The 121,896-nt window shown below is 43.6% G+C and overlaps 1 protein-coding gene across 4 annotated transcripts; it reads right to left on the bottom strand.

Annotated features, from left to right (window-relative positions):
• Window positions 1-3,787: 3,787 nt before the first annotated feature.
• Window positions 3,788-64,782, bottom strand: LOC106565828 (FYVE, RhoGEF and PH domain-containing protein 5). Of its 4 annotated transcripts, none has more exons than XM_014133395.3 (20): window positions 64,511-64,782; window positions 59,932-62,764; window positions 44,505-44,622; window positions 43,581-43,639; window positions 41,646-41,676; window positions 31,341-31,492; window positions 19,002-19,158; window positions 14,600-14,690; window positions 14,378-14,428; window positions 13,214-13,272; window positions 10,487-10,558; window positions 10,218-10,286; window positions 8,160-8,243; window positions 7,801-7,880; window positions 7,575-7,671; window positions 7,183-7,320; window positions 6,723-6,962; window positions 6,469-6,597; window positions 5,857-6,011; window positions 3,788-5,765 (listed from the first exon to the last, which is right to left on the bottom strand). In XM_014133395.3, the coding sequence occupies exons 1-20, from the start codon at window positions 64,518-64,520 to the stop codon at window positions 5,729-5,731; spliced, it is 4,662 nt and encodes a 1,553-aa protein (XP_013988870.3). In that variant the 5' UTR covers window positions 64,521-64,782; the 3' UTR covers window positions 3,788-5,728. The 4 variants fall into 4 exon arrangements, with proteins under 4 accessions (XP_013988870.3, XP_013988872.3, XP_013988871.3 ...); XM_014133397.3 differs by having other exon boundaries at window positions 6,496-6,597; XM_014133396.3 differs by having other exon boundaries at window positions 14,600-14,687.
• Between the last annotated feature and the right edge of the window lie 57,114 nt (window positions 64,783-121,896).

Here is a 121,896-nt window from a genome sequence, read left to right as displayed (position 1 = left end):
ATATGAACACTCACCACGCTGCATTTTGGTCCCCTCTTCCAGACGATCGTTACAGAACCACCCACCACAACTGGATCAAGCAGCGTGCTCGGGAGGAGATGGACACCTGGTCTCATCAGGAGTGGATTGGGAGGAAAGACTGGACATGGGGCCAGGTGATCGAAAGATATCGGAGTCTACCCGGGAAGAACGAGAGGCAGCCCCCCAAAAATTTTTTGGGGGGGGCACACGGGTAGTTCGGCTGGACCAGGGGTGAGGCCTGAGTCAACTACCCATGCTTTTCAGGTGCCTGCCTCTCGCACTCTCTCTCCAGTACGTCCTGTTCCTGCTCCCCGCACTAGCCTGAAGGTGTGTGTTACTAGTCTGGCGTCTCCAAAGCCAGTCCCATGCATCAGGCCTACAGTGCGCATTCCCTGTCCAGAGCCGTCAGAGCCGCCTGCCAGTCCGGAGCTGCCAGAGCCGCCCGCCAGTCCGGGAGCCGCCAGAGCCGCCCGCCAGTCCGGAGCCGCCAGAGCCGCCCGCCTGTCCGGAGCCGCCAGAGCCGCCCGCCTGTCCGGAGCCGCCAGAGCCGCCCGCCTGTCCGGAGCCGCCAGAGCCGCCCGCCTGTCCAGAGCCGCCAGAGCCGCCCACCTGTCCGGAGCCGCCAGAGCCGCCCGCCAGCCTGGTGAGTCCTGTGCCTGCGCCCAGGGCCAGGCCTCCTTCATGTCTCCCCAGCCTGGTGAATCCTGGGCCAGAGCCGCCAGAGCCACCAGCCCGGAGCCGCCAGGGCCGCCTGCCAGCCCGGAGCCGCCCGCCAGCCCGGAGCCGCCAGGGCTGCCCGCCAGCCCGGAGCCGCCCGCCAGCCCGGAGCCGCCGGAGCCGCCCGCCAGCCCGGAGCCGTCGGAGCCGCCCGCCAGCCCGGAGCCGTCGGAGCCGCCCGGGTCGCCAGCTGGGCGCAGCCAGGGTCGCCCGCCAGCCGGGCGCAGCCAGGGTCGCCCGCCAGCCGGGCGCAGCCAGGGACGCCCGCCAGCCGGGCGCAGCTAGGGACGTCCGCCAGTCCTCCGGCGCAGCCAGGGGCGCCACCTAAGTGGGCGAAGCCGAGGGTGGAGCGGAGGCCACGTCCCACACCTGAGCCGCCGCCGTAGGAAGGCCCACCCGGACTCTCCCCTTCAGAGTCAGGTTTTGCGGCCGGAGTCCGCACCTTTGGGGGTGGTACTGTAACGCCCTGGCCATAGAGAGGTGTTTTTTGTTCTTTATTTTGGTTAGGCCAGGGTGTTACATTGGGTGGGCGTTCTATGTTCCTTTTTCTATGTTTTTGTATTTCTTTGTTTTGGGCCGAGTAGGGTTCCTAATCAGAGGCAGCTGTCTATCGTTGTCTCTGATTAGGAATCATACTTAGGCAGCCTGTTTTCATTTGGGTAGTTTTGTGGGTAGTTGTTTCTGTTGTGTGGTTTGCACCGACAGAACTGTTGGCGTTCGTTTGTGTCTTATGTTCAAATGTTTTGTATTATTAAAATTCAATATGAACACTCACCACGCTGCATCTTGGTCCCCTCTTCCAGACGATTGTTTCATATAGGTATTTTTTGTTTTACCATTTTCTTTGCATCAGTTTTTTTTCATGAAGACTGTAATTTTCTATATGTAATTTATATACAATAATAATACAATGTAGTTGAGAGTGTTTAGATTATGGTATTAACCTAATTGTTAATGAATTGGACAGTACAGTGCAAAAAACAGCATGTCAAAAGGCATCAACATGGCACCTCCACATATTTTTCAGTGATTGCAAAAAGACACAGTGGAATCACATGGATTTAAGGTGATAGGATGTTATGTGTGTTATATAAATGAATAGGACTCTCTTTGATAAGTTTAGAGCGTTTTTCTTTTATATATCTACCTGGATGAGATTGGCACATAAGACATAATTAATTGTAGTGTTGAGGAAGCTACTCTGAAAATATAGTTTACCAAGCCACCAATTACTTTACACTGAAAGACGTTAAGTTACACTAAAGCTACCCTTAAAAAATATATATTTTACGTAAGTAACATTACTTTAAAAAAGTAGTTCACTACCAAACTACTTTGTGAAGAAAAATTATATGTAAATCTGAAAATGTAAATGACTAGAAATTGCAAGAAGAGATCACTTTGGGGTCATATGTTAACATAATGTGTAATTTAACCTATTAAACACCCCAAAATATATTTCAAGTGAGAATTACGCAGGTCTGATGCCGAAAAGGAAAGGAAATGACTGCCTACTTCACCCATATTTTCATTTATTTGTGCAAAACATGTAGTGTGTAGTTTCAGTAGTTAGTTACACCACTACAATGAAATAAAAGCTTGATGCAATCTATAAAAGATTGTATCATGAAGGAGAGGCAATGCAGGTTCCAATTTCATCAAGTAGAAAGGGAAGAGGCAGAAAGGATGCTGTTGTCTCTTTCGGATGACAAATCACCTGGTACAGAGTTACAGCTAACCAAATATCTACCCCAATCGCTCATATTTTTAATAAGTTCTTGACGTATGGGGTGTGCCCAGAAGTCTGGAAAGAGTCAAAAGTTATTCCACTACCTAAGGATAAAAAAATCTGCATTCACTGATCCTAACAGTCGTCCTATAAGCTTGCTGTCACGTCCTGGCCAGTATAAGGGTTAATTGTCATTGTAGTTTGGTCAGGACGTGGCAGAGGGTATTTGGTTTATGTGGTTCGGGGTGGTGTTTTTGTAGGAAGGGCATTTGATTTAAGTATTCCGGGGTTTTTGGGCACTGTTTGAGATTCATGTAATTCTATGTTTAGTCTAGGTAGTCTGGTTCTATGTTTAGTTAATTGGGGTGGGGACTCTCAATTGAAGGCAGGTGTGGTCTATTTGCCTTTGATTGAGAGTCCCATATATTAGGGTGTATTTGTGTTTGTCATTTGTGGGAGATTGTTTCTTGTCTAGCGTATGTGAGCCTGAGAAGACTGTCTGTAAATCGTGAGTTCGTTTTGTTATTTTTGTATGTTCATTTTGAGTTTATTAAATGTTCAAGATGAACAATCTCAATCCTGCTGCATATTGGTCCTCCTTTACCGACGATAACCGTGACACTTGCTGCCTGTGTTAAGTCAATTATTGGAAAAAAATTGTATCTGTACAAATCAAAGATTATTTCTCATGTAATGGTCTGATAACAGGTTTCCAGCATGCATACAAAGGGCATTCTATGAGTACGGCTTTAGCACAAATGACAGATGATTGGTTAAACAGTATGGATGATAGGAAGTTAGTTGGTGCAGTGTTGCTGGATTTCAGTGCTACTTTGGATGTAATTGATCATGAACTGTTACTAGGAAAACTCAAATGTTATGGTTTTAAGGATGCAGCTCTATCCTGGATGGAAAGCTATCTATCCTGGAGAAGGCAAAAAGTGTTCTTTAATGGTAGCTTTTCAAATAGTAAAGATATACATTGTGGTGTTCCTCAAGGAAGTTGCCTAGGCCCACTGCTCTACTCTATCTTTACTAATGATCTACCTTCAGTAATGAACAAATCAAGAGTGATCATGTATGCTGATGACTTTACAATGTATAGTGCAGCATCAGAATGTAATGAGCTAACAGATGTACTGAGCAGTGAACTAAGAATGGTGTCTGAGTGGGTTGATATGAACAAATTGGTGTTGAACATTTCTAAAACTAAATGTATTGTATTTGGTTGAAGATATATACTTGCTGATGACCCCCAATTGAATGTGTTGATGAATAGAACACATGTAGAGCAAGTGAACAAAACAAATCTACTAGGCATCATGTTGGATGCAGCTTTATCATGGTCAGAACACATAGATAATATTGTTATTAAGATGGGTAAGGGAATTGCTGTTACAAGAAAATGTTTAGAGTATGTAACATCTAGCACTCTGAATCAGGTGATTCAATCCCTGGTCCTATCACACTTAGAGTACTGTCCGGTTATATGGTAATCTGCAGCAAAGAAAGATATAAAAAAGCTCCAAATGGCTCAAAACAGGGCTGCCAGATTATCTCTTCATTGCTCTAACCGAATTAATATTATTAAAAGGCATCAGAATCTTTCATGGCTTCACGTTAAAAACAAATTACTATCTAGTCTTCTGATTTTATTTAGGAATGTTATATTTTTCAAAAAACCACAGTATTTTTCAGTCCAATTAGTACATACTAGCAACACGCATAACCACCAAACCAGACAGGCAAATTCAGGGCAGCTAAAACAACTCAAGCCAAGGACAAATCGCCTTAAATCTACAGTTTTATACAGAGCTATAGCTGAATGGAACTTTTTACCAATCCATATTTCTCAGGCAAAAAGTAAATCCACCTAAAATAACATCTAATGTGATAGACCATATGACTGGACAGGAAATAGAAAACATCAACTGAATGTTAAATGTGTTTCCTGTCAGGTATTTTAATTATCCGTATTGTCTACTTGTGGAATGTTTGAAGTCCTGATTGTGGTTGTTTGTAATGTCTTGTTAATTGGTGTTGGACCCAAGGAAGATTAGCTAGCGTTACGGCGTTAGCTAATGGGGATCCTCATAAAAATGACATATTACAAAATTACTACAAGTTATGAACTACTGAAAACACTATCTACATTTGAATTTAGTTCAACTACCACCAAGCTACTGCAAAATATAGTTAAATTACTAGTTAAACTACATGCAGTTCACTACTCCCCAAAACCGATTAATTATAATTTGAATGAATGATAATAAGGATAATAATGTCACGTCAGGCACATTCTTTCAGCCATAACACATTGCACTGCATTCAAGTGGAAACTGTTGGCCCCTAACAATGTAGTCACCCTTTTAAAAATGTTTAAAAACTATACATTCAGCTATGAAATATACTTCAAAATGATATTTTGTTGAATAATACTAATACTGTCTGTAACATTTCACATTCTGTCATTGTTATTACAGGTGTAAACCTACAGTGTAAAATAAGCGCATTTACATGGAGTACAGAAAATACATTGGACAAGATATGATTAAAATGGCTCTCGATTGAAACATCATGTAATAACATTTCTGTACAAATAATTATTATATCTCACTTCAAAATATGTGAATTGAATATTACACTATATATTCCAAATATGACATGACTCTTACATGTTCTCATACAATACATAAGCTGTTCATATTAACTTGGTATTGTTTTAACAGCATCAAAAAGCCTACGATATCAAAAACAAAACCCCTACAAAGTTGTTCTATGTACATACACATCCATGGTAGAAAAAGAGTGTCAGAAAGTAAAGATAAGTCTGTGTGAAAGTACATGGCACTGGAGGCTGTCAATGGAAAAAGTTGTAAAAACACATTGTCTATGAGCTTTCAGTCACAGGAGCAGAATTTGTGGCATGTTGTGGCATGCAGTATACTCATCTGAGAGGTTTTCACCTTAGAGACTCCCAAGCAGTAACCTCACGCTTGGATGTTTGCCCCACACAGAGTCTGCATGATCTTCTTTCTGTCTGTAGATGGCAGCTGTGTCAAAGATGCTCTTGCACAGAAACGTGTATTCTTCCAGAGTGAGAATTGATCCAGTGCATTAAAGGGATGGATTATAAGAATGATATTCAATGTACTTCAAGAGAAAATAAGTGTGAGGCATTGTGAGGGACAGCTATAAACCAGGACAGAGAGCGTAGGCAGGTGATGCACAGCAGGGTCAGTCTGTGCAGACAGGCAGATGTTATAACACTGTGGCCTCCTCCATGGCATTGACCCACCTGTGAAACACAAGTGAATTACATGAACACCATGGACCTGTGTGTGTGTGTGTGTGTGTGTGTGTGTGTGTGTGTGTGTGTTTATCCTGACCTGCGTGCAGTGTGCTGGTCATCTGCTCTAAAGGTGTAGTATAGAGTCTTCTTGTGGTAGAGCTGAAACACGTTGAAGCTCTCCTCACCCTCTGGCCTCTCTGTCAGCTTCACTGTGAAACCCTGCAGAGGCAGACTCTCACATGCCACCCTGTCCTGTGTTGAGAGAGAGAGAATATGAAGGACAAACTCTAAGATATCAAAATTTAAAAAATTTAAAAAACAATTAGGAAGAGATATAAAGTATACATAAATCATTTACATGGTCATCTGACATAATAACAACCAGAGAGAGAGAGAGGGAGAGACATTCATAAGGGACAAGTCACATACTCAGCTGTATATACCAATGACATTTGTAAAACATTCTGAGAAGCATGGAAACTAACTGATACAATTGTATTCATGAGTTCAGTTGTTAATGATACTGCTTATTCAAAATGGTAGCTACAAAGCTTGATACAAAACACACAAACAGTACAAAAATAAAGAGAAAGAGAGCACAGAGACTATGTAGAAGCTTTTAACATGGGCGTACTGTGAGTATATTAACGGTGTGTGTGTGTATGTGTCTCTGTTTGGGGCTGGTGTGGGAGACTCTGTGCCCCCTCACCTCGCGTGCTGTGAAGGTGTAGAGCACCTTGTCTTTGAGGATGAACCACAGCCTCTTCCACTTCCTCTTGCTCTTCTTACGCCGTTGCAGGCTGCCACTCATGGCCGAGCCCTCAGCCCTCAATGCCACCTGTAACAAAGACTCACAGCTCAACGCCAGGAAGTTAGCTGGGTCTACCATAGCTCCCTGCATCAGTGCAGAACGTCATGACTACACTGATAGGTCAAAGGTCAAATTTGATGAATTTTGCAGACCTGGTCGAGAGGGGAGGTGCTCTTCCTGCTTCTCCACAGGCTTGGGGGCTGTAGGCTCTGGAACACGGCTGAGAGGGGCCGACTGGCCCGGTGGGTGCAGGGGCTGGAGTTACCACAAGCCCCTGAGATACTGACACCTATCTTCCTGAGCTCACCGTAGCAGTGGTCACACACTTTGGCCATTCTGTCTTTGAGGTACTTCAGAGGATACCTGTTCCTGGAGCAGGCACGACACACAACCTGGGTTTGGAGAGAAAGAGAGAGAACAGGTGTGAGAGTGGAGAGAGAGGGGTGATTTGGGGAGTGTTAAAGCATAGGTAAAGAGCGTCCTTCTGGCAGGATAATGTAAAACAGTGGGTTGGGCTGGGGTCAGGATGTTGTCCTGTAACAGCAGTGTGAGTGAGGGGTCCTAAAGCAGCAGTAGGAGTGAGGGACGCCTACAGTAAGGTGTGTGTCTCACTTTCCCACAGGCGTTGCAGTGGTGGCGCCTCAGGGTTAAGGTGAAGTCAGAGGTGCAGTTCATACACATCATCACATGAGACACGGGCACCAGCACTGGAGCTGCCTCCCCCAGGGCCATCCACAGCTTCTCACGTCCCTGCATGAGGAAACAACATTACCACAACGTTACCACATTGTCACAACAATGTTACAACAACGTCACCGCAACGGTACAACAACGTTACCACAATGTTATGACAGCGTTACGACAATGGTGCAATAACATAACAACAATGTTACAATAACATTAACAACCTTAATTGCATTTTATACATTTCACACGTTACATTTTATACAAGTGAGCTTCAACGGTATGTCCTGTACTGAGTCATTCAGGGGTGAACTCATTACCTCACTGCAGGGGCCACCAAAAGTACACAGGCCTGCAGCATGGTCTGCTATGGCCCGACTAAGCGTGTGGAACCAGTCCTCCCTCTCTCCACAGGAGCTATGGACACAGAAACAGATATGTGTTGAGGCTGTACATATAATTATACATATATACATAAATACTGTATCTAACCAATGGACAAGCCTTGTACAAAGCCCCAGACAGGTGTCCTCTGCTTTGACTCACCTGGCTGACAAGGTGATGGTGACGTCAGACACCTCGATCCTCAGGGCATTGAGCACGTTGTTTATGACAGGTATACTGACCTGGGAGAACAGGACACACAGCACAGCATAGCACATTCAGCACACACACACAGACAGACAGACAGACAGACAGACAGACAGACAGACAGACAGACAGACAGACAGACAGACAGACAGACAGACAGACAGACAGACAGACAGACAGACAGACAGACAGACAGACAGACAGACAGACAGACAGACAGACAGACAGAGACCAGACCAGACTTGTTGACACAGCCATAGGTCAGGGGTAAAGGGTCAGGGAAGGTCATCTCTGTAGGAGGGGGAGGGACTCACCTTCATCCCAGACAGATAGAGAGTGTTCTTCAGCCTGTATTTACCATCCTGCTGAGGGTAGGTGTACAGCATCACATCATTCATCTGGTGGAGACAGAAGCAGAGGGTTAGAGGGATGGTTACGATCATAGCTTATTGTGTGCATGGAAAGCCTACCTGCCAGCCTTAAATGTATATCTCATTCAAATATCTGGCTAGTGTAACTCTGATGCCACAGGGGGGCACTATAAGCTTTTGCGGTTCATGGGGAATCTCCTGAGTCACACAAAAACAGCTTTGGATTTCCATATTATTCACGTTTACCACTCAAACCAGACATTCCCATGTAACACACAACAAAGGCTACATGATAAAAAGGCACCAACGTTTATTTGCTCATCACACCCAATGTACTGTAATCCTCAGAACTTTAGCCTATTGTGTTAAAGGGCCTCATTTAGAGTGGGACAAAAGTGGTGACATCATTGGTCACACATCATGTTTGCTCTAAACCTGTGTGGCCTATAAGGCAGCATCCAGGAATTCTCTGCCTGTTCCTTTCCAGCTCCCAGCTGCTCTGAGAGCATGCCTGGTCTGGGTGGAGGCTCTGGAACCAGCCACCATAACAACAACACAAGCTCAGCAGGGACAAAACAGCACGTGACCCTACAGTCCTGAATGTGACCTCTAGTGGTGCTCACACTGCAGGCCTATGCCACCCTGCCTCAGGCTCATACACTCACTCTCAGAAGCAAACTCACCACATACAGATTGCTCAAAATGACCCCAGGCAAGAGATGTGTACCAAGTACAACCTACAAACACCATTTTGACCATGCATTAGATGCCCAACTACTACACATTCAATTTCCCAACACGTTTCTCTTCCTCTCTTCTGCTTCAAGTAGAAGAGAGGAAGACAGTGTGACAGTACCTCTCTCTTCTCCATCCTACCCTAATCATTTCCTTCACTCATGGCTCTCTCCTCTCTAAGACTTCCCTCTGGTTACCATGACAGTGCCTTGATGGTTGTTGAGCGCTGTTCCTCAGTTTCACTAAGTGAGTGATGGCTTTCATCCTCTCTGTTTGGACTTTCCTTAGGGCCCATATATTACACCTGCTGCCCCTCTCCAGCCATCTACTCCAGAGGAGCTACCCAGTTACTCACACACATCAGTCTCTTAACCATCACTCATAAACAACCCAGTTTAGAAAGACACATGGAGAGAGAGACATGAAGACACTAGGAAAGTGAAGAAGCAGAGAAAGAAAATAGCTCCTCAATGGGCCTTTCTACCTCTCATCTCCGATCTCGCTGATTCCTATTCTCTCTCTCTTGAATTGTTCAGATGATTTGTGTTAAAAGCATTATTGTCTATAGTACTGTGTGTGTGTGTGTGTGTGTGTGTGTGTGTGTGTGTGTGTGTGTGTGTGTGTGTGTGTGTGTGTGTGTGTGTGTGTGTGTGTGTGTGTTTGACTGCTGAAGAAACAACTGAATTTCACAATATATTAATGTCACATTAATAATTCATACACTTTTCTTCCGTCCCATCTACTTCCTTAAGACTGTGTTTTTATGTCTCCCCCATCCAACAACGTGTCTGGCCTTCACAGCCCTGTCAGTCCCCTCTCTGCACAGGAAGCCAGCATCCAGTAACCCACACCAAACATCCTGTGAGGAAGCAGGGCCCTCGAAAACAAGCCCTGAGAGAGGGAGGTCCCTGGCTGGGTGTGGTGGGGCCCTGTAGCCTTGTCCTCCTGCCTCCCATTACATTCTGCCTCTCTAGGCCTCCCTGCTTTGCCTCTCTCTGCCTCGCCCTGTCTCCATCTATATCTGATTGCCTCTACCAGCCTGGATGAGACACCACCCTTCTATGATCAGAATAACCACCTGGTGTGAAACTGAAATATTAGATAGTGAAAGTTATAGTTCTAATGATACAAGATATTCTCCGGTTCACATACATTTGATACTGCCATCCCACATTGTTTGTGAAAAAATATAACACTCCAAAATATACCGTAACCCTAAAGATCTTTATTTATTAAATGCATTTTAAGTTAGTAGGTAGTAGTTACCAGAAACAGGTGTCTGGGCTGTCTGCTTTTCCTCGACACTTTCCTTAGAGTGCCTTCCTTCACAAACACCTGCAAACACACAGAGAAACAGAGACGATGTTAGCGAGAGGGGCTGCCTATACTGTAGTATCACTGGGCTTTTAGTTCCTGTGTGGGAATCCTAGTAGGCCACGGTCTGAGATTGGTATTATTCACTGTTTATGTTATGTTTGTGGAACAGAGTAACACTGTCCAGAGATGGAGAGGAGAGAGAAACAGACTGATCTCACCCTTCCTGGCTTGAGTAGATCTCTCTTGCCTCTGACGCTGTACTCAATGTGGACCAGCCGCAGCAAGTTCTCCTGTGTGTCAGAGAGAAAGGGAGAGAGAGAGACAAAGATAGGAGAGTGAGAGAACGAGGGATTTTCCTGTGAGAGATGGAGAAAGAAAGAAACTCTCCTTGTCTGTTTGTGAATGAGAAGGAGGGTGGCGGAAAAGGGATGTGCTGCTGGAAGCTGAAGGGAGTGGAGCAGATAGAGGGATTCTGAAGGAAGTAGAGCAGATAGAGGGATTCTGAAGGAAGTGGAGCAGATAGAGGGATCCTGAAGGGAGTGGAGCAGATAGAGGGATTCTGAAGGAAGTGGAGCAGATAGAGGGATCCTGAAGGGAGTGGAGCAGATAGAGGGATCCTGAAGGGAGTGGAGCAGATAGAGGGATCCTGAAGGGAGTGGAGCAGATAGAGGGATCCTGAAGGGAGTGGAGCAGATAGAGGGATCCTAAAGGGAGTGGAGCAGATAGAGGGATCCTAAAGGGAGTGGAGCAGATAGAGGGATCCTGAAGGGAGTGGAGCAGATAGAGGGATCCTAAAGGGAGTGGAGCAGATAGAGGGATCCTGAAGGGAGTGGAGCAGATAGAGGGATCCTGAAGGGAGTGGAGCAGATAGAGGGATCCTGAAGGGAGTGGAGCAGATAGAGGGATCCTGAAGGGAGTGGAGCAGATAGAGGGATCCTGAAGGGAGTGGAGCAGATAGAGGGATCCTGAAGGGAGTGGAGCAGATAGAGGGATCCTAAAGGGAGTGGAGCAGATAGAGGGATCCTAAAGGGAGTGGAGCAGATAGAGGGATCCTGAAGGGAGTGGAGCAGATAGAGGGATCCTGAAGGGATTGGAGCCGATAGAGTGATCCTGAAGGAAGTGGAGCAGATAGAGGGATCCTGAAGGAAGTGGAACAGATAGAGGGATCCTGAAGGGAGTGGAGCTGATAGAGGGATCCTGAAGGGAGTGGAGCAGATAGAGGGATCCTGAAGGAAGTGGAGCAGATAGAGCGATCCTGAAGGAAGTGGAGCAGATAGAGGGATCCTGAAGGAAGTGGAACAGATAGAGGGATCCTGAAGGGAGTGGAGCTGATAGAGGGATCCTGAAGGGAGTGGAGCTGATAGAGGGATCCTGAAGGGAGTGGAGCTGATAGAGGGATCCTAAAGGGAGTGGAGCAGATAGAGGGATCCTGAAGGGAGTGGAGCAGATAGAGGGATCCTAAAGGGAGTGGAGCAGATAGAGGGATCCTGAAGGGAGTGGAGCAGATAGAGGGATCCTGAAGGGAGTGGAGCAGATAGAGGGATCCTAAAGGGAGTGGAGCAGATAGAGGGATCCTGAAGGAAGTGGAACAGATAGAGGGATCCTGAAGGGAGTGGAGCTGATAGAGGGATCCTAAAGGGAGTGGAGCAGATAGAGGGATCCTGAAGGGAGTGGAGCAGATAGAGGGATCCTAAAGGGAGTGGAGCAGATAGAGGGATCCTGAAGGGAGTGTAGCTGATAGAGGGATCCTGAAGGGAGTGGAGCAGATAGTGTGTGTGTGACGGGGAGGGGAAGGAGATAGTGAAGAGGATTCGTGGAGGGAGTCAGTGTGTGTTTGAGTAAGAGGAGGAGAGCTAAAGAGAAAGGGGAAAGAAAAAGAGAGATATGAGAGATGGGAGAAATGGTAAGGATTATGTGAGAGACAGGAGAGATGGTAAGGATTATGTGAGAGACGGGAGAGATGGTAAGGATTATGTGAGAGACGGGAGAGATGGTAAGGATTATGTGAGAGACGGGAGAGATGGTAAGGATAATGTGAGAGACGGGAGGGATGGTAAGGATTATGTGAGAGACGGGAGAGATGGTAAGGATTATGTGAGAGACGGGAGAGATGGTAAGGATTTTGTGAGAGACGGGAGAGATGGTAAGGATTATGTGAGAGACGGGAGAGATGGTAAGAATTATGTGAGAGACGGGAGAGATGGTAAGGATTATGTGAGAGACGGGAGAGATGGTAAGGATTATGTGAGAGACGGGAGAGATGGTAAGGATTAGGTGAGAGACGGGAGAGATGGTAAGGATTATGTGAGAGACGGGAGAGATGGTAAGGATTATGTGAGAGACGAGAGAGATGGTAAGGATTATGTGAGAGACAGGAGAGATGGTAAGGATTATGTGAGAGACGGGAGAGATGGTAAGGATTATGTGAGAGACGGGAGAGATGGTAAGGATTATGTGAGAGACGGGAGTGATGGTAAGGATTATGTGAGAGATGGGAGAGATGGTAAGAATTATATGAGAGACGGGAGAGATGGTAAGGATTATGTGAGAGACGGGAGAGATGGTAAGGATTATGTGAGAGACGGGAGAGATGATCTGTTTTAGGATGATCTGTGTGAGGGTGTGTGTGTGCTTCACAATGTACGTCATGTCTTCTCTCACACTGCACCCTTTGTTACGATGCACCGGGGATCTTTGATGACATCATCTTTCCTCACCCGCTCATTAATCAATAGGCAACAGAGCCCAGTGAAAGCAAAGAGACAGGCGTCTCCAAGATCATTGACGTGGTTTCACTCACAATAGTGTTGTCATCCAGAATGAAGAAGGATTTACACAGGGAAAACCTGAAATCTGAGCTGTCATACCTCTAGCAAACACTTGCATGAACAAATGTACACAGTAGTCTGAAATCAATACAGAAACACCAATACACACTGATTTACCCCTTGCTTGAGATTGTCATTAGCCTGGTCTGCCACCTCTGACACAATTACTAAGGCAGCTGAAACAGAGAATGGAGAGAGAAACAGAATGGGTTAATGCACATCAATATGCTGGGAGTACCGTAAATTCCGGACTATAAGCCGCAACTTTTTTCCCACACTTTGAACATCGTGGCTTAAACAATGACGCGGCTAATATATGGATTTTTCCCGCTTTCAATAATTTTTTCTCCAAAAAAACACATTCTGTGACGTGCTCAGTTTTTGGGCGGCATGAAGCTTTCATTAGACCAAGGAAATTGCCAAACAGGTTAAGGTCAAACAACTTTTTTGTTTACTGTTTAGATTAAATCGAGTGCTCTCAAACTTCCCATCATTCTGATTACGGTAGTCATTTTGTCACCCTCATCATGGCAAAGACACGGAGAAATGCATATGATGCAGCTTTCAAGTTGAAGGCGATTGATCTGGCTGTTGGAAAAGGAAATAGAGCTGCTGCACGGGAGCTTGGTCTTAATGAGTCGATGATAAGACGTTGGAAACAGCAGCGTGAGGAATTGACTCAGTGCAAAAAGACAACTAAAGCTTACTGCTAATTTTTGATTTTTTGTTACAAGCCGTTTCGTTAAAGCCTATTTATTTTTGTTACAAGCCGTGTTTCGTTAAAGCCTATTTATTTTTGTTACAAGCCGTGTTTCGTTAAAGCCTATTTACTTTTTTGTTACAAGCCGTGTTTCGTTAAAGCCTGTGTAAAGTTAATTTGTTTCAATGTACCGGTAGGCACCTGCGGCTTATAGACATGTGCGGCTTATTTATGTTCAAAATAATATATATTTTTAAATTCAGTGGGTGCGGCTTATATTCAGGTGCGCTTAATAGTCCGGAAATTACGATATACACGGCTCTGTCTGTCCCTGAACAACTATCCTCTGACATTGTATCTAACAGCCTGTGTGTGTGTGTGTGTGTGTGTGTGTGTGTGTGTGTGTGTGTGTGTGTGTGTGTGTGTGTGTGCGTGTGTGTGTGTGTGTGTGTGTGTGTGTGTGTGTGGGTGTCTGTGTGTGTGTGTGTGTCTGTGTGTGTGTGTGTGTGTCTGTGTTTGACTGCTGAAGAAACAACTGAATTGTTAACGTATATTGGAGAAACTACAGAGTAAGACTATACCTTGTGTATCCTCATATTCTTTAGAATCAGGGGAAAGGTTGTTTAAGTAATCTAGAAAAAATGATGGCACAGACAAATTAGTCAAAAACATAAACTGGTTAATAAGGTATAGAATGCCACATACTGAAACACTATTCAAGGTGGAGAGCCATGATAGGGTATGCACATGAAAGTTAGTATTACAATATTGCAATAGTACATCATGAGGTGAGTGTAGGGTACCTGTGAGCAGCATGCGGTACTGGAGGACTCTCGCAATGACCTGCAGCAGCTGATGCCGCAGTGGGACCTGAGGTCCATCTGGGCCCTGCTTCTGAACACAAACACATTGTCAGGTTAATATATGCTCGCATTCTTAACTGTGGAACATACACACACGCATTGCGCACAGACATAAACACACAACCTCACACAAGCACATAGATAATACAATGCACACGCTACTCTACCTAAGTGACCTTGGTTCAAATGTCATAGCGACTCCTGTTTTCCACATCTTCAATTTAAGCCTAGCTGACTATGATAGTACTTCCTGGTTTGGGGGCTTATCTAAACTTATGAAGGGGAAGCTCCAGATATTTATTTTATTTTACCTTTATTTAACTAGGCAAGTCAGTAAAGAACAAATTCTTATTTTCAATGATGGCCTAGGAACAGTGGGTTAACTGCCTTGTTCAGGGGCAGAAAGACACATTTTTACCTTGTCAGCTCAGGGATTCAATCTTGCAACCTTTCAGTTACAAGTACAGCGCTCTAACCACTAGGCTACCTACCGCCCCAGAGAGGATATTGTTTTTATGGGCAGAGGAAACTCATAGCCCAGAATAAGCTGATCAGGGTAGTAATTGAAGGTGAGTCCACATACTCACATAGGCAGGAGCTGCTTTCAGGAACTAAACTGGCTGCCTGTTGAGTCTAGGGTGTCCCAGATTAGACTAGGTTTGGTTTACAGGAGTATTTATGGTCTTTGACTGCATCACTATTGGTCTTTGTGTGAGGTGTTGAAGGTACCGAACCATCTGTTCAAGCAGTTGGCACACAGTTTGGACACTCATTGGTAGAACACAAGACATGCAACCAGCAGTCTCTTCATAGTCCCCAGCTCCAGAACAGAGGCTGGGAAACGTGCAGTATTAAATAGAGCCATGACTACATGGAAATCTCAGCCACCCCAGGTAACTTAAGCTAGCAATAAAAACAGATAAAAAAACAGATAAAAGAACACCTCACGGCACAACGAGGACTGTGAAGAAACAGACATTTTGATATATGTTGTACTGTATTATGCATTTTAATATATAGGTGGGTGGCCTTGCACGAGCCTTGGCTAGTGTGAGCCAGAACGGCTCATAGGACAGGAGCCATCTACTCTTTCCGAAGCATGAGGCAGAGGCAGGATATTATGTAGTATTATATAGCATTATGTAGTATTATGTTGTGTTATGTATTTTATGTAGTGTTATGTATATTATATTAGGTATATTATGTCTTTTTTGTTGTTGTTTTGTTTCCTGTTCGACCCCGGGAAGAATATCCCAATAAAATACTACAATACATTCGCTCAGTGTGGTTTCCTTTCTCTTTGGATTACCCTTAAAATGTTCCTCTTCCTGTTCAACAACAACATCCCATCATAAAACCTTACTGACAGAACACCAGCTCCTCAAGTGTCGCTTGTTCATATAAATTGTGATCCAATTGAAAGGCGGAAGTGGCTTCTGTGGTGAGCCAAAGACAATAATTAGTGAGTAGTTGTTTGGGTTAGTGAGCCAAAGAGAGAAGATGTCTGCAGTTCACATGCCAGTGCACGCACACACACACACACACACACACACACACACACACACACACACACACACACACACACACACACACACACACACACACACACCCACACACACACACACACACACACACACACACACACACACACACACACGGCCAGCTGATTCAGTGGCTGCACACACAGCTGATCTAATTGGGGAGTTGTAAAGGAGGCTGCATCTCTAATTAGCTTGTGTCTGCCTCATTGCCCAGCTGCCTATACTGGAATTTCACACCATCAGACTGTCTTTATCTCTCTCTGCGCACCTGCTGCATCACACACACACGCACGCACGCATGCATGCACGCACGCACACACACACACACGCACACACCTGTGTTTTCTTTTCAAGGGAACACAAACACCTAGACACAAACAAAAGCACACAAGCGTTCAATATCATATAAACACACACACACACACACACACACACACACACACACACACACACACACACACACACACACACACACACACACACACACACACACACACACACACACACACCATTGGCCGTTGTATATAGCAGCACAGTAAACAACAAATTGGCTGAAGAGGGGCTAATCCTGTAAGGTCCTATGGTGATCTGATCACAGCCCGTAGCTACTTCATCACTGTCATCACCACATCCACAATGAAATTACACCCCACAACCCAAGACTGCTGGACCAATGCTTAAAGAGCTTAACCCTCCACTTCCCTCACTAGTACACAGACAGAGATAGAGAGAGCAGAGAGAGAGAGAGAGAGAGAGAGACCGAGAGATCGAGAGAGAGAGAGAGAGAGCGAGAAAGAGACAGAGAGACAGAGAGAGAGAGAGAGAGAGAAAGAGAGAGAGAGGGAGAGAGAGAGAGCAGATGAAATAATATGAAGGACAAACTCCTTTAAGATATCAAAATTAACAACAAAAAAAACCAATTAGGAAGAGATATAAAGTATACATAAATCATCTACATGGTCATCTGACATAATAACAACCACTTCCTGCATTGAGCACTGGCTAAACTGCCATAGCAGGATAAATAGTAGGATAAACCAGGCCTACTGTCTCTCTCAACTGTGTGTCTGTGACTCTGGCTGTGACATTGGTCTCTACTGTCCCAGAGAGCCCTGTGTGTCACATTACAGGGAGGTCACACAGAAGGAGTCCCCTGGCTGGCAGTCCCCACAGCACTACACAGCCAGGCAGCGGGGATGTTATTTCTAGTAAAAGCTTTTAACTAGGAATAACATTCATATTCATAATATTCCTCAGTATTCATATTTGAGCAAAAAAACCCTAGATTTGCTTTCTGCTTGTTTCTGTCATGCATTTACTGAAATTTCTATTTTATCTACAGATGTACGATCTTAATTTGATCACCATGTTGCAGGATTTCCTGCAATGCAGAAATGTTAAAACGTGTAGTGTATTTGAGGTTTAAAAAGGCTTCTGAAGTTTGTAATTTCCACTTTGAAATTTGACTTGATTTTTCCTTACAAAAAATATAAACCCCTAGAAAAATGTCCATGAATTATAATCCATGTAATATTTCCACATTTCCTGTATCCTGCTGCAGGGTATTTTTTTGTTGCTGTAGCCAACTGGCCTCTGCCTCTCTCTTTCTCTCTCGGGCATTCTCTCTCACCTACATTGACTGTCCTATCATAGTCCTGTGGAACCACAGTATCTCTGGTGAGGGCAGCTGCTCCTGAATATTCATGAGCTCTGAGACAGTTGCTTCCTTGTCGGGTTGTGATCCTAATCACCATTGAGATGCGTAGAATCATTATGTCCACCAATCACTATGCATCAAAATATGGTGAGGAACCGCTAACTGATAAATATGCAAGAAACAGTATGTTATGCATATCTGTGGGCGGTCTTGGGTAGAATCTTGGTAGCATGTAGAGCCAAGACTAATTTCCAAAATTAACATAATTCTAATGAAACTTGAGGTGATTACATTTAATGTGGTAAATTAATTGAATTACTTCATAACACAAATGTCAATTTAACATAGAAATAGTGCATTATTCTTGCACATAGATTTAACAAGCATTCTACAAGTCGAACTGCTAACTCTACTGTTACCGATCAATAGGACATAACAGGGTAAGCTAGGTAACCTGGAGCATGTGAGAGATTTCCACTATATGAGCACTGAATCAAGTCTATAGGTCAGACCATGCCTGGAATGGAAATGAGAAATCCATTGTTGCATCCCAATGGTCTTATCTGAGAGCATGTTTAATATCCTCTGCCATGGTTAATGGTTCCTATCATCATCATTAGGGGCCTTGATTACATATCTCCCTACTCAACGGAGAAGTCATTTGCTTACTATGGAGTTGTGCATATAGTTTGACGACATCCTCTCAGATACTACTTCCTACGTTCTGTTGACAGCCAAGATAAAGGGATTCACAGTACAAAAAGGTATGTGTTCGGACTTTGAAAGGTATCAAACATGAGAGTAGCGCATTGAAAAGGTCAGGCCCATAGAGGAGAGCAGAGCAGAATAGAGTTTGGAAAGGCCATTGACTCCCAGTGGAGTCTGGATAACAAACTAAAGCTGCTATATAAATGGAACAGGGAACTCCTGCCTGAATAAAGACATTGTTATAGTAAATCCCTCTGCTCACAGAGAAACATGCATGTGACTGGCAGGTACAGTAGCTAAAGACTCAGGTCTGATCTTTCCGAGTCTGCATATGCAGAGATTCGTTTTCAGACTATAAACTCACATTGAGATTTTAGTTAGAGGACTTCCCCTTTAATAAGTAGTCTGTAAGCTCAAACTAAGTCCAGCCTCTTACCTCAAACTGCTTGACGATGTCATGGAAGGCAGGGTTGAGTTTACAGCTCTCTGCCAGTAGGGACATGCTGCGGTCATACTCAGAGATATAGGTAGCGAACACAGCAAACTCCTCCTGATGAGACAGGATAACATCCACCACCTGCTGGCTCTCCTCCCTGGTGATGGGGAATAGAATCATGTTGAGGTTTGGCAGATTGGTTGACAGTTAAGTTATTGAATAATAGTTTACATTTAAGTTATTGAATAATAGTTGACAGGTAAGTTATTGAATAACAGTTGACAGGGAAATTATTGAATTATGGTCAGAGTGTCACGTCCTGACCATAATAAGTTGTTATTTTCTATGGTAGAGTGGTCAGGGCGTGACCGGGGGTGTTGATGTGTTTTTGTGTTCTATGTTGTCTATTTCTGTTGTAATTCTAGTTAGTCTATTTCTATGTTGGGGTTTATTGGGTTGACCTACAATTGGAGGCAGCTGGTACTCGTTGCCTCTAATTGGAGGTCATATTTAGTAGGGGTGTTTCTTCATGTTGTTTGTGGGTGATTATCTTTTGAGTAGTGTGTATTCCTCTCTGTGTCACGGTTTGTTGGTTTTTGTTAGTTAAAGTATTTATGTATTGCATCACGTTTCATGGTTATAATAAATATGTGGAACGAAAATGCTGCATCTTGGTCCGCTCCTTATCACAGCCTTGACACAGAGAATCATGTCAATACCTCCTGAGCTCCTGAATAAACATATATACACACTTACACAAATCATTTCTGCTGCTACTCTGTTCTTTATTTTACTCTAATTATTGTCTATCTTGATGCCTAGTCACTTTACCCTGCCTTCATGCACATATCTATCTGAAATACCTCGTACCTCTGTACATTGATCTGGTACTCCCTGTATATAGCTCCACATTGATCTGGTACTGGTACTCCCTGTATATAGCTCCACATTGATCTGGTACTGGTACTCCCTGTATATAGCTCCACATTGATATGGTACTGGTACTCCCTGTATATAGCTCCACATTGATCTGGTACTGGTACTCCCTGTATATAGCTCAACATTGATATGGTACTGGTACTCCCTGTATATAGCTCCACATTGATCTGGTACTGGTACTCCTGTATATAGCTCCATCATTGATCTGGTACTGGTACTCCCTGCATATAGCTCCACATTGATCTGGTACTGGTACTCACTGTATATAGCTCCACATTGATCTGGTACTGGTACTCCCTGTTTATAGCTTCACATTGATCTGGTACTGGTACTCCCTGTTTATAGCTTCACATTGATCTGGTACTGGTACTCACTGTATATAGCTCCACATTGATCTGGTACTGGTACTCCCTGTATATAGCTCCACATTCATCTGGTACTGGTACTCCCTGTATATAGCTCCATCATTGATCTGGTACTGGTACTCCCTGTATATAGCTCCACATTGATCTGGTACTGGTACTCACTGTATATAGCTCCACATTGATCTGGTACTGGTACTCCCTGTATATAGCTCCATCATTGATCTGGTACTGGTACTCACTGTATATAGCTCCATCACTGATCTGGTACTGGTACTCCCTGTATATAGCTCCACATTGATCTGGTACTGGTACTCCCTGTATATAGCTCCATCATTGATCTGGTACTGGTACTCCCTGTATATAGCTCCACATTGATCTGGTACTGGTACTCACTGTATATAGCTCCACATTGATCTGGTACTGGTACTCCCTGTTTATAGCTTCACATTGATCTGGTACTGGTACTCCCTGTTTATAGCTTCACATTGATCTGGTACTGGTACTCACTGTATATAGCTCCACATTGATCTGGTACTGGTACTCCCTGTATATAGCTCCACATTGATCTGGTACTGGTACTCCCTGTATATAGCTCCATCATTGATCTGGTACTGGTACTCCCTGTATATAGCTCCACATTGATCTGGTACTGGTACTCACTGTATATAGCTCCACATTGATCTGGTACTGGTACTCCCTGTATATAGCTCCATCATTGATCTGGTACTGGTACTCACTGTATATAGCTCCATCACTGATCTGGTACTGGTACTCCCTGTATATAGCTCCACATTGATCTGGTACTGGTACTCCCTGTATATAGCTCCACATTGATCTGGTACTCCCTGTATATAGCTCCACATTGATCTGGTACTGGCACTCCCTGTATATAGCTCCACATTGATCTGGTACTGGTACTCACTGTATATAGCTCCACATTGATCTGGTACTGGTACAACCTGTATATAGCTCCACATTGATCTGGTACTGGTACTCCCTGTATATAGCTCCACATTGATCTGGTACTGGTACTCCCTGTATATAGCTCCACATTGATCTGGTACTGGTACTCCCTGTATATAGCTCCACATTGATCTGGTACTGGTACTCCCTGTATATAGCTCCACATTGATCTGGTACTGGTACTCCCTGTATATAGCTCTACATTGATCTGGTACTGTACTCCCTGTATATAGCTCCACATTGATATGGTACTGGTACTCCCTGTATTATAGCTCCACATTGATCTGGTACTGGCACTCCCTGTATATAGCTCCACATTGATCTGGTACTCCCTGTATATAGCTCCACATTGATCTGGTACTGGCACTCCCTGTATATAGCTCCACATTGATCTGGTACTGGTACTCACTGTATATAGCTCCATCACTGATCTGGTACTGGTACTCCCTGTATATAGCTCCACATTGATCTGGTACTGGTACTCCCTGTATATAGCTCCACATTGATCTGGTACTGGTACTCCCTGTATATAGCTCTACATTGATCTGGTACTGTACTCCCTGTATATAGCTCCACATTGATATGGTACTGGTACTCCCTGTATTATAGCTCCACATTGATCTGGTACTGGCACTCCCTGTATATAGCTCCACATTGATCTGGTACTGGTACTCCCTGTATATAGCTCCACATTGATCTGGTACTGCTACTCCCTGTATATAGCTCCATCATTGATCTGGTACTGGTACTCACTGTATATAACTCCACATTGATCTGGTACTGGTACTCCCTCTACGCAGACAACACCATTCGGTATACTTCTGGCCCTTCTTTGGACACTGTGTAACTACCCTCCAGACGAGCTTCAATGGCATACAACTCTCCTTCCGTGGCCTCCAACTGCTCTTAAATACAAGTAAAACTAAATGCATGCTCTTCAACCGATCCCTGCCTGCACCTGCCCGCCCCTCCAGCATCACTACTCTGGACGGTTCTGACTTAGAATATGTGGACAACTACAAATACCGAGGTGTCTGGTTAGACTGTAAACTCTCCTTCCAGACTCACATCAAACATCTCCAATCCAAAGTTAAATCTAGAATTGGCTTCCTTTTTCGCAACAAAGCATCTTTCGCTCATGCTGCCAAACATACACTCGTAAAATTGACCATCCTACCGATCCTCGACTTCGGCGATGTCATTTACAAAATAGCCTCCAATAACCTACTCAATAAATTGGATGCAGTCTATCACAGTCCCATCCGTTTTGTCACCAAAGCTCCATATACTACCCACCACTGCGACCTGTACGCTCTCGTTGGCTGGCCCTCGCTTCATACTCGTCGCCAAACCCACTGGCTCCAGGTCATCTACAAGACCCTGCTAGGTAAAGTTCCCCCTTATCTCAGCTCGCTGGTCACCATAGCAGCACCCACCTGTAGTACGCGCTCCAGCAGGTATATCTCTCTGGTCACCCCCAAAGCCAATTCCTCCTTCGGCCGCCTCTCCTTCTAGTTCTCTGCTGCCAATGACTGGAACGAACTACAAAAATCTCTAAAACTGGAAACACTTATCTCCCTCACTAGCTTTAAGCACCAGCTGTCAGAGCAGCTCACAGATCACTGCACCTGTACATAGCCCATCTATAATTTAGCCCAAACAACTACCTCTTCCCCTACTGTATTTATGTATTTATTTATTTTGCTCCTTTGCACCCCATTATTTCTATTTCTACTTTGCACTATCTTCCACTGCAAATCTACCATTCCAGTGTTTTACTTGCTATATTGTATTTACTTCGCCACCATGGCCTTTTTTGCCTTTACCTCCCTTATCTCACCTCATTTGCTCACTTTGTATATAGACTTATTTTCCTACTATATTATTGACTGTATGTTTGTTTTACTCCATGTGTAACTCTGTGTTGTTGTAGGTGTCAAACTGCTTGCTTTATCTTGGCCAGTTCGCAATTGTAAATGAGAACTTGTTCTCAACTTGCCTACCTGGTTAAATAAAGTTGAAATAAACAAATAAATAAAAATATAGCTCCATCATTGATCTGATATTGGTACTCCCTGTATATAGCTCCACATTGATATGGTACTGGTACTCACTGTATATAGCTCCACATTGATATGGTATTGGTACTCCCTGTACATAGCTCCACATTGATCTGGTACTGGTACTCCCTGTATATAGCTCCACATTGATCTGGTACTGGTACTCCCTGTATATAGCTCCATCATTGATCTGGTACTGGTACTCCCTGTATATAGCTCCACATTGATCTGGTACTGGTACTCACTGTATATAGCTCCACATTGATCTGGTACTGGTACTCCCTGTATATAGCTCCATCATTGATCTGGTACTGGTACTCACTGTATATAGCTCCATCACTGATCTGGTACTGGTACTCCCTGTATATAGCTCCACATTGATCTGGTACTGGTACTCCCTGTATATAGCTCCACATTGATCTGGTACTCCCTGTATATAGCTCCACATTGATCTGGTACTGGCACTCCCTGTATATAGCTCCACATTGATCTGGTACTGGTACTCACTGTATATAGCTCCATCACTGATCTGGTACTGGTACTCCCTGTATATAGCTCCACATTGATCTGGTACTGGTACAACCTGTATATAGCTCCACATTGATCTGGTACTGGTACTCACTGCATATAGCTCCACATTGATATGGTACTGGTACTCACTGTATATAGCTCCACATTGATATGGTATTGGTACTCCCTGTATATATCTCCACATTGATATGGTACTTGTACTCCCTGTATATAACTCCATATTGATCTGATACTGGTACTCACTGTATATAGCTCCACATTGATATGGTATTGGTACTCCCTGTATATAGCTCCACATTGATATGGTACTGGTACTCACTGTATATAGCTCCACATTGATATGGTATTGGTACTCCCTGTATATAGCTCCACATTGATCTGGTACTGGTACTCACTGCATATAGCTCCACATTGATATGGCACTGGTACTCCCTGTATATAGCTCCACATTGATCTGGTACTGGTACTCCCTGTATATAGCTCCACATTGATCTGGTACTGGTACTCCCTGTATATAGCTCCACATTGATCTGGTGCTCCCTGTATATAGCTCCACATTGATATGGTACTGGTACTCCCTGTATATAGCTCCACATTGATCTGGTACTGGTATTCCCTGTATATAGCTCCACATTGATCTGGTACTGCTACTCCCTGTATATAGCTCCACATTGATCTGGTACTGGTACTCCCTGTATATAGCTCCACATTGATCTGGTACTGGTACTCCCTGTATATAGCTCCACATTGATCTGGTACTGGTACTCACTGTATATAGCTCCACATTGATCTGGTACTGGTACTCCCTGTATATAGCTCCACATTGATATGGTACTGGTACTCCCTGTATATAGCTCCACATTGATCTGGTACTGGTACAACCTGTATATAGCTCCACATTGATCTGGTACTGCTACTCCCTGTATATAGTTCCACATTGATATGGTACTGGTACTCCCTGTATATAGCTCCACATTGATCTGGTACTGGTACTCCCTGTATATAGCTCCACATTGATCTGGTACTGGTACAACCTGTATATAGCTCCACATTGATCTGGTACTGGTACTCACTGTATATAGCTCCACATTGATCTGGTACTGGTACAACCTGTATATAGCTCCACATTGATCTGGTACTGCTACTCCCTGTATATAGCTCCACATTGATCTGGTACTGGTACTCCCTGTATATAGCTCCACATTGATCTGGTACTGGTACTCCCTGTATATAGCTCCACATTGATATGGTACTGGTACTCCCTTTATATAGCTCCACATTGATCTGGTACTGGTACAACCTGTATATAGCTCCACATTTTTATTTATTTATTTTTTATTTCACCTTTATTTAACCAGGTAGGCAAGTTGAGAACAAGTTCTCATTTACAATTGCGACCTGGCCAAGATAAAGCAAAGCAGTTCGACAACATACAAAAACACAGAGTTACACATGGAGTAAAACAACATACAATCAATCATGCAGTAGAAGAAAAAAAATATATATAAAAAAAAATAAGATTATATACAATGTGAGCAAATGATGTGAGATAAGGGAGGTAAAGGCAAAAAAATGCCATGGTGGCAAAGTAAATAAAGTATAGCAAGAAAAACACTGGAATGGTAGATTTGTAGTTTGAAGAAAGTTCAGAGATAAAATATAAATAATATGGTGCAAAGGAGCAAAATAAATAAAATAAATAAATACAGTAGGGGAAGAGGTAGTAGTTTGGGCTAAATTATAGATGGGCTATGTACAGGTGCAGTGATCTGTGAGCTGCTCTGACAGCTGGTGCTTAAAGCTAGTGAGGGAGATAAGTGTTTCCAGTTTCAGAGATTTTTGTAGTTCGTTCCAGTCATTGGCAGCAGAGAACTGGAAGGAGAGACGACCAAAGGAGGAGTTGGCTTTAGGGGTGACCAGAGAGATATACCTGCTGGAGCGCGTGCTACAGGTGGGTGCTGCTACGGTGACCAGTGAGCGGAGATAAGGGGGGACTTTACCTAGCAGGGTCTTGTAGATGACCTGGAGCCAATGTGTTTGGCGACGATTATGAAGCGAAGGCCAGCCAACGAGAGCGTACAGGTCGCAGTGGTGGGTAGTATATGGGGCTTTGGTGACAAAACGGATGGCACTGTGATAGACTGCATCCAGCTTGTTGAGTAGGGTATTGGAAGCTATTTTGTAAATGACATCGCCGAAGTCGAGGATTGGTAGGATGGTCAGTTTTACGAGGGTATGTTTGGCAGCATGAGTGAAGGATGCTTTGTTGCGAAATAGGAAGCCAATTCGAGATTTCACTTTGGATTGGAGATGTGTGATGTGAGTCTGGAAGGAGAGTTTACAGTCTAACCAGACACTTAGGTATTTGTAGTTGTCCACAAATTCTAAGTTAGAACCGTCCAGAGAAGTGATGCTGGACAGGCGGGCAGGTGCAGGCAGCGATCGGTTGAAGAGCATGCATTTAGTTTTACTTGTGTTTAGGAGCAGTTGGAGACCACGGAAGGAGAGTTGAATGGCATTGAAGCTCGTCTGGAGGGTTGTTAACACAGTGTCCAAAGAAGGGCCAGAAGTGTACAGAATGGTGTCGTCTGCGTAGAGGTGGATCAGAGATTCACCAGCAGCAAGAGCGACATCATTTATGTATACAGAGAAAAGAGTTGGCCCAAGAATTGAACCCTGTGGTACCCCCATAGAGACTGCCAGAGGTCCAGACAGTAGGCCCTACGATTTGACACACTGAACTCTGTCAGAGAAGTATTTGGTGAACCAGGCGACGCAATCGTTTGAGAAACCAAGGCTACTGAGTCTGCCGATGAGGATGTGGTGATTAACAGAGTCAAAAGCTTTGGCCAGGTCAATGAATACGGAAGCACAGTATTGTTTCTTATCGATGGCGGTTACGATGTCATTTAGGACCTTGAGCGTGGCTGAGGTGCACCCATGACCAGCTCTGAAACCAGATTGCATAGCGGAGAGGGTGCGGTGGGATTCGAAATGGTCGGTAATCTGTTTGTTAACTTGGCTTTCGAAGACCTTAGAAAGGCAGGGTAGGATGGATATAGGTCTGTAGCAATTTGGGTCAAGAGTGTCACCTCCTTTGAAGAGGGGGATGACAGCAGCTGCTTTCCAATCTATGGGAATCTCAGACGACACGAAAGAGAGGTTGAACAGGCTAGTAATAGGGGTTGCAATAATTTCGGCAGATAATTTTTGAAAGAAAGGGTCCAGATTGTCAAGCCCAGCTGATTTGTAGGGGTCCAGATTTTGCAGCTCTTTCAGAACATCAGCTGAATGGATTTGGGAGAAGGAGAAATGGGGGAGGCTTGGGCGAGTAGCTGTGGGGGGTGCAGTGCTGTTGAATGCAGTAGGGGTAGTTAGGTGGAAAGCATGGCCAGCCGTAGAAAAATGCTTGTTGAAATGTTCAATTATAGTGGGCTTATCGGTGGTGACAGAGTTTCCTATCCTCAGTGCAGTGGGCAGTTGGGAGGAGGTGTTCTTATTCTCCATGGACTTTACAATGTCCCAGAACTTTTTAGAGTTGGAGTTGCACGAAGCGAATTTCTGTTTGAAAAAGCTAGCCTTGGCGTTTCTAACTGCCTGTGTGTATTGGTTTCTAACTTCCCTAAAAAGTTGCATATCGCGGGGGCAGTTCGATGCTAATGCAGAACGCCACAGGATATTTTTGTGTTGGTTAAGGGCAGTCAGGTCTGGGGAGAACCAAGGGCTATATCTGTTCCTGGTTCTAAATTTCTTGAAAGGGGCATGCTTATTTAAGATGGAGAGGAAGGCATTTAAAAAAAATAACCAGGCATCCTCTACTGACGGGATGAGGTCAATATCCTTCCAGGATACCAGGGCCAGGTCGATTAGAAAGGCTTGCTCGTTGAAATGTTTCAGGGAGCGTTTGACAGTGATGAGTGGAGGTCGTTTGACCGCTGACCCATTACGGGTGCAGGCAATGAGGCAGTGATCGCTGAGATCTTGGTTGAAAACAGCAGAGGTGTATTTAGAGGGCACGTTGGTTAGGATGATATCTATGAGGGTGCCAGTGTTTGCGGCTTTGGGGTTGTACCTGGTGGGTTCATTAATAATTTGTGTGAGATTGAGGGCATCAAGCTTGGATTGTAGGATGGCTGGGGTGTTAAGCATGTCCCAGTTTAGGTCACCTAGTAGTACGAGCTCTGAAGATAGATGGGGGGCAATCAGTTCACATATGGTGTCCAGAGCACAACTAGGGGCCGAGGGGGGTCTATAGCAGGCGGCAACGGTGAGAGACTTGTTTTTGGAGAGGTGGATTTTTAAAAGTAGAAGTTCAAATTGTTTGGGTACAGACCTGGATAGCAGGACAGAACTCTGCAGGCTATCTCTGCAGTAGATTGCAACACCGCCCCCTTTGGTCGTTCTATCTTGTCTGAAAACGTTGTAGTTAGGGATGAAGATTTCAGAGTTTTTGGTGGACTTCCTAAGCCAAGATTCAGACACAGCTAGGACATCCGGGTTGGCAGAGTGTGCTAAAGCAGTGAATAAAACAAACTTAGGGAGGAGGCTTCTAATGTTAACATGCATGAAACCAAGGTTATTACGGTTACAGAAGTCATCAAAAGAGAGCCCCTGGGGAGTAGGAGTGGAGCCAGGCACTGCAGGGCCTGGATTCACCTCTACATCCCCAGAGGAGCAGAGAAGAATAAGTATGAGGGTACGGCTAAAAGCTATAAGAATTGGTCGTCTGTGACGTCCAGAATAGAGAGAAAAAGGAGCAGGTTTCTGGGGGGGATAAAATAGATTCAAGGTATAATGTACAGACAAAGGTATGGTGGGATGTGAGTACAGAGGAGGTAAACCTAGGCATTTAGTGATTATGAGAGAGATATTGTCTCTAGAAACATCATTGAAACCAGAAGATGTCATAGCATGTGTGGGTGGAGGAACTGAGAGGTTGGATAAGGTATAATGAGCAGGGCTAGAGGCTCTACAGTGAAATAAGCCAATAAACACTAACCAGAACAGCAATGGAGAAGGCATATTGACATTAAGGAGAGGCATGCTTAGCCGAGTGATCAAAGGGTCCAGTGAGATTCAGACAGCTAGCCGGGCCATAGGTAGCAAGCTGGTGGAAGATGGGAGGGAGGTCTGTTTTTAGCCACCTCGTGCGTTTCCGTCTGTGGGTTAGTGGGGTTCCGTGTGGAAGGGGGGACCAGTCCAAGTTGGCAAAATAGTTAGTTATAGTGGCCCAAGAAAAGTGTCCCATAGACCTATTCAGATCGCAGCCGAAAAGACAGCTAACGATTAGCGGGCCGCAGATGGGCGATCAGGTTACGTCGCGACGGAGGGGCCAGTTGGATAACTCCCTCGGGCAGATAACGTTGGTGGTCCAGTCGTGAAGACCCGATGGGGCTCCGCATCGGCAGTAAAACGGGTCAGGATAGGTGAGTTGTAGCCCAGGAGACACTTCAGCTGGCTAGCTCAGGAATAGCCCAGGAGTGGCTGACGGAACTCTTCAGCTGGCTAGCTGGCTAGCTCCGTAATAATGTGTGTTAATTCCGTGACCGACGTTGCCAATAGTCACTCAGGTAGCAGCTAGTTAACTGCAAGATCCAGGTGTAAATGATCATTGATCTGGTACTGGTACTCCCTGTATATAGCTCCACATTGATCTGGTACTGGTACTCCCTGTATATAGCTCCACATTGATCTGGTACTGGTACTCACTGTATATAGCTCCACATTGATCTGGTACTGGTACAACCTGTATATAGCGCCACATTGATCTGGTACTGCTACTCCCTGTATATAGCTCCACATTGATCTGGTACTGGTACTCTCTGTATATAGCTCCACATTGATGTGGTACTGGTACTCCCTGTATATAGCTCCACATTGATCTGGTACTGGTACTCCCTGTATATAGCTCCACATTGATCTGGTACTGGTACTCCCTGTATATAGCTCCACATTGATCTGGTACTGGTACAACCTGTAAATAGCTCCACATTGATCTGGTACTGGTACTCACTGTATATAGCTCCACATTGGTCTGGTACTGGTACAACCTGTATATAGCTCCACATTGATCTGGTACTGGTACTCCCTGTATATAGCTCCACATTGATCTGGTACTGGTACTCCCTGTATATAGCTCCACATTGATCTGGTACTGGTACTCCCTGTATATAGCTCCACATTGATATGGTACTGGTACTCCCTGTATATAGCTCCACATTGATCTGGTACTGGTACAACCTGTATATAGCTCCACATTGATCTGGTACTGGTACTCCCTGTATATAGCTCCACATTGATCTGGTACTGGTACTCCCTGTATATAGCTCCACATTGATCTGGTACTGGTACTCCCTGTATATAGCTCCACATTGATCTGGTACTGGTACAACCTGTATATAGCTCCACATTGATCTGGCACTGGTACTCCCTGTATATAGCTCCACATTGATCTGGTACTGGTACTCCCTGTATATAGCTCCACATTGATCTGGTACTGGTAGAACCTGTATATAGCTCCACATTGATCTGGTACTGCTACTCCCTGTATATAGCTCCACATTGATCTGGTACTGGTACTCCCTGTATATAGCTCCACATTGATCTGGTACTGGTACTCCCTGTATATAGCTCCACATTGATCTGGTACTGATACTCCCTGTATATAGCTCCACATTGATCTGGTACTGGTACTCCCTGTATATAGCTCCACATTGATCTGGTACTGGTACTCCCTGTATATAGCTCCATCATTGATCTGGTACTGGTACTCACTGTATATAGCTCCACATTGATCTGGTACTGGTACTCACTGTATATAGCTCCACATTGATCTGGTACTGGTACTCCCTGTTTATAGCTTCACATTGATCTGGTACTGGTACTCCCTGCATATAGCTCCACATTGATCTGGTACTGGTACTCACTGTATATAGCTCCACATTGATCTGGTACTGGTACTCCCTGTATATAGCTCCACATTGATCTGGTACTGGTACTCCCTGTATATAGCTCCACATTGATCTGGTACTGGTACAACCTGTATATAGCTCCACATTGATCTGGTACTGCTACTCCCTGTATATAGCTCCACATTGATCTGGTACTGGTACTCCCTGTATATAGCTCCACATTGATCTGGTACTGGTACTCCCTGTATATAGCTCCATTCTTGTGTATTTTATTCCTCGTGTTAGAATTGTTATTTTTATTTAACTGTGCATTGTTGGTAAGGGCTCGTAAGTAAGCATTTCACGGTAAAGTCTAGACCCGTTATATTCGCCGCATGTGACAAACGCAATTTGATTTGACAAACATATACAGTAGGGTAATATACCATTTACAATCATTCTACTTGATGTGCTTGAAATGCAAAACTGTCCAGGCTTTATTCTATGGAGTTTACAAGTCTGTGGGTATTTATCTATGAGTGCATATAGACTGTCATATGCCCACTGTGTTTTATCTACTGTATGTCTCACCACTGTCTGATGCGTGCATCCAGCTCGGTGAGGATGTTGCTGTGGAGTATGTAGACCTCAGGGAGCGTGCCCAGTATCTCCCACAGCCTCTGTTCCTCCACCACAGGTTCCCCATCCTCCCCCACCGCCTCCAACACTGCTGCCCTGAAGTCCTGCAGGAGAGGGGGAGGGAGGGAGGGAGGGAGGGAGGGAGGGAGGGAGGGAGGGAGGGAGGGAGGGAGGGAGGAGGGAGGGAGGAGAAAGGACAGAGGGAGAAAGGGAGGGGGAGAATGAGGGGGAAAGGGGGAAGGAGGGAGAGAGGTAGCGGGTTGATGGGTCAGATTCTCCTAGAGCTTAACATTCTTCCTGTCCCCTAATCCAGTATAAACTTAGTCTGTGTTCCTCTGTGGTCTCTGCCTGTCCAACCACTCAGGAAAAGGTGTGTTGGACCTGAGTTACATACCAGTTGTTGGGTTACATAATGACTTTGGTTGCTGATACATTGCTGACCACAACCCTACCATTTTTCAACATACTGACATTACTTATATGTTCATAACCACAGTAAGCCTTTAAAACGTGGCTGTGTCAGTGTGACCACAGAGGCTGAAACGCCAGTGCAGTTATGGCACTTTTCTAGGAGGAAATGCTCATGAGAAGGGTCATTTATTTACTCCAACAATTGGGGAAAACATGAAAGCTCACTAATCGATTGAAGGTGTCAAAATGCTTAACTAATATCAATTCTCCCTCCTGGTATGGTTGTCTGGTAGCGAACACCATCTATAATATAAAGCCATAATGTGTCTACAAGGACAAGCGTCTGGACCTCATCAATTTCAGTTTTAGAACACTGCAGACATAAAACAAGTATGACACTTTACTTTAGCACCTCCCGTTCATCATCTACTATCGATCCCATCTGAGTTAGCATTCATCACTGCTGCTGTGATGCAGACCTGCTACTTTATGTCCTGGCCGCCCGCTCCCCAGGGACGGACACTGTTGTCCTGCACACAGCTCATTAAGTCTCTACACAGGTCAGCAGCTTTACCCTCTACTTCTCTAATCTCCTTTCGGCCCCAGTGTATTGAATAAAGCCATACCAGGTCAAATGACAGCATTAGACAGTTGGTTAAACAGCCAGTCAAGCTTAGTCAAACCTGAGAGACACATTTTATAAAGACATCAAAAGTCAGGCCTGAGTAGCATACTGTATATTCAACCTGTCATTGGGAAAGCCCTGGAGAAGAACCCTCAGAAGAAGATCTTCACTTTCCATTTGGGGACAGTGTCTGGAAATTCTTTGTATTTGTGTTATTCTTTATCAAACAATGGAACAATTGCCAGTATGTTTTCTTACAACTCTCACTGACAGTGTTATTTTTCCCACACGGTGTGTGTGTGTGTGTGTGTGTGTGTGTGTGTGGGGGGGGGGGGGGGGGGCTGTTCCAATCATGGATTCCTGAGTTAGGTCTGTTGGAGAGGGAACCCACTTTGGAATATCCCTTACCAATCTAAAAATGTATCTCTACTGCGGTTCCAGCTTTAATAATTATTATAGACCAGTGTTGCTTTTATGCATTATGCAACAGAATGATGAAACATGGTTGAATGTCATGCCTTATAGGTGGGTATGAGCAGTGCTGCCTGTAGCATTTTGGAGGCCCTAAGCGAGATTTCAAAGGTAATATCCTGCAATTGTACACATTTTGCCATGAGGCGGAGAGAAAACATTGAAATTTTAAAGCACATTTCCTGCAATTTACACATTTGGCCATGATTTATGCCATGCTCATATGATATCCAGACCGGGCACCAGGATAAAGTGACTAAGGCGGCAGTTGAAATTGGTGAGGGAGAAATATTTTTGGGAGTTCTTGCATTGGAATTATATTGAATTCTGCTTATATCATGCTATACCACTATAAACATACAGTTCAAATGCTGAGACTGTCACGTCCTGACCAATATAAGATGTTATTTTCTATGGTAGAGGGGTCAGGGCTAGACAGGGGGTGTTTTTGTGTTTGTTCTATGTTTTCTATTTCTATGTTGTAGTTCTAGTTTGTCTATTTCTAGGTTGGGGTTTATTGGGTTGACCTTCGATTGGAGGCAGCTGGTCCTCGCCTCTAATTGGAGGTCATATTTAGTAGGGGTGTTTCTCATTGTTGTTTGTGGGTTATTGTCTTTTGAGTAGTGTGTTGTCCTCTCTGCGTCACAGTTTGTTGCATTTGTAATTCAAGTTTATTTATGTTTGGCATTTAGTTTCACGGTCAATAAGTATGTGGAACTACGAAAACGCTGCATCTTGGTCCGCTCCTTAAAACAACCGTGACAGAGACTCTAAGATCATAGAGTTATTTTGAAATAACAGGTAGACTACAGATTTCACACCAATCTCCAATGCGTGGTATCAGCTTAAATGGACAGCGCCCTACACAGTAACGCAAGGCTGTTTTGGTAATGAATATAGGCTACAAGATAAATAGGGTAATTCACCTATTACAAACAGCCTATGTGAATACAGCTGTACAGACAGCAGTCTTACCAAAATAATGTAAACTAAATGCTGAACGTAGCAGCCTAGATATACATACATACTGAATAGCAGTTTGGCTTAGAATACCGACACAACTGTGAATGCGAATGAATGGAACAGAACAAAACAGCGGTACCAAGTAGTAAGCCTAGTAAACAAAATATCAGATCGATAAAGACATGACACAATGTATATTCAGGCTAGTTAGGTTACATTAACAGTAAACAAATGGAGTAAATAAAAGGAGAATGGAGATCCAAATAACCAAAACAGTTTACAGTGATGTAGTCATGTTCAGGTGTCTTGACAAATAAATAGCCCCGCTTCAGACATGAAAAATCATGCCGCTCATGAGTTCAGAAACACGTTGTGATGCACAATACACTTCTGTGAATCAAACTCGAACACATTTCCAATACATACAGTTCCATTTGCAACCACGAAGTCCAATAGGCTACGAAGAAAAAAAGATTCTAATGTATCCATTTCTATGATGAAACACACTGTACCGATATGCAGCTATACCCAGGGGCGTGATTTGGGTTCTTTCATTGGAATGATATTGAATTCTGTTTATATCACACTATACCACAATACACACCAACTTTTAAATGCTTTTGACCAAGAAGTGATAGGTTGGCGCGAAATTTCCACTGCGCTCTATCAGCACCATGGACAGCGCCCTACAAACTAAAGCAAGATTTTGATTAAAAAAACAATATGCTAGATTGTTTCTTACCTCTTCAGAAGAGCCACCTACACGGTAACTAATTACAGTGCCTTCAGTAAGTATTCACACCCCATGACTTTTTCCACATTTTGTTGTGCTACGGCCTGAATTTAAAATTGATTTAATTGAGCTTTTGTGTCACTGGTCTACACACAAAGTGAATAAAAATGAAAAGCTGAAATATCTTCAGTCAATAAGTATTCAACGCCTTTGTTATGGCAAGACTAAATAAGTTCAGGAGTAAAAATGTGCTTAACAAGTCATATAATAAGTTGCATGGACTCATTCTGTGTGCAATAATAGGGTTTAACATGATTTTTGAATGACTACCTCATCTCTGTACCCCACACATACAATTATCAGTAAGGTGCCTCAATTGAGCAGTAAATTTCAAACACAGATTCAACCACGAAGACCAGGGATGTTTTCCAATGCCTCACAAAGAAGGACATCTATGCAGACATTGAATATCCCTTTGAGCATAGTAAAGTTATGAATTACAATTTGTATGGTGTATCAATACACCCAGTCACTACAAAGATACAGCTGTCCTTTCTAACTCAGTTACCGGAGAGGAAGGAAACCGCTCACGGATTTTACCATGAGGCCAATTGTCACGTCCTGACCATAGTAAGTTGTTATTATCTATGGTAGAGTAGGTCAGGGCGTGACAGGGGGTGTTTGTCTGTTTTTGTATTTCTATGTTCAGTTTCTAGTTTTGTATTTCTATGTTGGTGTTGTTTGGGTTGATCTCCAATTGGAGGCAGCTGATTCTCGTTACCTCTAATTGGAGGTTATATTTAAGTTTGATGTTTGTCCCACCTGTTTTTGTGGGTGATTATTATTTTGAGTAGTGTGTTTTCTCTCTGCGTCACAGTTTGTTGTTTTTTGTTAGTTCAAGTAGTTAATGTATTGCATTACGTTTCACGAATAAATAAAAGATGTGGAACTACAAACACGCTGCATTTTGGTCCGATCCTTCAGATAGCCGTGACACCAATGGTGACTTGAAAACAGTTACAGAGTTTAATGGCTGTGATAGGAGAAAACTGAGGATGGATCAACAACATTGTAGTTACTCCACAATATTAACATAAATGACACGAAACGAAGGATGCCTCTACTGAATAAAAAATATTCCAAAACATGCAACCTGTTTGCAATAAGGAACTAAAGTGAACTAAGAAATTAACTTTATGTGGCCTACAGTTTTGACTTAAATTGGATTGAAAATCTATGGTAAGACTTGAAAATGGCTGTCTAGCAATGATCAACAACCAACTTGACAGAGCTTGAAGAATTTTCAAAACAATAATGTGCAAATATTGTACAATCCAGGTGTGCAAAGCTCTTAGAGACTTACCCAGAAAGACTGATTGCTGTTATCGCTGTCAAAGGTAATTCTAACATCTATTGACTCAGGGGTGTGATACTTACGTAAATTAGATATTTCTGTATTTCATTTTCAATAAATGTGCAAACATTTCTCACAAGTTTTCACTTTGTCATTGTGGGGTATTGTGTGGGTGGAAAAAATGGGTGAAAAAAATTATACTGAATACATTTTGAATTCAGGCTGTAACACAAGTCAAGGGGCATGAATACTTTCTGAAGGCACTGTACAAAAACACTATTCCTTATGTTTCGATGTGTAGCATATGCAAAACTTTATAGCCTATTGTTTCATTGGTTTTTACTTTCCTAAAACAATAATTGTTCCCCTCACGATTCAGCTGTCGGAGATTTGAGCACTAAATGCATCAGGGCATTGCTTACAAGGCCTATTGGATTAGGCGTCCACTGTATTAACATTTAAAAAAGGAGGAGGAGGCTAATTCGTTAATTTTCAATTAGAATATTTTTTATAAAGATAAGCATTATATTTTTAGATTATAGGAGTAACTGATAGGCCAAAAACATTCTTCCACACCTCAAGTTAAACTGTCGGAATCAGTTGGAGCACCTGTGCGCCCTGCCTTCATACCATAGGCTTGCAGTATAATCGGCTAATAGCCACACCACAACAAACCTTCATAAAAGTTTCCCAACTTTATTAGGGTAATATCAAAAGTAAGTCAAACCATTGTTTATAGGGAAAATACAAGCAGGATATTATATTGCAGCAAACACAACGTTACAGTTTGAACTTAATTTGGCCAAAGAAAATGGCCCAACAGAATGAAACAAAACACTTGCGAAATGGTTTGAACCTTCACAAAAGTTTTGAACATGCTATATTGCATCAATTACCAAGAAAAGCTAGCACCTAACGTACCCAACAAATGACAGCAATATGCTAAAGATATTTATTTTACAACAGGCCTACTAATAACCTATCTTAAACTAAATACAGAGCACACAATTTAGGTCAGAAATAGGAGAGAACAAACTTAATTTAGCCTACAAAAATTATTTAAAGAATAAATAGGCCTACAATAATAACAATGATATACAATAATAATAATAATGATATAACCAATGATTATAAATACAAAAAAATAAAAAATTACAAGTTAAAAAATTGCATCCTACTGAATAGCGAGTTGCACAATAGCCTGCTTTGGCCGCGCCAACATTCTTCTTATCTTTGTCCACTCCAATATTACAATTTTTCCATACGGAGGACATTCCTCTTGTAGCAGAGCTCCAGACTAACTCCCCTGGTGGCACTGGTGCCTTTACATGATTTGGTAGCACCATTGAGTACGCCTATCAGATTATAAAGCCATTCACAGTACTTAAAAAAAGGTGTAATAGACTACTGAGATGGTTTTGAAGAAATAAGTTATTTCATCATCTTGTGATGTTGTGATTCAAATATGTTAATGATTGTCATGCATTTTGGGTAGACAATTAAACTATTTTTGTTATATTTTACTGTTAAAACAGGGCTCCAGAATGTTCTGGGGGTTTTTTTCAATAGAGATGAATTTGCCTACATATTTATGTGCTGCTATATAATAGGCACATTTATTTTGGGCTAATTCCCCACCTGAGCAAGTGGACACTCAAAACACATTAGCTAGATCACTAACTCTTAAGATAATACCCACTCATAGTGGCCATGTATTAATCTAACAGTGCATTTAATGTCCCAAAAAACATTGCAGTTGTAGCCTACCGTCCAATGAGGCCTATGCACTCGCAATGGCCAATGCGCATTTTGTGCGCTCGGTCTATCAGTGCCATATCAAATATTTTTGTAAAATAGTTGCTATTGAGCTCATAATTGAGAGTTGAGAAATAAAAAGCATACCTACAGACAGCTGAGAACACCCTATCTGCATCTGTGACAACAGGATAGCTGTGTTTTCCAAGCAATTAGATTTCATTATGTTATACAGTCAGAACACTTTTCTTTCCCCGTAGCATCATAGTTTTAACCTCGTAAAAAATCTGAAGTTTTTAGTGAATGAATGTGCAGCCTGCACTGATGCAACCAATACATTTTTTTAAACTCCCACAGCCAGGTGTCAAAGGGTCACAAAATGTGACTAAATGGTCACAGTCTGGAAACCTGCCTTGTAGGGTTTTCACTATAGAGTACCACAATATGGGTCATAATACCCATAAAACATAGCGGTCAAACAAGGAAATGGTTCCAATCGTTTTTCCAACATTCATTTTTCCCATAGGCGTTTTTAAAAACACTTCAAATAAGGGCTGTGTTTCGTGTAGGCTTACCCTGGCGTGACGTTTTGATAACCGTGTAAATCTCTCTAGGACAAGGTGACTTTTATCAATATATTCGCCTGTATTTATAACCCCCAAAAATGAAAAGATAATTTGCTGCTAATTTGGCTATCATAAGAACTACAAATGCCATGATAATATGGAAGTGACTGCCAAATTGAGGCAAAGGTAAGGATCTCTGTTTGGAGAAAATAATAAAGAAGGAAAATATATTTAATTAGTTTACTCCAATTAGGGGAGGGGTGGCAGGGTCAAGGGAAAATAAAAAGAAGGAAAACACATTTAAAATATATATATTAAACATAACAGGTATTGTGTACATTTAAAACTTGCACAGGCCAAGGCTCCTCTCTCACTTTCTCTCTCTCCTCAACAGCCGGGCATCCCCCGACAATTTGGCCGGCAACAATTTTATTTATCGGCATTTCATTTATTTTATCGGCCAAAAGCCGGCAATTAGCATCTAACGGAAACCCTGCACCCCAGTGGCATTCCATAGCCCCCCTACCCACATCACAGAGAATTCTGTCCATTGTGCTGATACAGCCCAGATACAGATTTTATGCCAACCTGTCACTCAGACATTTTTCAAATAAAAAAATAAATAATTTGCGCCGAATACAACAGGTGTAGTAGACCTTACAGTGATATGCTTACTCACAAGCCCCGAACCAACAATGCAGTTAAAAAAAATATGGATAAGAAATAAAAGTAACAAGTAATTAAAGAGCTGCAGTAAAATACCAATTAAACAAGCTGAGTAATACATTTTCTATTTTTATATTGGAACATAAAATTAAAACGGAGTGGGCACACATTTCAACCGTGGGGACTAAGCCCCCTTTTGCCCCCTTGTAGAGCCGGGTACAATGATATCTATGTGAGAGTGACTAACAAAATCAATGGCAGCCCTGTGGAGGTCAGGGCCCCCGGGCAAATGCCATGTGTGCTTAGTGGGTAATTTGGTGATAATTAGGCCTACAAGGTTTAGCAGCTGGCTAGACTACCTTATTTAGCAATCAAAAAATGTTAATCTGAAATGAGATAATTGAGCGACTGTCAGTGACTGACATAAAAAGAGGAGACCTGCCAATACACTACCAAATTTCAAAATTACACTTTGTGTATTCTGGTTTTCTAACTCAACAGTAAGTTGAGTTTATTTGGTCAGGGGCCCCCTAGCTGCCACAGGACCCCACACGCAGTGCGTAGTCTGCCTATAGGAAGAGGCGGCTCTGGGTATGAGGGACAAGTAGCTGAAATAATAACATTATTGTGAAGGTAAAAACCCAAGGTTAAACTACCTGCGTTCAGTATTCAAAAACATGGGAAGTGTGCAGGATTAAGAATAAATGAAAAAACATAAAGAAAATAAGAATGCTCATGATCTGGGTTGGCGCCCCCCCCCCCCCCCCCCCCTTGGGTTGTGCCATGGCGGAGATCGTTGTGGGCTATACTCGGCCTTGTCTTAGGACGGTAAGTTGGTGGTTGGAGACATCCCTCTAGTGGTGTGGGGGCTGTGCTTTGGCAAAGTGGGTGGGGTTATATCCTGCCTGTTTGGCCCTGTCCGGGGGTATCATCGGATGGGGCCACAGTGTCTTCTGATCCCTCCTGTCTCAGCCTCCAGTATTTATGCTGCAGTAGTTTATGTGTCGGGGGGCTAGGGTCAGTCTGTTACATCTGGAGTATTTCTCTTGTCTTATCCGGTGTCCTGTGTGAATTTAAATATGCTCTCTCTAATTCTCTCTTTCTCTCTTTCTGTCTTTCTCTCGGAGGACCTGAGCCCTAGGACCATGCCTCAGGACTACCTGGTATGATGACTCCTTGCTGTCTCCAGTCCACCTGGCCGTGCTGCTGCTCCAGTTTCAACTGTTCTGCCTGCGGCTATGGAACCCTGACCTGTTCACCGGACGTGCTTGTTGCACCCTCGACAACTACTATGATTATTATTATTTGACCATGCTGGTCATTTATGAACATTTTAACATTTTGACCATGTTCTGTTATAATATCCACCCTGCACAGCCAGAAGAGGACTGGCCACCCCTCATAGCCTGGTTCCTCTCTAGGTTTCTTCCTAGGTTTTTGGCCTTTCTAGGGAGTTTTTCCTAGGGAGTTTTTCCTAGCCACCGTGCCTCTTTCACATGCTTTGCTTGCTGTTTGGGGTTTTAGGCTGGGTTTCTGTACAGCACTTTGAGAATATCAGCTGATGTACGAAGGGCTATATAAAAATAAATTTGATTTGATTTGATTTGATCTTCACATGAAAGACTCATAACAAAGAAACAAAAAAATCCCATAAATATCGTTATGTCTACACTATAGTATCTAAATAACAAACCAAGTATAATAATGATATAGAGTACGATCATTAGAGTGGAGAGTACTGTATATGTATCACTCAGCTTGTTTAATTGGATCAAATTGCATAGACTACAGCTTTCAAATGAACAAATCATAAATCATGGGTCTATACCTAACTAACTAATTCAGGTTGTGCCTTTGCTCAAGGGTATCCAGTATGAATGATGAGGTTCCCTGGATTCAACCTGTCAGGTTCCAAATATCCAAGTAACAACACACCAGCTCTACATACAACATTCTTCTGAGAACAAAATGGGATCAAATTAATTATTCAGAGGACCACATTCAATCTATCCTAAATGTGAAGGTTGAGCTTCAGTGCCTTACTGGGATATGTCCATCTTTCAGCCAACCCTGATGGGATCTGGACTGGACACTTACTCTGACAGGCAGAACAGAATATTGGAGAGGAATGACAACTTCTGGGTTTGATGCATCACTGACCTCTGGGAATCAACAGTTCAACCCTTTGTTCTCCTCACTGCACTGCCCTCATTCAAAATGTCTCCTTCTGCTGTATTTCCTGCCCAGGGCAACTTGTACAAAGAACCAATACCCTTGCCATCTTGTACCAACATTTTTATTGAAGAGGTGAAGTTACAATAGGCATAGCTGAATAAAAGGTTGACCTATTCCTGACCTTTGTCAGGTACCCTGGTGTCAACGAATTTGGTTGTGCCTGAGCGCTTGTGCAAGGACATCCAAAACAAAGCCTGGTGCGTACGTTTCTGCGTCATCCTCTGGCTGACTACCCCTGGGCTGACGAGCACAAGTTGTCAAGGCGAGGAAGTTAACTTAGCTGGAACAACACTGATAAACCTGAGCACAGTGCAGGCTGACGGCTGGAGAAAACCACCACAAACCAAGGAGCAGACACACAGGAAGTGATGTTATCAATGGCTTTTGGGACCTTTAATTGTAGTATTCAGAGGGATTTTTCCAGAATTCATTCTAGTCTGTTCACTGACAGTGATGTTGATCAGTTTGTTTATCTTACCTCTTGAAGGAGCTTGAGGGCCTTTACATGTCTGAAAAACAACAAGAGAGAGTTAGTGATATTGTATTGTCAGCTTGAATGGGAACCCATTCACACATCCATTCAGACATAGTAGGAGCTTATAACAAGATATAAAAGAACAAGGTACAAAGTCTTTCCCATGATTTACATATACCGAACAAAAATATAAACGCAACATGTAAAGTGTTGGTTCCATGTTTCATGAGCTGAAATAAAAGATCCCAGAAATGTCTCTCAAATGTGCACAAATTTGTTTACATCCCTTTTAGTGAGCATTTCTCCTTTGCCAAGATAATCCATCCACCTGATTTCCTTATATGACCTTTAACTCAGTAAAATCTTGAAATTGTTGCATGTTGTATTTATATTTTTGTTCAGTATAGTAAAAAGATTACCATTAAATTTCAAGTATCAATGCGCATCCACTGTCCCGCTGCCCAACCAGGCATGCATAAACTTAATATAAACTTAAAAACATCTAGACATGAATTGGTTTGGTACAGCGGGAGTTATATAAGCCTTGCTGTGTGCCCATCCGACCTGTGCAACATGAAGTATTATTATATAGATTTTTGCACTCTCCACTGTGGCACGCATATGAACCTCACTAGACTGACAGCTTCTCTGATCCAGGCGAATTCACTTATCAGGATCATTATAATGGATATATCCAAAGAATTGGTAATAAAAACAAAGGTAAAACAAATGAATATGCACATAGTTTGCTGTCACTTCAGCTGATTGATGTGATTGTGTGTTAGCTTTAGTTGGCTAGCATAACAATGTTATCCCAGCTATCATCCATAGCTATCTTATTTTTTTATTTTTTATTTCACCTTTATTTAATCAGGTAGGCTAGTTGAGAACAAGTTCTCATTTGCAACTGCAACTTGGCCAAGATAAAGCAAAGCAGTTCGACACATACAACAACACAGCGTTACACATGGAATAAACAAAACATACAATCAATAATACAGTAGAATTGACTCGACAATCAACTGGTTGTTGCCTATTTATAAATTATTTATTAAATCATTATTTTCTGAAGTTCTTGTTGCCTATTTATATTTATTAAATCATTATTTTCTGAAGTTCTTGTTTCCTATTTATATGTATTAAATAATTATTGATTGAATTTCTTGTCTCTCGTCATCATTGACCCTCTGGTAGCTCGCTACATGCCAATGACTTGTTTAGCATAACAAAGTGGAATGAATAGAATGAAAGACTGGGTCAAAGCCAATGATGTATATATATAGTATTTTGGTGTTGTAGTGGGGACAGTAACACTAGAACTTTCAAAAAATTACATTTTAAGTAAAAACAAATATTTGTATGTATAGCTCACATAATACAATTTAAAAGTATGCATTAAGGTGTCTGTAATATAATAAATGTGGCAAAAACATTAATAAATGCATTTCTATAGTTTCCTAAATATATTTTACAATGGTGGGGGAGTGCCAAGATAGATCACTGGTCAAACATGATAATAGAATAAACGACCCGCCTGTTTGGTTAGCAACTTCAGAATTAACAATTGGCTTTTGCCTGGACTATATCATCTGTTGGAAGGAAGAAATAAAACACATTTACTATATGTTGGCAACCATTTTATAAAATAAATAAGGCCCTCCTAACTGCCGTTACCCGGCTCTCGGCTTCGCTTCGGGCCTGAGAACAGTCCTTAGTCGGGAGTTATCACACAATAATCCTCGGGTTCTCATGCTTTATGGTTTAAACATAATTGTCTGTCAGTTTGGGTTACTGTGGATGCTGCTCAATGAATTTGTGAAAACAGTGATGAAGAGGACAGAGAGGGAAGAGAGGAGAGAAAGAGAGAGAACAAGAGAGAGGCTGAATGGCCTGACTAAAGCAGGGATGGATTTTGAATCCATTAAAAGAGATACTCACAGTCTCTCAGAATCCACCAGCTCTTTGGCGATGTAGAAGGCTCTGGATCGCCCATCAATCTGCGTGACAAAAGGGAAAGTAGCATGAATGAACAGAGCTGATGTTGAAAGGCTCTATGTGTGCACTTATTCCTGTGAAACAGAAATAGCAACAGGTACGTGGGGAACAGGAGATGGAGGAAAAGCAAATTCAGATTGTTTCAGATTTCCTGCTGTCAAAATAAGACTGATTATTTCATTAGTGTGGAGCATAGATGAAAAAGCTTTTTCAAATACACACGTTTAAATTCAGATGCATTATGTATGAGAGGCTGACTGGCTGTGTCTGTGGCGACAACAATGCTCCCCATTGATTTAGAGGGTAATCACTAGCCTCTAAACCTCAAGGACCTAAAATAAACATGAACACATGTTAGGGAATTATGGCCATTAGTCTTACTCTTCTAGTTTTTTACTAAACCAGAACCGCGTACAAATATAACCGTACTAGTATGTCGATCCTCACTTCCTTAGAATGTGACCAAAACCCACTTTCATCCAGAGAACTGTTCCTGGGACTGGCTCAACTATTTCTCTCCTTTTGATGAAAAATAAAACAAGGAAGTGTGAGTCACGTGGCCAGAGCCAGGCTGATATTATTGTGGCAGAGGGATGGGGTGGGGTCCATCTCTGGGCTGCTATAAAATGGCTGATTGAATAGAAAGAAGGAGGAACCTGGAGTTCGTACAGAAAGTGATACACATCATTGAATATGGTAGCCAAGTTAAATATTATTTGGTGGATAATACAAGTAAAGGTCATCCATCTTAGAAATATTTGCTCATAACCGTTTTATTCCCAAATCTTTGAAGATCTGTGAAACCTGTGACTTAATACATGTTCATAAAATGACATAGTCTATTGTCTTTCCTGCTAGATGTCTCACCTGTCTGTCGTAGCCATGCTGCACTCCTCCCTCCTCCTCCTCTGAGGTACGTCCATGGTCCTCCTCAGCTGAGAGCCCTGCTGGAGTATGGTGCACTGGGAAAGGCTCGGTGTAGGCACTGCAACATCAGGGAGAGAAGAGGGACATAAAGTTTTACTATAGAGGCTGCAAGAGTGCAAAGAAGACAGTCAAATGTGCTCTTCATTTTTCAATGCACCGCTCCTCCTGCCCTTGCATGTAATATCCTCTCAGCTTTGTGAGTTTGCGTTTGAGTGTGTGTGTGTGTGTCCTACAGTAGTACTATGGATGACGGGAGCCAGATTGCAGGGGCATTAATAGCATGAGAAGGAGTGTCTGCTTTGGGATCCTGCTGTGAACAGGTTCATCACAGAGAGACAGACCAGAGGGACACACACACATGCGCGTACGCACGCACGCACACACACAGTTTGACATGAACATATATAGGCGCACACATATTGTCCTGTACCAAGATTTACAAGGAAACACACACACATACATTGCGGTAGAGGGTATAACGAGCATGTTATATTGATGACTATAACAGATCACCCCATAAAGACAGAGGCTATTACAGGCCTGTACTGCATATCTAACCTCTCAGCTTCTGAGTACCAAATGTTAAAAGAGTTCCCTGCCGGACTTCATATTCACCGAGACACAGTCATCCTTCATTTGGGCCACACCACAATGTAGGCTCTCACACTGGTGCTATTGACTGGGCTGGAGGAGGCCTCTAGAAGACATTACTCATCTGTGACCTCCGTCTATCCCCCTGTGGGGCCAAGTCACAGGGATGGTGAGTAGACCAGAGGGGAGGGTCTATGAACCTTTGAATCCTATGAGCTCATAGTTACTGTATTTAAAATAGCGGGAGTCCCTTATTCATTTTCTTGTGACCACTGCTTCAGTTGTTGCACTGCGTCATACCAGTGTTAAATCACCATCCTCAGCTTCTCCAACAATAGAATCTCTCTTTGAATAGTAGGCCTACTCTCTCTCCCAGTGTCTGGACTAAAGAGTCATTTCCTGCACAACCTCTATTTTATGAAGCACAAATGATTTATTTTCATGATCTATTTTCACATTAAAATTGAAATATGTTTCCCTGATTCCATATGACATGTGTCTACAGTGGTGCATATTGTGCCCAAGACACACTAGGCACATCTCTCCATAGTGCGCTCTCCTGCCAAATGAGAGCGTTTTGTTTTTGCATTGAACATGTTAGATGTTGTTTTCCCAAGTTAAACTACATACACATGAACATTTGCAAGACTCTATCTATCAAGTGTATTTTCTTTTCTGATAGTTCTTGGAGAGTCTCGTCTGTTTCTAATGTCCTGTTCCTGTATAACGTTCTAGGCTACAGTACGTGAACTACCTGGATGTCACTATTATGCATCGACTGTGAATTGTGAATAAAATGGTGTTTCCTTTGTGAACGGATTCTGATTAAGATCATGTCTGCTTATTATTATACACAGACAATACCAAAAATGAGGAACACATCCCTAATACTCAGTTGCACCCGGGCCTTTTGCCTTCAGAAAAGCCTCAATTCGTCGGGTCATGAACTCTACAAGGTGTTGAAAGCGTTCCACAGGGATGCTGGCCCATGTTGACTCCAATGCTTCCCACAGTTGTGTCAAGTTGGCTGGATGTCCTTTGGGTGGTGTACCATTCTTGATACACACAGGAAACTGTTGAGTGTGAAAACCCAGCAGCATTGCAGTTCTTGACACAAACCGGTGCGCCTGGCACCTACTACCATACCCCGGTCAAAGGCACAAAAATCACCCTGTGAATGGCACACATACACAATCCATGTCTCAATTGTTTCAAGGCTTAAAATTCATTATTTTATCTGTCTCCTCCCCTTCATCTACACTGATTGAACTGATTGAAGTGGATGTAACGAGTGACATCAATAAGAGATCATAGCTTTCACCTGGTCAGTCTATATCATGGAAAGAGCAGGTGTTCTTTTTATTTAATTTGGCAAGTCAGTTAAGAACAAATTCTTATTTACAATGACGGCCTAGGAACAGTGGGTTAACTGCCAGGTTCAGGGGCAGAACGACAGATTTGTACCTTGTCAGCTAAGGGATTCGATCAAGCAACCGTTCAGTTACTGACCCAACGCTCTAACCACTAGGCTACCTGCCACTTAACATTTCGTATACTTGGAACATGCCTTTTACATTGATTACCAGTTAAGCGATTAATTGTAACTTTGACAGTGGTTTCTCCCAGGAAGGGGCTTGTGATTATAAGCGCCTGTTTTGATCTTCATCGACAGAGTATGTTCGGTAAATGTGAAGGGAGGCTGACGTGAGCCTGGTATACCCAACCTGAGTCTCAAGGAAGTAGACAGGTTTGTCTGCTCCAAGGTATTTTGTTTTGCATTTAAATATTTTTGAGAAGTTTGTAAATGTATATTTTTTATTATTTGTAAATATTGCCAATTGGATCTGTGTACCACCATCTTCTACTGTAAGTAATATCACAACTTCTGCACAGGAACCTGCTTGCCTCCAGCAGCACTTCTTCCCATATACGACTGTTCAAGTCAAGGCCCTATTTTACCAACACCAGAGTTCATCACAATCCTCAGATTCTCCAATAATATGTCACTCTTTGAATAGTACTGTACTCTCTCTCCCAGAGTCTAGGCACTCAGGACATAATTGTACTCATAAAGCAATGAAGTACTATAGAGCTACATTAATGAGAATATACATAAACCATTACAGAACAGTTAGATTGAAATATTTGCCTTTTACTGCCAACTAAGGGTAATTTCAAGAGTTAACTCCTGCTCAACCACTGCTTTAATAGGAAGCCCAATGGTTTATTTTCAGATATCTATTCCACATTTAAAATTCTATGTTTCACTGGTTCCATATGCAATACATGTCCTCATTACACTGTATATAACTTTGCCATCAGGAAAACTGGCAATACGAACAATACTTTAAAGACTTTAAAATGCTCATTACACAGCAATATAATTATGCCGGCAACATCTTTGACTTTGCCTCCAGTGTCTTCCTTAATACCTGGGAGTTAAATCTACTGTGACAAAGTCAGATTTTCCATTAAAAGACCTGCGTACATGTCCCCATTTTCCAAGGATTTGATGGGGTATATACAGTTGAAGTTGGAAGTTTTACATACACTTAGGTTGGAGTTATTAAAACTCGTTTTTCAATCACTCCACAAATGTCTTGTTAACAAACTATAGTTTTGGCAAGTCGTTTAGGACATCTACTTTGTGCATGATACAAGTCATTTTTAAAACAATTGTTTACAGACAGATTATTTCACTTATAATTTACTGTATCACAATTCCAGTGGGTCAGAAGTTTACATACACTAAGTTGACTGTGCCTTTAAACAGCTTGGAAAATTCCAGAAAATGATGTCATGACTTTAGAAGCTTCTGATAGGCTAATTGACATAATTTGAGTCAATTGGAGGTGTACCTGTGGATGTATTTCAAGGCCTACCTTCAAACTCAGTGCCTCTTTGCTTGACATCATAGGAACGTCAAAATAAATCAGCCAAGACCTCAGAACATTATGAAAAAAAATATGGGACCTCCACAAGTCTGGTTCATCCTTGGGAGCAATTTCCAAATGCCTGAAGGTAACACGTTCATGTGTACAAACAATAGTACGCAAGTATAAACACCATGGGACCACACAGTCGTCATTCCGCTCAGGAAGGAGACTCATTCTGTCTCCTAGAGATGAACGTACTTTAGTGCGAATAGTGCAAATCAATCCCAGAACAACAGCAAAGGACCTTGTGAAGATGCTGGAGGAAACAGGTACAAAAGTATCTATATCCACAGTAAAACGAGTCCTATATCAACATAACCTGAAAGGCCGCTCAGCAAGGAAGAAGCCACTGCTCAAAAACCGCTATAAAAAAGCCAGACTACGGGTTGCAACTGCACATGGGGACAAAGATTGTACTTTTTGGAGAAATGTCCTCTGGTCTGATGAAACAAAAATAGAACTGTTTGGCCATAATGACCATCGTTATATTTGGAGGAAAAAGGGGGATGCTTGCAAGTCGAAAAACACCATCCGAACCGTGAAGCACGGGGGTGGCAGCATCATGTTGTGGGGGTGCTTTGCTGCATGAGGGACTGGTGCACTTCACAAAATAGATGGCATCATTAGGGAGGAAAATGATGTGGATATATTGAAGAAACATCTCAAGACATCAGTCAGGAAGTTAAAGCTCGGTCGCAAATGGGTCTTCCAAATGGACAATGACCCCAGGCATACTTCCAAAGTTGTGGCAAAATTGCCGTCCTGCTAGTGGGACAACTTCCGGTGAAACAGGAGGACGCACAGTTCAAATAAATAATCATAAAAATTATGGATATTAAACATTTAGGTACATACAAGTGTCTTATATCGGTTGAAAGCTTAAATTATTGTTACTCTAACTGCACTGTCCAATTTACAGTAGCCATTACAGCGAAAGCATGCCATGCGATTGTTTGAGGACGGCGCCCCACATCAAATATTTTTCCACCGGCATAGGTTTCATAAATTTACAAATAGCGATTCAATATTCACTTACTTTTTGAAAATCTTCCTCTGATTTGTCCTTCTTTGCATCCTGGGAGCTAGAATTAAGTATGCCCCTATACTTTCCATTGTAAGAGGATGGTCTCTCAAAAAAAATAATTTCCGGTTGGTTTTTCTTTGGATTTTCTCCTACCATATCTATTGTGTTATAATCTCTCCTACATTATTTTAACATTTCTACAAACGTCAAAGTGTTTTCTTTCCAATGGTACCAATTATATGCATATCCTGGCTTCAGGGCCTGAGCAACAGGCAGTTTACTTTGGGCACGTCAGTCAGGCAGATATTTAGAAAAAAGGTGCCTAGCCCTAAAAGGTTTTAAGGACAACAAAGTCAAGGCATTGGAGTGGCCATCACAAAGCCCTGACCTTAATCCCACAGAAGATTTGTGGGCAGAACTGAAAAAGCATGTGCGAGCAAGGAAGCCTACAAACCTGACTCAGTTATACCAGCTCTGTCAAGAGGAATGGGCCAAAATTCACCCAACTTATTGTGGGAAGCTTGTGGAAGGCTACCCGAATTATGACCCAAGTTAAACAATTTAAAGGCAATGCTACCAAATGCTAATTGAGTGTATGTAAACTTCTGACCCACTGGGAATGTGATGAAAGAAATAAAAGCTGAATTAAGTCATTCTCTATACTATTATTCTGACATTTCACGTTCTTAAAATAAAGTGGTGATCCTAACTGACCTAAGACAGGGCATTTTTACTATGATTAAATGTCAGGAATTGTGAAAAACTGAGTTTAAATGTGTTTGGCTAAGGTGTGTGTAAACTTCCGACTTCAAATGTAATATGTAATTCAATTTGGCTAAACATTGAGCATTTAAATATGTATTCTGTGCATTCACAGGTCAGGTGCTATTCTGTCCTTATAATTGTGCTATTAAAGAAAACAGGAAAAGTTGAAATAAGGTCATTAGTTGACTCAACAAGGGAAATGTAAACGCAGATGGGGATTTAAAAACACAACAACAGTTTTAAATGGTTTTGTTCTGCTTATGTTGATCATTATGTTTGACTTATGGCTGTTTCTCTGCTAGTTGTCTGACAGTGTTGTATGAGGCGGCATGCTAAGATCCTGGCCCCTGACCATGACTGCCATGATAGAGCATCCACACAAACAACAGAAGAGCATCTGAGAGGCTATTTGTCTTTTGAGTGGGGCCTGTGTCATGTCATACTGTGAGCACCCTGTTTAAATTGTCAAGACTGGGTCCCACTTGCTCTTTACATTAGGGTAAATCAATGGTGGCACCACAGGTCCCAGAGTGGTGTGACAACAGAAACAATTCTGGGGCCGGTAGTTTTTGCTGATCTGGTAACCTAACCAGGTAAAACTCTGGACCTTATACAGTATGACGTCAACTACCTGTTGTAAAACTTTTTAATATGGGCTATGATGGGCCCAGAGTTTTTCTAATCAGGTCAAATAGTTTTAAAAAACTCCTGGACAAACTCCTGGCCTTGGGGAGAATGAAAACCCTGTCAAACTGTAGCAAACTTCTACTTGTTCATATGAATTATATTTTAAAGGACTAGGGGGTTTCCTATATACAGACACAGAGAAAGAAACATGATTGGACAATACAACTCACAGGGCTAAGCATGCTTTATGTAGGTTTGTATCCCTGCAACTGTAGGTCTAATAAAACATTAAGTCACAGTCTATGTCAACTATTGACTAATGCTTAGGTGTATAGGCTGCTACATTTATGGAAGAGTTTTTGCTTGTGTCTGTCGGGAGTGATGTGTTATCACGCTTGCTAAATAAATACCAAAGGAAAGTGGAGATAACGCCTTGAGCTTTGTGCCCGACCCACACGACCTGAATTTACGTGAATCTGAATGGTCAAGACACCTTAAGAGCCTGCAGCCAGAAGTCTCATGTGAAGGACAGAGAAATTGTGCGCGAGGTGTCAAATCATGTGGCAAATCGGTCTAAAAAACAAGTGGTGTGGCACTGCTACACACGATTTAAAAGTGGTGTGGCACTGCTACACACGATTAAAAAGTGGTGTGGCAAATGCCCCCTTGCCCTGAGGTAAATCCATTTGATTTGAATCACTTTTTTTGACAGCACCCCTTTTGATTTGAATGAAATCTTCCATTCATATTTGCCCATTGTAGAAGTGCTTATTTATTTATTTTATTTTATTTTATTTATTTCACCTTTATTTAACCAGGTAGGCAAGTTGAGAACAAGTTCTCATTTACAACTGCGACCTGGCCAAGATAAAGCAAAACAGTGTGACACAGACAACAACACAGAGTTACACATGGAGTAAACAAACAAGCCAATAACACAATAAACAAGTCAATGATACAGTAGAAAAAAGAAAGTCTATATACAGTGTGTGCAAAAGGCATGAGGAGGTAGGCAATAAATAGGCCATAGGAGCAAATAATTACAATTTAGCAGATTAACACTGGAGTGATAAATGAGCATATGAAGATGTGCATGTAGAGATACTGGTGTGCAAAAAGAGCAGAAAAGTAAATAAAATAAAAACAGTATGGGGATGAGGTAGGTAGATAGGGTGGGCAATGTACAGATGGGCTATGTACAGCTGCAGCGATCGGTTAGCTGCTCAGATAGCTGATGTTTAAAGTTGGTGAGGGAAATAAAAGTCTCCAACTTCAACGATTTTTGCAATTCGTTCCAGTCACTGGCAGCAGAGAACTGGAATGAAAGGCGGCCAAATGAAGTGTTGGCTTTGGGGATGATCAGTGAGATATACCTGCTGGAACGTGTGCTACGGATGAGTGTTGTTATCGTGACCAGTGAACTGAGATAAGGTGGAGCTTTACCAAGCATAGACTTATAGATGACCTGGAGCCAGTGGGTCTGGTGACGAATATGTAGCGAGGGCCAGCAGACTAGAGCATACAGATCGCAGTGGTGGGTGGTATAAGGTGATTTGGTAACAAAACGGATGGCACTGTGATCGACTGCATCCAGTTTGCTGAGTAGAGTATTGGAAGCTATTTTGTAGATGACATCACCGAAGTCGAGGATCGGTAGGATAGTCAGTTTTACTAGGGTAAGTTTGGCGGCGTGAGTGAACGAGGCTTTGTTGCGAAATAGAAAGCCGATTCTAGATTTGATTTTGGATTGGAGATGTTTAATATGAGTCTGGAAGGAGAGTTTACAGTCTAGCCAGACACCTAGGTATTTGTAGTGGTCCACATATTCTAGGTCGGAACCGTCCAGGGTGGTGATGCTTGTCGGGCGGGCAGGTGAGGGCAGCGAACGGTTGAAAAGCATGCATTTGGTTTTACTAGTGTTTAAGAGCAGTTGGAGGCCACGGAAGGAGTGTTGTATGGCATTGAAGCTCGTTTGGAGGTTAGTTAGCACAGTGTCCAAGGAAGGGCCAGAAGTATACAGAATGGTGTCGTCTGCGTAAAGGTAGATCAGGGAATCGCCCGCAGCAAGAGCGACATCATTGATATACAGAGAAAAGAGTCGGCCCGAGATTTGAACCCTGTGGTACCCCCATAGAGACTACCAGAGGTCCGGACAACATGCCCTCTGATTTGACACACTGAACTCTGTCTGCAAAGTAGTTGGTGAACCAGACGAGGCAGTCGTTAGAAAACCCAAGGCTATTGAGTCTGCTGATAAGAATACGGTGATTGACAGAGTCGAAAGCCTTGGCCAGGGCGATGAAGACGGCTGCACAGTACTGTCTTATATCGATGGCGGTTATGATATCATTTAGTACCTTGAGCGTGGCTGAGGTGCACCCGTGACCGGCTCGGAAACCGGATTGCACAGCAGAGAAGGTACGGTGGGATTCGAAATGGTCAGTGATCTGTTTATTAACTTGGCTTTCGAAGACTTTGGCTAGGCAGGGCAGGATGGAAATAGGTCTGTAACAGTTTGGGTCTAGGGTGTCACCCCCTTTGAAGAGGGGGATGACCGCGGCAGCTTTCCAATTTTTAGGGTTAGGGTTAGGGTTAGCCGGGGTTGTTGGCCGGGGTTGGAGTAGCCAGGAGGAAGGCATGGCCAGCCGTTGAGAAATGCTTCTTGAAATTTTTGATTATCATGGATTCATCAGTGGTGACCGTGTTACCTAGCCTCAGTGCAGTGGGCAGCTGGGAGGAGGTGCTCTTGTTCTCCATGGATTTACAGTGGGAGTTAGAGCTACAGGATGCAAATTTCTGCTTGAAAAAGCTAGCCTTTGCTTTCCTGACTGACTGCGTGTATTGGTTCCTGACTTCCCTGAACAGTTGCATATCACGGGGAATATCCGATGCTATTGCAGTCTGCCACAGGATGTTTTTGTGCTGGTCGAGGGCAGTCAGGTCTGGAGTGAACCAAGGGCTATATCTGTTCTTAGTTCTGCATTTTTTGAAAGGGGCATGCTTATCTAAGATGGTGAGGAAATTACTTTTAAAGAATGACCAGGCATCCTCGACTGACGGGATGAGGTCAATATCCTTCCAGGATACCCGGGCCAGGTCGATTAGAAAGGCCTGCTCGCAGAAGTGTTTTAGGGAGCGTTTGACAGTGATGAGGGGTGGTTGTTTGACCGCGGACCCATAGCGGATACAGGCAATGAGGCAGTGATCGCTGAGATCCTGATTGAAAACAGCGGAGGTGAACTTGGAGGGCAAGTTGGTCAGGATAACGTCTATGAGGGTGCCCATGTTAACGTATTTGGGGTTGTACCTGGTGGGTTCCTTGATGATTTGTGTGAGATTGAGGGCATCTAGCTTAAATTGTAGGACTGCCGGGGTGTTAAGCATATCCCAGTTTAGGTCACCTAACAGAACGAACTCTGCGGCTAGATGGGGGGCGATCAATTCACAAATGGTGTCCAGGGCACAGCTGGGAGCGGAAGGGGGTCGATAGCAGGCGGCAACAGTGAGAGACTTATTTCTGGAGAGATTCATTTTTAAAATTAGAAGTTCGAACTGTTTGGGTATAGACCTGGAAAGTATGACAGAATTTTGCAAGCTATCTCTGCAGTAGATTGCAACTCCTCCCCCTTTGGCAGTTCTATCTTGACGAAAAATGTTGTAGTTGGGTATGGAAATCTCCACATTTTTGGTGGCCTTCCTAAGCCAGGATTCAGACACGGCAAGGACATCAGGGTTGGCGGAGTGTGTTAAAGCAGTGAGTAAAACAAACTTAGGGAGGAGGCTTCTGAGGGTGACATGCATGAAACCAAAGCATTTTCGATCACAGAAGTCAACAAATGAGGGTGCCTGGGGACATGCAGGGCCTGGGTTTACCTCCACATCACCCGAGGAACAGAGGAGGAGTAGGATGAGGGTACGGCTAAAGGCTAGCAAAACTGGTCGCCTAGAGCGTTGGGGACAAAGAATAAAAGAAGCGGTTTTCTGGGCATGGTAGAATAGACTCAGGGCATAATGTGCAGACAGGGGTTTGGTGGGGTGCGGGTACAGCGGAGGTAAGCCCAGGCACTGAGTGATGATAAGAGAGGTTGTATCTCTGGACATGCTTGTTATAATGGGTGAGGTCATCGCATGTGTGGGAGGTGGGACAAAGGAGGTAACAGAGGTATGATGAGTGGAACTAGGGGCTCCATTGTAAACTAAAACAATAACTAACCTAAGCAACAGTATATAAGACATATTGACATTTGAGAGAGACATACAGCGAGGCATAAAGTAATCACAGGTGTTGACTGGGAGAGCTAGCTAGACAACAACGGGTGAGACAACAGCTGATCAGCTAAAACAACAACAACAATAGGTAAAATGGCGATGACTGGACAGAGAGGGTCGGTTAACTACACACACAGCCTGAGTTCGCGGCTGGGGCCGACAGATAAACAAATAATAAACAGAATGAAGTACCGTGATTAATGGACAGTTCACCAGGCATCAGCTATGTAGCCAAGTGACCATAGGGTCCAGGGGGCAGCGGTAGAAGGAACAGGGAGGCCGCGGAGTAGTCGCACTAGCACGCGGGTGACTCGCCGCTTAAAGTTAGTAGCCCGGGGCTAGTATAAGCGTCTGCTCTGACGTCCGACGGAGGCCGGTTGGAGGCACAGCGGATGGAGTATTCGTCGGCAGACCAGTCGTGGTGGTGCGGCGGGGCGCCGTGTCAACAAAGGATCCAAGCCAGATGGCGAAAGAGGTATTGTAGATGTAGTAATTTAGTTTGCTAGCCGGGGGATGCGCCTGGCTCACGGCTACCTGGTGCTAGCTTCAGGGCATGGGGCGTTAGCCACTATAGCCACTCAGTAGCAGCGGTGATCCGGTGCCAAGGTCCAGAGCTTACGGCAAGGATCCGGTGGAGTAGTGGGTTCTAGCCGTGTTTGGGTGGGGTTGGGGTGAACAACTGAGTAGGCCGGGAGGTGGGCCTCAGGGATAGCTTCGGTACTGGGTAACTCGGTGGGTGCTAGCTAGCTGTGAAGATCAGGAGTAATGGTCCAGGGATTACAGCAGGAATCCGGCGTTGTAGTGGAGAGACAGTCCGATACTGGTAGGCTGGTGAGTATTATCAAAGCTAAAAAAAGGCTGGTATCTGTGCAGAAGGTAAAGGCCGCTAGCAGTGGCTAACAATGACTAAATAGCTTGTAGCTAAATTAGCTGGTTAGCTTCTGATGGCTAGGTGGCTCTTGCTATAAGGTCTAAAAATTTAAAATAATAGCGGTTCTGTATCACATTGGGTGAGGCAGGTTACCGGAAGGTATAATTGAGTTAAAATGGAAAGAGATTGAAAATAAAAATAGAAATATATACAAAAAAGTACGAAAAATACAAAGGTACACGAGAGGACGAACAAAACACGTCTGCACTACTCTGCCATCTCCATGTCTTCATCACTGGAAAATTCAAACCAGATCAGACCTTACATTCCTGATAACACCTCGTCTTGTTGTACGTACGCATGCACACACACCACACACACACACACACACACACACACACACACACACACACACACACACACACACACACACACACACACACACACACACACACACACACACACACACACACACACACACACAAACAATCCAGCCCTGGTGACCCTGATCTCCTCAGTCTTCCCCTACCCACTCACCCTTGTCTTCCTCCCTCCTTCCCCCTGCCCTTATCCTGCATTTCCTGTAAACAGCAGAGCGGAGTGGAAGGCTTTAAGGCAGGACTCTTCCTCCCTGGGGATGACCTGGCAATGAACTCAGAGGGCCTGGCTCCAGGCCTGCAGTACCCACACCCTTCCCTGCAGCCCCAAAGCCCCGCAGCCCTGCCGCCCAACAGACCTGCAGTCCACCCGGCCACCTCGCCACAGAGGACAGCCACCGCCCTCTACAACAATGCACTCAGGACGGCTCTCTGACTAGAACTAACAGAACACAGCACAGAGGCAAAGAGGAACTATTAGTACAGGCTGCACTAGGGATTCACCCATCATGCTGCTGTATCTCAAGGTCGAGTAAAGCTTTTTACCATAAATAAGAATAATGGGCACGTCTCTCTCACTCTCTCTAAGACTATATTTGCATATGTTGCAGATGGAACTAATATATACATCTATAACAAGACCTGCACAATATATACAGTATGTACACTGTAAACTGTCCAGTTTATTAGGTGCATCCATCTAGAACCGGCTTGGACCCCCCTTTGCCTACAGAACAGCCTGAATTCTTTGGGGCATGAATTCTACAAAGTGTTGGAAACGTTTATTGCTCAATTGGTATCAAGGGACCTAACTTGTGCCAAGAAAACATTCCCCACATCACTACAAAACCGCCACCTGCTTGTACCAGGCAGGATGGGTCCATAGACTCATTCTGTTGACGCCAAATCCTGACTCTGCCATCAGCATGACGCGACAGGAACCAGGATTCATCAAACCAGGCAATGTTTTTCCAGTCCTCAGTTGTCCAGTGTTGGTGATGGTGTGCCCACTGGAGCTGCTTCTTCTTGCTTTTAGCTGATAGGAGTGGAACCTGGTGTGGTCGTCTGCTGCAATAGCCCATCTGTGACAAGGATCGACGAGTTGTGCATTCCGAGATGCTGTTCTGCACACCACTGTTGTACTGCGCCGTTATTTATCTGTTTGTGGCCCGTCTGTTAGCTTGCACAATTCTTGCTATTCTCCTTTGACCTCTCTCATCAACGAGCTGTTTTCGCCCACAGGACTGCCGCTGACTGGATGTTTTTTGTTTATCGCACCATTCTTGGTAAACCCTAGACACTGTCGTGTGTGAAAATCCCAGGATGGTGGCCGTTTCTGAGATACTGGATCCGGCGCACCTGGCACCGACCATCATACCACGCTCAAAGTCACTTAGGTCACTTGTTTTACCCATTCCAGTGTTCAATCAAACAGTATGTCATGATGCCTGTCTGCCTGCTTTATATAGCAAGCCACGGCCATGTGACTCGCTGTCTGTAGGAGCCATCCATGTTCATGAACGGGTTGCCGTACCTAATAAACTGTCCGAGGAGTGTGTGTGTGTATAATGGGCAGGTCTCTCTCACTCTCTCTAAGACTATATTTGCATATGTTGCAGATGGAACTAATATAGAAATATATAACAAGACCTGCACAATATATACAGTATGTACACTGTATATATATTATATTGACTACTGTGGTTTGGTCTGTTGTGGGGTTATTCCAGTGGGATGACATTAGTTCATTGGTGCTGTTGATCCTACGGGTACTGCATAAGCACATTGACTGCCCTCTGAAAAGAACACAAGCACAGTCAATATGCCTTCCTTTCTGACATGATGCTTTCTTACAGAGCTCACTCTTCTGTTTGTCCCTATACAGCTATGTTGGCAAGGGCAAGACAGTCTCAGTCTATCCCGGTGAGCTCCAGCTCTGATCCAACAGCACCCTTGTTTAAACAGGCATGCACATTCATTAATGTCTGCATAGAGTCTTACTTTGCATTTCTTTACCCTGCCTTAGTTTACACGTACAAACAAAATGGGTTTTTCTTTGCCTTTCTATGCTAAACAGTGTGAGAACTGTGTTGTACATTAATCAAATCTAGTGTAAAAAAGATACTGTTGCAACATTCTAACTTTGTGGTAACTATTTGCCTTCTTATGTGGGTATTATCCCATTGTCTTACTTCAGCCCACTGTCCCTTTGTCCCTTTGCCCTCAACAGTCTCGCTCCTCTCTATTGGGTGGTGAGAGAAGAGTGTTAACTTCTGAATACATGCTCAATAAATCACTCTGCCATCATCGGTCCACCGGACAGTGGCAATGTCGACCCTTCAGCATAAGCTTGGCAGGAAAATACAAACACACACCCAAACATTCGAATGCAGACACACACAAACACACACACACAGCAAAATGAAACAAAACAGACACAGCATCCACGGCAACAGAGGTATCTCCAGGGAGAATGCAGCCGAGGCGAGGCGACAGAACAGATAGTCCCCTTTATATCAGTGAGTAGGGCCTGAGATTTTAGACCACCACCACACAATGAGCCCAATCGATAATGTCACCAGCTGAGAAATATCCTGCTCTGGGGGAGAGGAAAGATACATGCCTACTTAGCCTCTTACAACTATGCATGGGAAATAAGCAACATTATAAACTGGGTGGTTCGAGCCCTGAACGCTGATTGGCTGACAGCCGTGGTATATCACACTGTATACCACGTGTATGACAAAGCTTTTATTTTTACTGCTCTAATTACGTTGGTAACCAGTTTATAATAGCAATAAATCACCTCGGGGGTTTGTGGTATATGGCCAACTGCGCGATGCGTCGTGCCTAAGAACAGCCCTTAGCCATGGTATATTGGGTATATACCACACCCCCTCGTGCCTTATTGCTTAATTATTCTATGAATCAAAATATACTGTAATTGCATGTTAATTTAATAGAACACTCCATCTAGGCAAAACTTTCAAAATATAAATAATGAATTAAAATGATCACAATAAGTGTAAAATAAGCAGCTTTGCATGAAGCAACCATAAATTCCCAGGAAATGCTGTGAAAAATAATAAAACATCTGTTAAGAGTCCTGTAGAAATGTTCTGTCCCAATGAAAACACAGCCACCATCAAACAGGTGTCTAAATGTGACTGGAGGGTGACCTGAGGTGGCTGTAGAGAGTAGTGGCTGAGAACAGAGAGATTTGGTTCTAGCAGGTCCCAGTGAGTCCTCCTCCTATCTCTATTCAGCCTTGTTGTAAATCTCACCACCCCTCCAGGGCTCAATGAAAGAGAGGCATAAGGGGAAACTGCCTTTAATAAAAGCAATCCTAAACTTAACCACAGGTGTCAAGGACAGGAGAGCAATTATACCAATCTACTTCTACCTCGCGCTCTCTCTCTCTCTCTCTCTCTCTCTCTCTCATATAAAGCTCTGTCTACAGTGTTCAGTGTCTGTGAGCTATTCCATCCCCTCAAACACATATGAAACCAACACCAGGTGTGACCTTGAAATCCAGAAAATGAGAAAGTGGGATAAGCTCTCCCACAAGCATTGTCCATCTTCCCAAACCCAATGAGCCTCAGCACAGCAGGTTGCTCATCTCTCACAGAACACAACACTCTCCAAAAAAGAGAAGTGTGGTCAGCCAGGAGCCCGCTGTTCATTTGAGCTACAGTTATCTATCAGCTGGTCTGGAGATTGCAATGTTGAACTGAAGGAGCCTGGCCAAACCAGTTTACTAGAAAACAGTGTGTGGAGAGTACTATGGGGAAGAGCCTTCTCTGCAGACTGTACGCTATCGACAGGCATTTTTTTTCATGTGCTGGTAATTCAGTTCAGACAATCACTGAAGAGACCCAACATCCGAGAGTATAATAAACTACTGTACCTTTCAGGCTCCTGCTCAGGTGACTGGGGTTTGCTGTCGATCCCAGGGAAGCTGTTCATATCCACATAGCCATCGTTGTCATTAGAGGGGGCCACCATGCGGTTGGGGTCCTCAAAGAACTCTGTGACAGTCATGGATCTGGTGGGTCTCCCTCCAGGTGGGATCTGGATGTTCTCATAGTCAGAGCTCATAGCTGGGATGTTCTCATAGTCTGATGTGTCTGCATTGGGGAAGGAGATGGAGCGAGGTTTGGTCAGGGGGAGGGGCATGAGGGGGCGACGGGAGCGCTCCTCGAAGGATTCTACCCTGGACACGCCCCTGCTTCCGTAGGCTTTAGGGTCTCCTTTCCTGTGATCTTTGTAGGGCAGGAAGGTTGAGGGAAGGTCTGGAGGGCGCTGCTGGGGCTTCACCATGCGAGACTGGGACTGGGGCTGAGGGGAGCCAGTGCTCCTGCGCTCTAGGTCCAGGATTCTTGTTGGCCCGTGGTGGCTGGACTCAGAGGAGGAGCGCGAGGAGCGGATGCTACCATCACCAAAGCCTTTAGTGTCCATTTTCCTCTTGAACTTCAGGGCCAGGAAGCGCTTGAATGAGGACTTCTTCTTCTTGGGCTTGTTGTCTGTGGACTCAGGAGAGACGCTGATCAGGAGGGAAGGGGAGCTTTTAGTGACGGGTCTCTTGGTGATGTAAGCCAATTCAAAGGGAGGTGGAATGTCCACCAGAGAAGTTGGCGTGGAAATGCCACTAGATGACTGGTGGCTCTGTTGAGAAAAGCTTCCGGAAGAAGTGACAACACATGGCAGAGAGAGGGTGTCATCTGTCCTTTTCATCCTGTCTTCCTCCTTCAGCGATTGGTCAGCCTCTGTGTGAGCGCCTGATGACAGTTCTTGACCCTCTACGGAGCATGAGCGTGGGTATAGTAGGAAGCGGCGTGGCTTCAGAGAGGGGATGAGTCTGTTGATCTCAGGCTGCTCAGGACGTACCAGAGGTTCTCCATTTTGGTCTAAGGCCACAGTACAGTAGTCATGAGTACTCTGGTACCCTGATGTCTCCTCAGGAACCGTCTCAGGGACATAACCCGGAACTTTCCCAGAGTAAGAGCGTGACCGCATCACAATGCTCTTAGAGATGAAGTTCTCCCCCTCAGAGTCAAAGCCAGCCTCCTCATAGATGTGCTCCTCACTATCTGAGTTGGAGTCCTCGTAATAAGGCACGATGTGGCCGTCCAGCTCCTCAATGTCCTCCTCGAAGGCCTCTGTGGTGTGGGCAAACACCACCCTGTTGGTGAGCTCCGGAGTACGGGTCCGGTCCAAGTCTGCTGGCACTGTGATGTTACACAGCCTGAGACGGGGCTGGCAGCTGTTCCGCTGGCTGGAGAAAGCCTGCTCACGCTTGGCTGTTCTCTCTCTCATACTCCTCCCTCTGATCTGCTTCCTCTCGGTGTCATCCGTCTCATCATCGTCCCCAATCTCCACATAGTCCTCTGATGAGGCACCCTCCAGATGCTGAAAGTCATGGGCCTCTGGGCAGAGGGAGTCATCGATGTCTGCGTATTCATCCATATCCTCCTTAGCTGTTTCTCTGTCTTGGCTGGATTGCTCAGGACTGTCCTGGACCCCACACTCTTCTGAGAGTTTCTGTTTATCCTCTAGCTCTGCCACGTCGTCCGATGACACATAATAAGGCTCTTGGTTAAAGGTACCTGCTGTGTCCATCTCCTTTGGAGTGTGTGGTTTGTCACCACAGCATGTATCGTCGTGATTCACATCAGGGTCAGCGGTGCGCATCCTGTCAGCAGGCACCGCCTCGATGACGGAGTAAGGCCCAAACATATCCTCAGTGCTGCCAGAGAAACGGAAACGCCCAGAGGGGTCCTTGGTGGCACGCTCGGGCTGCCACACGCCTGTGTCACCGGGCTCACCAGTGTCACATGTGTAAACAGACTCATCTGAAGGGCCAATCACGTCGTAGGGATACTCCTCACAGACGGGTGCGTGTGTACAGCAGTGTGCTCCCAGTGAAATAACCTCTGCTTCTTCCTCAGCCTCATCAGTGGGTACCTTGCACTGCAAATATCCACCAGGGGACCTGTCCTCATCTTCAAGCCTACTGTCAGTGTCTGCGGCAGGTTGACTAGGGAAGTTCCCATGATCATAATCCTCTGTGTCTGGTTCTTCTACATCTTCTTCTGGACATCCAGTAGGCTCCTCGGCTGTTTCAGTCTCTTCAGATAAAATCTGTTCCTCCTCCCTCCGCTCTTTGACACACTTTGCTTCCTCATCCCCTCTCTCACACTCTGAGAGACACTGCATCAAAACATCTTCAGGGTCCACAGATGTGTCATTATTGTCACTCTCAAGGTTCAAGTCATCTGTTTCTTTAGAGTTTTCCTCCTCTACTGCAATGTGAGTGTCAGTACCACTAGTGTTATCCAAAGGGGCTGCATCGGTCAACGCCTCTCCCTCTCTCTCTACCTCATCCCCCTTCTCCTCCTGTTCACTCCCCCCTTCATCATCACTGATGTCATTGAGGTTTTCTTCTGGTTCTGCTTCCTCCTGGTTGTGTTCTGTGGGGTGGGTTACGTGGTCCTCTGCCACCTCCTGGGGGTCCTCAGGTTCCTCCTCTGAGGAGGTCAGGTCTCCATTGCTCAGACCGTGAGGGGGGCACTGTTCCTCCTCTTGCTCTGTCTCAGATAAGGAGGGTCTGGGCTTTGGGGGGATGGGAGGTTCGGGACCCCGGGTAGAGGGACAAGGCTTTGACATCAGTTTGGACTGTACCTTGATCGTTAGGTGACTGCGGATCTTTGGTTGGGGAACTTGGAGTCGCTTCTGTAAATCTGGAAAGAAAAGGAGAGAAAAGTGTGATTCATTTCAGTTCAAATACAACGTACAACCTCAATAGTAATTGAAGTAGTAGATGAAGGTGCAATATCCTACCTAGAATCATATTTACATAAACTTTTAGACATTTGGTTGAATTTTGGTTGTATGGATATATAAAAAGCAATCCCTTAGCCTTTGCTTTTATTTGTAAAGAGAAAAACTGCAGATTTGTCTCAAACTCTGTGATATGCAGATGGCTATCTACAGGGAAAACAACAAAGCCATAGGGAACACACTGTAGGAACAATAATATCTTCCTGACTGGAATATAGAGACATATTGTTCTACACTTATATGGCATGATCATCATTTAATGTTCATCAATGAATTAATTTATCCAAAAACGACATGCACAGACAGACACAACCCAGTTTTATTGTATTTCACCTATATCAAAGTCCCATGTTTTGAGAATCAGACACTGCATGCATGTAGCTTACAGTCAAGTCCAGTGTTATCTAGCTATTTGCTTTCAATAACTAGTACAATTCAAGGATGGAGAACCTGTCAAAGATAGCTGACTGGTTGTTAAGTCTTTTCGTGAAATACACCCTTACTTAACAAAACTTACCCCTCGTCTCTTCCTGTAATTTAGTACCTGCCATGACACACATCTTATTAAACTCTGCGGGCACTATGTTCTCTCACTCCTTGTCCATCTCTCTGTCTGTCCCACTCTGTCTGTCTGTCTGTCTGTCTGTCTGTCTGTCTGTCTGTCTGTCTGTCTGTCTGTCTGTCTGTCTGTCTGTCTGTCTGTCTGTCTGTCTGTCTGTCTGTCTGTCTGTCTGTCTGTCTGTCTGTCTGTCTGTCTGTCTGTGTCTCTCTCTCTCTCTCATTGTTGTTTTCCAATAAGAAACTATTCCAGCAGACTCCCCTCCACGCAGGAAGTCCATGATGGAAGGACATTAACAGCACACCCTTACTCCTTCATGAACCCTTCTAGGAGTACAAATTCTCACACAAATGGACTTCCTTCTTGTCATTTTTCCCCTGACACACACACACTTTTGCTGAAAAGGTCCTTTCAGTGTGTCAAAGAACAATAAAACAGAGAAAAAACAAACATCCCACTAAGTCCCTCTGCAAACAACAGGATATGAATTATGCAACAAGAATTCAATTTTTAAAAACAAAGGAAAAATAGACATCGGGACCCTGACTGTGCCAAGCTCACATGATATGATCTCAGACTGTGAGGGAATCATGAAATGTCACCCATCAAATAATAACAATAATTCTATAAACTACACAGTAAATAGGCCAATCATCACAGTGCAGTGGAAATTCAGTAGATCTTTGGGTTCACCTCAAAAGTTGAATAAATAATCCCATCATCGGTCATACAGTATAACATGCCACATTAATCACTCTATCGGCTGCTGCAGGACATCAGTGATGACACTGGTGAGTGCCTTCACTACCCATCACTACTCATTGAATTTTATTCTGCAATAGCTGTTCTCTCACCCAGTTTGATTAGACTCCCTATAGGCGATATCTCAAAGAAAAAGTTATAAAGAATAAATAAAAACGAGTCTAAACTATGTACCTGTTTGGTCTATGATGCTGCAATGATTTTTTCAAAATTACATTTCATTTATCCAATGCTATTTCAAGTGGCGTAGGAAAAGGTAAATAGGCTATAGCAGCTCAATTTTATTGAATGCGCATCGCTACATGAATATTATTACATACAGTACCTGTGTTCATTTTGGGACATCATCCACCATAGCAACATACAGTTATCCATATATTTTTCACAGGCAGGAAACAATCGCCACATATATCCACAGGTTCTAGAAACCTATCCCTAATTCATGTTGAAAGTATTCAAGTCGTCTAAATTCAAAAGTTCACAACCTTCTCTCGCTGTTTATCCAAGTGTTCGCTACTTGTCGAGGATTTCTCCGTCAAGGTAGCAGCTGTTTGTCCACATAGCTTGCATCGGATGGGCGACTGGTGCGCTCCTGAAGGGAGGTGCTCTCTCGCAGTTCCTGATGAGGAGGAAGGTCTATCGCGCGGACAAGGACCACTGACCAAACCCACTTAATCTACATTCAGATCATTAAAAAGTAGACATTTCAAATTTCAATAGCTATATACAGTATGTACACCATAAATTCATGCATTAACCTTTGATGTATGTATTTGAGACAGAGTTGGACGCGTTAGATGTGTGAGTATACAAGGCTATATGAGGCATTGATCACATTCACATGAAGTGGATATTTTTGGAATCTGTGGTTTCATAGTGTCTCTAATTATTAACTTATTATTAAATAAGAAAACAAACGTTCCTTTTCAATATTGATATCTTTATTGATATTGATATATACTGCTCAAAAAAATAAAGGGAACACTAAAATAACACATCCTAGATCTGAATGAATGAAATAATCTTATTAAATACTTTTTTCTTTACGTAGTTGAATGTGCTGACAACAAAATCACACAAAAATAATCAATGGAAATCCAATTTATCAACCCAAGGAGTTCTGGATTTAGAGTCACACTCAAAATTAAAGTGGAAAACCACACTACAGGCTGATCCAACTTTGATGTAATGTCCTTAAAACAAGTCAAAATGAGGCTCAGTAGTGTGTGTGGCCTCCACATGCCTGTATGACCTCCCTACAACGCCTGGGCATGCTTCTGATGAGGTGGCGGATGGTCTCCTGAGGGATCTCCTCCCAGACCTGGACTAAAGCATCCGCCAACTCCTGGACAGTCTGTGGTGCAACGTGGCATTGGTGGATGGAGCTAGACATGATGTCCCAGATGTGCTCAATTGGATTCAGGTCTGGGGAACGGGCGGGCCAGTCCATAGCATCAATGCCTTCCTCTTGCAGGAACTGCTGACACACTCCAGCCACATGAGGTCTAGCATTGTCTTGCATTAGGAGGAACCCAGGGCCAACCGCACCAGCATATGGTCTCACAAGGGGTCTGAGGATCTCATCTCGGTACCTAATGGCAGTCAGGCTACCTCTGGCGAGCACATGGAGGGCTGTGCGGCCCCCCAAAGAAATGCCACAACACACCATGACTGACCCACCGCCAAACCGGTCATGCTGGAGGATGTTGCAGGCAGCAGAACGTTCTCCACGGCGTCTCCAGACTCTGTCACGTCTGTCACATGCTCAGTGTGAACCTGCTTTCATCTGTGAAGAGCACAGGGCGCCAGTGGTGAATTTGCCAATCTTGGTGTTCTCTGGCAAATGCCAAACGTCCTGCACTGTGTTGGGCTGTAAGCACAACCCCCACCTGTGGACGTCGGGCCCTCATACCACCCTCATGCAGTCTGTTTCTGACCGATTGCACATTTGTGGCCTGCTGGAGGTCATTTTGCAGGGCTCTGGCAGTGCTCCTCCTGCTCCTCCTTGCACAAAGGCGGAGGTAGCGGTCCTGCTGCTGGGTTGTTGCCCTCCTACGGCCTCCTCCACGTCTCCTGATGTACTGGCCTGTCTCCTGGTAGCGCCTCCATGCTCTGGACACTACGCTGACAGACACAGCAAACCTTCTTGCCACAGCTTGCATTGATGTGCCATCCTGGATGAGCTGCACTACCTGAGCCACTTGTGTGGGTTGTAGACTCCGTCTCATGCTACCACTAGAGTGAAAGCACCGCCAGCATTCAAAATTGACCAAAACATCAGCCAGGAAGCATAAGAACTGAGAAGTGGTCTGTGGTCACCACCTGCCAAACCACTCCTTTATTGGGGGTGTCTTGCTAATTGCCTATAATTTCCACCTGTTGTCTATTCCATTTGCACAACAGCATGTGAAATTTATTGTCAAACAGTGTTGCTTCCTAAGGGGACAGTTTGATTTCACAGAAGTGTGATTGACTTGGAGTTACATTGTGTTGTTTAAGTGTTCCCTTTATTTTTTTGAGCAGTGTATAATTAATACAAATTGAATATGAGATAGGTCTGAGAACTCTGTCAGCAAAATCGTTTTCCAATATGTATGAGTCATGATAAACTTGTGTTGTAAGACCTACTATAACATTCCAGAACATACACTATTTGTCCCTCAAACATTTCCAGACTACTAGGAACTCTAAAGTTCCCAAAAACAGTTTCTAAAAACAGTTTCTGTAGGACACCAAAAGCTTTTGCTATTGGCCCGGCTTCCTGGCTGGGCATCTGTTGCATGATTGGAGAAAAGCAACCCTTTAAAAACCGCTTTACATAACAGGAAACCGCTCTCCCTGTTTCCCGCACAACAGGCAACCCTTCCTTAGCAACAGATGGACAAGGCTGACAACGTTAACCCCTTAGGTATGCTAATGTCGGCTGATTGAGTGGTGCTGTGTACATTCCTCAAGGCTCAAGGAAAGCCAAACTTTCAGTAACCTCCATCTGTGCTCAAGCATGGGCTGTTCAAGGACGCAGAGACATCCTGAAACACAAGGGGAAGCTGGAATAGTCAGCCACCTGGGGCCCCTGTTTTGCCAGCTAACATCGCTGGTTAAACGCCCACAGGTTGGGAGGGTCAAATTTAGCCTCTTTATTCTTATTTTCTACAAACTAGAAGGTCAGACACTGTAGCTGATCCTCCTGGATATATTACATCCGAGGTGAATGGAGGAAAGTGCAATAGAATAATCACCTTTGTTGAATCGCTGGAGAGCACTTCCCACTGGGCACACACTGGTTGAATCAGTGTTGTTTCCACGTCATTTCAATGAAATTACGTTGGCCCAAAGTGGAATACACATTGAATTGACATCTGTGCCCAGTGGGTTGGCCTATGGACTGCAGAGGCATGTCATGTGTTACACATTGCAAACTCCCCAATCCAGATGGCTTGGTGCAGAAAGCACTGTGTGTTGCAGATATATTAGGCCACAGTAGGTGATCCAGGTCCTCTAGACTAGACTATCTGAAATATGGTTGGCACCTGCTACTGTATGTGGAGTTTGTATTGTCTTACATAGGCTGATTAACTTTTGCAAAGCCTCAAATGATATGACTCATTACACACAGTGTAGTTTTGCATGGGCTTGTTAATGTTTTCATGAAATATTAGCCTACTTTTTGAGCCAGCCAGGTCAATGTTATGTGTCAGTAGCACATTCACAGCTGCAGTGCCTGCCCTTTTGTTCTCCAAATGGCAAATCACCTCTAAAGATAGCACTTGCCTGGTCGTTGGCACAGTCAGTGGTGTTTCTCTTTGGAGAGTGCTGTATTGAGTGCTGTATCTGACCGTTTTTGTTTTCACTATTATTTCACAAATCTGTTTTGCCACTGGAGTATGGGTCTTTGTGTAATGTGTCATGATAGATGTGGACAGAAAAGAGAATGGGTTCATGGGTAAATATCCCACCAGATGTAGCATAGACTATAAAAACATGTTTTGGACTGAAGACACATTTCCTGGATTATGAGGGTCTCTGTGTGCAGTGCTCTGTCCCACCACCTGGAACACAGACGGAGCAGTAGAGAGAGAAAGGGAGCGGAGTCACCAGGAAAAACATGTCAAAGAACAAATCGATCCCCAGCCCCCCTCCTCTCCATTCCCTCCACTGCCCTAGACAGGAAAGAGACCAGGGAAAGGGGTCAGCAACTTGTTCCCAGCCCTCTAGACATGTCCAGATGTTTCGTAACACCTGCTCTGCTACCCACTGGACCTGGATGTTCTCAATGTTTTTGTCCCCAGTCAGTAAAGTTGTCAGACATTATTTTTGTACTGAGGCCAATTACTGGAAACCACTGTTTTGGTAGGTATTTATTCACACTCCCAAACATTGCACAAACATACGTCACAGACGTATTACCTGTGAAGTTTCATTCAATGGAACGATTAGCCTTGATTACACATTATTTGCAAAGGGTTCTAGTGTACTGATGTGTGTCATTTCAGAGAGCAATCAAGAAGAAATCCTCCTTAAAATGACCTCAACCCCTTTGTAATTAGTCGATGGTAAAGCGTGACACACTGAAAGTGTATTGACACATTTTATTGAGGTTTACACACATTAAGTACCTTGAATATTTGAAGCATGAAAATAAAATGAAAATACAATGAAAATAATAATAATAAACCATTTCAATTAATTTAGGTTGATTGCGTGTAAATGGACTTGCAACAGATGTATACAATGACCCAAATCCACTGAAGTCGCACAACTGGCCAAAGCTCAGTTGTTTTTCTTTGTAATAAAAGTGAAATAAAAAACCCTGGTATCAGCAAATGTGTGTATAATACAGTATGCTCTCCCAACAGCACAAACCCAGGACCACTACTCACACCTCCCCCAGTAACACAGTCTGGAGCACAGTATTGCAGTAAACAGCTGGATCTGGGAAGTCAGCACTTCATCAAAAAACAGCAAAAAAAGGCTCAATTTCCCACAGGCCCAAGAACCTCCGCAGCCAATCAATACAGCCAGCCTGTATTACCTAGGTCACCGAAACCAACCTCGATTTGATAATACACATTGCTACAGCCTTCTGCCTGGTTCTTTTATTTACTGCTCTGTAACGTGTGTTTGTATTCCTACTGTATATAAGTCTTGTGAAGAGTTTTCCATTCTGCATTTATTATTACTAAGTGCTTTGCTTGAAAGGTTTTTACATTGTCTCATTATTTGCAACTTGTCTGTAATGATATTTAGCCTATGAATGAAGAATTAAGTGCTTCTCTAGCTTTGTTTCCCCAGTTAATAACAAGGTATTATATGTGTCTGTATAAAAGGGCAGTACAATGGCTGTTAATTAGCCGAGAGCCTGAAAAATAACAGTCTGATAACAGACTGATTTGTTATTCTACTTTCTCTATTCATAGAGAGACAATCCTCCAAGCTTGACTGTGAAAACAACCATTTATAAGGCTCAAAACCCCTCAAGAAGCATTGTAAAAAGAGCTGTGTATGGCTTTTAAAATGAAGCACAATGGCACAGTCAAAACATTAGCTGATAGCCTTTAGTGCTATAGATTTATGAGCACTGTAAAGGTATATCCTTTTGAGAGAGTGTCGGGTTTGTGCACTCTTTTATGGCTTTATATTTCCTAATTCTGTGTAATATGTTTTTGTTTATCATGGCAATAGGACTGAACAGTTACGGTATGTCCCATGGTTCTGCCCATGATATAATGTGAAATCCTTAGTTGTGTTATCAAGCTCATTATAAACTGGGTGGTTTGAGCCCTGAATGCTGATTGGCTGAAAGCCGGGGTATATCAGACCACAAGTATACCACGGGTATGACAAAACATGTATTTTTACTCTTCTAATTACATTGATAACCAGTTTATAATAGCAATAAGGAACCTCAGGGGTTTGTGATATATGGCCAATATACGGCTATGGGCTGTATCCAGGCACTCCGTGTTGTGTCATGCTTAAGAACAGCCATTAGCTGTGGTACAGTATATATGCCATATACCACCTCCCCTTGTGCCTAATTGCTTAATTATAGCTTGTGGTTCAAAGGTATTTTTCTGTAGGGCCTGAAGGAAATAATAGGATCATGAATTAAAACATTCCCTTGTCTGGATTTAGGCCTACTCTTCCTGTGGACTGTGATCTTTCAGCCAGAGAAGATGCTGATACTACTCTAGCCAAATACATGTATTTGGCAACACTTTACATTGCATAGGCATTGTTCATGTGTAACTATATGGGAGTAAGTTATGCGATTACGTTGCGCCAGGATATCGCAAAAAAATGACAGTAACACTAGATATTTTCCCAAAAGGAGTGGAGAGTCGATTCAGACGTTTATGCTACATAAACATTCAGTGTACCAAAAATAACTCAAACCTCATAATGTATCAGCGGTCATTATGTAGGCCCAGGTTACGTAATCTACCTTCTATAGCGAAGAAAAATGTAGTGCATTGGAAAAACAATCACACAAGCGCAAGCATAAGAAAGAAAAGATATGTTGGGGGCTCTCACATGCATTGACAATGCACCGTTCATCATGCTGCCTGTGTGTAGATATGAGGGAGTTCTGTGACGTCAACTGGCTACAGGTTTGCTCAGGCAGGGGAGATAGGCCACTACAAAACACAGATGGTTGTTGTTTTGGTTCTTCCGCCAGACCTGCGTGACATTTACACAAAGCAGTCTCTTATCCCCACCCCCCTCCCAAAAACACTGCTTCTTGGCAGCTCAGACAGAGCACTTCCTTCTTGCTCAGGGCTGTCTGATATGGCAATATCAGTAGCTCCACTTTTTTATCCTCTCCCTTTGATTTTGATTAATTAAATATTTTGTAATCCCTGATGGACAGAAAATTAGAAATCAAGGTCAAAATAACATTAGTGTTAGGCTGTATAATACGAGTTATGCATATTCAGCATGTGTCTCCACCTGTCCTACACATAGTGCCCCATTCTATCAGCTGCTGTCTAAAGTCATTTTTAATGAATGCCATTGAGTATTTGAAGTCAGTTTTGACAATAGTACACACATGTCTAAATATCACCTGTCAGGTGTAAACGGTGTATGCAAGTTCTCCTGCCCTAAATGATAGCCAGTGAATGACAGCCGGTGAATGACAGCCAGCTCTCATTAGGAGACAGATATGGGACATGTCAGACCACTCAACTGTCAATCTGCTCTGCTTGTTGTTTACTATCCTGACAGGAGCCTACATGGGGCTTCATGCGTCAGTCCAGTTCTATAACAGCTGCCAGTGGTACACCTACTGTACAGTACAGTAAGAGTCCTTGAAGCTAGAATCCTTAGTTGCTAAACCCATATTTGGACTTATAAATGTGTGATATGTACCCATTGATTCTTGAAGAAAATAACTTATCCATGCCTCATGAGCTTATAGCTAAACTGTCGTACCCCATTAGAACCCAAAATATAAGTTTGTTTTACTCCAATGTTTATAAACATGTACATTTAAATAATCACTGTATAGCCTCAAAACATGGTTAAAACTATCATTTTGATATCATGGATGATCAGTCCTTAGCTCTGTCTATGAATTTGAGAGTGGTTAAATTTTTCCAGTCCCATTCCTTTTTAACAAAACTGTGGATTCTAGCTTTAAAGGTATGCCCTCATGTCTTATGTTGTCACCCCTTATGCCCAGAGATGATCGGGTTCCCTCCAGGTAACTCGTCACGATCTCCTGATATAAGCAGGACGAACACTCCCCACAGTGCTAGGATCCCCTGGGTGAGCAAGGTGCCCCTCTTGTAGGGGAGAAGCCCGTGGGATCCTCTGCTGAGGTCCTCTGAGGTACTGCTAAGACGGCGTGGAGCATAGTGTGTCATCCATAGTCAGATCTCTCAATGCGTCTGTTCTGCTCTCTACACACACAAACCCACACACACACATATCTTTTGTGAGGGTTGTTTGTGGTCAAGGTTTTGCTTGGATGGTCTTAGCAGGAGCTCTCCTTCATTCACATGCACAGGACACCCAGCCCAGGGGATGGAGGGAGGAAGCTCAAATGGCATATTCAATGTTCATTTCAGGAAATATGTATGGGACGTTTTGGGAGGTTTTGTGCGCGATTGCATTTTTTAATAACCATGTACGTAATAAACGTTGGTTGTGCCAATTACGCTGTATGGGACATCAGGAAAAGGACATAGGATGAAAGGGGGAATTTCAAATAGGATGTTTTGTGACATCATTTCTCTGCGTCTTTGTCCTGCCAACCTCCATATCAACTGATGTCTATCACTCTGGGCAACTGAATTGTGATGGATTTGATGTTGCCATGGCAACACAGGGGTCAAATAGGTCTGTTTTTAATACAATGATACCCCCTCCAAATGTCACTAATCACTATCTTGGTAAACAGTTGATGGCTGATAATTTGTCACTTTATTCTCAGGTTTTAATTGAAAACCTTATGTGAATCTCTCCTTTTCTCTAGGGTCAAACTCCCCTTCCTCATCCATCTTTTTGTGATCTCAGTCGTTATTGCCAAGACAGGGGCTTGCTCTTGACAAGGATGATGGATATGTTGTGTCATCGTCACCATTATATGGATCCATTGCAGTAAATGAGAGATTAAACCTCAACTATCTGGGGCACTTTACCTTAAGTGGGCAATAAAGTTGAATAGCTCTTGAAAAAGGGTTGTGGAAAGTGCAAAGTGTGTATAGTCTGTCTGTCTGTGTGTGTTTTAAGTGTCTTTTCATTTCCCCGTAACAACATTAAGTAGCACATGAAGGTGAGACGCTGTAGTCGGAGCTGGAGCAGCAGACAGCATGCCTTTGCCATGGCAAAAACACGCACACACACGCATGCACACGCACACATTGCACTTTCCACAACCCTTTTTCAAAAGCTACACTATGATCAGAGCCAGCTGCAGACAATGATCAGCTAGGAGGAAATCAAATTTTGATGCCATATTTACCATTATAGAAAATACTGTATATAAAGAAAAAAATCCACCAACAGGTTTCTGTGCCAGTGTCCACAACCAATAAACAAAGCATACTGACTTCTGGCACTTCAATATCATGTTTTCTTTCTTCAAAACCACTATAAATAGACTAAGTCAATCTTGACAAACAGAAAATACATACCTCCCTATCTTGTAGGCCTACCCAATATCGAAGGCTTGGCAATCTCTGATTGTCAACTTTTTGGTGTTTCGTAACAGATGTATTTTTGCATTCATCAAATGGCCGCTGCACAGTTTGGATTGATTGATTGATTTATTTGTCAGTAAAAATTTAAAATAAAAATACACACAGTACAAAGATTTTTAAAAGTGACAAGGATTGCACAATAAAGTCGGGGACTTATTTCCATTGTGGTCCCTATGTTTTACATAAATACATATACAATTACATAGATGCAGACACATTATAGAGATACATTACAGAGATACAGACCAAAAAAGTATACTGTTTACACATTAGCCAGCTTTTGACATTATCTTTAAAAGTGGTTATGGTTGGTATGGCTTTGAGTTGCTGTGATAGTTTGTCTCACTCTACAGCTCAAGTAGGCTATATAAAAATGTGTTCCTACTAGATAGACTCTTACATTTAAAACAGTGAATATTAGAGTCTCTGGCATTATGCTGGTGGACATCTCTAACAAATGGAAAATGGTTTGATAGGTACCTGGGGGCTGAGTTCGTGGTAATTCTGTGGACCAGACCAATGAATTAATACTAGACCGAACAAAATAATTAATAATACACCGAACAAAAATATAAACGCAACATGTAACAATTTCAAAGATTTTACTAAGTTACAGGGGGGGGTTAAGTACAAATCTTACAAGCTTGTTTTGGCTGGTAGTGGCTCGGGTGGTTGCTTTTGACATTAGGTATAGTCCTTGATGATCTTTTTGGCCTTCCTGTGACATCGGGTGCTGTAGATGTCCTGGAGGGCAGGTAGTTTGCCCCCGGTGATGCGTTGTGCAGACCGCACTACCCTCTGAAGAGCCTTTCTGTTGTGGGCGGAGCAGTTGCCGTACCAGGCGGTGATACAGCCCGACAGGATGCTCTCGATTGTGCATCTGTAAAAGTTTGTGAGTGTTTTAGGTGACAAGCCAAATTTCTTCAGCCTCCTGAGGTTGAAGAGGCGCTGTTGCTCCTTCTTCACCACACTGTCTGTGTGGGTGGACCATTTCAGTTTGTCCGTGATGTGTATGCCGAGGAACTTAAAAACTTTCCACCTTCTTCACTACTGTCCCGTTGATGTTGATGGGGAAATGCTCTCTCTGCTGTTTCCTGAAGTACACGATCTATGTGAATATTCTAAAATCGGCATAAAAACCATATTCACATTTTCCCATCAGAGTTGTGTTTCCATCAAATTGACTTGTTGCAGATAAAAGTCTGTGAGTACACAGTATACTGGACATACTTTTGCGGTTAAATTCCCATGTACAGTACCAAATAAAAAATACAAGCTAAATGGGTTTCCATAGCATTTTCCACTCTTGGCCTACTGATGGTTTTGCCACAAAAATGTCTGCATAGGTTTGCACAGGCCACATTATTATAGGACTACTTGGGAGAATGATGATCTGCAACAGACAGCGCATCTCAGTATCAGAAGTAAAAATACAGCCAGACTGGCCTGCTACTGTTTCTTTCTAAACTGTCCAGAGTAGACCCACAATGGATCCAAATGGAATGAAACATTCAAATCACAGGACTTTTGCGCCGTTATTCAGATGACATTTTCACTGCAGCCTAGAGTAGAATTTTGTACTCACTTTAAAACAATAATGCAATTATTCATTGCATTGTGGTGTTAGAGGAATATCTAGGATCATTGTATTGTCCCTAAATAAGATCAATAGGGGAGCTTTTTGAGCTGCGTGTCTCATGTCTTCACTGTCCTTCCATGGGAATGATGCACATGGCCTGTCTGCTGCCTATCAGCTATTCCTATTTGTTCTTGTGGATTCAAATAGAAAATGTATGCTTTCATGTGTGGAATGATTGCTAGTTAGCCTATTGCAGATCTGGACAAACGATACACGTACCACTATTTTCGCTGTGAATGGTGGATAGAGGGCAGGATAGAGAGTTAGACTGGTAGACTATATTGACCTGAGGTATAGTCAAGCATTAAGGCCCGAGGGGGTGTGGTATATGGCCAATATACCATGGCTAAGGGCTGTTCTTATGCACAATGCAATGCGGAGTGCCTGGATACAGCCCTAGCCGTGGTATATTGGCCATATACAACAAACCCCCGAGGTGACTTATTTCTATTATAAACTGGTTACCAACGTAATTACAGCAGTAAAAATAAATGTATTATCATACCTGTGTAGTACAGTCTGATATACTACAGCTGTCAGCCAATCAGCATTCAGGGCTCGAAACACCCAGTTTATAATAAAAGTTAGCACATGGAAAAGTGTAGTGCATAAGGGAAGTACCAAAACACCTTGATATGGGGGAGGCGCATGCAAGCAGATGAGGAAATGTGGCTAGCATGGAAAAAATGATATAGTAAAACCTGCAAAAAAGCTAATGTAAACCAGGGGAAAAAAGACACTACCATCCCCTGTGCCGAATAACAAACCACACAAAGCTCCCCTATTTTGGACCCCCCCCCCCCCAGTGAAACCCAATTCCCTTAGACCCCGAGCACTGTTGAAATGTATCTGACTGTTATTGAGTAATACGTCAAATCAAATCACATTTTATTTATTTGTCACATGCGCCAAATACAACAGGTGTAGACCTTACCGTGAAATGCTTACTGACAAATGTGGTGATGAAGTGAGAACAATTCACTCAAACAATCAAATATGCTTGATTAGATAGAAGAGATTTACTCAAATGGCATCCCGATTCATGAGCTGTGGTATTAAGTTTTCTGTCATGAAGCGTAATTGTTATGGCAGCCACCTTTCTCTTCTGGAGTGGCATTCACAGTCTTAATAAAGCTATGGTGGATTGGCCTTGACATTGTTAGAATAAGATCTCAACATTGTGGCAAGATTAGACAAGACAAACAGAGATTCTCAGATTCTACTGAAGCGGACAGGCAGACCGAACAGGCACACACTCATGCGCGCACGCAAACACACACACACACACACACACACACACACACACACACACACACACACACACACACACACACACACACACACAAGCCTGGTATCAACTGATAAGCGGCCGTATGATATGCATCAAGGTATTGAAGCAGTGGACTCATAAGTCAATACACTCTATTCAAGGCAAAAAACAGTTGGTGATAAAGCTGCAATGGATAAATTGGTTAAAGACTCAGACATTTACGTCATTTTCCAGACGCTCTTATAGTAGCAAATGCATACATTTCATAATTTTTTTCTCCATACTGGTCCCCCATGGGAATCAAACCCAGAACCCTGGCATTGCAAACACCATGCTCTACCAACTGAGCCACACAGGACCGCAGACAGACAGGCAGGCAGGCAGACAGACAAACATATAAACTCAGACGTCTCTCTCTCTCTCACTCATTCTCTAATCTCCCCCTCTCACTCTCTCTCAAAAGTGTACCAGACTGAAGCTTATCAATGAAATGATGTCGACCACACATACTGTATATGCGCACACACTCATTGTGAGGGTGGAGGCGAGTGTATGGCATTTTCAAACATTTACTCTGAGGGCTCATGAGAAATTGTATAAAGAGCAGGTACACTTTTAAATGTTTCAGCAGCTTGCTGCATCGGATTGAACCCCATTAGTTCTTGACCTCTTTGCGAAAATATCTGTTTGTGGTTTATGTAGCACTAATAACAACCACTGACCGCTTATGATCAAAGGTGCAGTGTGAAGATGTAGAGATCTCTATAACATATGAGTGATCATAAAGAATGAGCAAGTGAGGACAAGCTTCAGAGATTGTGCTACTGCACAATGGAATGTATTCATGGATGCCAAGGGCAGCCAAGCTCCCCAAACAATTGACCAAGAAAAATAAATAATAAAAATTATCTTTAGTCTCTCTGTGTTTTCATAACTTTCCTTCAATTCGAAAGAGGCTGAATGTACGGTATCTCACCGGAGAAAGCATACGAGCGAGCGAACAGCACCCCTCTGTCTCTGTACGTGTAGGCCATCTATCTGATGCTGTCTGGTCATAAAGAGTATGACATTGTAGCATTGAATACAAGGGAAGCCAGCGAGCACTTGGCCTCCCTTGATAAAAAAATAAATAATAGCCAATCAGCGTTGAGCTGGCGCACCAAAATAAAAAGTGTCAAGGGAAGCCAGTTTGGACTTGGCTTCACTCCTATCACATCGCATGAAGGGAAATATGTTGTATGCTGCCAAACACACCCTCGTAAAATTGACCATCCTACCGATCCTCGTCTTCGGTGATGTCATCTATAAAATAGCCTCCAACACTCTACACAACAAACTGGATGCAGTCTATCACAGTGCCATCCGTTTTGTCACCAAAGCCCCATACACTACCCACCATTGCGACCTGTACGCTCTTGTTGGTTGGCCCTCGCTTCATACTCGTCGCCAAACCCACTGGCTACAGGTCATCAACAAGTCTCTGCTAGGTAAAGCCCCGCCTTATCTCAGCTCACTGGTCACCATAGCAGCACCCACTCGTAGCATGCGCTCCAGCAGGTATATCTCACTGGTCACCCCCAAAGCCAATTCCTCCTTCGGCCGCCTTTCCTTCCAGTTCTCTGCTGCCAATGACTGGAACGAACTGCAAAAATCTCTGAAGCTGGGGACTCATATCTCCCTCACTAGCTTTAAGCACCAGCTGTCAGAGCAGCTTACAGATCACTGCACCTGTACATAGCCCATCTGTAAACAGCCCATCTACCTACCTCATCCCCATACTGTATTTATTTATTTATCTTGCTCCTTTGCACCCCAGTATCTCTACTAGCACATTCATCTTCTGCACATCTAACATTCCAGTGTTTAATTGCTATATGTAATTACTTCGCCACCATGGCCTATTTATTGCCTTAACTTACCTCATTTGCACTCACTGTATATAGACTTTTTGTTTTCTTTTGTTCTACTGTATTATTGACTGTATGTTTTGTTTATTCCATGTGTAACTCTGTGTTGTTGTATGTGTCGAATTGCTACGCTTTATCTTGGCCAGGTCGCAGTTGCAAATGAGAACTTGTTCTCAACTAGCCTACCTGGCTAAATAAAGGTGATTTTTTTTTACAAAAATAAATTTGACCGAAACAACTTGAATTGTTGCTTTTTGTTGTGTTGTTGTCCTCCGATGGCTAGCTAGCTAGCTAAAATCATCCCTTTCCTAAATTAGCCATGGATGGAGATCAGGATTTGGACTTGTGGTTTTACTTAATTCTCCGAACTGGCCAACTATAACGGCGATTCTGATCCAACCATAAATTCATACATTGTGCCCCTGGACTGAGAGGATGGAAGTTAAATATGTAGCTAGACGTAGAAGTCTAATGTTAACTAGCTAGCGTTGCCCTGGAAAGGAAGTTAGGCTAGCGAGCAAGCATTTTAGTCAGCTTGCCTAAGGACAACAAAAAGTAAAAGCATGCACTGTATGACAGAGTGATAGACCGTTTAATCAAAATGAAAGAGAGGAGGATGGCATTGGCATTTCTCTACAAGTAGGGCGAGTCAACATGTTTTTTCTACTTGTGCGAATGCATGCACACAAACACACAAATCAGAAACATGGACAGCCACATCATATTTAGCTTATGTTGATTGGACTAAATAGTTTTGGTATCTTTTAGTTGTCACTGTATTAGACGAAGCATTGGTGATTTGATAATGTAATGCTGTAGGTCATGTAACGGTTTGTTACATACAAAATGCTTTGTGGACTTCACCGGACAGAGGTTGCTCTCCAGTTTTGTGATGAAACAAAGGTGTGGTTGAATTTATTCTGCCACAGTGTCTTCTTATGGTCTTAGCCGTAGGCCTATATATCACCGTCGCAAGGCATATGAACTAACAGGTTATAGAGCAAACAACGCAATTATCACAACACATAGGTTGTAATATGGATTTCTTTTCCCTGGTTCGGCTTCCCCAGTGGTTTTATCACCGCACCGCTACTGCTGTTACAGCTGATACAGGTTCTCACAGGAGGGAATGTGGTCCATTCTACTATAGCAGATTTAATGAGTCCTACAATATAGAACACCATCCTCGGGGCAAACTTACCATTGAACTCCTCTTCTCCTCAGGTTGGACATAATATGCTATGTGCTTATTCTGCTGTACAAACCTTTTCTCCGGTTGTTATATAAGTTTCAGCATCCCCCCTTGCTGATGGGGGATGGCCTGTGCTCATGCATATCTGCACTTTTCCTTACTGCGGTAAGGTGATGAGGTGAGGAGGGACACAGGCGAGGGAATATACTTCCAAAATGCTGATATTGCTGTGGAGAAATAAGAAGTAATATGCATGGAGTGACTTTTATCGAAGTGTTCCTGTCCTCAGCAGAAAGCGAGATGTGACAGACGGAAATGAAGCAGTGGTGGGAGGTGAGACGGAACAGGAGACGTTTCACTGGGATTTTACAGCAGGGGGCTAATTAAGGCATCCATGGGCAACAGCACAGTACAATCAGCAGTACATACAACAGGGACTAGAATAGCCAATAAAGGTGCAATATGGCCTCCCGAGTGCCGCAGGGGTCTAAGGCACTGCATCGCAGTTGCTAGCTGTGCCACTAGAGCCCAGGCTCTGTCGCAGCCGGCCGCAACTGGGAGACCCATGGGGCGGCGCACAATTAACCCAGCATCGTCTGGGTTAGGGGAGGGTTTGGCCGGCAGGGATGTCCTTGTCCCATTGTGCTCTAGCGACTCCTGTGGCGGGCCGGGAGAATGCACACTGACACGGTCGCCAGGTATACGGTGTTTCCTCCTACACATTGGTGTAGCTGGCTTCCGGGTTAAGCGAGCAGTGTGTCAAGAAGCAGTGCGGCTTGGTTCGGTTGTGTTTCGGAGGACGCATGGCTCTCGACCTTTGCCTCTCCCAAGTCCGTACGGGAGTGGCAGCGATGAGACAAGACTAAGTACCAATTGGATACCACAAAAAAAGGGTAAAAGTAAAAAAATATATATTCTAATTATAAAAAGGTGCAATATGAGGGAATCACTCCGCCATTGCCTGGTTGCTACAATTCTAATGGATCAGCTAATTTCAGTTTTGTGTGACAAAACAAGCAGTGTATAGATTCCTTGTACCGTCTAAACCTCTAAATGTATTGCAGAGCTTTGAAAGGAATTCAAATCAAGGATACATTATTCTTCAATCCTATAACAAAACAGATCGACAGTCTGACTAGACGCAATGAAGACCACAGTACTGAGATGTTTCACAAAAGAAACTCAAGTAAGATCCTACAGCACTAGACCTTCTGACCCATTAAAACATGCTTTTTATTCCTTAGAGGACAGGACTGAGCTCCCTCAGTCACCTCTGTCTCATCTGATATGGGAATCCATTACCGCAAGGAACAATGGGAGAGAGCCTCCATTACAAGGGCACCCACAGCCAAAGCTCCAGCCCAACCTGATTATGATAACGACAGCTAATACATATTCCATAGCATGTTCACTTGAAACACCTTTCTCAATGCTCCAAACAAATAAGCAATAAATGAATAGAAATCATAACATCAAAGTATATTCACTTGAGAGAAGATGGGTTGACTTTTTGTGTTGATATAGAAAGGTCCATCCCTTGATTCAAATTGTATGTGTAGGCTAAGTCTGAGATTTTTTTGATTCACACTTAGACTTGGTTCCGAAGATGGCGTAGCAGTGCAGACGTGTTTTGTTCGTCCTTTTTCGTCCTTTTTTGTATATATTTCGATTTTTATTTTCAATCTCTTTCCATTTTAACTCAATTATACCTTCCGGTAACCTGCCTCACCTGCCTCTGTGATACAGAACCGCTAATATTAATATTCTTTTTTAGACCTTATAGCAAGAGCCACCTAGCCATCAGAGGCTAACCAGCTAATTTAGCTACAAGCTATTTAGTCATTGTTAGCCACTGCTAGCGGCCTTTACCTTCTGCACAGACACCAGCCTTTTTTTTTTAGCTTGGATAATACTCACCAGCCTACCAGTATCGGACTGTTTCTCCACTACAACGCCGGATTCCTGCCGTAATCCCTGGACCATTACTCCTGATCTTCACAGCTAGCTAGCACCCACCGAGTTACCCAGTACCAAAGCTATCCCTGAGGCCCACCTCCCGGCCTACTCAGTTGTTCACCCCAACCCCACCCAAACACGGCTAGAACCCACTACTCCACCGGATCCTTGCCGTAAGCTCTGGACCTTGGCACCAGATCACCGCTGCTACTGAGTGGCTATAGTGGCTAACGCCCCATGCCCTGAAGCTAGCACCAGGTAGCCGTGAGCCAGGCGCATCCCCCGGCTAGCAAACTAAATTACAACATCCACAATACCTCTTTCGCCATCTGGCTTGGATCCTTTGTCGACACAGCGCCACGCCGCACCACCACGACTGGTCTGCCGACGAATACTCCATCCGCTGTGCCTCCAACCAGCCTCCTTCGGAGCAGACGCTTCTACTAGCCCCGGGCTACTAACTTTAAACGCTGTGTCGCCCGCATGCTAGCGTAGTAGCGACTACTCCGCGGCCTTCCTGTTCCATCTACCGCTGCCCCCTGGACCCTATGATCACTTGGCTACATAGCTGATGCCTGCTGAACTGTCCATTAATCACGGTACTTCATTCTGTTTATTATTTGTTTATCTGTCGGCCCCAGCCGCGAACTCAGGCTGTGTGTGTAGTTAACCGACCCTCTCTGTCCAGTCATCGCCATTTTACCTGTTGTTGTTGTTGTTTTAGCTGATCAGCTGTTGTCTCACCCGTTGTTGTCTAGCTAGCTCTCCCAGTCAACACCTGTGATTACTTTATGCCTCCCTGTATGTCTCTCTCAAATGTTAATATGCCTTGTATACTGTTGCTTAGGTTAGTTATTGTTTTAGTTTACAGTGGAGCCCCTAGTTCCACTCATCATACCTCTGTTACCTCTTTTGTCCCACCTCCCACATATGCGATGACCTCACCCATTATAACCAGCATGTCCAGAGATACAACCTCTCTTATCATCACTCAGTGCCTGGGCTTACCTCCGCTGTACCCGCACCCCACCATACCCCTGTCTGCACATTATGCCCTGAATCTATTCTACCATGCCCAGAAACCCGCTCCTTTTATTCTTTGTCCCCAACGCTCTAGGCGACCAGTTTTGATAGTCTTTAGCCGTACCCTCATCCTACTCCTCCTCTGTTCCTCGGGTGATGTGGAGGTAAACCCAGGCCCTGCATGTCCCCAGGCACCCTCATTTGTTGACATCTGTGATCGAAAAAGCCTTGGTTTCATGCATGTCAACATCAGAAGCCTCCTCCCTAAGTTTGTTTTACTCACTGCTTTAGCACACTTCGCCAACCATGATGTCCTTGCCGTGTCTGAATCCTGTCTTAGGAAGGCCACTACAAAAATTTTCGTCAAGATAGAACTGCCAAAGGGGGAGGAGTTGCAATCTACTGCAGAGATAGCCTGCAAAGTTCTGTCATACTTTCCAGGTCTATACCCAAACAGTTCGAACTTCTAATTTTAAAAATGAATCTCTCCAGAAATAAGTCTCTCACTGTTGCCGCCTGCTATCGACGCCCCTCTGCTCCCAGCTGTGCCCTGGACACCATTTGTGAATTGATCGCCCCCATCTAGCCTCAGAGTTCGTTCTGTTAGGTGACCTGAACTGGGATATGCTTAACACCCCGGCAGTCCTACAATTTAAGCTAGATGCCCTCAATCTCACACAAATCATCAAGGAACCCACCAGGTACAACCCCAAATCTGTAAACATGGGCACCCTCATAGACGTTATCCTGACCAACTTGCCCTCCAAATACTCCTCCCCTGTTTTCAATCAGGATCTCATGTATTGGCTGTCTGTAGAAGTAGACCAAGGTGCAGTGGAGTTAGTGTTCATCTTTGAATTTTATTAAACGTAAGAACACTATAGACACAAAACAAGAAAACCGACAGCCAAACAGTCCTGTCAGGTGCAAAACACTAAACAGAAACAATCCCCCACAAAACCCAAAGGAAAAACAGGCTCCTTATGTGTGACTCCCAATCAGCAACAACAAACTACAGCTGTGCCTGATTGGGAGCCACACACGGCCCAAAACAAAGAAATACAAAAACATAGAAAATTGAACATAGAACGCCCACCCAATGTAACACACTGGCCTAACCAAAATAAAGAACAAAAACCCCTCTCTATGGCCAGGGCGTTACATCTCAGCGATCACTGTCTCATTGCCTGTATCCGCTATGGGTCCGCGGTCAAACGACCACCCCTCATCACTGTCAAACGCTCCCTAAAACACTTCTGCGAGCAGGCCTTTCTAATCGACCTGGCCCGGGTATCCTGGAAGGATATTGACCTCATCCCGTCAGTCGAGGATGCCTGGTCATTCTTTAAAAGAGCTTTCCTCACCATTTTAGATAAGCATGCCCCGTTCAGAAAATGCAGAACTAAGAACAGATATAGCCCTTGGTTCACTCCAGACCTGACTGCCCTTGACCAGCACAAAAACATCCTGTGGCGGACTGCAATAGTATCGAATAGTCCCCGTGATATGCAACTGTTCAGGGAAGTCAGGAACCAATACACGCAGTCAGTCAGGAAAGCAAAGGCTAGCTTTTTCAAGCAGAAATTTGCATCCTGTAGCTCTAACTCCAAAAAGTTTTGGGACACTGTAAAGTCCATGGAGAACAAGAGCACCTCCTCCCAGCTGACCACTGCACTGAGGCTAGGTAACACGGTCACCACCGATAAATCCATGATAATCGAACATTTCAAAAAGCATTTCTCAACGGCTGGTCATGCTTTCCTCCTGGCTACTCCAACCCTGTCCAACAGCTCCGCCAAAGCTACTCGCCCAAGCCTCCCCAGCTTCTCCTTCACCCAAATCCAGATAGCAGATGTTCTGAGATAGCTGCAAAACCTGGACTCGTACAAATCAGCTGGGTTAGACAATCTGGATCCTCTCTTTCTAAAACTATCCGCTGCCATTGTTGCAACCCCTATTACCAGTCTGTTCAACCTCTCTTTCGTATTGTCCGAGATCCCTAAAGATTGGAAAGCTGCCGCGGTCATCCCCCTCTTCAAAGGGGGTGACACCCTAGACCCAAACTGTTACAGACCTATTTCCATCCTGCCCTGCCTATCCAAAGTCTTCGAAAGCCAAGTTAATAAACAGATCACTGACCATTTCGAATCCCACCATACCTTCTCCGCTGTGCAATCCGGTTTCGGAGCCGGTCACGGGTGAACCTCAGCCTCGCTCAAGGTACTAAATGATATCATAACCGCCATCGATAAATGACAGTACTGTGCAGCCGTCTTCATCCTCCTTCACTCACGCCGCCAAATTTACCCTAGTAAAACTGACTATCCTACCGATCCTCGACTTCGGCGATGTCATCTACAAAATAGCTTCCAATACTCTACTCAGCAAACTGGATGCAGTCTATCACAGTGCCATCCGTTTTGTTACCAAATCACCTTATACCACCCACCACTGCGACCTGTATGCTCTAGTCGGCTGGCCCTCGCTACATATTCGTCGCCAGACCCACTGGCTCCAGGTCATCTATAAGTCTATGCTTGGTAAAGCTCCACCTTATCTCAGTTCACTGGTCACGATAACAACACTCACCCATAGCACACGTTCCAGCAGGTATATCTCACTGATCATCCCCAAAGCCAACACCTCATTTGGCCGCTTTTCATTCCAGTTCTCTGCTGCCAGTGACTGGAACGAATTGCAAAAATCGCTGAAGTTGGAGACTTTTATTTCCCTCACCAACTTTAAACATCAGCTATCTGAGCAGCTAACCGATCGCTGCAGCTGTACATAGCCCATCTGTACATTGCCCACCCTATCTACCTACCTCATCCCCTTACTGTTTTTATTTTATTTACTTTTCTGCTCTTTTTGCACATCAGTATCTCTACATGCACATCTTCATATGCTCATTTATCACTCCAGTGTTAATCTGCTAAATTGTAATTATTTGCTCCTATGGCCTATTTATTGCCTACCTCCTCATGCCTTTTGCACACACTGTATATAGACTTTTTTTTGTCTACTGTGTCATTGACTTGTTTATTGTGTTATTGGCTTGTTTGTTTACTCCATGTGTAACTCTGTGTTGTTGTCTGTGTCACACTGCTTTGCTTTCTTTATCTTGGCCAGGTCGCAGTTGTAAATGAGAACTTGTTCTTAACTTGCCTACCTGGTTAAATAAAGGTGCATTTTTTTTTTTTAAGACTACCGTATTTCAACAACACCCTACCTATTCTCCCCTCAGCGCTTTTCTTGTTAACCGATGCAATTAACAGAACACTTAGCTAAACATCGACCTGTTAGTAGATATTTTACACATCATTCTTAATGACTAGCCCAGAAAGTGTCTTCAGGCAGTTTAATTTAATTGTCCCGCCATTCAAAATGACACCAGAGATTCCATGCTCACCACTTAGTACATAGAGTAATACCATGACTAAAATGTTTTACTGCCTCAGTATGGACAAAGTCTGTTTTCTACCTAAAACACCCTATTTTCTGACATTTTACAAATTATCTCTTTCTTTTCTTGATGATATCTTTAATCTAATCTTTAATTTAATATTTAAGTCTTTAATAATACTTGTTTATTACAAAGACCTATTATGTATTATTCAGAGGTGACAGTGAGATGTAAAGTAATGAACAGTTTTACAGTCAGACTTGGTAATGATGGTAAGTGTGTTGAGAGATGATGGTAAGTGAGTTGATGGTAAGTGAATTGAGAGAAGCTGTGTAATAACTAAGGGCTGGTTTACATCCTATTGAAGGCCGTTAAATGTGATTGCGTCCTCTGATGCTGATGACAGCGCCAGGCTGCCAGCCATACCAGGCATAAATCCCAAGCTCTCCTTTGAGTAATTGAGTTTTCATGTAAACAGTCCCAGCACAAAAGGCTAAGTGATCTAATGTATGTGATATGTTAAATATGTTCAAATGTGTGTTCAGTGATGCAGTGTCCCCAGAGACTCACTGTATCCCTCTGTGGCAGAGTGCAGGAAAAGGATTGGTTTACTTTCTGCCCTGATTAGAAACTCTCTCTTTCTCTTTCTTCTCCCTTCTCTTGCCACTCTTTCCATCCTTTTATTGCTGTTACCTATAGGCTCAACTACCTTACATTGACATTTAAGTCATTTAGCAGACGCTCTTATCCAGAGCGACTTACAAAATGGTGCATTCACCTTATGATATCCAGTGGAACAACCACTTTACAATAGTGCATCTAAATCTTTTAAGGGGGGGGGGGGGGGGGGTTTAGAAGGATTACTTTATCCTATCCTAGGTATTCCTTAAAGAGGTGGGGTTTCAGGTGTCTCCGGAAGGTGGTGATTGACTCCGCTGTCCTGGCGTCGTGAGGGAGCTTGTTCCACCATTGGGGTGCCAGAGCAGCGAACAGTTTTGACTGGGCTGAGCGGGAACTGTGCTTCCTCAGAGGTAGGGGGGCCAGCAGGCCAGTGGTGGATGAACGCAGTGCCCTTGTTTGGGTGTAGGGCCTGATCAGAGCCTGAAGGTATGGAGGTGCCGTTCCCTTCACAGCTCCGTAGGCAATCACCATGGTCTTGTAGCGGATGCGAGCTTCAACTGGAAGCCAGTGGAGAGAGCGGAGGAGCGGGGTGACGTGAGAGAACTTGGGAAGGTTGAACACCAGACGGGCTGCGGCGTTCTGGATGAGTTGTAGGGGTTTAATGGCACTGGCAGGGAGCCCAGCCAACAGCGAGTTGCAGTAATCCAGACGGGAGATGACAAGTGCCTGGATTAGGACCTGCGCCGCTTCCTGTGTGAGGCAGGGTCGTACTCTGCGAATGTTGTAGAGCATGAACCTACAGGATCGGGTCACCGCCTTGATGTTAGTGGAGAACGACAGGGTGTTGTCCAGGATCACGCCAAGGTTCTTAGCACTCTGGGAGGAGGACACAAGGGAGTTGTCAACCGTGATGGCGAGATCATGGAACGGGCAGTCCTTCCCCGGGAGGAAGAGCAGCTCCGTCTTGCCGAGGTTCAGCTTGAGCTGGTGATCCGTCATCCACACTGATATGTCTGACAGACATGCAGAGATGCGATTCGCTGCCTGGTTATCAGAAGGGGGAAAGGAGAAGATTAATTGTGTGTCGTCTGCATAGCAATGATAGGAGAGACCATGTGAGGATATGACAGAGCCAAGTGACTTGGTGTATAGCGAGAATAGGAGAGGGCCTAGAACAGAGCCCTGGGGGACACCAGTGGTGAGAGCGCATGGTGCGGAGACAGATTCTCGCCACGCCACCTGGTAGGAGCGACCTGTCAGGTAGGACGCAATCCAAGCGTGGGCCGCGCCGGAGATGCCCAACTCGGAGAGGGTGGAGAGGAGGATCTGATGGTTCACAGTATCAAAGGCAGCAGATAGGTCTAGAAGGATGAGAGCAGAGGAGAGAGAGTTAGCTTTAGCAGTGCGGAGAGCCTCCGTGACACAGAGAAGAGCAGTCTCAGTTGAATACCCAGTCTTGAAACCTGACTGATTAGGATCAAGAAGGTCATTCTGAGAGAGATAGCAGGAGAGCTGGCCAAGGACGGCACGTTCAAGAGTTTTGGAGAGAAAAGAAAGAAGGGATACTGGTCTGTAGTTGTTGACATCGGAGGGATCGAGTGTAGGTTTTTTCAGAAGGGGTGCAACTCTCGCTCTCTTGAAGACGGAAGGGACGTATCCAGCGGTCAAGGATGAGTTGATGAGCGAGGTGAGGAAGGGGAGAAGGTCTCCGGAAATGGTCTGGAGAAGAGAGGAGGGGATAGGGTCAAGTGGGCAGGTTGTTGGGCGGCCGGCCGTCACAAGACGCGAGATTTCATCTGGAGAGAGAGGGGAGAAAGAGGTCAAAGCACAGGGTAGGGCAGTGTGAGCAGGACCAGCGGTGTCGTTTGACTTAGCAAACGAGGATCGGATATCGTCAACCTTCTTTTCAAAATGGTTGACGAGATTAACAAACATGCCATGCTATTTCTGAAATAATTTTTGGCAAGAACAATGGAAGTGCTATAGCTTCTACATTTAAAATCAAATGAAATGTTATTTGTCACATGCATTGTAAACAACAAGTGTAGCAGAGTGCAGAGTTAAAAGATAATATTGGGGGGGTTCCAATGCCTGTAAAAATAAAGAAAAATCAGACATTGAATATCCCTTTGAGCATGGTGAAGTTATTAATTACACTTAATTACCCTCGATGGTGTATCAATAAACCCAGTCACCACAAAGATACAGGCGTCCTTCCTAACTCAGTTGCCAGAAAGGGAGGAAACCGCTCAGGGATTTCACCATGAGACCAATGGTGACTTTAAAACAGTTACATAGTTTAATGGCTGTGATAGGAGAAAACTAGGGATGGATATCACGCCCTGACCTGAGAGAGCCTTTTTATGTCTCTATTTAGGTTTAGTCAGGGTGTGATTTGGGTGGGCATTCTATGTCTGTATTTTCTATGTTGGGGATTGCTTTGTTTCGCCGGGTATGGCTCCCAATCAGGAACAGCTGTACATCATTGTTGCTGATTGGGAGCCATACTTAGGCAGCATGTTTTTCCTTTGGGTTTTGTGGGTAGATGTTTTCTGTTTAGTGTGTTAGGATACCTGACAGGACTGTTTGGCTGTCGTCTGTGTTTCTTTGTGAAGTGCCTTTTTTCATCTAAAAAAAAGATGAACAAATTCCACGCTGCACCTTGGTCTACTACTTCAGACAGCTGTTACAATGGATCAACAATATTGTAGTTACTCCACAATACTAACCTAATTGACAGAGTTAAAAGGAGGCCTGTGCAGAATATAAAATGTTCCAAAACATGCATCCTGTTCGCAACAAGGCACTAAAGTAAAACTGCAAAGAATGTGGCAAAGAAATTAACTTTATGTCCTGAAAACAACTTGTCATGTTTGGGTAAAATCTTAACACAACACATCACTGATGTATTGTTGTCTCTACCTTCTTGCCCTTTGTGCTGTTGTCTATGCTCAATAATGTTTGTAACCTTTTTTTGTGCTGCTACCATGTTGAGCTGTTGCCATGTTGTGTTGCTACCATGCTGTGTTGGTATGTGTTGCTGCCATGCTATGTTGTCACGACTTCCGCCGAAGTTGGCTCCTCTCCTTGTTCGGGCGGCGTTCGGCGGTCGACGTCACCGGTCTTCTAGCCATCGCCGCTCCACTTTTCATTGTTCCATTTGTTTTGTCTTGTTTCCCCACACACCTGGTTTACATTCCCTAATCACACTACATATATATTCCCTCTGTTCCCCCCATGTCTTTGTGTGGAATTGTTTTGTTACATGTTTTGTGTGAAGTGCCGGGCTGGTTTTTCCCCCGGGTACCGTGTTTAACCCGAAGTATGTTTATTGTTAAACATTTGCATTATTGTGAATGTGGTCGCGCTTTTCACCTTTGCTATTTGGCTGGAGGTTTTGACGCAGTTGCGTCCGTCTGTTATTGCTTCTGCCAAATAAAGTGTACGCCTGACCAACTCTCTGCTCTCCTACACCTGACTTCTCTACCAGTAGCGCACAACCTGACATATGTTGTCACCTTAGGTCTCTCTTTATGTAGTGTTGTCTCTCTTGTCGTGATGTGTGTTTTGTCCTATATTTTAATTTCATATTTTTATTTTTAATCCCAGCCCTCGTCCCCGCAAGAGGCCTTTTGCCTTTTGGTAGGCCGTCATTGTAAATAAGAATTTGTTCTTAGCTGACTTGCCTAGTTTAATAAAGGTTAAATATATATATATATAATAATATATATAAAAATAAATGGAATAGAGCTAAGCATTGGCAAATTCCTAGAGGAAAACCTTGTTCAGTCTGCTTTCCAACAGACACTGGAAGACAAATTCAGCATCTTTCAACATAAAACACAAGGCCAAATAAACACTGGAGTTGCCTTCCAAGACGACGTGGAATGTTCCTGAGAGGCCAAGTCACAGTTTTGATTTACATCTGCAAGACAATCTATGGCAAGACCTGAAAATGGTTGTCTAGCAATGATCAACAACCAATTTGACAGAGCTTGAGGAATTTTCAAAGAATAAATGGGGAAATGTTGCACAATCCGGGTGTGGAAAGCTCTTAGAGACTTACCGAGAAAGACTCACAGCTCTAATTGCTGCCAAAGGTGATTCTAACATGTATTGACTCAGGGGGTTGAATACTTAACTAAATCAAGATAAATTAGTGTTTTATTTCTCGTGATTTTTTTTTTACACGTTATAATTCTTTTCCACTTTGACATTAGAGTATTTTGTATAGATCGTTGACCAAAAAAGGACATTGTTGACCAAAAAATGACCCCTCTCTCCCGTCGATGAAACAGGGGAGAGGTATTTCCCAACCTCCTCTTCCTGCTCTGGGAAGAGCGGGGGCTGATACCCCAGGGAACACTCAAAAGGTGATAGGCCATTGGGGGGGAAAGTGTTGCGGGCGTATTTGACCCACACCAGCTGCTGGCTCCACATGTGGGTGAGGGTGAGGATGAGGGTGCAGAACGCCTTCCAGAACCGGGACGAGAATTGAGGCCCCCGGTCGGAGACCATGTCATTGGGCAGTCCATGGATAGGGAAGACATGCTGCACCATGAGCTGTGCCGTCTCCTTGACCGAGGGTAGTTTAGGGAGAGGAATGAAGTGGGCGGCTTTGGAAAACCGGTCAATCACAGTCAGGATGGCAGTGTTGCCCTCAGACGGAGGGAGACCCGTGACGAAATCCAGGTATATGTGGTACCAGGGACGATGAGGGATTGACAGTGGTTGCAGAAGACCAGCCGGAGCTTGCCGAGTAATCTTGTTCTGAGCACAGACCGTGCAGGCAGCAACAAACGTGGTGACATCTGGAACCATAGTTGGTCCACACAATGAACGGATGTTGCACCCCTTCCAGCCAGTGCCTCCATTCCTCCAACGCCATCTTCTCCAATGCCATCTTCACCGCGAGAAGTTCTAGATTCCATACATCGTAGTTCCTCTCTGTGGCGGTGAGGCGGTGGGAAAAGAAGGCGCAGGGATGCAGCTTAAGGTCCAGGGCAGAATCTTGGGACAGGACAGCCCCCACTCCAACATTTGAAGCATCCCCCACGAACTGACAGGAAGGGTCAGGATGAACCGAGATGAGAGCAGTGATGAACCGCTGTCACCTTCCTGTGATCCATCTGGACACTCTCAGCAGAGATGATGTAACCCAGAAAGGGGATGGTGGAGTGATGGAACTCGCACTTCTCCGCCTTCACAAACAGCTGATTCTTCAGAAGGCGTTGAAGAACCTACCAGACGTGGAGCACGTGTTCTTGGGGGGAGCAAGAGAAGACGAGGATGTCATCAATGTAGATGAAGACAAACTGGTTCAACATGTCATGGAGAACATAATTTACCAGAGCCTGGAACACAGCAGGGGAGTTGGTGAGGCCAAAAGGCATGACCAGATACTCGTAGTGGCCGCTGGTCGTGTTGAAGATGGTCTTCCACTCGCCCCCCTCTCGTATCCGCACCAGATGGTAGCGTTCCATAGATCTAGCTTGAAAAACATAGTGGTCCCTAGAGCAGCTTGAAGGCCGAGGAAATAAGTGGTAGCGGGAAATGGTTCTTAACAGTAATGTCATTGAGTCCCCGGTAGTCAATGTATGGGCACAGGGCTTGTCCTTTTTCTCCATGAAGAACCCTGCACCGGTGGGAGAGGAAGAGGGACAGATAAATCCTGCAGCTAGGGAGTCCCCAATGTAGGTCTCCATAGCATTGGTCTCCGGTCCCGACAGAGAGAACAGATGTCACCAGGGCATCTTGGGGCTAGGGAGAAGGTCAATCCCACAGTCATAGGGTCCATGCGGCAGAACCGAAGTGGCCCAGGCCTTGCTGAACACCTCCCGGAGGTCCTGGTACTCCACGGGGATGGAGGAGAGGTCCGGGGCTCCTTCCGAGCCCCCAGGAAGATGTCCCGGGGCAGGTTGCGCTGTCTTCAGACAATGGTCGTGGCAGAACGGACTACAGCCCATGATGGCACCCGTAGACCAGTTGATGAGGGGATTGTGTCGCTGGGGCCAGGAGAATCCTAAAACCACGGGAATCTGAGACGTGATGAGCAGAAATTGAATAGTCTCGCTGTGATTCCCTGACACCCGTAGGTTGATGGGAGTGGTATTATGAGTGACCCGGCCTATAGAGTGCCTGTCCAGCACTCTAACATCCATGGGAATGGAGAGGGGCTGAGTGGGGATGTTCAGCTTGGAACCAAGGGTAGTGTCCAAAAAGCTCTCATCGGCCCCAGCGTCAATGAGGCCCTGGAGAGATTTAGACTGGTTTCCCAACAGCAGAATGGCATGAAAAGGGGTGTGAGCAAGGGAAGCAGAAAAGTTCCCCATATGGCCCACCGCTTGCCATGCTGTAGCAGAGAGAACAGTCTATGGCTTTGGTGGCTGGAGTCTTTGACCATTTTTTGGGCCTTCCACTGACACCGCCTGGTGTAGAGGTCCTGGATGGAGGGAGCTTGGCCCCAGTGATGTACTGGGCCATACTCAAATCAAAAGTTATTTGTCACAGGCGCCGAATACAACAGGTGTTCCCATGACACTTACTTACAAGCCCTTAACCAACAATGCAGTTCAAGAAATAGAGTTAATAAAATATTTACTAAATAAACTAAAGTAAAAAGAAAAAATATATATATATATCAAAAAGTAACACAAAATATTTACATAACAATAACGAGGCTATATACAGGGGGTACTGTTACCGAGTCAATGTGCGGGGTTACAGGTTAGTCGAGGTAATTTGTAAAGTGACTATGCAAAGATAATTAACAGCAAGCAGCAGTGTAAAAACAAAGGGTGGGATCAATGTAAATAGTTCGGGTGGCCATTTGATTAGTTGTTCAGCAGTCTTATGGCTTGTTAGGTAGAAGCTGTTAAGGAGCCTTTTGGTCCTAGACTTGGTGCTCCGATACCGCTTGCCGTTTGGCAGCAGAGAGAACAGTCTATGACTTGGGTGACTGTAGTCTTTGACCATTTTTCGGCCTTTCACTGACACCGCCTAGTATACACAATACAGTTCAAAAGCTTGGGGTCACATAACATCAAATTGATCAGAAAAACAATGTAGACATTGTTTAAAATGGCCAGAAACAAAGACCTTTCTTCTGAAACTCGTCAGTCTATTCTTGTTCTGAGAAATGAAGGCTAGTCCATGCGAGAAATTGCCAAGAAACTGAAGATCTCGTACAACTCTGTGTACTACTCCCTTCACAGAACAGCGCAAACTGCCAGAATAGAAAGAGGAATGGGAGGACCCGGTGCACAACCGAGCAAGAGGATAAGTACTGTACATTAGAGTGTCTAGTTTGAGAAAGACGCCTCACAAGTCCTCAACTGGCAGCTTCATTAAATAGTACCTGCAAAACACCAGTCTCAACGTCAACAGTGAAGAGGAGACTCCGGGATGTTGTCCTTCTAGGCAGAGTTCCTCTGTCCAGTGTCTGTGTTCTTTTGCCCATCTTAATCTTTTCTTTTTATTGGCCAGTCTGAGATATGGCTTTTTCTTTGCAACTCTGCCTAGAAGGCCAGCATACCAGAGTTGCAAAATTCCCTGTTGACGTTGAGACTGGTGTTTTGCGGGTACCATTCAACACCATAGTATGTTCTCAGCCCTCTCCTGTACTCCCTACTCACCCATGACTGCGTGGCCATGCATGCCTCCAACTCAATCATCAAGTTTGCAGACAACACTACAGTGGTAGGGTTGATTACCAACAAAGACGAGACAGTCTACAGGGAGGTGGTTAGGGCTCTCGTAGTGTGGTGTCAGGAAAATAACTTCTCACTCAACATCAACAAAACAAAGGAGATAATTGTGGACTTCAGGAAACAGCATCGACTGGACAGTAGTGGAGAAGGTGGAAAGTTTTAAGTTCCTCGATGTAAACATCACGGACAAACTAAAATGGTCCACCCACACAGACAGGAGAGCATCATGTTGGACTGTATCACCACATGGTATGGCAACTGCACCGCCCTCAACTGCAAGGCTCTCCAGAGGGTAGTGAGGTCTGCACAACGCATCACCGGGGGCAAACTACCTGCCCTCCTGGACACCCACAGCACCCGATGTCAAAGGAAGGCCAAAAAGATCATCAAGGACAACAACCACCCGAGCCACTGCCTGTTCACCCCGCTATCATCCAGAAGGCAAGGTCAGTACAGGTGCATCAAATCTGGGACTGAGAGACTGAAAAAAAGCTTCTAACTCAAGGCCATCAGACTGTTAAACAGCCATCACTAACATAGAGAGGCTGCTGCCAACATACAGACTCAAAATCACTGGCCAATAAAATAAATGGATTTAATAATGGTATCACTATTCACTTTAAATAATGGAACTGTAATAATGTTCACATATCCTACATTACTCATCTCATATGTATATACTGTATTTTATACCATTTATTGCATCTTGCCTATGCTGCATGGCCATCGCGCATCCATATATACTGCTCAAAAAAATAAAGGGAACACTTAAACAACACATCCTAGATCTGAATGAAAGAAATAATCTCATTAAATACTTTTTTCTTTACATAGTTGAATGTGCTGACAACAAAATCACACAAAAATAATCAATGGAAATCCAATTTATCAACCCATGGAGGTCTGGATTTGGAGTCACACTCAAAATTAAAGTGGAAAACCACACTACAGGCTGATCCAACTTTGATGTAATGTCCTTAAAACAAGTCAAAATGAGGCTCAGTAGTGTGTGTGGCCTCCACGTGCCTGTATGACCTCCCTACAACGCCTGGGCATGCTCCTGATGAGGTAGCGGATGGTCACCTGAGGGATCTCCTCCCAGACCTGGACTAAAGCATCCGCCAATTCCTGGACAGTCTGTGGTGCAACGTGGCGTTGGTGGATGGAGTGAGACATGATGTCCCAGATGTGCTCAATTGGATTCAGGTCTGGGGAACGGGCGGGCCAGTCCATAGCATCAATGCCTTCCTCTTGCAGGAACTGCTGACACACTCCAGCCACATGAGGTCTAGCATTGTCTTGCATTAGGACGAACCCAGGGCCAACCGCACCAGCATATGGTCTCAAAAGGGGTCTGAGGATCTCATCTCGGTACCTAATGGCAGTCAGGCTACCTCTGGCGAGCACATGGAGGGCTGTGCGGCCCCCCAAAGAAATGCCACCCCACACCATGACTGACCCACCGCCAAACCGGTCATGCTGGAGGATGTTGCAGGCAGCAGAGCGTTTTCCACGGCGTCTCCAGACTCTGTCACGTCTGTCACATGTGCTCAGTGTGAATCTGCTTTCATCTGTGAAGAGCACAGGGCGCCAGTGGCGAATTTGCCAATCTTGGTGTTCTCTGGCAAATGCCAAACGTCCTGCACGGTGTTGGGCTGTAAGCACAACCCCCACCTGTGGACGTCGGGCCCTCATACCACCCTCATGGAGTCTGTTTCTGACCGTTTGAGCAGACGCATGCACATTTGTGGCCTGCTGGAGGTCATTTTGCAGGGCTCTGGCAGTGCTTCTCCTGCTCCTCCTTGCACAAAGGCGGAAGTAGCGGTCCTGCTGCTGGGTTGTTGCCCTCCTATGGCCTCCTCCACATCTCCTGATGTACTGGCCTGTCTCCTGGTAGCGCCTCCATGCTCTGGACACTACGCTGACAGACACAGCAAACCTTCTTGCCACAGCTCGCATTGATGTGCCATCCTGGATGAGCTGCACTACCTGAGCCACTTGTGTGGGTTGTAGACTCCGTCTCATGCTACCACTAGAGTGAAAGCACCGCCAGCATTCAAAAATGACCAAAACATCAGCCAGGAAGCATAGGAACTGAGAAGTGGTCTGTGGTCACCACCTGCAGAACCACTCCTTTATTGGGGGTGTCTTGCTAATTGCCTATAATTTCCACCTGTTGTCTATTCCATTTGCACAACAGCATGTGAAATTTATTGTCAATCAGTGTTGCTTCCTAAGTGGACAGTTTGATTTCACAGAAGTGTGATTGACTTGGAGTTACATTGTGTTGTTTAAGTGTTCCCTTTATGTTTTTGAGCAGTGTATATGGATGGGCAATGTCAGAGTGGCATAGACTGAGATACAGTAGATAGTATAGAATACAGTATATACATATGAGATGAGTAATGCAAGATATGTAAACATTATTAAGGTGACATTTTTTTAAATGACTAGCATTCCATTTATTAAAGTGGCCAATGATTTTAAGTCTGTGTATGTAGGCTGCAGGCTCTCTGTGCTAGTGGTGGCTATTTAACAGTCTGGTGGCCTTGAAATACCTATTTTTCAGTCTCTCGGTCCCAGCTTTGATGCACCTGTACTGACCTCGCCTTCTGGATGATAGGTGGGTGAATAGGCAGTGGCTCGGGTGGTTGTTGTCCTTGATGATCTTTTTGGCCTTCCTGTGACATTGGGTGCTGTAGGTGTCCTGGAGGGCAGGTAGTTTGCCCCCGGTGATGCATTGTGCAGACCGCACCACCCTCTGGAGAGCCTTGCTGTTATGGGTGGTGCAGTTGCCGTACCAGGCGGTGATACAGCCCAACAGGATGCTCTCAATTGTGCATCCATAAACGTTTGTGAGGGTTTTATGTGACAAGCCAAATTTCCTCAGCCTCCTGAGGTTGAAGAGGCACTATTGCGCCTTCTTCACAACACTGTCTGTGTGGGTGGACCATTTCAGTTTGTCGGTGATATGTACACCGAGGAACTTAAAACTTTCCATTTTCTCCACTGGTGTCCCGTCGATGTCGATCGGGGGCTGCTCCCTCTGCTGTTTCCTGAAATCCACGATCATCCCCTATGTTTTGTTGACGTTGAGTGAGAGGTTATCTTCCTGATACCTTACTCCCAGAGCCCTCACCTCCGTCCCTGTAGGCTGTCTCATCGTTGCTGGTAATCAAGCCTACTACTGTTTTGTCATCTGCAAACTTGATTGAGTTGGAGGCGTGCATGGCCACGCAGTCATGGGTGAACAGGGAGTACAGGAGGGGGTTGAGCATGGACCCTTGTGGGGCCCAAGTGTTGAGGATCAGCGAAGTGGAGGTGTTGTTTCCTACCTTCACCACGTTCAGGAAGTTCAGGACCCAATTGCACAGGGCAGGGTTGAGACCCAGGGCCTCGAGCTAAATGATGAGCTTGGAGGGTACTATGGTGTTGAATGCTGAGCTATAGTCAATGAACAGTATTCTTACATAGGTATTCCTTTTGTCCAGATGGGATAGGGCAGTGCGCAGTGAGACGGCGATTGCATCGTCTGTGGACCTATTGGGGCGGTAAGCAAATTGGAGTGGGTCTAGTGTGACAGGTAAGGTGGAGGTGATATTATCCTTGACTGGTCTCTCAAAGCACTTCATGATGACAGAAGTGAGTGCTATGGGGCGAGAATCATTTATTTCAGTTACCTTTCCATTCTTGGGAACAGGGACAATGGTGGCCATCTTGAAGCATGTGGGGAGCAGCAGACTGGGATAGGGAGAGATTGAATATGTCCGTAAATACACCAGCTAGCTGGTCTGCGCATGCTCTGAGAACGCGGCTAGGGATGCCATCCGGGCCGGCAGCCTTGCGAGGGTTAACATGTTTAAATGTCTTACTCAAGTCGGTCATGGAGAAGGAGAGCCCACTGTCCTTGGTAGCTGGCCGCGTCGGTAGCACTGTGTTATCCTCAAAGTGTGAAAATAACGCATTTACCTTGTCTGGGAGCAAGGCGTCGGTGTCCGCGACATAGCTGTTTGTCCTTTTGTAGTCTGTAGACCCTGCCACATACACTACCGTTCAAAAGTTTGGGGTCACTTGTCTCCTGTCTGAGCCGTTGAATTGCGACTCCACTTTGTCTCTAAACTGACGTTTCACCTGTTCAATTGCCTTACAGAGGGAATTACCAACCTGTTTGTATAGTGCCGTATTCTCAGTCACCTTGCCATGGTTAAATGAGGTGGTTCGTGCTTTCAGTTTAGCACGAATGCTGCCATCTATCCACGGTTTCTGGTAGGGTAGGCTTTAATAGTCACAGTGGGTACAACATCTCCTATACACTAGTTGATAAACTCAGTAACCGATGTACACGTCAATATTATTCTCCAAAGCTGCCCGTAACATATCCCAGTCCGCATGATCAAAACAATCTTGAAGCGTGGATTCCGATTGGTCAGACCAGCGTTGAATAGTCCTTAGCACGGGTACTTCCTGTTCGAGTTTCTGCCTATAGGACTAGAGGAGCAAAATGGAGTCGTGGTCAGATTTGCTGAAAGGAGGGCGGGGGAGTGCCTTGTATGCATCCCGGAAGTTGGAGTGGCAATGGTCGAGTGTTTTTCCAGCGTGAGTGCTACAGTCGATATGCTGATCGAATTTAGGTAGCCTTTTCCTCAAATTTGCTTCGTTAAAATCGCCTACTACTATAAATGCAGCCTCAGGATATATGGTTTCCAGTTTGCATAAAGTCCAATGAAGTTCCTTGAGGGCCATCGTGGTATTGGCTTGAGGGGGGATATACACGGCTGTGACAATAACCAAAGATAATTCTCTTGGGAGATAATACAGTTGGCATTTCATTGTGAGGTATACTAGTTCGGGTGAACAAAAGGAGTTGAGTTCCTGCATGTTATTACAATTACACCATGAGTCGTTAATCGTGAAACATACACCCCCGCCCTTCTTCTTCCCGGAGAGATGGGGGAAAATCCAGATAGCTGGACTGACTCCGACAGTATATCCCGGGAGAAAAATGTTTCCCTGAAACAGAGTATGTTACAATCCCTGATGTCTCTCTGGAAAGAAACCCTTGCCCTGATCTCGTCAACCTTGTTATCCAGGGACTGAACATTAGCATGTAATATACTCGGATGCGGTGGGTTGTGTGCGCGCCTCCTAAGTCTGACTAGAAGACCGCTCCAACTAGCTCTTCTCCGCCGGCGTTGTTTTGGTTCGGCCTCTGGAATCAGTTCAATATCCCTGGGTAGTGCGAACAAAGGATCCGCTTTGGGAAGTCGTATTCCTGGTCATAATGCTGGTAATACTGGTGAGTTACTGCCGTTCTGATACCCAATAGTTCTTCCTGGCTGTATGTAATAATACATAACATTTTCTGGGCTAACAATGTAAGAAATAATACATTAAAAAATGAAATACAGCAAAGTTTCCTACTAGAAGGAAACACTTAAGAGAAGGCTACTCTAGCTCTAGCATCCTAGTAATCCCACTGAAATGTATGAGCTGACATAGCTCCCCTAAATGTCCATCTCCTGTCTCATACCAATTCATCTGGACTATGAAACTGTGTTCAGGCTGGGACTGGATATCAACATCATCGTAAAAACGGTGAATGGATGGTTTTGTGAGTCGGCTGAGAGGATCATCTAAGTGAGGGTGTCATATTGATCTACCTTCCATCCAGACTAATGTTAAATCCCCAGGTATACAGTGGTAATTGAAAACTTCACACACATAATCCCATGTGGAATGTGACCAGAATCTACATGGGATGTGTGAATTGTTGGATGATTCTTTAGGAGTTATTCAGTAGTGCTTTAGAAGTGTACTTAGTGGAAAACCATTTTATTTCCACAAATCAGACAACTTTTATCAGTGAAATATTTTAGCTGTTAATTTATGTGGATGATCATTTATGTTACTCTGTTGTGGTAATGATGATCGCTTAGAGAGCGATTATATGCTAAAGAGTACAAAAGGATTCAGCTGAATCTGATCTCCCTCTCTTTCTGTTATTCCTTCCATTTTGTTGCAGCTGTTATTATGAAGAAGACTGTGCAGAACAAGTGAATGCTCTTCTCCTCTCTCTTTTGTTGCTGCGGAGCTATTTTCTCTTTCAACACCTGCTGGCAGTGAGACCAGTACCATTTTACTATGATCATCAGTATGATGGCCTCAAGAAAATGTCACATTATAAAAAGCAATAATGACCATCTATTCACTTGAGTATCATAGCCACATTCAATGGGAATAGATAAGTATGTTTGGGCTTAGTTTTCCATATTGTCTCATTTCCACACTGTTATAATGATGCATTGCTTTATCACATAATGATAAGATAGCTCATAGACTTATGGCAGTGTGAATGGGCAGAAGCCCAAAGGGTTCATGTTCTTAATTCGATTGATTGGTTGCAGTACAACACAGAGGAATACTCGAGGAGCACTTAGTACCTTTTCTTTTTTGGAATGCTATAGAGCTCTACAGGTATGTGTACACCACAGATGTTATATTGAAGTAGCAGTAAATTCCTACTGTTCCAGCTGTAGATCCTCTCTAATGAGTGGCTGTAGAAATGTGATCTCCCCTGCTATAGTCTAGGTAATATGGTAATATCAGGCCCAGCATGTCCCACCCCCTCAGTAAACACTAAGGCCCAGGATTTACTCTCTTTATTACCTAAGCAGAGCGTTTAATTTCCTGGCCATGTGGGTCTGTTAGAGGTACACGCAGGCGTGTGTCAGGACTGGCAATTACTCAGGGTGATGCAGGGAGACAGTGACACACAGCAGCAACATTACCCAGTAGCGGTGCGTGGGTAAAATCACTGGGGAAGCCAAGACAGAAAAAAAGACATGTGTTGTGATAATTGCATTGTTTGCTCTATAACCTGTTAGTTCATATGCCACCGTGATATATAGACCTAAGGCTGAGAATATAAGACAACAGTCACACAGTGGCAGAATAAATTCAACCAGAAATTTGTTTCATCACAAAACCGGAGAACAACATCTGCCGGACTACTAAACAACTATTGATTTAGAACCACAGAGATTTACCGCAAGTCACAAAGAAAACAGGGGCTGCCTCCACTATTCAAGCATCATTTCAACTTCAACATTTCAAAAATATGTTGACTCAACCTACTTGTAGAAAAATGCCAATGCCATCCTCCTCTCTTTCATTTTGATGAAACGGTCTATGACGCTGTCATACAGTACACGTTTTTATTTTTTGTTGTCCTAGGCTACCTGGCTAAAATGCTTGCTTGCTCGCAACTAACATGGGCAATGTTAGTAACTAACTAACATGGGCAATGTTAGTTAGTTAACATTAGCCTTCTACATCTAGCTACATATTGAACATCCATCCTCTCAGTCCAATAACGCAATGTATTTTACGGTTGGATTACAATTACCGTTCTAATCATTGGCAAGTATGGAGAATTAAGTAAAACCACAAGTTGTTTCTGTCGATTATGTATTTCTCAGTGATAGGAGCGACGCCAAATCCAAAATGACTCCCCTTGACACTTTTTTTTGGTACGCTGATTGGCTATTATTTTATACTTTTTTTATCAAGGGAGGCCAAATGCTTGTTGGCTTACCTTGCATTCAATGCTACAGGCGGCAACAATGTCATACACTTTATGACCAGACAGCATCAGATAGATGACCTACACATAAAAAGACAGATGGCCGATGTTTCCCTCGCTTGGATGCTTTCTCCGGTGAGATACATTCAGCTTCTTGGGAATTATGTTTTTTTTGTCCTTTTTTTGAGGAAGCCTGGCTTCCCTTGGCATCCATGAATACAAGCCTGTCATTACCACAGGCAGGAGACAGACTACCCCTCCTGACTCCCGGTACTGGCTACATGTGATTAGGACCAGGCTGAACTGGCAGGGGTGGAGAGCAATTTTTCTTACAAACACATTCTATCATCACATAGCATATCAAATCAAAAGTCAAATCAAATCAAATTTTATTGGTCACATACACATGGTGAGCAGATGTTAATGCGAGTGGAGCGAAATGCTTGTTCCTCTAGTTCCAACCGTGCAGTAATATCTAACAAGTAATCTAACAATTTCACAACAACAGCCTTATACACACAACTGTAAAGGAATGAGTAAGAATATGTACATATAAATATATGGATTAGCGATGGCCGAACGGCATAGGCAAGATGCAGTAGATGGTATAGAGTACAGCATATACATATGAGATGAGTAATATAGGGTATGTAACCATTATATGAAGTGGCATTGTTTAAAGTGACTAGTGATACATTTATTACATCCAATTTTTAATTATTAAAGTGCTAGAGTCAGTATGTTGGCAGCAGCCACTCAATGTTAGTGATGGCTGTTTAACAGTCTGATGGCCTTGAGATAGAAGCTGTTTTTCAGTCTCTCAGTGCCAGCTTTGATGCACCTGTACTGACCTCGCCTTCTGGATGATAGCGGGGTGAACAGGCAGTGGCTCGGGTGGTTGTTGTCCTTGATGATCTTTTTGGCCTTCCTGTGACATTGGGTGCTGTAGGTGTCCTGGAGGGCAGGTAGTTTGTCCCCGGTGATGCATTGTGCAGACATCACCACCCTCTGGAGAGCCTTGCAGTTGAGGGTGGAGCAGTTGCCGTACCAGGTGGTGATACAGCCCGACAAGATGCTCTCAATTGTGTATCTGTAAAAGTTTGTGAGCGTTTTTGGTGACAAGCCAAATTTCTTCAGCCTCCGCTGTTGCGCCTTCTTCACCACGCTGTCTGTGTGGGTGGACCATTTCAGTTTGTCGGTGATATGTACACCGAGGAACTTAAAACTTTTCATTTTCTCCACTACTGTCCCGTCGATGTGGATAAGGGGGTGCTCCCTCTGCTGTTTCCTGAGGTCCACGATCATCTCCTTTGTTTTGTTGATGTTGAGTGTGAGGTTATTTTCCTGACACCACACTCCTCCTTGTAGGCCGTCTCGTCATTGTTGGTAATCAAGTCTACCACTGTAGTGTCGTCTGCAAACATGATGATTGAGTTGGAGGCGTGCATGGCCATGCAGTCATGGGTGAACAGGGAGTACAGGAGGGGGCTGAGCACGCACCCTTGTGGGGCCCAAGTGTTGAGGATCAGCAAAGTGGATATGTTGTTTCCTCTCTTCACCAACAGGGCGCAGCCCTTCAGGAAGTTCAGGACCCAATTGCACAGTGCCGGGTTGACACCCAGGGCCTCGAGCTAAATAATGAGCTTGGAGGGTACTATGGTGTTAAATGCTGAGCTGTAAACGATGAACAGCATTCTTACATACAGTTGAAGTCGGAAGGTTACATACACCTTAGCCAACTACATTTAAACTCAGTTCTTCACAACTCCTGACATTTAATCCTAGTAAAAAAAAATCCTGTCTTAGCTCAGTTAGGATCACCACTTTATTTTAAGAATGTGAAATGTCAGAATAATAGTAGAGAGAATGATTTATTTCAGCTTTTATTTCTTTCATCACATTCCCAGTGGGTCAGAAGTTTACATACACTCAATTAGTATGTGGTAGCATTGCCTTTATATTGTTTAACTTGGGTCAAATGTTTCAGGTAGCCTTCCACAAGCTTCCGACAATACGTTGGGTGAATTTTGTCCCATTCCTCCTGACAGAGCTGGTGTAACTGAGTTAGGGTGGTAGGCCTCCTTGCTCGCACACGCTTTTTCAGTTCTGCCCACAAATTTTCTATAAGATTGAGGTTAGGGCTTTGTGATGGCCACTCCAATACCTTGACTTTATTGTCCTTAGGCCATTTGCCACAACTTTGGAAGTATGCCTGGGGTCATTTTCCATTTGAAAGACCCATTTGCGACCAACTTCCTGACTGATGTCTTGAGATGTTGCTTCAATATAGCCACATCATTTTCCTTCCTCATGAAGCCATCTATTTTGTGAAGTGCACCAGTCCCTCCTGCAGGAAAGCACCCCCACAACATGATGCTGTCACCCCCGTGCTTCACGGTTGGGATGGTGTTCTTCGGGTTGCAAGCCTCCCCCTTTTTCCTCCAAACATAATGATGGTCATTATGGCCAAACAGTTCTATTTTTGTTTCATCAGACCAGAGGACATTTCTCCAAATGTTCGATATTTATCCCCATGTGCAATTGCAAACTGTAGTCAGGCTTTTTTATGGCGGTTTTGGAGCAGTGGCTTCTTCCTTGCTGAGCGGCCTTTCAGATTATGTCGATATAGGACTAGTTTTGCTGTGGATATAGATACATTTGTACCTGTTTCCTCCAGCACCTTCACAAGGTCCTTTGCTGTTGTTCTGGGATTGTGGCACTGTATTGTCCTAAAAGCGAGCAAATAAATTGTTTTGTTTGTCTGGGAGCAAGACATCGGTGTCCGCCATGGGGCTGGTTTTCTTTTTGTAATCCGTGATTGACTGTAGACCCTGCCACATACGTCTCATGTTTGAGCCGTTGAATTGCGACTCTACTTTGTCTCTATACTGACGTTTAGCTTGTTTGATTGCCTTGCGCAGGGAATAGCTACACTGTTTGTATTCGGTCATGTTTCCGGTCACCTTGCCATGATTAAAAGCAGTGGTTCGCGCTTTCAGTTTTGGTCGGACCAGCATTGAATAGACCTGAGCACGGGCGTTTCCTGTTTTAGTTTCTGTCTATAGGCTGGGAGCAACAAAATGGAGTTGTGGTCAGATTTGCCGAAAGGAGGGCGAGGGAGCGCTTTGTATGCGTCGTGGAAGTTAGAGTAGCAATGATCCAGAATTTTGCCAGCCCGGGTCATGCATTCGATATGCTGACAGAATTTAGGGAGCCTTGTTTTCAGATTAGCCTTGTTAAAATCCCTAGCTACAATAAATGCAGCCTCAGGATATGTGGTTTCCAGTTTTCATGAAGTTTCCAGTTTACATGAGTCCAATGAAGTTCTTTCAGAGCTGTCGAGGTGTCTGCTTGGGGGGATATACACGGCTGTGATTATAATCGAAGAGAATTCTCTTGGTAGATAATGCGGTCGGCATTTGATTGTAAGGAATTCTAAGTCAAGTAAACAAAAGGACTTGAGTTCCTGTATGTTGCTATGATTACACCATGACTCGTTAATCATAAGGCATACACCCCCACCCTTCTCCTTACCAGAGAGATGTTTGTTTCTGTCGGCGCGATGCGTCAAGAAACCAGATGGCTGTACCGACTCTGATAACGTATCCCGAGTGAGCCATGTTTCCATGAAACAGAGAATGGTACAATCTCTGATGTCTCTCTGGAAGGCAACCCTTGCTCGAATTTCATCTACCTTGTTGTCAAGAGACTGGACATTGGCTAGTAGTATACTCAGGAGCGGTGCGCGATGTGCCCGTCTACGGAGCCTGACCAGAAGACCACTCCGTCAGCCCCTTCTGCGGCGCCTTTGTTTTGGGTCGCCTACTGGGTTCCGATCCATTATCCTGGGTGGTGGTCCAAACAGAGGATCCACTTCGGGAAAGTCGTATTCCTGGTCGTAATGTTGGTAAGTTGACGTTGCTCTTATATCCAATAGTTCCTCCCAGGTGTATGTAATAAGACTTAAGATTTCCTGGGTTAACAGTGTAAGAAATAATACATTAAAACAAACAAAATACTGCATAGTTTCCTAAGAATGCGAGGCGAGGCGACCATCTCTGTCGGCGCCATCACGAAATTCATGTTCATATATTACTGAAGTAAACAGAGCCTTTGTTCATAGAAAATAAACCAAATAGGAGCTAAAAACATTGTTGAAAAAGTTCAAAACCTTTGTTACCTTTGCTTACATGTAAAGCATTAGGAACCTGGCGAACCGCCATTATAAAAGGGAAAAATATCAACCAGTTGTTCACTCAGTTAAAAAGCACCAAACTCATAGACTATGTAGTTAATCATGTTTTCTCAATATTTCGTGACTCATATTGTACTTTTGTACATTACATAACTGAATTAACAGGGTGGAATGATGAGAAGGAGAAAAGTTAGTAGTGTTCAGTATCATGGAATTTTCCAAGATTGAAGAAGAAACATCCAAGACCTCACGATCCCACTAACTCTCCTCATTGACTTCACAGCTCCCCCTAGCGACATTAACCATACACATTACTTTCAATGCAAATACCTGGGAGACCTTGAAAATTATACAAGAGCTCTTTCTTTGCTGCACTTGCCCATATTGACATGTCAAATAGTCTTATTTAACGTGTTTTTTTTTTAACACGCAAAGACCAAGGGCAAGGTAAACGGCAATAAATACACAGCCATTCTAAATAATCACCTTCAACCTATGGTGAATCATTTCTATCCTGATGCGGTGGTATCTTCCAGGATGACAATGCCCCCTTACACGGGGCACCAGTGATCACTGAATGGTTTGATGAGCATGGAAATGATATCAACCATATGCCATGGCCGTCTCAATCACCAAATCTTAACCCAATTGAACACCTATGGGAGATTCTGGAGCTGTGCCTGAGACAAGTGCTCAGCATATGTGGGAACTCCTTCAAGATTGTTGGAAAAGCAATCCAGGTGAAGCTGGTTGAGAGAATGCCAAGTGTGTGCAAAGATGTCATCAAGGCAGTGTGGCCTTGATGACAGTGTGGCTATTTGAAGAATCTCAAATATAAAATATATTTTGATTTGTTTAACACTTTGTTGGTTACTACATGATTCCATATGTGTAATTTCATAGTTTTGATGTCTTCACTATTATTCTACAATATAGAAAATAGTACAAAATAAAGAAAAACCCTTGAATGAGTAGGTGTTCTAAAACGTTTGACCGGTAGTGTATATTGTCAGAGCAGAGAGACTGGCTGAGGGCCCCATACTGTATCTGTATCCCTGAACCAACACAGGGCCTCCAGCACTCCCCCGGCTTGGCCACCCCCTTCTCAGTCATGTCCTCAGCAGAGAGGAAGGATATACCCCACTTCCTAGAGCTCCACCCAGCCCAAGCCAAGCGTACCGAGAGGAAAGAGGAGGGAATAAAAATGTGGGCCTGAAAGACTCCCCAGGGGATGAACTTGAGGGTGGGAACAGACAAACATGAAACACAGTGGATTCACCAGTCCAAAGCCTCTTTACTGCAAACATGATGGAATGCGGCTGTCTTTTATGGTTCATTAGCCTATATACAGTAGTTCCATAATAGTTCCCCTTTGCCCAGCATTGCAGTGGTAGGCCTCCCTGACAATGTTGTATAATGAAAAATATGAACTGTCCATAGCTTACTAAATTCCAGGTTATTTTTGTTGCTCAGCAGATGACATTCTATATTAGAGAAACATAAGATATGGCTGGACAGGAAGTATACTGAGGAGGACAGGAAATAGGAAGCGCAAGCAGGAATATACGGGGTTGAAATAGCCTGAGAATAAATTTCCGTTCCTCTATCTTAAGGCTTCTTGTAGTAATATTCCTGTGCTGTCCTTGAAAGACACAGCCTGTGATTATCTGTCAGATGCAGTGACTGAAAGGAAACATCCAATACAGTGATACAGATCAGCACCGAGGAGACACCGAACCACAGCTCTCTGTCTAGAGGTACATAGGGACTGATAAATATTTGTACAACACTATGTCTGAACAATATACAGGTAACCAACAAAATAATGGAAACACTTGAGTAAATGAGGGATACAAAGTATATTGAAAGCAGGTGCTTCTACACAGGTGTGCTTCCTGAGTTAATTAAGCAATTAACATCCCATCATGCTTAGGGTCATGTATAAAAAATGCTGGGCAGATCATTATATTGTCTACCATTGCTATGCCCCCAGAAGATGACAATGCCCCCATCCACAGGGCACGAGTGGTCACTGAATGGTTTGATAAACATGAAAACGATGTAAACCATTTGCCATGGCCGTCTTAATCACCAGATCTTAACCCAATTGAAGACCTATGTGAGATTCTTGAGAGGCGCCCGAGACAGTGTTTTCAACCACCATCAACAAAACACCAAATTATGGAATTTCTTGTGGAATTAAAAAAACAAAACATTTATTTTACCTTTATTTTACCAGGTAGGCTAGTTGAGAACAAGTTCTCATTTGCAACTGCGACCTGGCCAAGATAAAGCATAGCAGTTAGACACATACAACACAGAGTTACACGTGGAATGAACAAAACATACAGTCAATAATACAGAAGAAAAAAAAAGAAAAAAAAAAGTCTATATACAGTGAGTGCAAATTAGGTAAGGAAGAATGGTGTCACACCCCTCCTAGAGTTCCAGACACTATAATCTATGCCAAGGTGAAGCATTGAAGCTGTTCTGACTCGTGGTGGCCCAACGCCCTATTAAGACACTTTATGTTGGTGTTTCCTTTATTTTGGCAGTGACCTGTATAATGCATGATTATAGGTCCCCAAAACAAATTTTCAACCCAATTAGTAGGTGAATGCTCTACTGTACTATGTCAAGCATAAACATTGTTAGATGACAGAAGAAACTGCCTTATAGTAATTTAAAAACATTCTACGATCAAAAGTTCCTATATTTTCCATTGCTTATTCAACATGAATATGCTGTGTTTGGGCAATTATAAACACTGGGATCAATGCGTCTCTGATGTGTCTCTGATTGAGCCAACACCACAGTGGCAGGTCCTCTCCTCCATCTTAGAAAAGCTCCTGAGGACAACAGCGGGAAAAAACATGTGAGGCAAGGTCAGTGCAAGCCCTCCACCCCTCCTGGCAGGAAGTGCCGAGCACAAACTGCCTGTATGTGGGGCCCTGCCCATCAGAAAGAGGAAGTACAAAGTGCAAACCAGCTACGACGTCCCACCCAGCCCTCACAACAGAAAGACAGCAGAATCCAGAAGATGTGTTATTGAACTCTGTGGTTGGTTTTTAAAGACTGATTAAGACTGGTCTATGTATTACAGCTTGACTGATACCATTACGATGATGACAATCCCAATGCTGGCACAGTGTCAGTTGTTAAAGGGATAAAGTAAGGGTCAATTAAATTCAAAGCATTTTGGAGATTAAACTGTACATGGACATGAGATATTGCACAAGTTGGAAGATAGAGAGTTGAACACCCCTCAAATCTATTTATGTGTAGCCATCTGTACTCAGTCATTTGACATTAAATGATCCTCTTTTAGATTACATCTATGTATTTACTTCCACCACTTCATTCACATCTAGGGACTCTTGACTCTTCCACTCTGTCAACCTGATGACATAAAGACAAACTGGAGCTCACAGACCTGTACTATCAAAATACACAAAATGCATTTTCACAGCAGATAAGAAATATTTACTGAGCTTCTGAGACACAATGACCACACTCCAGGCAATTTCAGCTTTAAAGTAAACACATCCATCACATATGAAATAATTTAATAAGTGTCTATTAAAGGGGGATGTTTTCCGCTTTAATACAAAATGAGTGATGGAAGGAGTACATTTCCTTATTCATTTATTCAGACACACTTGCCATGTTATGGGATTTATATTATAGTAAGGAGATACACACATGCACACTACACACACATATGCACAACTCAACACAGTGTTTTTGTTGAGTGCATATAGGGATAGTATGATGATGTTCTGAATAGCATAGATAAATCACAGGAACCTTAATCAAACTACTAAGGCGGAGAGAGTAATCAATCACTTACAGCACAACAACACTCTGGGTATGTCCCTCCATGCACCACTCTCCTCTTCCTGATAGTACTGCTCAGACCATAGAGACACATCATCATTACTACCATCACCAGTAGAGTAAGCATACTTTAAACTTGCAGTATGGCAAAGGCGCTCATGTTAGAATAACCTTTACCCCCACAAAATACAAATGCTAATATTTTGTTTGATTGACTCAGAAATAGATCTTCAAAATTAAAAACCTTAACTTCTTTGTGCTAGGGGGCAGTATTCGGAAGTTTGGATGAATGAGGTGCCCAAAGTAAACTGCCTGTTACTCAGGCCCGGAAGCTAGGATATGCATATAATTGGTAGTATTGGATAGAAAACACTCTAAAGTTTCCAAAACTGTTAAGATAATGTCTGTGAATATAACAGAACTGATATGGCAGGCGAAAACCTGAGGACAATCCATCCAGAATAAAATAAAATTCAGCTCACCCCTGATTACTATGGCTGTCAATGGGAATATAAAAGGAATACCTCCCAGATTGCAGTTCCTAGGGCTTCCAATAGATTCCAACAGTATTTAGAAAGAGTTTCAGGCTTGTTTTTTGAAAAATTAGATAGAATTTGTAGTTTTTCTAAGTGGCTTCCATTTTGGCTGTAGTGTTTGTAGCGCGTTCCGGTGAGGGTGCGCACTTGATTATTTATCTCTTAAATTTGATCATTTACATATTAGGGTACCTAAGGATTGATTAGGAACGTTGTTTGACTTGTTTGGACCAAGTTTATTGGTAACGTTTGGGATTCATTTTGTATGCATTTTAACCTGTTTAGGATAGGGGGCAGTATTGACACGGCTGGATAAAAAACATACCTGATTTAATCTGGTTACCACTCCTACCCAGTAACTAGAATATGCATATACTTATTACATATGGATAGAAAACACCCTAAATTTTCTAAAACTGTTTGAATGGTGTCTGTGAGTATAACAGAACTCAAATGGCAGGTCAAAACCTGAGAGATTCCTTTACAGGAAGTGGCCTGTCTGACCATTTCTTGAACTTGTTTTCCATCTCTATCATTTACTAAGGATCTCTGCTCTAACGTGACACTTCCCACGTCGTCCATAGGCGCTCAGAGCCCGGGAAAAAACAGAATGTCGTCATTCCAGCCCCAGGCTGAAACACATTATCGCCTTTCTCAAGTGGCCGATCAAGGGACACTGGCTTATGCGCGTGAGCCCGACCGCCCCCGCCTTTGGGATTTTTTCCTCTGTTTGCCGAAAAGGAGATTCCCTGTCGGAATATTATCGCTTTTCTACGAGAAAAATGTCGTAAAAATTGATTTTAAACAGCGGTTGACATGCTTCGAAGTACGGTAATGGAATACTTAGAATTTTATTGTCACGAATTGCGCCATGCGCGCGACACTTCTTTACTATTTCGGATAGTGTCTGGAACGCACGAACAAAACGCCGCTATTCGGATATAACGATGGATTATTTTGGACCAAACCAACATTTGTTATTGAAGTAGCAGTCCTGGGTGTGTATTCTGATGAAGACAACAAAAGGTAATCAAACTTTTATAATAGTAAATATGATTATGGTGAGTGCTAAACTTGCCGGGTGTCTAAATAGCGAGCCCGTGATGCCTGGGCTATGTACTTAGAATATTGCAAAATGTGCTTTCACCAAAAAGCTATTTTAAAATCGGACATATCGAGTGCATAGAGGAGGTCTGTATCTATAATTCTTAAAATAATTGTTATGCTTTTTGTGAACGTTTATCGTGAGTAATTTAGTAAAATGTTAGCGAATTCCCCGGAAGTTTGCGGGGGGTATGCTAGTTCTGAACGTCACATGCTAATGTAAAAAGCTGGTTTTTGATATAAATATGAACTTGATTGAACAAAACATGCATGTATTGTATAACATAATGTCCTAGGGTTGTCATCTGATGAAGATCATCAAAGGTGAGTGCTGCATTTAGCTGTCTTCTGGGTTTTGGTGACATTATATGCTGGCTTGAAAAATGGGTGTCTGATTATTTCTGGCTTGGTACTCTGCTGACATAATCTAATGTTTTGCTTTCGTTGTAAAGCCTTTTTGAAATCGGACAGTGTGGTTAGATTAACGAGAGTCTTGTCTTTAAATGGCTGTAAAATAGTCATATGTTTGAGAAATTGAAGTAATAGGATTTTTAAGGTTTTGAAAATCGCGCCACAGGATAGCAGTGGCTGTTACGTAGGTGGGACGAATTCGTCCCGCCTAGCCTAGAGAGGTTAAACGAGGGGAAACAGGTGGATTATTGAATGAAGCGCGCCAAAAAAACGTACTTTTTTGGGATATAAAGAAGGACTTTATCGAACAAAACGACCATTTGTGATGTAGCTGGGACCCTTTGGATTGCGAACAGAGGAAGATCTTCAAAGGTAAGTGATTTATTTTATCGCTATTTCTGACTTTCGTGATGATCTCGCTGAAGTCTCTAACTTTGACAAGACCAAGTTGAAGAAGACCGTGACACAAGAGAAAAACCCCTTGCCCACCAAAGAAACCATCAAACAGGAGAAGCAAGCAACAGCATGAAGCCCAAGCCTCTGCTATGCACTGTACTTGCCACAAGCATTGCCTTTTTCACCTCTTAGCTGTGTAACCCAAAACCTAAGTTGCATTGTGATTGGACAAAAGCAATGACTGTACAGCCCCTCCCTAGAACTTTTTTTTTTTTGGTTGGAAAATGTTTTTAATGCTTTTGTATGCGGGCGCTTACCTCAGATAATCGCATGGTATGCTTTCACCATAAAGCCTTTTTGAAATCTGACAAAGCCGCTGAATTAACAAGAAGTTAAGCTTTTAACCGATGTATAACACTTGTATTTTCATGAATGTTTAATATTACGAATTTTGTATTTTTGAATTTCACGCTCTGCAATATCACCGGATGTTGTCAAGGCCGGGCGCTAGCGGTACACCTTTCCAATGCCAGAGAAGCCGGTGTTTGGAGGATATATTGGCACAGGTGTTGTTAGGCCCGAGACTAAGTCGATATATCCTCCAAACACCGGCTTCGAGGGCATTATCACTTTTATACAACGGGTTGCCAACGTATTCAAATAATGATTTACATATTTTCATTAAAAAAGTGATTTTGATACATTTATTCATACTATTTCATCCTTCCACAAGATATAGTCCCGACAGAAATATAGGGTTGCTATCCAAGCTGGCTGGTCGTTTGTTCTATCAGTTCGGTTGCCAGAGACGCAAACCAGTTGTTCAGTCTTTTTGTTCTGCATCTATGGACGCGACCCAGTCGTTTGTTCTAAATAGCAATGCTCTTATCCCTTGCTTTCTAGCTAGCCAACTACGGCTAACTTACAGTCACATCAAACAGTGCAGGCAGAATAACAGCAAAGTAGCTGCATTTGCATTTGTTTAAGCTGTTTTCTAGTGACATTTATTTGGACACATCCATAACACGGAGCTAATGATGTACGATTTCGCCTGGCATAGAAAATGTGCTGTCTCGTCAGGACACTGTTATTCAGAGGAGCTAGCCAACAACACAGCTAACACAATCACTTCAAACTGAAGCTGAAAAGACAGCAAACTAGCTAGTTTTCTATTGATAGTTCTTTGTATGTATCCTTAAAAATGATCCCGATTCATGATTTCGACCTGTCTGTCTCATCCCGACAAGTTCTTATGATGGGACAGCTGGAAATCGAATTTGAATATTAAAACAATGTTGCAAATGTTGGAGAGACAGACCGCAAGGTTTATACAAATCTCCACTGTTGAAGACTAAATGTTAGTCTAAAAGAAAAGTGAGATAATGTCTAGATGCTTTTTATAGTGGAGATCAAGTTTATAAATTGCCTGGCTGGGCTGATGAGACATCATTTTAACATCATAGATTTAGCCGGTGGTAACTTGTGGAAATGACACAGGCTGGAATGTGCTTTTAACGAATAAGCATTCAGGATTAGACCCACCCATTGTATAATGGTTACTACAACCCCTCCATGGTTCCAACACTAACTATACTATGATGGATGACAAAAGGTTTGAGCACTTCAAAGGCAAACCTGTGACATTGAGAATGTTCTTGAAAAGAGAGATGAATTGATAGATGATGTTGTCTTTTCACTTCCACAAAATGTCTCAAGTATCCTCAGCTAAGGAGGAATCAGGTATGGATCCTGGAGTTTTTTTCACTGTAATGTCTAGCTATCACTGCCCTGTCAGCTGTACTATGTGGCATGTTATTACACTAATAAGAGCTTTCTGTCCTCTATCATGAAGGCATCTTAATTCCTTCACCAAGGTTACACAACACAGTACCTTATCACAGTTTTTTCAGCCATCAGGACTTTATTTCCTGAATGTTGGTGTACTTCTCCAACTGTTGATATGAAGATAACATGTCTAAAAACATCCACCAGTGATACCACAATAACTGATCCAATTGCATATTCCACATGGAAATGTTTTCAAATGAAATTCTTGAACAGTGATAAAGCTCCTTTGATAAAATTCTGACCGGTTTGCTCTGTTGTCTGCCATGTTCACATAATTAAGAGCAAATTAAAAAGAGAAAGATAGAGAGACCAAATAGAAAGAGAGAGAGAGAGAGAGAGAGAGGGAGCGAGAGAGAGAGATTGTAATGCCAGCCAGTCAGCTATGAAGGACATTGCTGGGTTAACAGGATTATTAGTCATCAGATTTCTGAGGCTGTCACATGGAACAAAAAACTCATTATAAAAAAAAACTTAAATTCTCTCTTCAGATAATACCCAGAGAGCAATTTTTATTGCATGAATACACACATGCTCTGCATACATAAACACAAGGAGACGCACACACACGCATCAATTCATCAACACACATATGGTTCCGTTTGAAAATATCTCTGAAATATATCTGCATCAAACTGCAAGGAGTTCCATGATGTAATTGCATACATTAGGCAGATTTTGGTGACCTCTGCAGGTAATGGTTGCAAATTTGCTTTAATGTGGGTGGGTGTGGCTGGACAGATGGATTAATGACATTTAATGTGCTCCCAGGCCAGTCTCTTAAAATGTGTTGAGGCACATCAAAGGTTTATTAATCATTTTGTGATGAGAAGAACCTCCCAGTGTCATTAGTGTAATCTGGGAAGAGTTGATTACTCAAATAGGCTTACTGGTGAGGAGCAGAGGAATAGAGTGAAAGCCATATCCAATGGACTAATATCACACGTCTCTACACTGTAAAAATTAGGGGTTCAACAACGGTTCATCTAAGATCCTCAAAGTTATTCGAAGAACATTAGGGTTCTTGGCACTGAAAATGGCCCCCAAAATGTTCTTCCAAGAACCCCATAGGAGGTGAATTTCATCGAGGAACCTCCTTAGTTGGTGGGGGTTCTTGCAGGAAGCTAACTGCCCAACTGAAACATTTGGATTTGAATTTGAAAGAACAGCAGGTGCAGGCACTTAACTGAAAAACGAAAATGGACACAATTCAATGGACATGAATCAACAAAGAGGTAATGATATGTAGGCTATAACAATATGTTGAAGGCTAGCTGTATTGGGTGCAGATGACTGAACTGCTCAAGTTTGTGTCTGTACCTATACAGAAGAGGCATACAAATGTATGTCAATTGGTATTGGTATGTTTTCAGATCACATTTACCATCCTCCTCCATTACCTCTTCAAGGCCTCTACATTATCAACAAGGTATGTGTATGAAACCCATTAATAAAACAGTTTTATTTTTAATTCACATTCACCACAAAAACCAAGGTTTGAATACTATCATGTGCATGTTTTGTTAATCATCTGTTTAATTACAATTTTGGGGATTAACAGACTTCACCCTCCCTACACCTCTGATGAATATAACAGGAAAACTGTTCAATCACCATGTACTGCAAAGTCATTCTGGCTGTGAATATGGAGAACATTAACACATCAACATCAACACGCCAGAGGATATAGCCATTATACTTGGGGCTCTGCTGGGAGTTTAACTCATACTTGGATTTTTTTTAATTCTGCTTTGCCACTAAAATCACTAAACACTGAGAACTAAAATATTGTGATATTGTTGTTATTGTTAATGGTTCAAAAATGAAGCCCAAAATTGTCTTCAAAAGGTTCTTCGAGGATCCATTAAAAGGGGTTCTTTAATTCTTTGAATAACTTCTAGGGGTTCCCCACAGTTTCACTTGAAAGAACCCCTAATGGATACTGCAGGAAGCTAATCTTTTTAGAGAGTAGGCCAAGCATACAGTATGTAAACACAAATATTTCTCCAGACCAACTTTATATTTATCTCCTTTGCTCATTTTATAAAACAATTAACTTTGCTGTGGAAGCTGTGGTGTCCATTTGTTTAAAATTTTTTTATTTTCTGTCAATAATTTCTTAACTACGTTTGGAAAGTTGTAAATAGATAGCCCTTCATCTAAAAATAACACCCAAGAGAAAAATGATGTAAATACATGCCTAGATATCCCTAAACAATTAATTGTGCTGTAGATTGCATCCAGGCCAATAAGAACAACTGAGATGAATTGCCACTCAAGGAGAGATTTACTCCAGACAGGCCATTTTCCCATCCCCTCCAAGACTGGTAACTGGTTTTATAGGTAATTGCTCATCTTAAAGAGCTGTTCCCTCAGCGGTGTAATTATCAAGTACTGTAATTACCACAGAGTCACATTCACCCTCTTTGCCATTATTAAACCACCATCTATCCAACACCTGGGATCTACTATAAACTTAGTCACAAAATACCCAATCACCACCTTCCGGAGACACCTGAAACCCCACCTCTTTAAGGAATACCTAGGATAGGATAAAGTAATCCTTCTAACCCCCCCCCCCCCCTTAAAAGATTTAGATGCACTATTGTAAAGTGGTTGTTCCACTGGATATCATAAGGTGAATGCACCAATTTGTAAGTCGCTCTGGATAAGAGCGTCTGCTAAATGACTTAAATGTAAATGTAGATATACAGGACATACCCATGATGTGTATGACAAGCTGCATTTTGGTTACTACAGAAGTAAAATATAATATAGACCATGTGAAAGAGAAAGGCAAGACACAACATCCGGGTACCTGAAATACACTGCATGGTTGTTTTTAAGATGCACAGTAGATCTACCCTTTGACTTATTCATATTTCAATCAAAATGTATTTTATGAAGCCCTTTTTACATCAGTAGTTGCCACAAAGTGCTAGACAGAAACCCTGCCTTAAACCCCAAAGAGCAAGCAATGCAGATGTAGAAGCACTGCGGCTAGAAAAACAACTCTAGAAAGTCAGGAACCTATAGGAATAAACCTACAGAGCAACCAGGCACACAGGGTTGGCCAGTCCTCTTCTGGCTGTGCCGGGTTGAGATGATAAGAGTACATGGGCATTTAGGCCAGATCGTTCTTCAAGACGTTCAAAGTTTGTGGATGACCTGCAGGGTCAAATAATATCCAAAGTGGTTGTAGGGGGTGCAGCAGTTTGACACCTCAGGAGGAAATTTCAGTTTCCTTTTCATATCCGAGCATTATGATATCGAGACATTGAACTTTACTGCAATGGAACTCATAGTGTCTTCCCAGAGGCATTTCTGACATTTCACAGTATATACTGCCAGCTTCTGGTATCATAGTGAATAAACAATTATTTTCCCTCTGAAGGTAGGCTATGGAATAAAGTATTAGTGACCTGACTGGTTTTCATGCAGCTAATCTGGGACTCACTTTTCCTAGCACAGGGCAGCCAAGAGCTAAACTGGCTGTGACATCTAGTCATCTTCTTCTTCAGTGGGGTTTATCAGCAGTTGGCATCCAACATTATGGTGCATTACCGCCACCTACTGTTTTATTTTACCTTTATTTAACAAGGCAAGTCAGTTAAGAACAAATTCTTATTTTCAATGACGGCCTAGGAACAGTGGGTTAACTGCCTTGTTCAGGGGCAGAACGACAGATTTTTACCTTGTCAGCTCGGGTATTTGATCTTGCAACCTTCCGGTTATTATTCCAACACTCTAACCACTAGGCTACCTGCCGCCCCAGGTAGTGTGGACCAGAGACGGAGAAACTAAATCTTACCTGCCAGCACAGTTTCTCTTAAAAAAGATAACAAAATATTTGAGACTATATCTAATGACGTTCTACTCAATATACTCTTTAAACTAATTTCCTATATCCCCTTCTCCCTCCCTACTAGATCTCGTTCTCTCTCTTTCCCTCCAATAATGTTCACACTGTATCAGTACATGCTCCACTGTCTCTGTTTTCTGGCAGTAATCACACCTTCCTGTTGGATGCTTTCCTATCCCATGTAAGGTCTTATTCAACTGGCTGTGTCCCACCCTTAATCTTGTAAATATAGCCTCCTCTCTTCTGTCCCTTGTGGTGGTTCATTTCTGTATTACCAAATGAGGAGAAACAAACTTCACACACCAGTCAGTTATACTTAAACTACATCTTTAATAATAAGAGCTTTGCAATAGCACTTGACTTTCAATGATGCGCCATTTCTAATCAACCATTGAAAGTGACAACACAAAAGTACAAAGATCCTTTATAGCCAAGATACACCCCTCTCAACCTACATGACGAACCACAGATCTTAGGAACAGTTCACAAAGAAAGACTTTTACTTGAGAGAGGAGTATCCCATAGTCAGATAGCATTCGCTATAAATTATCGTTCAGTTTGGTCCCTAAGACGAGGATCTAATCGCGTTCCTGGTACTTCATAGCACAAAAACATTACCTCATGTTATTCTGGAATGCTCTTTAGGTTTTATCACCCAAAGACATCGTACATCTCCTCTGTCAGTGCTATCTCATAGAGGCCCATCCTCAGTCAAACACACACACAATAGTTAACAGAATACTCTATTCTGTCGAATAAAACAACCATTATATTACAATACAAGCATTATACCATAATCTTGCAATTTTCCACGACACCCTTCCCGCTGTTCTCCCCTCCCCAAATTTCCTCTGTACTTGAACTAAATGCCTACCCTTAGTATCTCTATTCCACTGCTCCTGCCATTTCTCCACCATCATTGTCCATATCATGCTTTTTGTCTCTGCCTTACTCATTGAAACTACCACATCAACATCGCCACTACTTAGTGCTTGTTTAGCCAGTACATCAACTGCCTCGTTCCCATCCACTCCCACATGAGCTGGGACCCATATAAATATTATATGTATACACATTTGTTTACTCCTGCCATGGGTTTGTAGAACCTCATAAAGCAGGTCTCGTCTGCTGTGTGATATAAAGGACTGGAGACTCCTTAACACTGCACATGAATCAGAGCAAATAACTACTCTTTCTGGCTTAACTTCCTCCTCCCACTGCAAGGCCAACAGTAGGGCCATCATCTCCGCCGTTTAAACAGCCAGATGATCTGTAATACGTTTCCTGACTCTCACCCCACATTCCTGCACTACAAATGCTGACCCAGTACGTCCTGTCCTTGGATCTTTTGAACCATCTGTGTATATGGCCACAAAATCCTGATACACAGTATCCAGACGTCTCTTAAACAAATCAGATGGATCAACACCATCCCTATCTTTCCCTAGTCTCTTCAATACTTCTAGATCTACTACTGGAGGTGAAAGGAGCTATGGTGTATTCACAGGGATAGCTACTGGACTAAACTCCCTTCCATACAGTCCCATCTCCTTCGCCTGGGTATTACCCACCCACCCAAAGCTTGTGTTCTGTCTTCGCTCATGTTCCCAGCATGCCTGTAAAATCCCTTTCGCAGGATGAGATAGCCCATGTCCCTGTAGGCTGACCCAATAATTAATTGCCAGCTGCTGTCTCCTAATCTACAATGGCATTTCCCCTATCCCCAACTGTAGTACAACCACTGGGGACATCCAAAATGCCCCACTACATATTCTGAGTCCTTGCCCCTGTATGACATCTAGCCTTTCCAATGAGGTTCGGGCTGCCGAACCATATGCTATTCTGCCATAGTCTATTACAGATCGGATTAATGCAACATACATGGTCCTCAATGAGGAACGCCCAACCCCCCACTCCTTCCCCGTCAGACAGCGTATCACATTTAGTACCTCCTTACACTTTCCCACCACTCTCTCAATGAGTTCTGCCCAGGTCATTCTAGTATCAAAGTTTACCCCAAGGAACCTGAAGGTCCCCACCCTCTCCAAGTTTCTCCCATATAACCTCAAGCATACCTCATCTCCCACCTGAGTTTTCTCTACAGAGAACATGAATCCCCACATTAATGCCCACTGCTCTACCTCATCAATTGCTTCCTGTACCTTCCTGACTATATATGGCACATTTCTTCCTCTCTCCCATAAGGCCCCATCATCTGCAAATAACTACCTCCCAGTATCCGGCTGTACCTGAGAGTAAACATCATTGATCATGATTGAGAACAACAGAGGACTAATCACGCTCCCCTGTGGTGTAAGATTAACCACCATGTAGCTGCCTGAGAGAGACTTCCCCACCCTCACCTGGATAGACCTTTCAAACAGGAAATCCTTTATCCAGTTGTACGTTCTTCCTCCTACCCCCATAATATCAAGCTTGATTAACAACCCCTCCTTCCGCATCATATCATACGCCTTCTCCACATCAAAAAATACAGCTACAACAGTCTCCTTGTTCACCTGAGCCTTCCTGACCTCTGCTTCTAAGCAGAGCACTGGGTCCATTGTTCCCCTACCCTTCCTGAATCCGCTCTGATGTGGCGATACTAACCCCCTGCTCTCCAGGAAGTAAGTTAGCCTCTCCATTATCATATGCTCCATAATCTTACATACATGTGATGTTAAGGCTATTGGCCGATAGCTTGTTGGCCTCGTTGGGTCCTTTTCCGGATTGGTACCACTACTGCCTCCTTCCAGCTGCCTGGTAGTTTCCCCTCCTCCCACACTCTGTTGTACAACACCAATACCTTATCCAGTGCCTCATCACTAAGATGGGCCAACATAACATAGCACACCTCATCTTTCCCAGGTGAAGTTAACCCAGCCTTACCTATTGCCCTTTTCACTGCCATGGTAAATGGTTCATTCAATGCATCATTTACATCCTCCCTCCTATCCAGCACTCCAGGATGCTCCTCTCTCGTCCCCTCTGCTCCTCCTCTGACAAATTTGCCAAGCTATGCACTTGGACAAACGCTTTGGCCATCATCTCTGCCTTCTCCTCATCTGTTACTGCCACATCCTTCCCACTCGTCAACACTGGATAATCCCACTCCCTTCTGACCCCACTCATCCTCTTAATCATTTCCCATACTTCTCCCACTGGTGTCGCCCTTCCAATGGTGTCACAGAACCGACGCCAACATGACCTCTTTGCCTGACGACTAGTTCTCATCAGAGCCTGGGCCTGCTTATACTGAATCAGATGTTGGAAGTTATGTGTCCTTTTCAGTACTCTAAATGCCCTGTTCCTACTCCTCCCCACTGCCCCACACTCCTCCATCCACCACAGGACTGCTTTCCTCCTCCTCCTCCTCCTCCCTGAACTCTTAGGTATCGCCTCAGTAGCTGCCCCCACTAAAGCTGCTCTTACCCAGTTATTCATATTATCCACTTCCCCTCACATCTAGTCATCATAACTTTGTAGCTAAAATGTACTCAAACTTTATGATGAAACGAACATGACTTACAGTAAGTACTACTTTATTTGTGATCTTGGTGCCGATTTGAATAAGCAATTTCTTATGTGTCTATTCCGGTTTCTGTGCAATGCATTATGGGTAGCTAGATTCTTCTTCTTCAGTGGAGTTTAATAAAGGTTGGCATCCAATGTTAATGGCGCATTACCACCACCAACTGGACAGGGGTGAAAAAGGAAACTCCATATGGTGAAATGCCACCACCTACTGTACGGGGCATTGAACGGCAAAATAAAAATCCTTTGCGGAAAAAGGGGAAAAACGACATTATACAAAATACAAAAATAGATACATCAATAAACAAAACCCATTCCACTCCTTCAGTGACATTCTAATCCAAAATACATCAATACACAGGTTCAGGGACCTGTGAGGGCGGAACATTGGTCGACGGGATTCCATGCAAGGCCTAGCTGTGTAATCACAAAGACCCCAAAAACGTTTAGCTGCACTCACAATGATGCCAATTTCCTCCAACT

The sequence above is a fragment of the Salmo salar genome, chromosome 12 (assembly GCF_965601325.2).
Source record: "Salmo salar chromosome 12, fSalSal1, whole genome shotgun sequence".
NCBI lineage: Eukaryota > Metazoa > Chordata > Actinopteri > Salmoniformes > Salmonidae > Salmo > Salmo salar.
Note: the sequence above shows the minus strand (reverse complement) of the source record. Positions and strands in the feature narration are given on the sequence as shown.

Bases quoted from the DNA above. Each gene is read 5' to 3' on its own strand.
- LOC106565828 (XM_014133395.3), bottom strand. The intron at 44,623-59,931 runs GTACAGTAGTTT...CTGATGTTGCAG, and splicing joins CCTGAGCAGGAGCCTGAAAG to TGCCTACACCGAGCCTTTCC. The intron at 41,677-43,580 runs GTGAGTATCTCT...GTTGTTTTTCAG, and splicing joins CTGGTGGATTCTGAGAGACT to ACATGTAAAGGCCCTCAAGC.